Below are 121,896 nucleotides of genomic sequence, written 5' to 3'. Positions count from 1 at the left end.
TTGATCACTTTCTATTCCGATTTTTGGGAATTGAAATAGCCTGCAACTCACTCACCTTAAGAATATATACAGTTAGGTCCATATATATTTGGACAGAGACAACATTTTTCTAATTTTGGTTCTAGACATTACCACAATGAATTTTAAACAAAACAATTCAGATGCAGTTGAAGTTCAGACTTTCAGCTTTCATTTGAGGGTATCCACATTAAAATTGGCACCCTGTTTTTAAAGGGACCAAAAGTAATTGGACAGATTAAATAATTGTAAATAAAATGTTCATTTCTAGTACTTGGTTGAAAACCCTTTGTTGGCAATGACTGCCTGAAGTCATGAACTCATGGACATCACCAAACGCTGTGTTTCCTCCTTTTTGATGCTCTGCCAGGCCTTCACTGCAGTGGTTTTCAGTTGCTGTTTGTTTGTTGGCCTTTCTATCTGAAGTTTAGTCTTTATCAAGTGAAATGCATGCTCAATTGGGTTGAGATCAGGTGACTGACTTGGCCATTCAAGAATATTCCTCTTCTTTGCTTTAATAAACTCCTGGGTTGCTTTGGCTTTATGTTTTGGGTCATTGTCCATCTGTAGTATGAAACGACGACCAATCAGTTTGGCTGCATTTGGCTGGATCTGAGCACACATTATGGCTCTGAATACATCAGAATTCATTTGGCTGCTTCTGTCCTGTGTCACATCATCAATAAACACTAGTGACCCAGTGCCACTGGCAGCCATGCATGCCCAAGCCATCACACTGCCTCCGCCGTGTTTTACAGATGATGTGGTATGCTTTGGATCATGAGCTGTACCACACCTTCGCCATACTTTTCTCTTTCCATCATTCTGGTAGAGGTTGATCTTGGTTTCATCTGTCCAAAGAATGTTCTTCCAGAACTGTGCTGGCTTTTTTAGATGTTTTTTTTTAGCAAAGTCCAGTCTAGCCTTTTTATTCTTGATGCTTATGAGTGGCTTGCACCGTGCCGTGAACCCTCTGTATTTACTTTCATGCAGTCTTCTCTTTATGGCAGATCTGGATATTGATACGCCTACCTCCTGGAGAGTGTTGTTCACTTGGTTGGCTGTTGTGAAGGGGTTTCTCTTCACCATGGAGATTATTCTGTGATCATCCACCACTGTTGTCTTCCGTGGGCACCCAGGTCTTTTGGCATTGCTGAGTTCACCAGTGCTTTCTTTCTTTCTCAGGATGTACCAAACTGTAGATTTTGCCACTCCTAATATTGTAGCAATTTCTCAGATGGGTTTTTTCTGTTTTTGCTGCTTAAGGATGGCTTATTTCACCTGGATGGAGAGCTCCTTTGATCGCATGTTTACTTCACAGCAAAACCTTCCAAATGCAAGCACCACACCTCAAATCAACTCCAGGCCTTTTATCTGCTTAATTGAGAATGACATAACGAAGGGATTGCCCACACCTGTCCATGAAATAGCCTTGGAGTCAATTGTCCAATTACATTTGGTCTCTTTAAAAACAGGGTGGCACATGTTAAGCAGCTGAAACTCCTAAACCCTTCAGCCAATTTTAATGTGGCTACCCTCAAATGAAAGCTGAAAGTCTGAACTTCATCTGCAACTGAATTGTTTTGTTTAAAATTCATTGTGGTAATGTCTAGAACCAAAATTAGAAAAATGTTGTCTCTGTCCAAATATATATGGACCTAACTGTATCAATCCTTATACTGATCCATGTTAATCATAATATTATGGATGCACTAAATTATTAAGAAACCAAAAAACATGGGCTCTCATGGGAGAACGACAGAATCCCAGGGAGACCAATAAAACTCCAATATTAAAATCACAACTTTATTAAAAATATTTTTAAATATAGTTTTGTAGAACAGTAACATAGTTTTTAAGGCTGAAGGACGACTAAGTCCATCTAGTTCAACCCATAGCCTAACATGTTGATCCAGAGGAAGGCAAAAAAAAAAACATGTGGCAAACACTAAGCTCCACATTGGGGAAAAAAAATTCCTTCCTGACTCCATACGACAATCAGACTAGTTCCCTGGATCAACGCCCTATCAAGGAATCTAGTATCTATATAACCTGTAATATTATACTTTTCAAGAAAGGCATCCATGCCCTTCTTAAATTTTAGTAGTGAATCACTCATTACAACATCATGCGGCAGAGAGTTCCATAGTCTCACTGCTCTTACAGTAAAGAATCCCCATCTGTGATTATGTTTAAACCTTCTTTCCTCCAGACGTAGAAGATGCCCCCTTGTCCCAGTCTCAGCCTCAGAGTAAAAAGATCAGTAGAAAGGTCTTTGTACTGTCCCCTCATATACTTGTACATAGTAATAAGATCACCCCTAAGCCTTCTTTTTTCCACAGTAAATAACCCCAAGTGTAATAACCTGTCTTGGTATTGCTAACCTGTCTTGGTATTGCAGACCTCCCAGTCCTCTAATAACCTTGGTTGCTCTTCTCTGCACCCTCTCTAGTTCAGCTATGTCTTTCTTATACACCAGAGACCAGAACTGTACACAGTATTCTAAGTGTGGTCGCACTAGTGATTTGTATAGAGGTAAAATTATGTTCTCCTCATGAGCATCTATGCCTCTTTATTATCCCATTATTTTATTTGCCTTTGCAGCATCTGCCTGACACTGGCCACCAAACGTGAGCTTGTCGTCCATCAATACACACAGGTCTTTTTCAGTGACAGTTTTGCACAGTGTTTTACAATTACGCATATAATTATACATTTTCTTTCCTCTGCCCAAGTGCATTACCTTACATTTATCCCCATTAAAGCTCATTTGCCATTTATCAGCCCAAGCTTCTAGTTTACATAGATCCTCCTGTAATATAAAATTGTCCTCCTCTGTATTGATTACCCTGCAGAATTTAGTGTCATCTGCAAATATTGAAATATTACTCTGTTTGCCCCCTACAAGGTCATTAATAAATATGTTAAAAAGAAGGGGGCCCAATACTGACCCCTGTGGTACCCCACTGTTAACTGAGACCTAGTCTGAATGTTTTCCATTAATAACCACCCTTTGTTTCCTATCACTGTGCCAATTCTTAACCCACTTACATATATTTTCCCCTATCCCCATTGTTCTCATTTTATGTATCAACCTTTTGTGTGGAACCGTATCAAAAGCTTTTGAAAAGTCCATATACAGAACGCCCACTGCATTTCCTTGGTCCAGTCCGGAACTTGCCTCCTCATAAAAGCTGATCAGATTAGTTTGACAGGAACGGTCCCTCGTAAACCCATGTTGATATTGGGTCATGAGGTTATTCTTCTTCAGATACTCTAGTATAGCATCTCTTAGAAAACCCTCCAGGATTTTACCCACAGTAGAGGTTAAGCTTACTGGCCTATAATTTCCAAGTTCGGTTTTTGTCCCCTTTTTGAATATTGGCACCACATTTGCTATACGCCAGTCGTGTGGTACAGACCCGGTTATTATGGAATCTTTAAAGATTAAAAATAATGGTCTATCTATGACGTTAGTTAATTCCTGCAGTACTCGCGGGTGTATCCCATCCAGGCCAGGGGATTTGTCAACTTTAGTGATTTTTAGACGCCGCCGTACTTCCTGCTGGGTTAAGCAAGTGACTGTCATGCAATTTTCTTGTGTAAATACTGTTGAAAAAAAAACATTTATCATATTGGCTTTTTCCTCATCCTCATCCACCATTTCACCCAGACTATTTTTAAGAGGGCCAACACTATAATTTTTTAGTTTTTTACTATTTATGTATTTAAGGAATATTTTGGGATTATTTTTACTTTCTCTGGCAATGAGTCTCTCTGTCTCAATCTTTGCTGCCTTGATTTGGTTTTTATAGAATTTATTTAATTGTCTGTATTTATTTAATGCCTCATCACTATGTACTTGCTTTAGTTCTCTAAATGCTTTCTTTTTGTCACTTATTGCGCCCCTTGCAGCTCTATTTAGCCATTGTTGTTTCCTCCTATTTCTAGCATGTTTATTCCCATAGGGTATATATTGTGCACAGGTCCTATTCAGGATGCTAATAAATGTCTCCCATTTGCTTTGTATAGTTGTATGTCTCAGGATATCGTCCCAGTTTATTGCACTAAGATCATCTCTCAACCGTTGGAAATTTGCCTTCCTGAAGTTTAGTGTCCTTGTAACCCCTCTACTACACATCTTATTAAAGGATACATGAAAACTTATTATTTTGTGATCACTATTACCCAAGTGACCCCCAACTCGTATATTTGATATGCGGTCTGGCCTGTTGGTTAATATTAGGTCTAGCAGTGCCCCCCTTCTTGTTGGGTCCTGAACCAGTTGTGAAAGGTAATTGTCTCTCATAGTTGTCAAAAACCTATTACCTTTGCTTGAACTACAGGTTTCTGTTCCCCAATGTATTTCAGAGTAGTTGAAGTCCCCCATAATAATGACTTCTCCTTGAGTCGCTGCTTCATCTATTTGCTCTATGAGGATATTCTCTGCTGCTTCTATTATTTTTGGAGGCTTATAACAAAACCCTATCAGTAATTTATTATTTTTTCCCCCTCCCCTTATCTGCACCCACAGGGACTCTACATTTTCATTAGATTCACATATATTCTCACGCAAGATAAGTTTTAAGGATGATTTTACATATAAACACACCCCCCCTCGCTTGTTTGTACGGTCATTTCTGAACAGACTATAGCCCTGTAAATTAACTGCCCAGTCATGGCTCTCGTCCAGACATGTCTCAGATATCCCCATGTCATAATTATTATTCAACAAAATTAATTCTAATTCCTCCATTTTGTTGGTGAGGCTTCTGGCATTAGTGTACATGCTTTTTATGTATCTCTCTGTTCTCCAGGAACCCAAACCCCTCCTTCCTATACCAGTTCCTGAGCCACTTATTTATCTCCCTAATCTCCCGTTGCCTCTCTGGCGTGGCACGTGGTACAGGCAGTATTTCAGAGAATACCACCTTGGAGGTCCTTGCTTTAAGCATGCAGCCTAATTCCCTGAAATCATCTTTAAGGACCTTCCACCTACCTCTAACTTTGTCATTTGTGCCAATGTGGACCATGACCGCTGGGTCCTCACCATCCCCTCCCAGTAATCTGTCAACCCGATCAGCGATGTGCCGGACTCGAGCGCTAGGCAGCACACTGTTCGATGATCCCTGTCTTTGTGACAGATTGCCCTATCTGTTTCCCTAATAATTGAGTCCCCCACAACCAGCACCTGCCTGGCCTGCCCTGCTCTCCTATTTCCCCCCTTACTGGAGCTGACACTCCTCCGGCTTTCAGAGGACACGGCTTGCTGCAGCAGTGCTACCCCTGTACCGACAGCCCCCTCATCTGCCAACTTTGCAAACTTATTTGGGTGTGCCAGATCAGGACTATCCTGGCACTCTTCCCTCTAACCCCCCCCCCTTCTAACTGTCACCCAGCTAGCTGCCACACTGTCCTGCAGCTCCCTACTACCACCCTCCCCCACATCTACCTCAGTGAGCAGCAGACTCCTTTCCATATTGTCAATGGATCTCAGTGTTGCCAGCTGCTCATTTAGATCCAGTACCTGGGCTTCCAAACGCACAACGTGCACACATCTCGCACAGCAGTATGCACCCCTGATCGGCTGTTCAAGGATTGCATACATGTGGCAAGATGTACACTGGATAGCATTGTCAATAATGGAGCACTATGGGGATTGCACTAGACAGAAATGTTAAGTAAAAAGAAATGTAAAGAATTAATAAAATACAGACAGCAATTCAGTCCAAATTCCTCCCTTCTAAACTCCCTGAATCCAAGTCACTGAAAAACAAGTCACACACTTACTTCTGTTTGCACTTACGCTCCGGTCACACTCAGCTCGTTCACACTCGCTAAGGAAGAAGATTTAAAGAGGTTTTTTTTTTTTTTCCCTTTAGCAGCAATCCCACCTACAGCTCAAAGCACTTCCAAAGGCTAGTGACAAGCTAAAAGTTGCTGTGTCCATAAGGGTAGTTCCCTTTGCACCACTCCACAGGCTCCGTGCTTCCTTGGGGCAATTTCACACAAAGTTACAAGCAAATTCAGAGATAAATCATTTTTAAGGCACCAGAGAGATGATCCTATTCCTTTATTCATCCAAAATGCATCATAAAAGCAATGTTTCAGCCAGCAAGCGGCCTTTTTCAAGCATAAACAAAATGGCAGATTAAGCTCCTAAATTACTTTATATCTGCACTTTGCATACTCTGGCAATATTTAGATACTTCTGACCTTGATTATCTCCATTAGTATAATATAGAGGTACCTTGCACTAGCACTTTACACTTCTATCTCACTTACTTTATATCATATCATACATCATATTTGCACCTTATTCACAAATATCAGAGGCCGGGGAGTCACTCAGAACCACCCGCTGTGATCTTTGGAGCGAACAGCTTTCTGCTGCCCACGATTGTCAGGACACTTACACGATTGGCCGATGATCAAGGGAGGAGGCTGCAGGCTGTTCGCACTAACAGCCATCGGAAAACTAACAGTGAGCGTATGGTATAAACATACAGAAAAAGGGGACTAGTGGGCACAGCTAATCTTATAATAAGGGATGCTACAAATATCCTGCAAGAGAGATCCATGCAATGTAATAGAAAAAGACGCAGGAGAATCATAGTGCACACCCAGATATCTCAAAAAATGCTATTTTTTTTATTAAACATGATTGACAGGGAAAACTCAGACAAAACGATTAAAAACATTTAAACATGGGCAAAATACACATGAAGAGGTTGGATACAATAGTCCAACAAAATTATCTCTTCAGCAGGTATATATTAAATGAGATAGTTTATTATTAGTATCATAAGAGAATCATATATACTACGACTGTCTGAAACACATACAAAACATGATTCAAAATATGAGTGGCAAACGCATTAGACATATATAAGTCTGAACATAGGCTCCTCACAATTTAGTACAAGTTCAAGGCAATCATAAGTGTTAAAGAAAAGTCAAGTCTTACCAGATGGACCAAGGCAATATACCTGTGGAGGGTATAACCCAACGCATGTCGCTGCTAAGGGCAGAGAGGGGGATGTGAGTAACTTCAGAGATTTTTAATATTTTCTATGACAATAAGGTGCAAATATAAGGCCATAAACCTCCCTATGAAGATGGCATATAGTAAGTGAGATAGAAGTATAAAGTGCTAGTGCATGTTCTACTAATGGGAGATAATCAAGGTCAGAATTATCTAAATATTGCCAGAGTATGCAAAGTGCAGATATAAAGTCATTTAGTAGCTTTATCTGACATTTTATTTATGCTTGAAAAAAACCGCTTGCTGGCTGAAACTTTGCTTTTATGATGCATTTTGGATGAATAAAGGAATAGGATCATCTCCCTGGTGCCTTGGAAATGATTTGTCTCTGAATTTGCTGGTAACTTGGTGTGAAGTTGCCCCAAGGAAGCACCGAGCCTGTGGAGTGGTGCAAAGGGAACTACCATTACGGACAGGGTCGGACTGGCCTGGCGGGGTACCGGTAAAATTCCCGGTGGGCCCCGGCCGCCGCTGCCCCAGAGACAGAGTTTAAAAATAAAAAAAATTAAGGGACATGGGCCCTTTAAAGGCGCGGGAGTCAGGGGCGCATGCACGCAAACCTGACCCGCCGCGAATGCCCATGGCCGGCGGCCGCTTCACCACCCAGTGCACCCAGGTAAGTGCTGGGGCCCCAGGGGGGAGGCGCGCTATTGTGTCGGGAAAGGGAGAGCCCCCATCCCAGGGAGAACCCCCCCACACCTCCTCCTCAGATACGCACCTCTCCTCGTTCCCCGCAGCTCGAGAAATGCAGAATCAGAAGACACTGACTACACTGGACCTGGAGGCAGGGAGCGGGAGAGGTGAGGATTTAATTTTTTTTTTTGTTATGTATACAGCATCATGGGGGCCCATGTACTGTATGGAGCAGCACCATGGGGGCCCATATACTGTATGGAGCAGCATTGGGGGGCCAATATGCTGTATGGAGAAGCATGGGGGGCCCATATACTGTATGGAGCAGCATCATATGGGGCCAATATATACTGTATGGAGCAGCATGGGGCCAATATACTGTATGGAGCAGCATCATATGGAGCCAATATACTGTATGGAGCAGCATTACATGGGGCCCATAATTCTGTATGGATATGGTCACTGTATCACCTGTATTACAGCATATATAGGTACTCTGTATATGCTGTAATGTCACTGGTGATCACTGTATTACCTGTACACTATATACAGGCCTCCTGTGTATAATGTCATCGGTGATCCCTGTATTACCTGTACACTGACACTACAGTATATACAGAGCTCCTGTGTGTAATGTCACTAGTGATATTAGTGTTATTAGCATTGTGTTTTTTTATTAATGATCACCATTGTATTATTCGATCACTATGGTGGAATGATCTGGTCATGGTGTGGAGGTATTTGTTCCTTGGATGTGGTATTATTCGGTCACTGTGGTGGTAATACATGGTCTGATCATGGTGTGACAGTATTATTTGGTCACTATGTGGTGGTAATATATGATCTGGTCATGATGTGACAGTATTATTCAGTATCTATGTGGTCTGGTCATGGTGTAACGGTGTCACTATGTGGACCTAATATGTGGTCTAGTCATGGTGTGACTGTATTAATCGCCTGTATATGGTATTCGGTCACTATATGGTCTGGTCATAGTGTGGCGGTATTTGTTCCTTGTATGTGGTATTATTCGGTCACAATGTGGTGTTAATATGTAGTCTGGTCACGATGTGGCATTATTTATTCCTTGAATGTGGTGGGATTGCTCTTGGTATAGCAGATTGTGTTGTGTATTTATTCTCTCTGATATCAATAAGGGGAAGATTCTTGATTTCCAATAGAGATTAACTACTTGGATGTTTAACCCCTCTCTGTCCTCTGACTATTACACAGTAGCAAATATGCACTTACAGGTGTTCTATGGTGAAAACAAATAATCACCTATCCTAAGGCCCCGTTCACACGTTCAGTATTTGGTCAGTATATGTAAGCTAAAACCAGGAGTGGATGATAAATGCAGAAGTGGTGACGTGTTTCTATTATACTTTTCCTCTGATTGTTCCACTCCTGGTTTTGGCTTACACATACTGATGTAAAATACTGACCAAATACTGAACGTGGCCAAAGGATAAGTAATAAGTTATTGATTGGTGGGGGGGGGGGCACTGCTGGGACCTACACCAATCTGCAGAAAGTGGAGCTTTTATCCTCATTAGTATGGAGCGGCATATGCGACTCGACCACTGATCCATTCATTATGTAAGGGGCAGCACTTGACTTTTTCTGGAAGATCCCAAAGAGGATGAATGGAGCTGCGGTCAGACATCCCACCTGCCGCTTCATTTTAAAATGGGGATAAAAATTCCCCATTCGTCCGATCGGTGCGGTTTCCAATGCTCGGACTCCACCGATCAATAAGTTATCACCCACCTAACCTGTGGATCGGTGATGATTTGTTTTCAACAAAGAACCCTTTAATGCAAACTACCGTAATTTTGTGTACATCCCAGTGATAGTGGCGCACAGTAGATGTGCAGGAGCTGCCTGTGTTTTACAGTCGATGCGCAGGTTTTTGCATATAGATGTAGGGTGGGCCCCTAGAGTCAATTTTCCCTGTGGGTGCCAGACACCCCAGTCCGACCCTGATTACGGACACAGGAACTTTTAGCTTGTCACTATTTTATAAAATTCTATTTAAAAATATTTTTTAATAAAGTTGTGATTTTAATATTGGAGTTGCACTGCACTTTTATTGGTCTCCCTGGGATTCTGTTGGTCTCCCATGAGAGCCCATGTTTTTTGGTTTCTTAATAATTTAGTGCATCCATAGTATAATTAACATGGATCTGTATAAGGATTGATATGTATACTTAAGGTGAGTGAGGTGCAGGCTATTTCAATTAATCCACCCTTCACAACTATCCTAGAGGATAGAGTAATTTTAAGACCTAAACCGGCTTTTCTTCCAAAAGTGGTCTCCAGATTTCATGAAATAATCCTCTCTTCCTTTTGTGACAGCCCAAAAATCCCAGGGTGAACTAGTCTTTCATTCCCTAGATGTCAGAAGATATCAAGTTCCTGTCTGAGGCCTTCGGCCATGTTTATTTTGTTCCAAGGCCCAAAAAAGGGTAGGGGAGCCACTAAATCCACCATTGCTAGATAGGTTAAAATGGCCATATAACCTTAGCCTATTTTGCCTTGAGTCAGGATCCTCTTCAGGATATTAATGTGCATTCTACTAGGGCCATAGCTGCTTCATGGGTGGAAAGGGCTAATGCTTCCATTGATAAAATCTGCAGGGTCGGCTGTATGGTCTTCCCCCCTCCACCTTCTTTAAGCAATACAGGTTGGATCTGGGGAATTCTGACCTCTTCTTTGGAAGAAAGGTTCTTTCAGCGGTGGTCCCTCCCTAGGGATTTCTTTTATTTTAGTCTCTCGGTACAGTGCTGTCATGGTGAAGGGAAACTATGATCATGGGTTACCGGAATTGGATTTTCCAAACATGACAGCACCCTGCTATGTCCCTCCCTTTAATTTATGGAAGTGGAATGTTTCCCTCTTTTTCCACAGGCTATAAGGAGTATTAAAAAAACAAAACGACACAGAGAGAGAGGCACCAGCTTTTTATTTCCGTAGGTTTCTTGTTCCAGGGGACGGATACTCTCTCTCGGTATGGTGCTGGTTCAGGAAAATCCAGGTAAGCAATTTTCTTTAGCAAGATGCAGAATTCACAGAACCAGCTTGTGTGTGAACAGTAGATTATCAAGAGAAAGTTCACTCTTTTCAAGGTCACATTATTCCAGGCCTTATTTAGCAGAGGTTTGTTGCTCATTGCAGAACTCAGCTTTCAAGTTTCTTTAGAAAACTCAGGTTTTACTCTCTCCTAGACAGAGACAACGTCCCCCTTTTAATTCCCTCTCGAGTCCCACCTGGAGTCTTAGCTCAGTGGGTCCAAAACCTGGAAAGTAGTATGGGAGCGACCATCCCACGCAGTTTTTACACTCACTTCTAAATCCTGGACCATAGAATCCACTAAAGTACAGATTTGGCAACTAAATGTTACTAAGTGTGTAAATTCTTCCGAGATTCATACTACTGAGATCACAATCTCTCTGGCAAGTACCTACAGTTATGTGCAAAATAATAGTTTATCATCACTAATGTGTTTAATTACTTTTTTGGCAGAAAATATAATACAACATGGAAAAAAATTAATTGACTAGCGGTAGGCAAATAATGGGCATCCAACACAGAATCAAGTCATGATATGCATGCTGCAAATTGGATGTAATTGACTAATTTAGGGGGAGGATTCGAATTGATAGCAGTGTAGAGTTGAATTAGTGAGATCATTCATCCTGCGAAAAGACAGGTGTCAGTGGTGACTCTTATTGAAAGAAGAAAGGAAGCAAATGTTGTACCTGCTGGTTTTAGCCCTAACTCTGAGTAAAATGGATCGTTTCAGGTATTCTACCAAAGGAGACAGAACTTTGATCAAGAAGTTGATTGGAAAGGGGAAAACATAATGCAGAAAATAATTAGCTGCTCAGCTAAAATGATTTTTAAAGCTTTAAAATGACAAACAAAACTCGAAACAGATGGTAGGAAAAGAAATACTACCATCCGCATAGATCATTAAAAAATAAAATCTCAAGAATGGGAAAAGAGCATCCAATGATCAGATCCTGGGAGATCTTCAGCTACCTATGAGGCCTGCAACCATCAGAAGACACCAATGTGAAGCCAAACTATCTTCAAGAAACCCTCGTAAAGTACCATTGATGAAAAAAAAGACTGTTTTGAAAAGGTTAGTTTGCCAAAGAACACATTCACTGGCCAGATGATTGCAAGATTGTTCTTATGTTCTTATTGGGTCCAAAGGCTGCAGATTGTTCGTGACACAACCCATAAACTCTGTATTCAAACCATAGTTCACTGTTAAGACTGTAAAACATTGAGGTGCAAGCATAATGATTTGGGGATGTTTCTCATACTATGGAGTTGGGCCCATTTATCGCATACCAGGCGCCATGGACCAGTTTTAATGTATCAAAATACCATGTTGAAGAAGTTGTTGAAGAAGAAATGCCCTTGAAATGGGTAACATCGTGGTTCCAGACAAACAAGATTGGTGTTATGAAGTGGCCAGCCCAATCCACAGACCTCAATCCGATTGAGAATTTGTGTAGTGACATTTTTGATACAAAAACCTAAGAATGCAAAAGAACTGTGGAATGTAGTTCAATCAGCTTGGGCTGGAATATCTCTTTGCAGGTGTCAGATGTTAGTTGACTCCATGCCACATATATGTAAACAGTTATCGAAAATAAAAGATTATACAACTAAAGATTAATAGAAAAGCTAAGTCTGAACAAATTTCAGTTTATACTGTAAATATTTCAGTTTGTAAATGAAAATGCAGATACTGCTATTTTTTGAGCAGCCTATATCTCCTTTTTCTTCATTTTCAGTTTAAAAAATTGTATTTTGTTGACTTTTTCATTTGGAAGTGAGTGTGCAGCGCTCCCCAGTGCCTTTGTGTATATGGAAATAAATGCCATTATGAGGATTGAGCTTTTTCTCACTTGTTTTAAACGCACTGCTGTAATTTTGCACATAACTGTACCTGCTGGTTGGTTGCTAAATGCCATGCACAGATGTGGTTAGAACAAGCGCTTGAAATAATTTTTAGTCTTTCAGTACACTATGGCTATTGTAAATCTAAAACTATTATGGGCAACAGAAATTGAAAATATGGATCTCATTACAAAAAAAAAAAACAAAACACACAAGCTATTGCTAAATCAAGAATTATCTGCCACCCACTGAGGAGCTCCCCAATGATAAATTTCTTAAATAATAAAGTCAATAATGACAGTCTTAAACAATATAAATGTAAGTTTATTTCATTAATTTATAACATGAAGTTTCAAAGTTCAAGCAAAAAAGTTCAATTTATTGTAAACAGGCGAAGAACAAATACATTTTAAATACAGGCAAAGCAGATTTTGGTCAAAATTAACAAATGACAACAAATGGATAAAAAAATTAATAAAATATTCAGTTTGGCAAAACGAATCATAATTTATAAAAACAAAAGTGCCACAGAGCAAAAGCAAACTATATATTCCTTGTATATTAAAGCATGCAGATAAGGCAATATACAGAAAAAGCAGTGATTGTCTTAGAGTACACCATGCAAATACCCAGATTTATTAGAATTTTTGTTAAGATTCCTGGACTCTAGTGCAGGCATAGTCAACTCACTTCTATTGAGCATAGGACTTTACTATTCCTGGTCATCTATAGCAGATAGGTGGGAGTGTAGCTTGCGGTTTCACTGAGCCTGCTGTTTTAGGGGACAATAGCGATGTGCCTGGTGCACAGCTCAGGCCCGCTGACTTGAATGTGACAGTGATATAATAAAATTGTTATACGAGGCACCAGCACCTACTAAACCTAAGAAGCTGTGCATGGGAAACTATGAAGGGGACATAGCACTCACTATACCAGGCACAGCTCCTACTAAACCTAAGAAGCTGTGCATGGTAAACTATGTAGGGGACGTAGCGCTCACTATACCAGGCACAGCTCCTACTAAACCTAAGAAGCTGTGCATGGTAAACTATGTAGGGGACGTAGCGCTCACTATACCAGGCACAGCTCCTACTAAACCTAAGAAGCTGTGCATGGTAAACTATGTAGGGGACGTAGCGTTCACTATAGTGCTGTAACCACTGTTAACAAATTTAGATAACCCTACCAAAGATTAATTAACTTTTATCTATTGTATGAAACATTAGTGAACTGCTTCAGGAAAAAACATTGGGGGGGGGGGGGTTTCAACTGGGTCCACAAGCTAAGACACTGTAGGGTTATAGAGAAAAAGGAACAGATCCTGTGAAATCCCAGATCCTTCACTATTTTGGAAGCATCAATGATTTCTGAACTGAGTGGAGTCCTGGTATAGAGTGCCTGATCGTAGTGAAAATTTGGGGAAATTCATGCTCTAGGACCCCTGAAGCCTTTCTAGGGATCTTTCATCTATGAGCAGCATATAAATATGCTATACCATGCTGCTATTACATAGGGAATCATAGCAGTCACTTTTGATATGTCACAATGATGTGCCAAGAAGCTGAAAAAAAAATACTTCCAATATTTAACAGCGTGGGTTTACACTTACTTCTGTGTCAGGAAAAGGGAACCCCCATTCTAAGGATTAGGGGGGATCCAAATTGCCTTCTCCCCCATGAATACCAAAGCCTGTAGTTCATATATCAACTAAGGATATTTAGATTGTGGCACGCAAGTCTAAGCTGAACACAGCATGGCTATCACTGTACACAGTGATAGCCATGTTCTAAGCAACTAAGTCCCATTCAACATCATATGAGTGAAGCACAACTCTCTTGAGATATATATATAAATGCATTTTTAACATGAATATAATCTGTGTACAAAATCCATGACAGCACAAAATATATATCATATTTACTAATAACTCACTATACGGTTACATTAAGAAACGACAAGAACTTTTACAATGTATAAGCAGCACTGTGGGAAATAGGTTTTTCCATTTTATTCCTCAATATTCTGCATGCCAATACTGCAATATGCATGCTTTGCAGAAGCAGAGTTTCCCTCTTCATACAACTCTGTGCCCATTACCCTCTCATATTTGCACAGTGGGCTCGCACCCGGCGGTCATGATGACACTATTTCTACTGAACAGAGCGACGGCTTTTATTCATTGCATATGGATGGATGTCAGACAACTATTCGGTAAAGTGCTGCAACATAAAGCCACATGCATGAGGTCAATAATGATATTAGTGCAAAGCCAGCCTGAATCTAATGGAGGAGACAGGAACAATGAGCTGGAGCGAGCTGTAAACATTGGTGGGTAAGGCTCATAACCATTTTACATTACACTTGCATTTATAACTAGAGAAAAGGCAGCATTACAAGCGGATACTTAGAGGCACGAGAAAGGCTTGCACCACACAATTCACAATCTGATACGGAGTCAGTACAAGGCAGGCAGCGACAGTACTGGCAACGCTAAGCCACTTTAATGTCACACCAGCAACAAGAGTACAACTTGGTAGCATGGGACACTGGCAACATTGGATCAGATCCTTAGGCCACGGCCCCACTATCAGTATTCAGTCTCGGTCAGTATTTTTTCTCAGGAGTGGGAGCCAAAACCAGGAGTGGGTGATAAATACAGAATTGGTGACGTGTTTCTATTATACCTTTTCTCTGATTGTTCCTCACCAGGTTTTGGCTCCCACTCCTGAAAAAATACTGACCGAATACTGACCAAATACTGATGGGGGGGCCGTGGCCTTACTCTAATCCTATCTGCCTATTTCTCAGGACAGGTACAGGACTAGTAACTTGAATACCAGCCATAGTATTTTCTTTTGCCCGGTCTCCCATTTCAGGAAAACAAGTCCATTACTATACACGTTATACATATTAAGAAGCAAAAATAAAACTTTCATTAGCCAATGTAAATATTGGGTTTGTCCTCTATACATTTATATAAAATATTTCTTAAAACTGTATAAACTGTATTGAACTATTCTTATTGCAGCTAAGATTTACCATAGAGTGTTCAGTGCCAACTCCACAGACTGGAATACAGCCCAGGAGTCACGCATTCGAAAGGCTGTGGACTTCATCAAATAATGTTTTAAAAATGATAGTGCCAATGCCCCAAATGGCAACATCTCACCCAAACCCTGGGCTTGAGGTCTTACCAACACCCCCCCTGTAGTGGCTGCTTGTGGCACGGATACAATAGTGCAAAGATACATTTCACAATGTATGCAGAATACAAAAAAAATAATCCCTTTGTTTTGAATATAGGCACATCAATAAAATAAGCTCATATACACACACGCACATTATACTATATGTGTATAATCTATAAACATACACATGTATATGAAACCACCTGCCCAATATGGGGTTGATCCCCCTTGTGCTCTGACTTCACAAGACTTCTGGTGGTGTCCTGTGTTATGAAGCAGATTATTTGCTCCATGGTTGAGTTGGTATACATGGCGCAGGGTCAGTGATGGCACTATGTCTGGTCGGCAGCTACATAGCCCCAGTGATGGGAGCCGTGGTTTGAGTAGTATGGCATGTGACGACAGCAGTCACTGTGATTTCACCTATCTCATGCTGATCAAGTCTAAGCAAAGACTAGATAGACAGAAGTGCCCAGCGCTGCAAGTGTAGGATAACCCCTCTAAGGCCGGGGTCACATGGGCATATATTCTCTCATGCCAGAGAATCGGGCAGATTATGCTAATGACACTCGGCTCAAACTCCGCACAAGAGCGGAGAAGACAGAGAACTTAAATTTCTCCATTGTCTCTGTCTGCGGATGTCAGACTGCACTGGGATGACATCAGAGTGCAGTCGAGATGTTTTTCATGCACCCATAGACTTGTATGGGTGCGGGTGATGCAAATTCCAGAGCCACTTGCAGCATGCTACGATTGCATTCTCATGCCGAAAAAAAATTGCAAGTCTCCACTGCCCCATAGAATAACATTGGCTGAGTGCTATCCGATAACACTCTTCCGAGTTATACGCCTCGTGTGAGCGAACCCTAACATCATGAACTGACTAATATGGCCCACCACCTGACAGGAGAAAATGTAGTATGTAAGTGACTAGTAACAAGGACTTGTGAAAGTCACAGCCATTTACGGCAGATTTCTGTAGTATATCTCCCAACAATGTAAACAACCCTACGTTTTTTTTTCCTTCTTTTTCAAAGGTTCAGAGTCACACATACAGGTGTTTTTAATGAACATGAAAAAGGTTTCCAATATTCCCAGCCCACCACCCGTACGGCGATGCAGGTTTCTATAAGCTGGCCATACCTATGAACAGAATTGACCTGACAGATGAAAACTGCCCATACTGATCACAGTTCAGCTTGAGAATGAGCACCCATGAAGATGAGAACTCTTATTCTTAAAGGGACCCTTCTATGTCTCTAGACGCTATTAACCTGCAGATCTGGGGTCAATCTGCAGGTTAATAGCATTCCAAAGCTGTGTGGCCGGCGTACAGAAATCCTGACTAACGAAAGGAAATTAACCTTATTCTTCCCGGCAGCCTCCGGCTTTCAGTCATACAGGCATGCCGGCGCAGCTTCAGTAACCGCTCAGGGTACAGTGAGCGGCGGCTATAAGCACTGACTGACAGCGGTGCAGCAGCGCATCAATGCAGAGGTGACTGTCAGTCAATGTGTCAGGACATGCTAAAAGCCACAACTCGCTGTGTGCTGAGCGCTGACCAGAGCCTCACAGCTTTGGAACGCTATTAACCTGTAGATTAATCCCAGATTTGCAGATTAATAGCGCTTGGGGACAAGAGATATAAAAATTATTGCCATCAAATATGACATTTTTCTGTTAGAGCACACAAAATATAACAATGTTTATATGAAATGCCAATTAAGGTGCTCCCTGGTGCTAAAATGGAATGATAACTTCACTTTACTAAACTCACAGTTTTGTGGAGGGTTATTAATTTATCATTGCTTAAAAAAAAAAAAAAAAAAACCAAAACATTTTTATTTTTCTGTTAACTTTACAGATGCTTGTATTTGGCAGAGCTAGTTGACGTTTTCATTGGTATGATTTGGGGCATGTACAATCGTTTGATGACGTTTTATTCATCTTTTGGGAGGAGCATAAAAACAATGCCAGACTTGTTGTATTAAGTATTTGTTTTTATTCTTTTTTTTTAACCGTTCGCTTGCGTGCAATAAAGATCATGATCTTATAGCTTTAATTGCTATGAAAGTAGCAATCCTGTTTTATTTTTTTTCCATAAAGAAAAAAAAAAAAAAAAAAAATGAAGAAAAAATTTTTTAATTCTCACTATGGCACTCAAACATGTAATCATCACTTCTAAAACAGTGCAATGCAGAAATATTGCAATATATTATGTCGGTCAGAAAAGATGGGAGAATCAATTCGCAGGACTAACCAGGTCAGTAGTATGTGACCACTGTACGGGAGATCCGCAAATCTCCCTACTTCCTGGCATTCCCAACTCTTCTTCTGATTAGCCCAGCATTCTGGAGGTACAGAGATTCGCAGATTACTGACCTGGACCTTAAATAGATGGTATGCCCAACGTTCTTTGTTAGGCCTCCCAGCTGGCATGGCAACCCCAGAGATGGAGAATATGGAGCACGTGGGCTTACAGAGAAAGATCCCTCCCACTGTAAAACCCCACAGGTGCTACAGTATCTATACAACATCTAGGGTTTAATCGGTTGGTATTGAGATCCTGATCATTACAGTTGGGTGTTAGCTGTATGTCACAGCTGGCACCCGCACCAGGTGGTGCAGGCATCCATCTGTGCTGTAGAATTATGGCACAGGGTAAGATCTACCTCCCAGTGAGGTCATTTTGAGATGTGAAATAGTGAATTTTTAATTCAGAATAATTTAATCCTATGTTTAGTGTGATCTAACAGAAAAATGTATACACGAGCAAGTTCTCCAAAACCTTGGCAGACAAAATTTTACAGCAATCATGACCACCACCGATTCCCCTTTGTATCATTCCTATGTGGTGGCCAGTATGGCTGACAGGTTTGGGCTATAATTATAAAGATCATATACTTATACATTCCTAAATCATCACTTCTTTCTCATCTATTGCAATCAATAAGCAATCAGCTGCCTTCAGCAGAACGTGACCTGCATTGATGTCATTATAACCCTACGATGCATTAAATTTTGAACATAGCACAATATGCTATAAAAAAACAAAAAAAAAAAACCAACACTTCTGTAACTAAAAGATATAGGGCCCGATTCATCATTTGGCTGGCGCTTTATCTTTACATCACTTTCTTTTGTTGTCTAATGGTATTAGTTAACATTTTTGCCAGCAAATTTTTCAAAATGGCACACATGGTTCATGAATTTTTATAAAATCCCAGTTAATGAATCAGTCGAAAACATCTAGAAACCCCAAATTCTGCCACCACGATTATAAAACAAAACAAGAGAACACAAAGGCACAAATGAAAACTAGAATATAGCGCAAATGAAAAACTAGACTAAAAATGGCGCAAATGCAATGATGAGTCAGGCCAAGAATATTTAATTGGTAAGAGTTTGGCCTATGGGGTCCTTGCCAGTTAAGGCTGGCAGCAGCACATCTATATAGCGGCCAGTTACCTCTAGAAAGTGAATTGTGACATGAAGTCAATACTATGCACAGAAAGTCAAAATGTGATTTAAGGGAGATGTCCATTATCTGAACAACCTATACTCATCAAAATAACAACCTATACTCATCTCCAGTGCTAGCGCTGTTCCTGCGACATCACCGCCTGGTCTCCCATGGCTCATGTGAAGTTGTTATGCAGCGTGAGCCCCGCACCCAATTCACAGCTGCTTCACTCACTTCCTTCATATGTAACTCACATCTGGAGACAGCGAGAGCAGCAGCAGCTCTCTTCTTCCAGGTGTCAGTTCTGCATCCGGAGGCAGTGAGAGAGCAGCAGCAGCTCTCTTCTTCCAGGTGTCAGTTCTGCATCCGGAGGCAGGGAGAGAGCAGCAGCAGCTCTCTTCTTCCAGGTGTCAGTTCTGCATCCGGAGGCAGGGAGAGAGCAGTAGCAGCTCTGTTCTTCCAGATGTCAGTTCTGCATGCGGAGGCAGTGAGAGAGCAGCAGCAGCTCTCTTCTTCCAGGTGTCAGTTCTGCATCCGGAGGCAGGGAGAGAGCAGCAGCAGCTCTCTTCTTCCAGGTGTCAGTTCTGCATCCGGAGGCAGGGAGAGAGCAGCAGCAGCTCTCTTCTTCCAGGTGTCAGTTCTGCATCCGGAGGCAGGGAGAGAGCAGTAGCAGCTCTGTTCTTCCAGATGTCAGTTCTGCATGCGGAGGCAGTGAGAGAGCAGCAGCAGCTCTCTTCTTCCAGGTGTCAGTTCTGCATCCGGAGGCAGAGAGAGAGTAGCAGCAGCTGAACAACCCCTTTAACCTAAAGTCAAAAAGAGAATCAAAGTAGTGGTTCCCCTTTATCCAATAGAAACTGTACATGCATCCTATACAAGCGTAGGCTAAACATTGTCTGCCTAAGCATTAACTAGCTTACGAATAATATATGCAAATCCTTATCAGTATATGTCAAATACCATATAATTCCAAAATCCTGCATTATTATTGCACCAAAAAAAACAAAAAGTGGCCCATCATTGCTCCAGCAATATTCAGTCTTGTAAATGTGCTTCCAAGCATCGCACGTGTGCTCAGAATGTCATCTCATTCATTGGGATTCCCTTTTAATATATTTTTGTAAGATTTACTTCACTTTTGAAGATTTCTGCTTGCCGTCAGTGAGTGAAAACATTCTTGTTACCATTCATCGGCTGAATATCCATCCTGATCCTGCTGGTTAACATAGCAGCAGACTCATTAGAAAGCAGAGACATTTTCCAGCTAAGGAGCAGCATATTTCAGGCTTGGCGTGACTATTTGTCTGGAAGTTTACATATGTTGATTTAAATTCCATTTCCTTAGTTTTGGAAAAATTGCAGGATTAACCAGCCATTAGACAGGAAAAAGCATCAGATGTGAAAATGCCCAACATGCCCTTGACTTGTACCACACGAGACTCTGGACGGCAACAAGAAATGTTCCATTCACTGACAGATCTTGAAAATACTGAGTAATTGATACATAAAACTATGGCAGAAAGCTTAAGAACTTCCTAGAATGATGGAATTTGTAATGTATAGACGTTCTCCATGCTTCCAAACAACTATCTACTTAGGCAAGGAGGAGGGGGTGTCATTGAAAAGTGGCAATGGTGGTACAGGCATCATGTCACAAAGTGTCACACCTTCCACATGAAACCGTGACAATTACAAACTGGTTCTCATACAACACGACAAACAGAAATACTGCAGTTGATGATACAAACAACCACCTGAGGCCAGTTACACATGTCCAAATTTCATGGTCCATGTTCGGATTGGGATCTCTGGTCCAGTCCCAAAGGGTCTCCTGACCTGAACTAACAGCCTCATATGGTTATATGTGTGTAAATCACAGCTTGTGCACAGACCATGACAATCGGACGTGTGAAACCAGCCTAACTCCTACAAGAATATTAACAACTTCACCAGATTTGCAAAAAAACCTCAACGTTGAAATGCTGTTCTCGGTTATATTTTTTAGTTTGACGAAATGAAGTCATCCCAATCCACTGCATAATAAGACACCTCTCCAAGTAGTTTTTAGGTGCATAATTCGTCTCACAAAAATAAATTGGTACACGATACTGGTCACCAATGCTCAAGTTGTATCAGTATTATGGGAAATGTGTCATCAGAAAAATCACAATGTTTAAATCAGATTTTTGTTTTAAATATATTTTCTAAAACATTCTGGCAATGTTGTTTTTTCCAAATATTACAAACTGTATTAAAAATAAAAATCTTGCCATTTTCACATTGGCCATTGAGTCTTCTTTAGACTCAGCTTCCTGTTCTTTCAGAAAATGCACCTGTACAATTTGTTGGAGAAGATCATGTTTTACAATCAGTGTATAGAGGTGTTACGTGTCATTGTAATCTTGGTCTGTGAGGATACAGAGACTGCTGAAACCGCTTTTCTAAAAGGACAGGATGTGTGATTCTAGAAAAACCCATGTGCCCAATGAGAAGATTGCAAAAGCAAACTGTCTTTAAATACGGATCGTGATATGACCAAAAAAAAAGCCAAAAATTAAAAAACACATGTAAAACAAAAAAACAAATTTAAACAAATACTAGTCTGACAACACATTCCCTTTAAGATAGTCATACAATATATATTATACTTGGTAAAATAGGTAGATTTAGACCATTTTCTGCTGAATGATATTTTCTGCTTTTTATGACATGTACAAGCACGGCAGATACGGATAAAAGGCAACAGATCAATTCTGAGATTGGTGATTTTTAACTTAACAGAATTGTTGAGTAGAAGGTCAACCTTCACATACAAACCAAAAACAAGTCAGTCATTCAGATATCAACCTGCAGAAGTCTCTAAAAATATGTCCGTTTACAATAGATTTACTTGTGGACATTCAGTTACTTGATATATTTTACTATTTTTAGTCTCTGAAATTTTTTAACAACTTAGAGAAGACAAAATGACAAAAAAAAAAAAAAAAAGACTATGTGGTCCATACTGAGCTCATAATATCTCATTTTCTATTTGCATTTTGGGCTCGATATACAGGGTGTGTATTGCAGACTAAGAGCTTGTTCCGACGTTGCATTTTTGCTGTGTTTTTTTCTGCGAAAAAAAATGACGTGAAGTGAATGCTTTTTTTATACTTTTTTTACCCATTTAAATGGGTGAAAAACGCTGCAAAAAATAAAAACGCTGGAACAATTGACATGTGGAGATTTGAAACTACGTCATATCTGCAAGGAAATAAAAAAGGGCAACGTGTGCCTGAGACTTTAGACATCTCACTTATTAGCTGGGACTGTAAACTGTAGCGTTTTTTGGTGCTGAAACTACTTAACTTGTGCACATACCCTAGAGCAGGGGGTCCCCAACCTGTAAGCTCGGGAGACATGTGGCTCGCAGTTGTCTGCCAGCTTGGTGCATTAGCTCCAGCTCTAGCAAACAGAATGAAGATCACATCTCAAAATGGTGAGCTTTGTGAGTAGCCCAGCACAGAAGAGCAGATCTGGATGCACATATACTGGTCTTAGAGGGTTAGAGAGAATTTAAGAATGGTAAGACAGAGACAGGATGATACTACTTGTCAGAGGAGGTGCTTGAAGCTAGATGCGACAGTGTGGTGGGAGTGCTTTATAGGAGAATACTGAATGGGGGTATTGTGGGACCCCCCGGATCTTGGCATACTGCTTTGGGGTGATTTCTGTGGAAAAGCTTCAGTTATCATTATACCCGTAATGGGGGGGGCTTTGTTTGCCACTACTGTGAGGGGGGTGAGAGCAGCATGTGGCTCACGACCCTCTCAGAGAGCTGAATGGGACTCTCAAGGTCAGAAAGGTTGGGGCCCACTGCCCTAGAGGTATGTTCACATGTTGCGTTTTTTGCAGTTTTACAATACCATCAAAGTGATTGAGGTTTCTGAAGTCTCAAGCACACGCTGATTATTTTTTCATGCAGATTTGAAGCAGTTTCGAATCTGCAGCATGTCCATTTGTTTAGCATTTTTGCAGTGTATAATCACCCATGCAAATGAATGGGGGGAAGCATCAAAATACACATGTATTTTATGCAGTATTTTTACTGCCAAAAGACCTTTTGGTGCCGAAATGTTTGCTACAATAAAGGGGAATCTGTCAGTGGGATCAACCCTCCTTAGCAGTCTATATGGGCATGCAGGTCACAGAAAGTTGAATAAAATAATACCTTGATATTTATGATCTGATGCTTTATTTCGGAGAAATCCACATTTTTCTTATATGCAAATTAACTATGGACCGGACACAGATCTCCCTTAGAATCAGCCTCCAGAGCCCATTTTAAATAAAAGGGAACGTTACCAGTGTGAGACATTTAATGACTACCAGTCTGCTCTCATAACTCACACAACTCTGCAGTGAAATCAGAACTAACACAGTACAGCAGAACTAACAGTACAGCAGAACTAACAGTACAGCAAAAGTGAACTTTGTCTCATTACAAACATTTGCAGCTGCAGGCTCCTCTCACCATGTTTTAGCTTCCATCTGACAGGCAGCCAGTGTGGAGGAAGGGCAGTACAGCAGAGCTGACAATGTGACAAAACAACTGCAAATGTGTTTGTTGTGTTTGTAATGAGACATGGTTCACCTCTGCTGTACTGTGTTAGTTAAAATCCGGCAGAGTTCTGTAGCACAGCTGATAGCACTATGGGAGGACAAGTGCTGCTGCAAATGTTTGTAAAGAGACAAATTTCACTTCTGCTGTACTGTGTTAATTCTGATCTCAGTGCAGAACTGTGTGTAATGAGAGCAGACTGTCAGTTATTACATGTCTCACACTGGTAACCCCCCTTTCATTTAAAATAAGCTTTGTAGGCATATTCTCTGGGAGATCTTTTTCTGGCCCATAGTCCTGAATTACACTGGAATAAGACATCGGATCTCAGATATCAAGGTATTATTTTATTCAGCTATGACCAACAGGTCCATATAGACAGCTTAGGAGCTATGTCCTACTGACAGATTCCCTTTAACGTCTATACATACTCTATTTGAATGGGTGAAAAGCACACAAAAATGCTGAAAGAATTGTCATGATGCAGATTTGAAAAAAAGTTTTGAGGGTTGAAATCTTAAAGCAAAAAATAATAATCAGCATGTGCATGAGATGTCTGAACTCTCATTCACTGACAGTAAAACACAGCCTTTTCTTCTTGGCAAAAATGCAATGCGTGAACAAGCCCTAAAAGAGGCTGCTTGTCCTGAATATATTTTCCATAAGATTTTTTTTTTTTTAATTGACCCAAAAGGAACAGAAAAACTCTTTGGTGTGTTCAGATCTGTGTAATACGTAACAGCGGCACATAAAAATTTTACCTTCTGTAGAAAAGAATATCAGAGAACAAAATTTCAACATATTGATTCAAGGCGGAGAATTTGCATACAAGACACTGTGGTTTTACAATGATAGCAAAAAGGAAAAACAAACTATAAAAAAGCATCTGGATGTACCCTAAGAAAGCTCACTTCATTCAGGGACTGCAGCTGACAATAGATTTATCACAGCTATACATTAAAAGGGAACCTGTCCCGTAGGATTACGGATTAAGCAATTAACCTGGACATTAGAGTTCATCTGCAGGTTAATAGCCTTAGAAAGGTGCCTGATCGTCATACTGAAAGTGCTCCATGGAGCTGCTGGCTTTCAGTCATAGAGGTGAGCCAGGAACAATTGCGACACAGCTCAGTGCACTGTGAGTGGCTACTGTAAGCACGCCCCAGACTGACAGCCGATTCTCAGTCGGAGTGCTGGGGCATGCTTACAGCTGCCGGTTACATTATAGTGAGCGATGACTGAAGCTATGTCAGCACGCCTGTATAACTGAATGCCAGCACCTCCTAGGAGTAATAAAGTTAATTTTCTCCCAGATGCCACACTTTCAGTGTGGCGGCCGGGCATCTTTCTAATGCCATTTACCTGTAGATTAACTGAATATCAGCAGGCTGATAGCATTATCTGACGCAATGGGCTCCCATTAAACTGCTAGAAAATGGATGTGAAGTACCCAAAGATTGGTTATTTACTGTGCTGCTAGAGCCATCTATATACAGCTGGGCTACTTTAGCAATATAATTTACTCATCCAAGATAACCTGAAAATGCATATGCAAACTACAGGCTGCAAACACAGAATCCAATGCCCCCCAAAAATCAGAATGACCTGAAAAATGGTGGTTAAGCCACCTGTAATATTAATCTTGAGCCATTTTTGTACATTATACTGCAAGTAAAAATAAAAGACATTTAAAAGAAAAAAAAAAAAGATATATTTTTGATTTAAATATACTTTAAAATATTAGTGAGAAAGCTGAAAAAATAAATGCACATATATACACATGCTTTTTTTTTTTTTTTTTTTTTGCAGCTTTCACTAAATTAGAGAAAGCTGGAAAAAGTGCAGAGATATTATATATATATATATTATATATATATACACATATACATATACACATACACACACACATATACATATATCTATAATACATACATTAATATACACACACGTGCACGTATTTTTCTTTCAGCTTTCTCACCAAATATTTTAAAATACAGTATATATAAAATAGATGGTACCCTTCTGTAATTTTTCAATTTAAAATTTCCAGAATATCAACTGTTGGAATTCAGACATTCCTTTTGAATTGTGGTTCAACAGAAAAAAAAAATCTAATGAAAATTTTGAAATAAGTTCCACAATTCGATGCGTTAAAAAAGTGTTCCTGTGCTGAGATAATCTTATAAATGTTCCCCTGCTGTGTACTGTGTAATGGCTGTGTCTGACCATACAGGGACATGGTCTGATCATACCCCAGCTCCTGGGCAGGGAAGGGGGGAGGGGGGTAATGAAGTATACAAACAGGACCGTACAGGATCGCAGCTGTTGGTTTCTGCACGGAAAACATTTTCCTGCCTCTTGAAAAACTCATTTTAACTCACAGAAAGAATCAGCTGTGATCCCCTGCTGTCCTGTCTGTATATTCTTTTGCATCCTTCACTGACCAGGAGATGCGGTATGATCAGACCATGTTCCTGCACGGTCAGACACAGCCATTACACAGTACACAGCAGGGGCACATTTATAAGATTATCTCAGCACAGGAACATTTTAACACATTCAAGTGGAGATTTTTTTTTTTTTTTTTTTTTTTTTTAATTCCAAGATCTGTTGATTAAAAAGTACTTTATTTGTGGGGAAAAAAACCTTTAACTTAATATTTTATTGCACAACCTTTTGCAGCAGTCACTGCAAACAAACAATTTCTGTAACTCTCAATGAGACTTCTGCCCCTGTCCATAGGGATTTAGGCCCAATCATCGTAAGTGAACTTCTTTAGCTGTCTCGGGTTTGAAGGGTGCCTTTTCCAGGCTGCATGTTTCAGCTCCTTCCACAGATATTCAATAGAATTTAGATCTGGGCTCATATAAGCCACTTCAAAAGGAGTCCAATGCTTTGCTCTTAGCCATTCTTGGATGTTTTTAGCTGTATCCTGTTGGAGGACCTATGACCAGTGGCTCAGACCAAGCTTTCGGACACTGAACAGTAAATTTCCCTCCAGAATGACTTGATAATCTTGAGATTTCATTGTTCCTGTACAGATTCAAAATGCCCTGTGCAAGATGCAGCAAAGCAGCCAAGGAACATAACAGAGCCTCCTCCATGTTTCACAGTAGGTACAATGTTCTTCGTATGCTTCATTTTTGCATCTGTGAACATACAGCTGATGTGATTTGCCAAAAATCTCTAGTTTTGCCTCATCTGCCCAAAAGACATTCTCCTAGAAGCTTTGTGGTTTGTTCATGCATTTTGGCAAATTACAGCTTTGCTTGTTTATGACATGCTTTCAAAAGTGGTTTCTTCCTCAGTCATCTTCCATAAAGTCCACTTTGGCAAAGATAGCAACGAAGGCTGCGATCTGACACTGATGTACCTTGACCTTGGAGCTCACCTCTAATATCTTTAGAAGTTGTTTCGAGCTCTTTTGTTACTATTCATACTATCCATCTTTGCAGTTTGTCATTTTTCATCTCACGGCCACGTCCAGGGAGGTTGGCTACAATCCCACAGATCTTAAACTTCTGAATAATATGTGCAACTGTAGTAATAAGAACATCAAGTTGTTTGTAGATTGACCTATAGCCTTTAACAAGTTTTTGTACCATTACCTTTCTAATCTCCTGAGAAAACTCGCTTTGCTTTCTTTGGTCTGTGTTCAGTATACTACACACCATGATACCAAACAGCACAGTGACTACTTTCATCTTTTAAATAGCTAGACTGACTGATTACAAGGTAATAGACACATGTAATGCTAATTACAGGACACCCCTTAATTTAATATGTCCCTATGGTGAAATGAATTTTAATCTTTTCTAAGGGTGCTGTCATTTTTGTCCAGGCCATTTTCATTAGTATGTTTGTTTTTATTTTTTCTGTTGAACCACAATTCAAAAGCAATGTTTGATTTTCAGTAGCCGATATTCAGTAAATGTAAATTGAAAACTACTTTTGTCAGTTTCACGCTATTTCAGTGACCGTCATGGGTTTTTATTACTTTAAACAGAAGGGAACCAACCACTTTGCCAGTGTGTGTGTAAATAATTATATACATACACACACACACTAACTTGTGATCTTGTGATATATACAGGAAGGCTTAAGATTAATATTACAGCTATCTTCACTTAAAGATTTTCAGGTCACTTTGATTTTTCGAGTGTGTATATAATATAAAAGTGCAATACACATATACAAGGTAATGTAAACATATATAGTTTCAAAGGAAGAAAAATAAAAGTATTCTGACGCAACACACTGTTACTCCAGAGTTATTCTTTCATGGAAAACTGGCAGGAAACCCCTAGATTCAGGGGAAGTGCTATGTGCCTATTGTATTGCACTATGAGATCCCTCCCGTCCCTTGGCACAATTTTATTGCTTAAAATCTAGATACAAATATATGTAAGTGGTAAAAAAAATGGAAGCAGAAAGGCAGTTTCTATTTAGAAACTGTACCACATTGTCCCACCTGAGCACATATCACTAACATTTATAATAGAACATGAAAAAGTATATACTGTCATCATATATTTAGGTTATATGTATATCTATACAATTAGAAGCATAATGAAAAAATAAACATTTGGAGATTTACAAAATATTACAAAAAGTGAAACATACAGTTCTAATAGAACACTTTAAAAGGATTCCTTCCAGCAAAGTGGCAAACAGATCAGAACTGTCTCTTTCATCACCTTCCTCTAGAAGCCTCAGGTTTTATCTGAAAAGAAAGCAAAAAAAAAAAGGAGAAAAGAAGATTCTTTAAATAGTCAATAACTATAGGTCATCTCATTATTTTACGGCTGTATTGCACCCAGTTTTGCATTATGAACAAATGTATGCGTGCAAAATTGCTGCATTATGATTGACAGATCAGCCCAAAAGTACTAGGACACTGCGGGAGAAATGAAACAAAAAATTGTGGGAGGTTCCATATTGTCTTACAGTAGTAAGTACTGTACTACAGAAGGTAGTCACTCACCTTGCAGCCATCTAACTTGGATAGCTGGACCATAACCCTTTTCATTCTTGGCAGAAATCCTAAATACCACCGCAGGCCGGGAGCTGCAGTCAACATGAGCATTTGCCAGCTGGGAAGCAGTTACAGTGCACGACGTCTCCAAGCCACTGTAAATTTTTACAAATGCAAGCTGGTTCTGAGCCTCAGGAAGAGAAGTGCGAATGGCTAGATACGCAGAATATTCTAATATATTTCCTGTTGGTGAAGAAGGCGATTCCCAGGAAATATGAACACAGTCAGTACTCTGCAAAAGGAAACACATTTTGTTCAATGGAGAAATAAATATTTTTAATCCTCCATATAATAGCAATTCATATTATTGAGAATCCTCCCCTTTGGAACGCTCTACCATATTCTTTAAAAAGGACCTGTCAAGTGAAAAGTGGACAGATTTTGCACTTACTTTGTTCCTGCTGCTCCCCTAAATATATATATTTTTTAATGCCCATCATAAGGTTCCAGAGATATTCTTTGTTTGTTTTTTTAATTTTGTGCTAATTTTTATGGTCTTAAAGCACTAGTTTAGTGTTTTTCTTTTTATTGCAGCGCTGGAGTGGTGTTTCTAAAGTAAGGTCACAAAGTGTGAGCAGCAACGCTTATAGGCAGCTCAGCCAGTCCAGACAGACCATAGGATGTATGATTCTTGGAGCAATACATGGAGCTTCATAAATTACAAAAGACAGAAGATCCCGTCAATAGTTTTAAAATAGCCCTCACTCCCAGAACATATGGATTACAGTCCCATCACCCATTCAACATCTTGGAAAATCCGCAGATCCCAGCCTACCCATTTTATACAATCGTGAGAGGGTATAATAGATCCTATTGAGGAATTTACGGGATATTCTACAGTTGTCCCTTCAGCAGCTCAGAGCTATGTAGTCTCCTTAGCCTCCTTACTTCGTGGTTTCTGGCAAGGCAGGCTCTCTTCCTTTTGTGACAGTTCTGGTGAATAACAGAGCTGTAGTATTAGTAAAACCATAAAGCTTAGCACAAGTTCTGCTATAACACATTAAGCAATCAGTTGTTTGTTCTGGAGTGTACACGGTTATTAATGTATTTACATATAGAGATAAAGCATTTCAACAAACACACAGCTCAGGGTTGAGAGAGACCCATAGCCATGATTAGGAGAACTCCTCAGGCTAGTGATTTATAACTGCAGCTCTTCAGAAGATTGAAGGGAGGAGGAAGTGAGCAGCTATATACAGCTGCTGTAAATAAATCAATGAGATGGAGGGAGATGAAGGAAATGTTAAGAGTTAATCCCTCATGGAATATAGGTACACAGGCTGGCCAAGGTCTAGATTCCAAGCTCCATGAAGATCAGCTGTATACTATAAAAGATAAATGCTGTGACAGCAGGAGAATGAAAGCAGATAGATAGTATGAAAATAAGCAAGTTTGCCATGGACTTGCCTTAGCTCACAAATTAAAGCAATTTAAGAACTTGAGAATACCCCTTTAGCTTGAATCAGTTTATCCCACATACACTACTCAAAAAAATAAAGGGAACACTCAAATAACACATCCTAGATCTGAATGAATGAAATATTATCATTGAATACTTTGTTCTGTGCAAAGTTGAATATGCTGACAACAAAATCACACAAAAATCATCAATGGAAATCAAATTTATTAACCAATGGAGGCCTGGATTTGGAGTCACCCCCAAAATTAAAGTGGAAAAACACACTACAGGCTGATCCAACTTTGATGTAATGTCCTTAAAACAAGTCAAAATGAGGCTCAGTATTGTGTGTGGCCTCCACGTCCCTGTATGACCTCCCTAGAACGCCTGGGCATGCTCCTGATGAGGTTGCGGATGGTCTCCTGTGGGATCTCCTCCCAGACCTGGACTAAAGCATCCGCCAACTCCTGGACAGTCTGTGGTGCAATGTGACATTGGTGGATGGAGCAAGACATGATGTCCCAGATGTGCTCAATCGGATTCAGGTCTGGGGAAAGGGTGGGCCAGTCCATAGCTTCAATGCCTTCATCTTGCAGGAACTGCTGACACACTCCAGCCACATGAGGTCTGGCATTGTCCTGCATTAGGAGGAACCCAGGGCCAACTGCACCAGCATATGGTCTCACAAGGGGTCTGAGGATCTCATCTCGGTACCTAATGGCAGTCAGGCTACCTCTGGCGAGCACATGGAGGGCTGTGCGGCCCTCCAAAGAAATGCCACCCCACACCATTACTGACTCGCTGCCAAACCGGTCATGCTGAAGGATGTTGCAAGCAGCAGATCGCTCTCCACGGCGTCTCCAGACTCTGTCACGTCTGTCACATGTGCTCAGTGTGAACCTGCTTTCATCAGTGAAGAGCACAGGGCACCAGTGGCGACTTTGCCAATCCTGGTGTTCTGTGGCAAATGCCAAGCGTCCTGCACGGTGTTGGGCTGTGAGAACAACCCCCATCTGTGGACGTCGGGCCCTCATATCACCCTCATGGAGTCGGTTTCTAACCGTTTGTGGAGACAAATGCACATTTGTGGCCTGCTGGAGGTCATTTTGCAGGGCTCTGGCAGTGCTCCTCCTGCTCCTCCTTGCACAAAGGCGGAGGTAGCGGTCCTGCTGCTGGGTTGTTGCCCTCCTACAGCCCCCTCCACGTCTCCTGGTAGCACCTCCAGCCTCTGGACATTACGCTGACAGACACAGCAAACCCTCTTGCCACAGCTCGCATTGATGTGCCATCCTGGATGAGCTGCACTACCTGAGCAACTTCTGTGGGTTGTAGAGTCCATCTCATGCTACCACAACCAACATTCAAAAGTGACCAAAGCATCAGCCAGAAACCATTGGTACTGAGATGTTGTCTGCGGTCCCCACCTGCAGAACCACTCCTTTATTGAGGGTGTCTTGATAATTGCCAATAATTTCCATCTATTGTCTATTGCATTTGCACAACAGCATGTGAAATTGATTGCAATCAGTGTTGCTTCCTAAGTGGACAGTTTGATTTCACAGAAGTTTAATTTACTTGGAGTTCTATTCTGTTTAAGTGTTCCCTTTATTTTTTTGAGCAGTGTATATTGACAAGCAAGAGTCTTGGGTACTGAAGCTAGAACCGCAGTCATCATCTATATCAGTTCTATCCTCACTCCATCGCTGCAGAAATTTTATTTTAATTGGGGCAATATTTATAATTAGATGAATATAAAAGCTAGACAGTGATTTAGCAAGGCCAGCGCTTTGCATTATTATCCTGTGAGCACTAACCCCTTGTTAAAAACCATAAAAATTAGTTTTAAATTAAAAGGCCTATAACTCTTGAACTTTATGGCTGAGTTCAGTAAACAAAAAAAAAATCCTTGGGGGACCAGCGGGAATAAAGAGATCAAACACTGGCCACTTTTGGCCTGGTTACAGGTCCTCTTTATCGGCAGGTTATGAGGCTTTCTGAGAAGTAGGAACCCTTGGCCACTGTTCGTGCTCTTGACACATGCTGTAAGCCTCAGCAGGTTTGTTTATTTGTTATTTTTCTCCCTATATTGGAACGTGTCCTTCGTGCACTTTCTTTAAACAGACTATGAAAAAGTGATTTTTGTTTTCTTTTTTTAACAATTTGAGTCAATGACTGACATATGCTTATGCAGCTTTCTGTAGAGCTATTGTCACAACTCTGCTGTCAGATTACTTGGGACCAGGGGCTCCTTCCCTGTCCCTAACGCTAGGGATACCCTAGCTATCCCAGCTCCCTGGATTACTTCTGATGGTGAAGACACCGGGGCCACGTACCTTGCTGAACTCCTGATTCAGCCTTATATCTGTACCCCCTCCCCCACACAGGGAAGTAGGGAGTAATAGTGTATGTACATACACAAACCAGACTAACAAGGAAAGATGTACAGAGATAAATGAAAATACCAATCATACAAATGTGTACTCACAGACAACAGAGAGGAACACCAAGAAGAAAAGGAAGGAAATCCAAATAGGAGAGGATGAGAATTTGCACACAGCCAAAACACCAAGTAACAGTTACAGATCAACACTCAAAATGCCTCTACCAACAACCAATACCTCCTCTCCACACCAGGCAGTACAAGACTTATGTAACGGGTCTGGGAGGCGGAACCTCTGGGCTACTATACAAGGGAGCGGTCCTTGTAAGGGAGCGGGTGGCGACCAGGCAGGCAGTCACAGCAGGTGACCGGGACAGTCTCTGGGTGTACGGGCAGGAGGTCACGGCAAGTGATCAGGGCAGTCTCTGGAAGAACGGGCTGGAGGTCACGGCAAGTGACCGGGGCAGTCTCTGGAAGAACGGGCTGGAGGTCACGGCAAGTGACCGGGGCAGTCTCTGGAAGAACGGGCTGGAGGTCACGGCAAGTGACCGGGGCAGTCTCTGGAAGAACGGGCTGGAGGTCACGGCAAGTGACCGGGGCAGTCTCTGGAAGAACGGGCTGGAGGTCACGGCAAGTGACCGGGGCAGTCTCTGGAAGAACGGGCTGGAGGTCACGGCAAGTGACCGGGGCAGTCTCTGGAAGAACGGGCTGGAGGTCACGGCAAGTGACCGGGGCAGTCTCTGGAAGAACGGGCTGGAGGTCACGGCAAGTGACCGGGGCAGTCTCTGGAAGAACGGGCTGGAGGTCACGGCAAGTGACCGGGGCAGTCTCTGGAAGAACGGGCTGGAGGTCACGGCAAGTGACCGGGGCAGTCTCTAGGTAAAGGGTAGGTACGACCTGTGATGGCTGAACCTCCAGGTAGGCTAGCAAGGCAGATGGAGGATGTGTGCTCCCAGGTGAGCAAGCGAGAGTCTGGAATAGCTGGTGGTCACAGCACGTGACAGCGGAGCCTCCGGGCAGGCAAGCAGGCAGGTAGCGGAGAAGCGCTCCCAGGTGAGCGGGCAAGAGTCTGGAATAGCTGGTGGTCACAGCACGTGACAGCGGAGCCTCCGGGCAGGCAAGCAGGCAGGTAGCGGAGAAGCGCTCCCAGGTGAGCGGGCAAGAGTCTGGAATAGCTGGTGGTCACAGCACGTGACAGCGGAGCCTCCGGGCAGGCAAGCAGGCAGGTAGCGGAGAAGCGCTCCCAGGTGAGCGGGCAAGCTGGTCCATAGACAGACTGACCGGAGTTGTAAGGCAGACCGTCGGACCTCAGGCAAGCAGGCAGGTAGCTGATGTGCGCTCCCAGGTGAGCGGGCAAGTTGGTCCTTAGACAGACTGACCGGAGTTGTAAGGCAGACCGTCGGACCTCAGGCAGGCAGGCAGGTAAACAGGAAATCAGGCAGGATTAGGACAGCAAGCTGGCAGGAATCTGGCAGGTAACTGGCAACGGGACCTGAGGGCTGAAGCAGAGTAGAACGGTGCAACAACATTGCTCGGGCACCTCCATTTTGGAGGAGGTGCCTTATATATGGTAAAGTCCTCCGGCCATTGGCCGGGGACTCCTTAGGACGGCGCGCGCGGCCCCTTTAAGAGGGAGGGAGGGCGCGCGCCCTAAGCACAGTGGCCGGGAAGGAGCGCGCGCTGCCAGCAGAGCGGGAGAGGGACGCCGGGCACGGAGCAGAGCGGTGAGGGGAACAGCGTCCCTGCCTAGCAGAGGGCAGGGACGCCGGCACTACAACTTACTTACAGTATTTTACATCAATATTTGCAAGCGAAAATCAGGAGTGGAACAATCAGAGGAAAAGTATAATAGAAACATGTGCACCACTTCTGCATTTTTCTCCCACTCATGGTTTTAGCTTACAAAATACTGATGTAAAATACTGAACGTGTGCACGTGGCCTCACACTGGCACTCCGGATTGCCAGAAGAAAGTATATATAGGAAAGGGGAGTGGCCAATACTGAACAGCTGAGATTATCTAAGCAGGAAAACTTCAGAGACTCTAAGCTGAGCAGAATAACCCCTGCACTGCTAACAGAAACCTGCACCATTTAATATGAAGAAGTGCTTCTAATCAGTGCAGTACGTGAACTCAGACGCTGTGGTCTTCTGGCCCCTCTGTCGCGGTACACCCGTGACCGCTATACATTGGGAAGTACTCTTGACATACGTCACTGATATAGCCCGAAAAAAAAAAGAATTGCATCTACAAAATAATATTTTTTTTCCCATTTTACTTTTTACCTTTGTGACTTTTACTGATGAAGGAGCCCCAGGAAATCCAGGAATACAAGTCTTAAAGTGAGTGATCTTACTGAAAGGACCGATCCCACGTCCATTTATTGCAGCCACTCTAAATCTGTACACACTTCCGGGCCACAGGTCATGTTTCTTCAAGATAGTGTAGTCGGAAAAGTCAACAACTCCAGCCTACAAAGAGGTAAATACATAGCAACTAAAAGAATATTGCAAAGTTAGTCAGTAGGTATTACAAGTATACCATGGGATCTTAACCTTTTAAAAACCAAGGCCTTCATATAGCAGGGATAAGGAGGAGCAAGGTACACATTAAAGAGGCTCTTCCTTCAGGAGGGTCCAAATGTAATAAACCCATGGACAGGCTACTGATTTCATGCAAGGCAACACATGCTTAAGGCCCCGTCACACTAAGCGATGCAGCAGCGATCCCGACAACGATATGACCTGTCAGGGATCGTTGCTGCGTCGCTAATACATCGCTGGTGAGCTGTCAAACAGGCAGGCTCACCAACGATCAGGGGAGCAGCGACATCGTGGAAAGGATCTTTCCACGATGTCCTGCTCCCGGTTACCAGCCTGCTGCTGAAGCAGGCTCGTAACCATGATAAACATCGGGTTACTAAGTGCGCGTGTGCCCCTAGTAACCCGCTGTCTACCATGGATACCACTCTGCTACCGTGCACGGGAGGTTACCGTTCACCTTAGCAGAGTCGTATCCATGATAAACATCGGGTTACTAGGGGCACACGCGCACTTAGTAACCCGATGTTTATCATGGATACGACTCTGCTAAGGTGAGCGGTAACCTCCCGCGCACCGTAGCAGAGTGGTATCCATGGTAAACAGCAGGTTACTAAGTGCGCGCGTGCCCCTAGTAACCCGATGTTTACCATGGATACCAGCCTGATCGTTGGTCCCGCTGGTCACACACAGCGATGTGTGCCGGCCAGCAGGAGGCCAACGACCAAAAAATGGTCCAGGACACTTTGCAGCGATCAGCGACCTCCAGCAGGGGCCTGATCGCTGCAAAGTGTCACACATAGCGACATCGCTGGTGAGGTCGCTGTTGCATCACCAAAATCTTGACTCAGCAGCGATCTCGCTAGCTTTACCCTGGCGAAAATATCTGGTCTTCACAGGACCCTTATTGTGTTAAAGAGCTGTTCAACTGCAACTTTTTTTTTTTTTTGTTAATTCCCTTTCTTTTCAAGTGGATCTGCTATTAAACCCACTTGCGAAAGTTACCTAGAATATACTAACAGATACATTAGTAGCTGTAGCCTTTCAGGGCAGAAAATACATGGTTAGTACCTTGTTGGTTGAACTCGGATTGCTGTCTGGAAGTAGAAAGAAGTGCGTGACCACAGCACTATTGCTTTGGAAGATTCCGACATCGTACCACTGCCTCCATCCATTCTTCAGCGCAGTGTACTCTCCAGTCTGGCCATTCGTCTGTCAGCAAACCACAAAGAACACTTTTAGGAAATCTATCCATAGTTTGTGTTTTCTTTTGGTTTAGGGAAAGGTCAGTATGTCAGCATGGTTCGGTCCTCTTAGGAGCTCATAACACCTTTTACAAAAAAAATGGTCCTTACATAGAATGGCAAAACTGAAGGTCAATGAAAAATGGCTTTAATGCCATAGTATTCTAGAGGATTATTATGAACTAGATGGTGGCCCGATTCTAACGCATCGGGTATTCTAGAATATGTATGCGGCCGACCGGGCGCGACTAATCAGCGAAGCAGTGTTTAAATGGGTTCTGCACTACTTTAAATTAACCCCCCAATGTATCCCCCCGGGGCCCCTAATGAATTTTGTAATTCCGTCATGTTGTCAATACTGCTTGTGACAACATCGCTGACCACGCACAGCCAGCACGTAATTCCCCCGGCTGCAGCCGGCTCTTGCTTCCGCTTACATCACGACTATTTGCGGCTGCAGCCAGGGGTCTCCTGTTCCGTGTACCACGGTGAATGACGGGCTGTGGGCGGGGTTATCCCCCATCGGGAGCGGCGCTGCCTGTGCGGGTACTTCCGCTGCGAGCAGACAGGAGATGACCGGCTACAGCTGGTCATCTCCCGGCTACATCGCCGCTGACCTCCATGCGGCTACCGTCGGGAGATCAGTGGCTAGGGCCGCTGATCTCCCGATGGCAAGTGTGAAGGGAGGACCGGGGAGCGGCGCCGCCTAGGCCGCCGGTCGGGGGGCTTCTGCTGCGAGCAGCCGGGAGATGACCGGCTGCTGCTGGGCATCTCCCGGCTGCATCGCCACTGACCTCCGTGCGGCAGATGAGCCGCTAACGGCCGCCATCTTGTTCTGAAATCCCACGTCGCTGATTGGCCGTGGCCGGACCAATCAGCGACGCGGGATTTCCTGGATGGACAGACAGACGGGATAAGCAGATTATTATTATGAATGAGCCATGATCCCATTATTACATGCACACACACATTTTTGAATGAGCAAACTAGAATTGGTTGTATATAAGACTTCTTGCTACATGTACTAACACTAAACACTAACACTAAAACTATGTACACAGAGATAACTGGACAGATCATTGCACCTGTTCTTACCTGTTTTGACTGTGAACTATGAGAATCTAAAGGGTAATTGTACACTTTTTCGGGCTGTATGTGCTCAAACCAACGACCACTGTGATGTCAATGGATGTACAGTTTGGCTTCAAAATAATGCAGCCACCGGGCATCATTGTGGGCAGAGTTTCTGGTACATGCAGCCCCAAGAAGAGATCGCTCTTACTCCAAGTTTGAAAAAAAACATTATTTATGAGCCAAATTTTTGCATCCTATGGTTTGATAAATCCCATTTAAAATTAACATAATAAATATTTATATATTACCTTTTTTACCCTTAAAAGTCAGATGTAACCTAATGGCATTGGCAGAAGTGTCCAACTGAGAAGGGCAAAGATACTGTTGTGCACTGCATCAATAAAGTAGCACACTGATTTTATTATTTTTTTGTGTGCCATCAGCCACAGTTATGTGTACAGTAAATATATTGAAATATTTACTGATCGTTATCTGCCATTTCTAGCACCATACTGGTCCTCTTCTGCACTGCATGACAACAGTTCTGACTAGCTAGCTGGCACAACATCTATGTGGGCTGGAGGTCACTTTCTCAATGTGAGACTATGAGGGTCTCGATGTGAGCATCACAGACTTGCAGTAAAGGGTTTTTCTCACTACTTCCCAGCCTCCTGGAATCTTGCCTTCTTAGGAACTCGCATGTTCCTGCTGATTTGGACCAGCGACACTATTGCAGCACTGAAGCCAACTATGCACTGTCCGACGCTGCAAGCAGAGGGAGCTTTACCTCCGTAGCATCAGAGAAGTACAGCTGCAATGCAGCCGACCAGGATCAGATGCTAACTGTGTGCTTCAGTATTCCTAGCCAACCTCTATGTGTAGTGCTTTTACATGTTCGGTTTAAATCAGTAACCGAGGCAACAAGCCATAAACAAAATTAAAAATCCCACCATTGGTGAGAACACAGAATTTTTGAAAGCAAGTGCATAACAAAGTTGCTTGTTTTTGCAAGAAATTTGCAATTTTACCCATTTAAAAAGGGAATCTGTCACCAGGTCAAAAGTGGGCAGATTTTGCTCTTATTTTATTCTTGCTGCTCCCCTGACTATTCTGTTTTTTTGGTGTATGTTTTTTAAATCTACCGTATGTTTCCAGAGATATGGGCCTTTTTATTTAGGGATATTTTTGTGGTCTGTACTAAGGAGGTGTACACCAAGATACTTGGGTTTACTGACCTCTGTTAGAATTCCAGAAAGGCATATGTGGGTTACAGTGATAGCTGCCTATGCATGTGTGAAGAATATTGGAGGTGTAATCCCATGTCAATCATTTTATCCTATTTGGCATGGGATTATAAACCCCCTTCAGTGTGCAGTTGTAACAGAACAGCTAGCAGCAGCAGGAGGAGGGGGTGGTGGGGGTCAAGAGACTGAGTAGCAGATATCACACCTCGAGCCAGTTCAACTCAGAACAAAGGACTTGCTTGCCATGTGGATCCAAGCCATACGGTTTCCTTTGTTCAGATAGGAATTTCATATGGAGTTATGGAAATACTATACATCCTAGCCATACACTGAATACAATTCCGAGATCCCCAAGACATGGTAAATGTCCGCCTGGGTCTCGACCCAGTCTAGCACATAGGGATAGGGAGATACATAGCACAGCTATGAGGAAACCGATAGTACAGCTGTGTTTAGTCTCCACGCGTAGCAAGGGCCCGGTTGGATCCGCTGTGCTCCCTAGGACCGTCCATTAAGGAGTTATAACCCATCTAAAGTTTTGGAGTGATTATCTGCTAGGGGCACGGTTAGAAGACTCAGGTTCAGCCCAGAGGGCAGGAGGGGAGGGCATGCGGGCACTTTGAACAGGGGGGCTCACGTCCAGTAATGTGTTGCGAAGGAAAGAGGAACCCATGAGGTCCAGCGCACACATGATCAGACGTCACCGGTAATTGACATGATTCATCTGCTTATTTCTTTTGTCCTATCACTGTTATATTTGCATCTCTGACCATTTTTTATATATATATATATATATATATATATATATATATATATATATATATATATATATATATATATATATATATATATATATATATATATATATATATATAACCCTTTTGTATATAGTGTATTGTCTAGTGTGCCCTTAAGGCGATTAGATATATAATTTAACTTTGGGCTTGTCTTTAATCTCGATCCACGAATCCACACGTCCATTGTTTGGTTAATTCCCATGCTACCAGGGCTGGTTTCTGGTCCGATATAATTCCCGTTAACGGACCGGGCTTATATTGAATAGGAACTGGTGGCAGCTCTACTGGGCTAATAAGGTTCTGTTTCACTGGAACTAGTGAAAGGGGCCTCTCAGCCTGTCAGGGGTCCGAGCGAATGTGGTGCCAAGTCAGTGTCTGAGTGGGCCACCTCTTCTCACTCTCTGGACCTTCCTGAACCCGTGCAGACAGAGTGTGTCTGTGTAAAACTGTACTAATCTGATCTTACGTGTCCCCGAGGGGTGCGGAACGTCACATTGGCGCAAAGTGCGGACTTGTATCACGTGATCAGTCTGACGTAATAGGGTTCACTGATCTCTGTTAGCACTCCAGAAAGGCATATGTGGGTTACAGTGATGGCTGCCTATGCATGCAGCACCCACTATTCTATTTTGAGGGACTTGTGAAATGCAGCCAGCTACTACAATACCAATAGTCTTCAATAGAGAGTTACAGGCGTGAAGGGTTTCCTCCTATCTATAGTATTCATTCGAGGAAAAGAGCTACGCCCATTCTCCAGATATAGGAATATACAGCTTTTACTTTTAGACATGTATAGCAAATACTTTGATATGCCATAAACCTTTCAAAAGGTAAAACCCCTTTAAGTTTTATTGCAGCCTTTAGAGATCATTGAATATGATAATGTGGCCCTCAGACTAGAAATGGTTGTGCACCCCTGCTCTAGACGTTAAAAAAAGAAGAGATCATGGATTCCAAAGATGTAATGTTATGAAATGACTATAACAAGATAACAAAGATACATTTACTGACACTTACTGAGGTCCTTGTTGTTTGGGAAGTGCATTGTTCACCTGAAGAAACAGCAGCTACAGGAAAAGATAAGACATTCTCTTAAATCACAGATATGAAGCCACAAACCTACAGTAACTGATGTCATTGTTCCGCATTTTTACATTTATCCATTAAGTACATACTTTTTAGTAGTTCGTTTATTTATAGGGTAAGGTGACACTTTGATTTCTACAGCACTATGTGACATAAATCTGGCACTACTATTATAAACTTAAAAAAGTGTTTTTTTCCCTTTTGAAAAATCCCAGTCCCTGGGCAAAAATAATAATCATAATAATAATAATAATAATGCACTTTACTCACCGTCCCCAGGTCCAGAGCCAAGTCTCTGCTGCTGCTCCTTGATTATAATATTGGCTGCAGCGTAGGCATCATACAGACAGTGCTGAAGCCTACTGGTGAGTTCAGCAGCTCCGAGAGAGCCATTCAGTCCACATGGGCAGAGCTGCTGAGCTCACTGATTGGTTGCAGCGCTTTGTACTGCTGCAGACAATATCAGACACTGGGAGTGGCGGCAAAGACTCAGTGTTGGAACTGGGAGGACGAGTAAAGTTCAGTTTTAATTTTTATTACAAACTGCAGCCCAGAGACTGCGAATTTCAGAAAGGGGACAACTTATTTAAAAGAGCGACGCTTCTCAAAGTAAAAGGGGCATTAAAGTTCAGATGAGATTGAAGTAACGGTAAAAAAAAAAAAAAGTCAAACCTGTGCTGATACACAAACTAGAAAACACCATCATTTGTAATAACATACACACACAGACAATATTAAACTACAGCTCTAGCAATGTTAACCCTGACATTTGACAGCTTTGGCAAACATGGCTGAAAACACAGTATGTGAAACTTGTATCAAACCTTCAGAGTGTGTAGTGAGTGCAGTTAGTGAAGTTTCATCTCTAACAAGTGCCCCATTTGTACGTGATGACTCAGTTTTAATGCTCTGCTGGGTTACCATAGATTGTGCACTGGAGACAATGCAGGATGCAGAAACCTCAGGTGTTAAATTTCCTATGTCCAAGTCATGCACATCATTCAATTTAGATGATGTATGAAGACCTAGGACACAAAGTAAATGACAACCCATTAAACGTGTCTTTCACTGCACTCTGATACCAAAAAGGTACATTTTAATGCAAAAGGCAAAGCTTCTCAATGAATGGTTTACCCTGCAACCCATGTGTACAAGATACCAGCTAAACCACAATCTAGTCACTCTCTAAACATACATTTTCGTACATTCTGTGTGAACCAGAATAGGAGCCTATAGACATGAGGGTTCTTAGTGGAGCACATTGTAAAACACTCATCATGCCCGCCCAATACATGCAGGCCATTTTATCTACAGGCGGGTGCTCCTCTTACCTATTTTTGATCCTTTTAATTTGCCATTTATCTCTGTATTTCCACTAAAAAGAGTTTGTTTCTCGGCCAGCGATTCCTTCATATCCACGACCTCATGATCTGAAGCACTATGCTGCACAAACCCAGACGTAGATACCTAGTAAATGAAACAGGAACAATAAATTTAAAATAGGAAACGACAAGTAAAAATGCAAAATATTTTAAATATGGCCCTCCTAAATAATCTGGCTCCTCGAGGAAATGAGGCAACGCCATCAAAGACAATAAAGTGTTAAGTATCTGGATGGATCACACAACAGCACAGATAAAGGACACAGACTATTGACGCTCACCTGACTGCTCAGTCCGCTGCTGTTCTGGTGACAAATGTCTACCCTGACCTCGGGAGAGGCCGGGCTGTCCACACCTGCGTACAAATAGCACAATATTCTCATATTTAAGACTAAAAGTCTTTGGTAAACAGATCATACTGGTTTGTCATTACATCATCCCTTTAATGGATATTTTATTAGCCACTGTGACTTTCAAGAACACTAAAGTTGCCGAAACACACATCTATTAAAACTGGATTAATTCAAAGCAGATCAAAAAGGCATGCAAAAAGATACATTTTCATTTTTTCATCAACTGGATCAATTACAAATTTATCCAAAGTGGACATGTGAACATAGTGCAATATTGCATGCATGGTGGTTATTAGAGGAGTGGATCTGCTGAGATTCGAGTTGAGCAAATCACACAGTCAAGTTATTCTTTGCGTATTGAATGTTCCTTATTATGCACTATGGTCTCTGCAGCTGCCAGAACATAACAGAACAGAAGATGCAAAATAAAATAAATTAAAAAAATTACATACAATTCCAGTCCTCCACGCCTCATCTTTCTCCCTTTCCCCGTCGCATTGATCCTCTTTCACGCCAGGTTCTGTCTTCTCACATGATTAGGCCTCTGACATCATTGAGCTGCGCCATCACTAGTGTGCAGGTATGTCAGAGGCCTACTCGTGCCGGAAAACAAGGCATCAGGTGAAGAGGACGAAGAGGATGCGTGAGGCCAGTGTTATTTATTTATTTTTTTTAAACATTTGGCCAGCCCTCTAGGAGGTGGCTGCCATGTTACTGTATTTGTGAAGAGCGAATTACAAAATAGAATACCCCCCCCCCCCCCAAAAAAAAAACAAGAAAATCACATTGTATAAATTAGATGCATTTATTTGCATTTTGCAGTGAGAAATAAGTATTTGATCCCCTATAAACCATTATGAGTTCTGGCTCCTACAGACCAGTCAGACGCTCCTAATCAACTCTTTACCTGCATTAAAGACAGCTGTCTTACATAGTCACCTGTATAAAAGACTCCTGTCCACAGACTCAATTAATCAGTCAGACTCTAACCTCTACAACATGGGCAAGACCAAAGAGCTTTCTAAGGATGTCAGGGACAAAATCATACACCTGCACAAAGCTGGAATGGGCTAAAAAAACCTAAGTAAGACGCTGGGTGAGAAGGAGACAACTGTTGGTGCAATAGTAAGAAAATGGAAGAAATACAAAATGACTGTCAATCGACATCGATCTGTGGCACCATGCAAAATCTCACCTCGTGGGGTATGCTTGATCATGAGGAAGGTGAGAGATCAGCCTAAGGCTATGTGCCCACGTTGCATTTATGAAGCAGAAAATTTCTGCTGCATAAATGCAAGTCCTCTCCCGGAAAAACGCATGCGGAATTCCGCACGCGTTTATCGCGCGTTTATCACGCGTTTTCCACATGCGGAATTGCCTTGCGTTTTTTATGCATTGAACAAAGGCAATTCTGCTTGCGGAAACGCAAAATTAAATGACATGCTGCGGATTTTTGAACGCAGCATAAACGCTGCGGAAAAATCCGCAGCATGTGCATAGAACTTGCGGAATCCCATTGGGGACCATGGGGTGCGTGTTACCAAGCGTTTTTCAAGCGTTTACGCTGCGGAAATTCCGCATCAAAAACGCTTGAAAAATGCTACGTGGGCACACAGCCTAAAACTACACGGGGGGGACTTGTTAATGATCTCAAGGCAGCTGGGACCACAGTCACCAAGAAAACCATTGGTAACACATTACGCTTTAAAGGTTTAAAATCTTACAGTGTCCGCAAGGTCCCCCTGCTTAAGAAGGAACATGTGCAGGCCCATCTGAAGTCTGCCAATGAACACCTGGATGATTCTGTGAGTTATTGAGAGAAGGTGCTGTGGTCAGATGAGATAAAAATTGAGCTCTTTGGCATTAACTCAACTCGCCGTGTTTGGAGGCAGAAGAAGTACGAGTACAACCCTAAGAACATCGTCCCAACCGTGAAGCATGGTGGGGGAAACATTATACTTTAGGGGTGCTTTTCTGCAAAGGGGACATGACGACTGCACCGTACTGAAGGGAAGATGGATGGGGTCATGTATCGCGAGATTTTGGCCAACAACCTCCTTCCCTCAATAAGAGCATTGAAAATGGGTCGTGGCTGCTGGGTCTTTCAGCAAGACAATGACCCAAAACATACCGCCAAGGCAACCAAGGAGGGTCTCAAAAAGAAGCACAGTAAGGTCATGGAGTGGCCTAGCCAGTCTCCAGACCTTAATCCCATAGAAAACTTATGGAGGGAGTTGAAGGCATATAGGTCAGGGCGCCAGCCAGTAATCAAGGCATATACCATGTCATTTTGATGCTTCTAACTTACTTTCCTCAAACCGCTGAGGGCATACAAGCCCACTCTGTGAATGCAGTGGACCAGCACGTGCTGTGGATGTGATGGTAGAGCTCAGAGCAGAGATCTCACTGAGGGGGGCAGGCTTTCCAGCACCAGTTGAAGCTGGCGATTCTGGACTCAGTTGTAGAAGATATCCTTCAACAGTCGGTATCTCATTCCATTTCACATGAAAAGAATTTGTGGTGGCCAATACCAGCTGCACCTGGGAAGGCGGAGGAGGTTTCTCTGAAACAGAAGAAAACAAATTCATGAACGGCATGAGGTGATGGCCACTAGCATTTTAAAAGGGAATTTTTCACCAAGTTTTTACCGCCTATTCTGAGAGCAGCATAATGTAGAGACAGATACCCTGACTCCAGTGATGTGTCACTTTACTGGGCAGCTTGCTGCTGCTTAGATGAAAAAAAAAACAACTGTTTTATTAGCAGAAGATTATCACTGGAGCACTAGTAAATCTGCAGCTGGGTAGTCCTCCATATTCATGAGCTCTGCACAACCTTTCCCCTGCCCACTAATTGGCAGCTTTCTGCCAAAGCACAGTGTGCACAGAGAGCTGCCAATCAGGGGTGTGGGTGGGGGTTATACAGAGCTCAGCATTCAGAGAACTGGTAGATCTGCAGCAGATAAAACAGGGATTTTAATAAAAATGACAGCAAGCAGCCTAGCAAGTGACATCGCTGGAACTGGAGTTTTTCTGCCCCTATGTCAGACTGCCATCAGACGGGGTAGCAAAAACCTGGTGCCAGATTCATTTTAATAAAAAAAAATGCTAAACTAAAGGAACTTGCAGTAAAACTGCGCTGATTTCTTGATATGTTGCAAGAATTGCAGTCTAGCCATTATGACTTAGCAGCCGCTGCAGTCTTTAAATTGATTGGTAAAAGGGGAGCATGATTTTGCAGAACAGTGGTTTCACTGACAAAACAACGTGGCCATTACAACCATTTTACAGAAGTATGTTCTCCCACAAAATTATGTGCTCGGTTAACAATCAATTTACAAATACCAGTGACTGCATGCTGCTACAGATTTCAGCCGCGTTAGCACAACTCCGTCTGACCGAAGCCTAAAAGCTATGTGAAAGCAATGAGACGAGAGCTCAGTCTGCTGCCCTGCACTCGGTGTTGCAATGAGCACTGGTCTGACCTATAATAGGAATATGAGATTATGACAATGGAAAAACCATGTAAATCAGTGACCCCGATACTGAAATAAAAACGTACTAATTCCAGAAAGCAGTATAAATTAGCAGAAAGTCTGGCACAGTAATGAATTCTCAGGCCTCATTCAGACACATTTTTGTGTACGACTGTGATGGATCCAATTTTCATCCATCCATTTTTTACTATCAGAGTGGCATCAGTTTTTCTCAGACAAAAAATAAATAAATAAAATAAAAAGAAAGAACAGCACTTGGATGATCCACAGATGGCATCATGTGCTGGCTGTTTTCTTCATAGACATTGATTTTAATGAGCAAGTCTGTAAATCAGATAAAAAAAGAACATGTCTCATTTTTGCTTTGTTTTTTTGCAGACAATTGAAGGGAAAAAAAAAACGGACATATGAACAGCCCTAGACTATAAATGATATGTCTTCCCACGTCTGAATGGTGCCAAATACATTTTTTTTCTGTCCATCAGTATCAGTAGACAGATTACTATAGAAGATTATTTTTATGTGAAATCCCAGAATATGTGCAAAACCAATTAAATATCTGACACAGTATGTCAGTTGTTAGAAAAGATCCATGAATCTTACACTTCTTTATCCAGCCTACCAGTATCCTCATTCATCTAGTCGCTGGTAAATTTACAGAAACTTGAAAGTATAAAAAAAAAAACTTTAAATTGAATAGTTGGAGAACAACTTTAGCACAAAAGAATTCTTAATACATTCTATACCTTATTTATTCATGGTAAGAAAATACAATAACACAGTATTGTCAATGCAGCTACCTGTGTCGATGTACCAAAGGTCTTTGCAACAAACTTGGCAGTTCCATGCCTTCTTGTAACCATCCCTTCCACTCCAGATATATAATCGTTTCCCAATTGTGACTGCACAGTGTCCTGCTCTAGGCCATGGCCAATCTTTCCTATCTTCTGTAGAGTCTGACATTAAAGACGTCCATTCCAAGGAGTCTAGATGAGATCAGGAAAAAAAAGGAGTCAGTCATTATGTATATAAAGTCTACCAAGAATACAAATAGTGTAAGGCTGTGTGCCCACTATGCGTTTAAGCGTTTCCGCAGCAGCAATTCCGCTGCAGAAACGCTTAAAAACCAATTGGTAGAAGGTCTGCAATGTTCCCCAATAAAGTGTCACATGATTAAATGACGTCATGGCATGACCTTTTACACAATCGTGAGACACCGGGAAGACCGGACGCATCGGAGAAGGAGACCGGGGGCCATCGGAAGGTGAGTATATGTTGTTTGTTTGTTTTTTTTACCATTTTTATTCTTTTTTTTTTAACTAACTTGGTCACACTATATAAATCGATGCCGGCTGCATGGATCTATATAGTGTGACCAAGTTGTCAAGCACTTTTCCAAGTGATGCTAAAATCGCCTGGAAAGCGCTTGACAACCCGCATGCGGAAATACAAGTGAAGAACGCTTCACATCCGCTTGTCCCTGGCAGGAAAACGCATGTACAATCCGCATGTACAATCCGCATGTACAATCCGCATGTACAATCCGCATGCGTTTTTTCTGCCAGGGAGATGCAGAAACGCTCAGGAAAAAATCCGGAGCATTTCAGCATCGTGGGCACATAGCCTAACACTACCAACCAAACCACATATAAAAGCATACAGCACACATACAGTCCTGCTCAGCGTTATTGGCACCCATGAAGTTTAAGTACATAATGTGGAATATCTCCTGAAAAAAATGAATCAAGTGAAACAGTTTTTTTGTATAGAGACTCGTGCTAAATACAAAAGAGCAAATGATAAACAATAATATGAAACAAAAAACAATGGGAGGGAAAAATAGAAAAACCTAAACCTTGCTGTGTCACTGGTATTGGCACCTTTACATTAATTTAGTATGGAAACACATTTTGACTCGCCTGCGGTAAATCACAAGAGAGATTCTCCTGTGATTAATTGTCGGTGCCCATGTGACATGAATTAGCCAATGAATGAGGACGTCAGTGTTTTAAAAAGCCACATGGTAGGCCCTGTTCCTTCATCACAATGGGGAAGACAAACAAGTAGTCTGAGGACATCAGAGCAGCTATTATTAGCAAACACAAGACTTCCAAAGGGTATAAGGCCATCTCCAAAGAACTTGGTATCCCAGTTTCAAATGTGTTATTAAGAAGTCTGCCAAGCATTGAACCGTCAAGAACCTCCCTGGACGTGGGGGAAAGAGGAAAATTGAAAAGAGATGTCTTGGAAGGTTGGTGCGAATGGTCAAAAAATGCCACGTCAAACATCCAAACACCTGAAGGCCAACCTGGAACAGTCTGGGGTCATGGTTTCAACAAGTACCATATGCCGCACACTAAACCAAGCAGAGCTTTATGGGCGAAGGCCAAGGAAGAAACCATTGCTGAAGAAAATATGTAAAAAAGGAACGACTGATCTTTGCCAAAGAGTACCTTGTCAAACCACAATCCTTCTGGGAAAATGTTTTGTGGACAGATAAAATAAAAATAGAGCTTTTTGACAATGCAAAGATTATAAGGAAAAGAACACCTATCCAAAAGTTAAGCATGGTGTAAGATCCATAATGCTGTGGGGTTTCTTTGCTGCATCTGGTACTGGAGGCCTTGACCATATCACAGTAATCATGAAATCAGAGAATTATCAAGAGATTTTAGAGCAAAATGTCCAACCCAGTGTAAGAAAACTTGGTTGGAGTCGAAGATCATGGTTCCCTCCAGCAAGACAATGACCAAAGCACACATCCAAAAGTACACAGGAATGGTTGAAAAAGAAAAAAAACGGACTGTTTTAAAATGGCCAGAAATGAGTCCTGACCTCAATCCCATTGAAAACCTTTGGGGTGAGCTGAAATCTGCCATTGGGAAAAAGAACTCGGCAAACATTCAAGAGCTTGAACAAACTGCAAAGGAAGAGTGGGAGAAAATTCCAACTGAGAAGTGCAAGAAGCTTATAGATGGCTACAAGAAACGTTTGGAGACTGTCAGCAATGCCAAAGGGTGTGCAACCAAGAATTAATTAGGGGTGCCTTTATTGCTGCACATGCTGTTTATTCTGTTTTTTCTTTGAAATTGCAACATGGAAGTAGGAAAACAATGTTTTATACTTTGGACCACTAATTAGAAAACTTTGAGGATATAACTTTGGTACATTTCCATTTATTTCTGAAGATATTGTACAGTCTATGAAAAAAATGAAGGGGTGCCAATAATGGTGAGCAGCACAGTATATAGTACAGGTCCGAATTACAGTATGGCAGAAAGTGAATAATACAGACCCAGATCCAAAAAGGAAAATGAATTGGTGCATTTCCATTGGCTCTCTTGAGGGCTAACATTGTCGAATGTCAGTGGAACCCAGCCACCAAAAACATACATTCTGAAAGAAGAAGAAGAAAAAAAAAACAGTAATCACTCACATAATGTCAAGGCAAAAAAATTATAAGAGAAGGAACTGAAAACTTGGTCCTGGGTCTCCCTCCGGTTAACAGCTGATCTCTGAAAGCCCCAGTAGTGAGATACCATGTGAAGATCTCAATATCACGGGACCATTCTAAACAAAGATGATGGAAAGTGGACCACCGCCTTAAGTTACAAATACCCACAAAAGTAACAGCGTATTTAGTTTCTTTTGCTGCCGTGCACGATGTGCCTGAAGATGAGCATCAAGTCTATTTAGAAGGCTGATCTTACCTATTTCCTATAACATTGGCAGTATGAAGACTTCTAGGTAAAGGGAATACTCCTTTGGTCTCCGGACTACTCCATGTCATAGATTCTACAGAAAGCATAGAAAAACCATTAACTATGAAAAGATCACAAATTATAAAATAGAAGCAGACTTAATGTAGAGTACAGTACAGACCAAAAGTTTGGACACACCTTCTCATTTAAAGATTTTTCTGTATCTTCATGACTTTGAAAATTGTACACTCACACTGAAGGCATCAAAACTATGAATTAACACATGTGGAATTATATACTTAACAAAAAAGTGTGAAACAACTGAAAATATGTCTTATATTCTAGGTTCTTCAAAATAGCCACCTTTTGCTTTGATGACTGCTTTGCACACTCTTGGCATTCTCTTGATGAGCTTCAAAAGGTAGTCACCGGAAATGGTTTTCACTTCACAGGTGTGCCCTGTCAGGTTTAATAAGTGGGATTTCTTGCCTTATAAATGGGGTTGGGACCATCATCAGTTGTGTTGTGTAGAAGTCAGGTGGATACACAGCTGATAGTCCTACTGAATAGACTGTTATAATTTTTATTATGGCAAGAAAAAAGCAGCTAAGTAAAGAAAAACGAGTGGCCATCATTACTTTAAGAAATGAAGGTCAGTCAGTGTGAAAAATTGGGCAAACTTTGAAAGTGTCCCCAAGTGCAGTTGCAAAAACCATAAAGTGCTACAAAGAAACTGGCTCACATGAGGACCGCCCCAGGAAAGGAAGACCAAGAGTCACCTCTGCTTCTGAGGATACCAGCCTCAGAAATCGCAGGTTAACAGCAGCTCAGATTAGAGACCAGGTCAATGCCACACAGAGTTCTAGCAGCAGACACATTTCTACAACAACTGTTAAGAGGAGACTTTGTGCAGCAGGCCTTCATTATAAAATAGCTGCTAGGAAACCACTGCTAAGGACAGGCAACAAGCAGAAGAGACTTGTTTGGGCTAAAGAACACAAGGAATAGACATTAGACCAGTGGAAATCTGTGCTTTGGTCTGATGAGTCCAAATTTGAGATCTTTGGTTCCAACCACCGTGTCTTTGTGCGACGCAGAAAAGGTGAATGGATGGACTCTACATGCCTGGTTCCCACCGTGAAGCATGGAGGAGGAGGTGTGATGGTGTGGGGGTGCTTTGCTGGTGACACTGTTGGGGATTTATTCAAAATTGAAGGCATACTGAACCAGCATGGCTACCACAGCATCTTGCAGCGGCATGCTATTCCATCCGGTTTGCGTTTAGTTGGACCATCATTTATTTTTCAACAAGACAATGACCCCAAACACACCTCCAGGCTGTGTAAGGGCTATTTGACCAGAGTGTGCAAAGCAGTCATCAAAGCAAAAGGTGGCTACTTTGAAGAGCCTAGAATATAAGACATATTTTCAGTTGTTTCACACTTTTTTGTTAAGTATATAATTTCACATGTGTTAATTCATAGTTTTGATGCCTTCAGTGTGAATGTACAATTTTCATAGTCATGAAGATACAGAAAAATCTTTAAATGAGAAGGTGTGTCCAAACTTTTGGTCTGTACTGTATATGGACACGCATTCTAATTAGGGTATATGCAAATGTATCTAGAAAGGCGCATCACTACCAAAAATGGGACAAATGATGCTGCCAACACTTCATCTTAAAGAAATCTTTCTAGATGATGTCAATATCCTACACAAAGAGAAGTTGACTGTCTCCACAATACTCAAGATGACCACATCTCAAGTATTGGTGGCATCCAACTCCTTGCTGTTCTACATCAAGAGGTAAAGTGACTTGGCATAGACAGCCACTTGTAAGGCATTTGCAGGCTATGTGCATGATACTTGGCAAGAGGCCATCAACGCCATTGTCAGTAGTGCCTCTTGATACTTGAATAATTGCCACTAGATATCCCCTTTAAATTTTTTGGGGAAAAGTAGGACTCAAACTTACATCAATGCTCAAACTCTCTAGCCTCTGAAAGTTGACAGCTGAAATGTGATGCAGTACCATGGCCAGCTATCTAATTTTCTTCTGAGCCAGTTTTGATACATTTCTTCCATTGCCTCTCCATGGTTCTGCACTGCTGTGTAGAGGTAGACAATCAACCACATGAATCTGCTTATCTATTTTTGTGGAAATTTTTGCCTACATCAGCAGGGTAGATGACAAATCGGGTTAAAATTATAAGAAATGTGCTCAATTCGGAGAAAGTGAGAATCTTTATATGGATCGCTGGATTACAGGCATTATTGGCATGGGGTTGGTTACACAGGAGCCAGTAATTTGAAATTAACAACCAGTTAATAATTAAAGCAGCTTTGTCAAGTCTTGTGTGTCACGCTATATGGTGGATGCAGTGGACATATTGTTGTCTACGGTTTCATTCTATATTTTCATGTAAAAAGACGTTTAGCTGCTACCAGAAATCATAGAGAAAGCCTGAGCCCTGCTTCTCCTGAACCAGACAAGGTGATTGACAGTTCTCTCTGTGTGAATATGCATATATCTCACCAATATCTAGCTCCCAAAGGTCACGGAGTCTACTTCCAGACATTCCTCCAAATATATATAGCTTTGATTTCCCACGATCTTTCTTGCTGTATATTACTGCTGAATGGGACTCCCGTGGTGTAGGAGGGGAACCTTTGGTTTGAGGGATACTCCAGCCCACAACTCCACTTCCTTGACGCAACTCAAGCTCATAGAAGTCATTTAGGTACCTGACATGAGAAGAAAACAAACTCAAATTAAATAAAATAATTTACGTTTGACTAATCCATAATTTCAGTTTTTGAAGATAGACCTTATTGGACTTTACATTTGCTGACTCTATAGTTACTAAATGTAAAGTACATCATCCTCATGACTATTTTTTTTTGCATTCTGTTTTTTAGTAGGCTTATCATACAAAAAAAAAAATCAATATTGTATAGGAGCAAACATAAAGCACAATACAGGAGTTCAGATAACACACAGTAGTAATTTTTAATAATTATTTTTATTTCTATAGCGCTGACAAATCCTAAAGCACTTTACAGAGATGAGCCGTATTATTGGAAGGTACACATTATGTGTAGCTGTGCAAAAATTCTCACTTTTGTCATTTGTTTGGTTTTTGTCAGAAAAATATAATAGAAACACATCACCCACTTCTGGTTTTGGCTTACACATACTGATGTAAAAAAACTCAACAAATACTAAAGATGTACAAAATCCATTAAGAGGACTTCACCACTTATTTTTCTTACACCAAGATTGGTATATGAATGTCAATCTTGATAATGCCCCTATAAGTACTACAGCCTAACACAATGACAAATCAAAGCATAATCATGTAGGCACAACATTAGGCTGGTTTCTTATATTTGTTTCTCGTGATCTACGGACTGGCCATGGATTTCCTGACCCAAACCTGACAGCTTCATATTTGAGGTTAGTGAGTTCGGGACAGGAAACCTGTGTCCGGTTCGAGCATCGTGGTCTGTACTCGGACGTAATACACAGATGTGTGTATCCAGCTTTACAGTAAAAGATGAATTCAGTGCAGGGTAGACAGGTGCTGGTAGTGGGGGACTCCATTATTAGGGGAACAGATAGGGCAATCTGTCACAAAGACAGGCATCGCTGAATGGCGTGTTGCCTTCCTGGCGCTCAAGTTCGGCACATCGCTGATTGGATTGACATTACTGGGGCTGGGGAGGAACCAGGGGTCATGTTGCACGTTGGCACCAATGACAAAGGTAGAGGTAGGTGGAAGGTCCTTAAAGAATGATTTCAGGGAATTAGGCTGTAAGCTTAAAGCAAGGACCTCAAATTAAGTATTTTCTGAAATACTGCCTGTACCACGCCAGAGAAGCAGGGGGAGATTAGGGAGGGGAATAAGTGGTTCAGGAATTGGTGTAGGAAGGAGTGTTTTGGCTTTCTGGAGAATGGTGCCGACTTCTCTGTTGGCTACAGACTCTACACTAGGGATGCGCTGCACCTGAATGGGGAGGGTGCAGCTGTGCTAGGGGAAAAAATGGTTAGAAGGTTGGAGAAGTGCTTAAACTAGGGACAGGGGTTTGGGCAATTACTGTATCGCTAGGGAAGATAGTGTAGATGGGGACCTGGGCACAAAGTAATGAAATTGGGGGAGGGGTTAGGACAGTCAATACACTAAGCAGGAATAGAGGTACAGAGAAATACATAAAACGGAGACATAGCTGGAGGAAAGCTATGACTGGGCTGTAAATTTACCAGTTGATCGTCTGTTCAGGAATGAACATACAAATAAGAAAGGGCAAAGGGTTTGTATATATGTAAAATCGTCCCTAAAACCCAACTTATGTGATGATATATGAAAGGCAAATGGAAATGTAGAGTCCCTATGGGTGGAGATAAGGGGAGGAAGAAAGAATAATAAAATATTGATAGTGGTATTTTCCAAATATAATGGAAGTGGCAGAAAATATCCTCATAAAGCCAATAGATGAGGCAGCGAATCGAGGAGAAGTAATTATTATGGGGAACTTCAACTACCCTGATATAAATTGGGGAACAGAAACCTGCAGGTCTAACAAAGGAAACAGGTTTTTGAAAACAATGATAGACAGACAATTACCTTTCACAACTGATTCAGAACACAAGAAGAGGGGCACTGCTAGACTTAATATTGACCAAAAGGCCAGACAGCATAAGGTTGGGGGTCACTTAAGTAATAGTGATCACAAAATAATTCATTTAAATATATCCTTTAATAAGATGTACAGTAGAGGGGCTACAAGGACAGTACACTTCAGAAAGGCGAATTCGTGCCATAAACTGGGACAACATCCTGAGAAATAAAAATACACAAAGGAATTGGCCACTTTTATAAGTTATCTGAATAAGACCTGTGCACAATATACACCCCACGGGTATAAACAAGCTAGAAAAAGGATAAAACCACTAAGGCTAAATAGAGCTGTAATGGGCACAATAAATGAAAAAAAAATTGCGTTTAGAGAATCAAAGCAAGAGGGTAGTGACGAGGCATTAAATAATTATAGAAAAAAAACAAAAAACAGAACATGTAAAAATCAAATCAAGGCAGCAAAGATTCAGACAGAGAGACTCATTGGCAAAGAAAGTAAAAATAACCCCAAAATATCCTACAACTATATAAACAGTAAGAAACTGAAAAATTATAGTGCTGACCCCCTCAAAATAGTCTGGGCAAAATGGTGGAAGTGGATGAGGAAAAGTCCAATATGCTATACTCCTTTTTCTTTTTAGTATTTAAAGAAGAAAATCCAATGACAGATGACATGATCAGGGAAACTAGAAATTCTCCACTAAAGGTCCCCTGCTTAACCCAGCAGGAAGAACGGTGCCGCTCAAAATCACTAAACGTAGACAAATCCCAGGGCCATGATGGCATACACCCTGACTACTGCAGGTATTAGGTGCAGTGATAGACAGACCTTTATTTTTAATATCCACAGATCCCATAATAACAGTCAAAAAAGGGGACAATAGATGAGCTTGTAAATTTAACCTCGGCTGTGGGTAAAATCCTTGAGGGTTTCCTAAGAGGTGCTATCCTGGAGCATCTCAAGAAGGATAACTTCATAACTGAGCATCAACATGGATTTATGGGGTATCGGTCCTGTTAAACTAATCTGATCAGCTTCTATGAGGAGGCAAGTTCCAGACTTGACCAGGGGAAGGCAGTGGATGTTGTGTATATGAACTTTACAAAGGTTTTTTACACAGTGCCACACAAAAGGTTGGTATACAAAATGAGACTGGCTTATCGACTGGATCAGTGATTGGAAACAAAGGGTGGTTATTAATGGAACACACTCGGATTGGGTGAAAGTTAACAGTGGGGTACCACAGGGGTCCACATTGGGCCCTCTTCTTTTTAACATTTATTAATGACCTTGTTGGGGGGCATACAGAGTGTAATTACAATATTAGCAAGCTCTGCAGGGTAATCAGTACAAAGGAGGATAATTTAATATTACAGAAGGATTTATGTAAGCTGGAGGCTTGGGCAGAGAAATGGCAATTGAAATGTAATGTAGATACATGAAAGGTTATGCACTTGGGCAGAGGAAATAAAATATATAATTATGCACTAAATTGTAAAACTGTCACTAAAAAACACTTAGGTGTATGGGTGGACAGCAAACTCCACTGTGATCAGTGTCAGGCAGGCGCAGCCAAGGGAAATGAGATAATGGGATGCAATAAAAGAGGCATAGATGCTTGTGACCAGAACATAGTTTTGCCTCTATATAAAAGTCACTAGTGCGGCCACACTGAGAATACTTTGTACAATTTTGGTGACCGGTGTATAAGAAGGATATAGCTGAACTAGATCAGGTGCAGAGAAAAGCAAACAAGGTTATTAAAGGTGTTGTCCCAAGAACAAAGTTTATTTTAAACAATGGATCTTTGAATAATAATAATTTCCACAATTGGTTGTGTTTACAAAAAATGTTCCTGTGCTGAGATAATCTTATAAATGCGCCCCTGCTGTGTACTGTGTAATGTCTGTGTCTGACCATACAGGAACATGGTCTGATCATACCACATCTCCTGGGCGGGGGATGACACAACCGAGTATACAATCATTACAGCAGGGGATCACAGCTGATTCTTAAAAACAGGCATGGAAATGTTTTACCTCACAAAAAGAATCAGCTGTGATCCCGTGCTGTCCTGTCTATATACTCTTTTTCTTCCTCCCCTGCCCAGGAGCTGTTGTATGATCAGACCATGTCCCTGCACGGTCAGACACAGCCATTACACAGTACACTTTTTTTGAAACACATCCAATTGTGGAAACTATTATTATTCCAATATCTATTGATTAAAATCAACTTTGTAAATTAACTTTTTTCTAGGGAAAACCCCTTTAACATCTTCGCGACCTTGGGATTTTCCGTTTTTGTTTTTTTCTCCTCTTCTTCCAGGAGCCATCACTTTTAGATTTTTCTGTAAATATTGCCATGTGAGGGCTTGTTTTTTGTGGGACGAGTTGTACTTTTAAACGACACCATTGTTTTTAGCATATTGTGTACCGGAAGACGGGAAACAAAATCAAAGTGCTGTGAAATTGCAAAAAAAAAAAAAGTGCAATTCCACAATATTTATTTATTTATTTTTTTACCACGTTCACTATATGGTAAAACTGACCCTCCATTATGATTCCCCAGGTCATTACAAGTTCGTAGATATCAAACATGTATAGGCTCTTTTTCATTAAAGTGGTGAAAAAAATCCAAAGTTTGCAAAAAAAACAAAAGGCGTAATTTTCCCAAGATCCGTAGCCGGGTGAGGGCTTATTTTTTGCGCACCGAGCTGATGTTTTTATTAATACCATTTTGGGGTAGATCCGATCTTTTGATCGTCTGTTACTGCATTCTATAGCAATGTTGTGGCAACTAAAAAAAGCAATTCTAGCGTTTTGATTTTTTTCTCATCATTCCGTTTGCCGATTCGATTAATTCTTTTTTTTCTTATATATTGGTAGATCGGGCAATTTTGAATGCGACGATACCAAATATGTGTATATTTCATTTTCTTTTATTGTTTCATTTTGAATGGGGAGAAAAGGGGGTGATTTAAACTTTTATATTTTTTGTAAAAAAAAAAAATGTATTTTTTTTTTTACTTTTCCCATGCTTCAATAGTCTCCATGGGAGACTAGAAGGGCTAGCTGTGTGTAGCTAAAATGATCACTCGCTATGAGCGCCGACCGCTGGGCAGCGCTCGTAGCATCCTGGCAATGACAACCACAGGGTTGTCATGCCAACCCATCAGCGACCCGCAGTCATGTGACACGGGTGCCGATGGATGAGACTAGTGACATGATTGCGGTACAGCGATGTTAAATGCCACTGTCAGCGGCATTTACATGTTAACAGCCGTGGGTGGATCGCGATTCCGATCAGATCAGCTGTCATGTGCCCGATAACACGTGGGCTCAGCGCCGGAGCACACATGGAGTTCAGGGATACAACCTGTGGACTGCATTACCAAGATAGGTTATTAAACTTGGGGTTATTCAGTTTGGAAAAATGTAGGATTAGGGGTGATCTTAGAGATGATAAACGATGCTTTGAAAAACATTAATCACACATGAATATACCTGGGAATATTGTTATTGTTGTCTTCACTCTCATTGGCAAGGCCACCAAATAAATAACATTTATTGCCATGGAGTGACAAACTGTGCCCGAGACGAGGACAGGGCAGGGACCCACTGGGTAAAGGGTGAGGCTTTAACTTTTTCCATAGCCAACGACTTGCCTTGAGGAAAAAGAAAATAAATATAAGATTACAATTTATAGACTTTATACTTATTCTTCATATATTATAGCTCATATACTACACAACCTTCTACTTAAAGAGGTTGTCCACTATTTTTTCATTGATGACCTATGTTCAGGATAGGTCATCAACGTCTGATCGGTCGGAGTCCAACACCCGGCACCCCTGCCGATCTGGAAATACTCACTTGAGGAGCTGCTCCGTCTTCTGATAGTGGCCGCTGCAGGGTACTACTCATCGGCCTCCTATTGATTTGATTAGGAGGCGGATGTGCACAACCAAGCCTTGGCCACTACCAGAAGACGGCCAGCTTCGCAAGTGAGTATTCCTGTCCGGCAAGCACCAACACGGATAACAGCTGATCAGCACGGGTTGACAGGTGTAAGGACCCTGACCGATCAGACACATGGATGACCATCCTAAGGATAGGTCATCAATGAAAAAGTCGTGGACAACCTCTTTAATTCTGGTCTACCACTAGGATAAGGAGGTAACTAAAGTTCACTGTTGCTCCAAAAAAACAATAGTACAGGCAAATATATAAAACAATATAATATATCTGATCAAAGAAATGTGTTTCTTTCTCCGCTTGTGTGGATAGCAGAGAGATATGGTCTCCTTGTCCTACCGCTCTCCATTCTATAGGCTGCAGGTTGGTCTAGTCCTGCGGCCCACAGAGCGGCAGGTTGGCCCACAGGACGTCAAAGTACTGGCATGGGCAGAGGGCCGTGGTGATGTCCTGAGCGTGCCCCAGTATGAGGACGTCGCTGCGTCTGTCCAACCGCATTGTGACTCTTACAGTGTAGACTCAGGATCCAGGATTAGGAGCATATGATGGTAATTTTTCATTTCAATAGTTAGTGCTTGTAGGAGGACTGTGGGGGGCATCATAATATGAGGAGAATGATACAAATGTGTTGGGGCATTATACTGTGTGGAGACTAATGATGGGATATCATACTGCGTGTGGGTCTCTATGGGGGAGTTCATACTGTGTGTGGAAGCTATGATGATCATAATGTGTGATTGGGCTGTGGGACCATCATACTGTACGTGGGGGGCTGTATGTGTATATATTTTTTTTTTTCTGACGCACTATTACTTTTTGGATGGCAATTCAGCGGGCTGTATTACAGTATGTGGGGGGATTCATAGAATCATAGAATGGTAGAGTTGGAAGGGACCTCCTGGGTCATCGGGTCCAACCCTCTGCTCAAAGCAGGATTCACTAAATCATCTCAGACAGATGTCTGTCCAGCCTCTGTTTGAAGACGTCCATTGAAGGGGAACTCACCACCTCTCGTGGCAGCCTGTTCCACTCATTAATCACCCTAACTGTCAAAAAGTTTTTTCTAATATCTAATCTGTGTCTCCTCCCATTTAGTTTCATCAGGGGTTATTATTAAATGTTAAGTGCACATTTATTTTTACATTATAGGGGCACACAGTATATTGTAAACATCAAAGAGGCACACAGAAGGCATTATTACTTTCTAGGCCACTCACAAAAGGCATTAATATTTTTGAAGGAGCAATTTTACCATCTAGAGGGCATTTTACTTTGCAAGGGACACTACTATGTGGGGAAGTAAGAGGAGCGCCATTGCCACACAGCAGGTGCATTAATAGAGACACATACAGCAGTGGCTCAGTATTGGGGTGACAGTAGGATGAGGAGTTTGTGCAGGTCGGGAATAGATGGGGATGGTGCAGGAAATGTGAGAAGTCAGCTGTGTTTTTGTTGTAATCTCTGCATATCGTGGCTGGAGAAGTGGTTATGTCAATCTGCTCCAGATTTCAAAACTAGGAAAAGTGAGCAACTCCATCAGAAAGCAGATCACCTGTAAGTCACTATCTATACCTACACTGTAATTTCCGATATGTTCCAGAGATCTGGTATCTACCACTATATGGTCATCCTATGGCGGTAATACCAGGCCTGGTCTTTGTATTGTTTTGTGGCTTTTTTTCAGCAACAGCATGGTCGTCCCCTTTACCTATTATGATTAGGGTGTTTCCCCTTAGTTGTAAACATGGTTACCTAAATTAGAGACCCACTCAGATGTGTTTTGTTCCCTTTGAGCTGAACCCTTAACTATGCCTCTCACCTGAAATAATTATTCACTCTGAAAAACATCTAAAATAAGTCTTGCTCAAAGCAAGATGAACTGCCACCTCACAGAAGTATCCAGTTACCGCTCCAATTAAACTCCATGGAGGAGTCAGGAGCACTCGGTACAGTGAGCTAAAAGCATCCATGGGCAGATCAACCTGCAATTTTATTGCATTGATGGATGCACAGCCACACAGCTCAGTACTACTGTGTTATGCCTGCTTCTGCTACGCGCCACTACAGCTTTCTATGTGCTGCGTATGGGAGACATCATAGCAGGTGGTCTCCTCTGAATTTTCAGTCCTTGACTCCCAAAGTTCCAAAAAAAAACAAACCCACAAGCTGTCCTCTATTCTGAGGGTAGCAGAATATCTTGTTGTTCGCTGGGGGTCCAAGCAAACTCATAATCAGGACTCTGGAACCCCAGAGAAGGCTTTTGCAGCACCGTCAAAAACCCCAGTCATCAGCAAGTTATCCCCTATCTTATGGATGATTTTTTAAATTTTTTTTTTTTTAATAAAAAAAGGCTGCAGGGAGGAAAGCTGTTTAAAATGCATGATAAAAAGCAAATACAGCAATTACCAGAAATTGTGTTACCCTCATGTCCGCTCATACATGCCAGCTTATTCTGAAAAGTTACCTGAAACAATGAGTACAGTTAGGTCCATATATATTTGGACAGAGACAACATTTTTCTAATTTTGGTTCTAGACATTACCACAATGAATTTTAAACAAAACAATTCAGATGTAGTTGAAGTTCAGACTTTCAGCTTTCATTTGAGGGTATCCACATTAAAATTGGATGAAGTGTTTAGGAGTTTCAGCTCCTTAACATGTGCCACCCTGTTTTTAAAGGGACCAAAAGTAATTGGACAATTGACTCCAAGGCTATTTCATGGACAGGTGTGGGCAATCCCTTCGTTATGTCATTCTCAATTAAGCAGATAAAAGGCCTGGAGTTGATTTGAGGTGTGGTGCTTGCATTTGGAAGGTTTTGCTGTGAAGTAAACATGTGGTCATAGGAGCTCTCCATGCAGGTGAAACAAGCCATCCTTAAGCTGCGAAAACAGAAAAAACCCATCCGAGAAATTGCTACAATATTAGGAGTGGCAAAATCTACAGTTTGGTACATCCTGAGAAAGAAAGCACTGGTGAACTCATCAATGCAAAAAGACCTGGGCGCCCACGGAAGACAACAGTGGTGGATGATCGCAGAATAATCTCCATGGTGAAGAGAAACCCCTTCACAACAGCCAACCAAGTGAACAACACCCTCCAGGAGGTAGGCGTATCAATATCCAAATCTACCATAAAGAGAAGACTGCATGAAAGTAACTACAGAGGGTTCACTGCACGGTGCAAGCCACTCATAAGCATCAAGAATAAAAAGGGTAGACTGGGCTTTGCTAAAAAAACATCTAAAAAAGCCAGCACAGTTCTGGCAGAACATTCTTTGGACAGATGAAACCAAGATCAACCTCTACCAGAATGATGGAAAGAGAAAAGTATTGCGAAGGCGTGGTACAGCTCATGATCCAAAGCATACCACATCATCTGTAAAACACGGCGGAGGCAGTGTGATGGCTTGGGCATGCATGGCTGCCAGTGGCACTGGGTCACTAGTGTTTATTGATGATGTGACACAGGACAGAAGCAGCCGAATGAATTCTGATGTATTCAGAGCCATACTGTGTGCTCAGATCCAGCCAAATGCAGCTAAACTGATTGGTCGTCGTTTCATACTACAGATGGACAATGACCCAAAACATAAAGCCAAAGCAATCCTGGAGTTTATTAAAGCAAAGAAATGGAATATTCTTGAATGGCCAAGTCAGTCACCTGATCTCAACCCAATTGAGCATGCATTTCACTTGTTAAAGACTAAACTTCAGACAGAAAGGCCCACAAACAAACAGCAACTGAAAACCACTGCAGTGAAGGTCTGGCAGAGCATCAAAAAGGAGGAGGCAGAGCATCAAAAAGGAGGAAACACAGCATCTGGTGATGTCCATGAGTTCAAGACTTCAGGCAGTCATTGCCAACAAAGGGTTTTCAACCAAGTACTAGAAATGAACATTTTATTTACAATTATTTAATCTGTCCAATTACTTTTGGTCCCTTTAAAAACAGGGTGGCACATGTTAAGGAGCTGAAACTCCTAAACCCTTCATCCAATTTTAATGTGGCTACCCTCAAATTAAAGCTGAAAGTCTGAACTTCAACTGCATCTGAATTTTGTTTAAAATTCATTGTGGTAATGTCTAGAACCAAAATTACAAAAATGTTGTCTCTGTCCAAATCTATATGGACCTAACTGTCTCTTAAATTCCTAGAGGGTTTTAAGGGAAACTATGTTTGGATCTAAAACACAGCAGCATCTATATGTAAATGTAGTGAAATAAGGGTGCATTCTCAGGTGTGTACTATGGCTGCAACCCAACTGCCTGACCCTAAACTAACAGTCTCAAAGTAAATATGAGGGTGTGTGAATGTACACTTGCTATGGCTACACTGGCATTAATGTGTATAAGTAATCAACTCAAACTAACCTTTGTAGTCTTCCCTACAGGTTAAGCAAACTGACAAAGGCATGAGAGTATAGAAGCAGCTCAACACAACCACTTGGATCTACTACTGCCATCTACGCTGACGTCCCACTGTAATGACAACGTCACAGTGACTTCTCCGGCATTGCCTGAAAACAAGTTATAGGAGAAAGCAGGGATCAACGGGGAATAAAAATCTAGACAGTGAGCAAAATTGATAGTTTTTTATATTTTCTTATTTTGGAGTCATAGAAGGCTATGATGGCTGGAAAAGCCCTTTGAGACCATGTTTCACACTGAGTGTTTGGTGTGTTTTTTTCCCTCAGTATGAGTAAGCCAAAATCAGGAGTGGAACAATCAGAGGAGACATATAATAGAAACACGTCACCACTTCTGTATTTATCACCCACTCCTGATTTTGGCTTACAAATACTAATGTAACTCACCAAATACTGAGCATGTGACCATGGACTAAGGCTGCGTGCCCACAATGAGTTTTTGACACTGCGTATTTTCACTGTATCAAAAATGCAGCATTTTACAGTTCTAGCAAAGTGGATGGGACTTATTGAAAGCTCATGCCTTCCGTGCCTTCTTTTTAACTCCGAGTAAACGAACCTCAAATCCACAACATGTTAGTTCTTTTTAGGGGCTGTGCACACGTTGCGTTTTTGTCACATTTTTTTCTGCACAGTTGGGTCACAAAATCTGAAGAGTTTCCTGGTCCCAGCAAAGCGGTGTCCTAAAGTCTCATGCACACGTTGCTTATTTTTTAGTTGCAGATTTAAATCTGCAGAATGTCAACTCTTTCAGCGTTTTTTGCTGCAGATTTCACCCATACTAATGAGTGGGGGAAAAAAGCTGCAACAAAAATGCGTGTGTTTAACGCTACTTTTTTCCTGTCAAGAGACACCTAAATAGTGCAGAAATTTCTGCAGCAAATGCTTGACGTGTACACATCCACTTACCAGGACGGGGAGTTTTAAAATGTACAGATTTTTCCCATTCAATGTACTGAAAAACGGGGAAACTCCGCTATGTTTTTTAGTGTTTTGTTTTCACAGCATACATTGTATGGTAAAAGTTACTCTGAATTATGATTCTCCAGGTCAGTACAATTACAGGTATACCATATGTGTATAGATTTAAGAAGAAAATAAATATTCAGAAAAACCAAAATTGGGGATGGGTTTGGGAGAGGGGTGTTGTGTTGCCATTTTCTGAGACCGAGCAAAAATTTTGTTCTTCCATCGATTGAGCTGAGTGGGGGTTTGTTTTTTTGGGGAAAAAGGATGCGATTTAAACTTTTATTTATTTTTTTTTTACCTTGTTCGTGAGTCCCCTTAGGGGATTTGAACCTGGGATCATCTAATCGCTTATACTATAGACGGAATTACCACAGAATTGCAGAATGTAATCTAAATCTCGACCTTTTCTGAAGCTCAGAATATGTAAAACAGCAGACTGCACTCAGATGTCATCCGAATACAGTCCAATTTACGCAGACTCAGACAATGGAAAAGGTGGAGAAATTAATTTCTCTATCTTCTCCTCACCTGTACTGTGATTCTGTCATGTGGGAGAATTGGATCACACTAAGGTGACACTCGGATCAAACTCTGATCAGAGTTTGAGCCGAGTGCTAGCATACTCAGCACGATTCTTTCGCATGAGAGAATCAACGCTTGTGTGAGTGAGCCCCATCTTTCAGCTTCAGAGGAGCACCAAGATGGCGGCCCTCACGATTGCATCACACAGCACCGAAAAGAGCTGGTAAGCACCCCCAACAGCACACGTTCCGTTAAATGTCACTGTCAGAAACTGACAGCGGCGTTTGAAGAGTTAACAGCAGCAGCCAGAGCTCATCTCTGGCCGCGGCTATTAGAGACAGATGCTGGCTATATAATATGGCCGGTATCCATCATGTGTGGAGAGAGCTCAGCTCCTGAGTTCTCGCCACACATGATCACCCCCGCAATCACGTACGTGATATTGCATTAAGAGGTCAGCCTCGTTATTGCAGCTTTCCACACAGAACGGCTAGCCTGTCTGTACATAAAATGGCTGCTAATGGAAGAAAATGTGACCAGACCAGTCCATCAGCCTCCTCCAATAGAAAAGCAGCTTTCCCCTGTGAGGTGTTTTACAATTGAATGAGGCTGCAGGACAAGTCTGGTCACAGGACCCTTCACCGGCAGCCATTTTATGGACCGTTTATGAGAAAAGCTACACTAACACAAAAAAGTGGCCACCTCTTTAAACAATTACTTACGTTTTGGAGGGAAACAGCTGTAGTTGTTTAAAAGACCACAATTGTTCAGATCTGAAGGAGTTTTTCGCAGCCTGCATGAACGCACAATTTTTTGAGGAGGTCAAAAAATGGCGAGTTTTCTAGTGAAAACCGCGTCAGAACACGCTGCTTCTTTGGGGAGTTTTTGGAGGAGTCTTTCATTTCCTGAAATAGTTTTCAAGACTTTATGAAAGACTATTTTTCTGAAGCATTTTTTTTTTTCCCATAGCCATTTGATTTGTTTTCAGCAGATTATATCAGGATCCTCTTCAAAGTGACATGCACATGAATTCTTCCCACCAGGTAGATAAAAAAACACTCAAAAGTCTAAGGCTATGTGCCCATGTAGCAGATTTGATGCAGTGCGTTTTTGCCTCTCTCTGGCAGAAAAAAAACGCATGCAGATTTTTTCTGCCACAGAGAAGCGTTTTCGCATGCGTTTTTTTTCAAGCAGTTTTCCAAGCAATTTTGAGCATCACTTGGAAAGTGCTTGACAAGTTGGTCACACAACATAAATCCATGCAACCGTCATGGATTTATATTGTGTGACCAACTTAGATGCTTTAAATGCGGCATCTATAGTAAAAAATAAATAAATAATAATAAAAAAAAAGAATTAAAAAGTTAAAAATAAAAAAAACCTGTATACTCACCTCTCCGGTCTGCTTCCGGCGGCGTCCTCTCTCCTCGGCATCCCGCGGTGTACTGGCAGGACCTGCGGTGATGTCATTTAGTCAGCTGATGGTCACGCGACCGCTGACCATCAGCTGACTAAATGTCGTCACCACAGGTCCTGCCAGTACACCGCGGGATGCCGAGGAGAGAGGACGCCGCTGTGAGCAGACCGGAGAGGTGAGTATACAGGTTTTTTTTTTTAATTTTTAACTTTTTTATTTCTTCTTTTCACCGCGTGGTAGCCGGCATGAAGAGTAGTTGTAGTCTCCTCTTCATCCTGGGTACGACACGCACTGCGATTACGCTGCAAATTCGCAGCCATTGAACTTAATTGAAACGCAGCAAATCCACATATACCTGCGGGTTTGCTGTGTTTCAATGTTCCTCAATGGCCGCGAATTTGCATCATAATCGCGGTAGAAATGGTCATGCTGCGTTTTGCAACGCAATGCGATTAGCGCATCATGTGCACAGCACATCCGAATTCACATTGCTTTGAATGGCAGACGGTTTTACAAGCGTTTTTGCGGCTGTAAAAACGCCACAAAAACGCTACGTGGGCACATGGCCTAAACATGTCAACAGCAAAGTCGTTTTACAATAAAAATGAACAGCAAGCGTATTTCAAGCTATTTTTCAGGGGTGTTTTGGAGCACTCCAACAGACTACTCAAAAACTCTATGCACACAAAGAAGATGCAGCGTGTACAGACATCTGTATGGCACAGTCCAAGTATGAATAGCGATGCATGGACTGCTCATGGGTCTCCTACCAAAACAACAGCCTCATAGGCATATTTGGGGCTGCAGAGTTCAGGCGAGGAGGCCCACGGCTAGTCCGAGCATTGCAGTCCGTATTCGGTGATACATGGTCGTCTGAATTCAGCCTAAGGGTATGTTCACATGTTGCGTTTTCCCGCGTGTTACTGCTGCTCTGAACTGGCGCCTGGTAGAGCAGGCAGGTAGTTGCCTTGGTTTTTATGCCCATAGTAAAAAAAATTAGAATAATTCTGGACAACCTCTTTAAGGCCTCCCATATACACATTAGACGTATGTCAGCCGAATCCACTGATATTGGTGGGCTCAACCAGCAATCTAATGTGTGCAGGGGTCTCCTGACTGTTCCTTAAGAATGTCAAAGGAGATAGGGATTCAGCATGTCCAATTTTGGACTGCCGATCCTTTTGTTCTCAACAAGTTAGGACTCCTCTGGCTTCGGCTCCGTCAGAGTAAAGGCCCCGTCACACATAATGAGATCGCTAGCGAGATCATTGATGCGTCACGGTTTTCGTGATGCAATAGCGATCTCGCTGTGATCTCGTTATGTCTGACAGGTAGCAACGATCAGGCCCCTGCAGTGAGATCGCTGATCATTACAAAGCTTCCTGGACCATTCCTGGGTCGTTGTGCTCCCGCTGGGCAGTGTGCATCGCTGTATTTGACACCTTATCAACGACCTCGTTAGCGATTCAGAACTGAGACACGTAGGCGTGCATAAATTGGACTTTTCCGCGCCCCTTGTCCCCAATTGGTGGTCGCTACTGCGTCCTTGTTTTTCGGATCCCACCAGCGTTCTCCGGCTGTGACTCCACTTTGAAGAAATCCGACATCTTTAGCGAGGTTGGTATTGTTTGGGGTCTCAAATGAGTTTCCATTTTTAATTCATTTATAGGACATCTACCAATTATCTGCTATCATTGCTCTTCAGGGAGGGAGGGCTTGGCTTCTATCTGTATATATATGCTTTTCCATGGGCAGATATTTTAGGGGTCTCGTGCACACACACCCACACAGCACGTTTTCTGACACACTGTCCTGGCCAACCGCTTCAGAGTTTTTCACACGCCAATTATCATGAAGCTTAAATCAATAGATTCTGTTGTTTTGGCCTGTTGCACGCTTCACAACTTTCTTTGTCGACGTGATGCAATTGCGTACTGTCCGCCTGGCTTCGTGGACTCTGTGGACCTAGCCAATGGGGAAGTGGAGCTCGGTGAATGGCGTGCAAACGATCCTGCAATTGCAGGCCTTCAACCAGTGGGACATGGCAGAAACACCCATGATGCGAAGACCTGCCGCGACAACTACTGCCAGTATTTTAACGGTCCTGGTGCTGTTCCTTGGCAGCATCAGAACCTATAGTGGGCAACTACTCATGTTTCTACACTACTGACATTTCTGTACTGATGTGTCTAATAAACAGTGTGTTCTACTATGCAAAAGCTTTGTTTCTCATTCTTTCAGTAGTAGCAGTAGTCACCGCAGTAAGCAGTATATATATATATATATATATATATATATATATATATATATATATATATATATATATACACACACACACATATATGTATACAGATACATACATACATACACATTCGTGTACTCGTATGTAAACAGATTCATCCATATACTCATACATATTTTAAGTACATAAATATATACACACACACACATACAGATAACTATATATATATATATACACACACACACACACACACACACACTCATACACATACGTATACAGATAACTATATATACACATACATACTCTCAAACATAAAGATATGCATACACATAAATGGCCATTTACATCTTTATATATATATTCATATAAATATATGGACATCCATACATCTGTACAGGAACAATGCACACACCAGTGTTCCCGTCTGACCGGAGACGCAGTAGCGATGTTAAACCAAGGCCGCCCAATCAGAACGCAGTAGTGTCCACCAATCGGAGATGAGGGGGCGCGTAAAAGTGATTTTATGCACGCCTTTGTGACACAGTACAGTCCCTATCAAGGTGTGGATCGTTGAAATAGCTGCTGTGTAAAAGCGTCCCAACGACCGCCGAGATCGTTAGTTAGATCGCTGGGGCGGCCGAAATCGTTGGGAAGTTCTGCATGTTTGACAGCTCCCCAGCGATCACGAAATGACTCTTCAGCGATCCCAAAACCGTGACGTAATAACGATCTCGCTAGCGATCTCGTTATGTGTGACAGGGCCTTAACACAAGAGGCTCGGCAGAGCGAGCAAGTGCTCCCGAGTATAGAGTCAACAAGAGAGATAAAGCTGTTGGACAAACGACAGCTACTGCATCTATTGTGTATGAGGCCCCTTATCTATAACCTACACAAAAGACCTCAAGCGAGGGAGCTATAATCATACCTGCAACTCATACAAGTCATTGCTGTATCTTCCATATTCCACCATTCCTCCAAAAACCAGAACCCTCGTCCCATCACATACAAATCCATGAGCAGCACAACCCGGCGGTATATCGCCTCTGACAGCTGGGAGGAACCATTGATTTGTTGCTGTAAAAAAGCAAAAGAAACATTGATTCAGACAATTAAAGGCCTCCTATATAACAAGCTGTAAAGTAAACATGAAGAATGTAGAAATGCTTATACATCTTAGCAGGGCAGTGGAGTCGGTAAGATAAACCTCCAACTTCTCAATTTCCACGACTCCGACTCCCTCATACATGGCTCATGTTTAAGTGATAAATTTACTGTAGTACAGATTCATCTCAGATAAAAAGTCTAGACCCTTAGATCAGGAATAGGACAGACATTTATAGGACGTTTCATAACTTTCCCAAATTCTTCTGAAAAAAATATTCACCACAAACTGCACTGAATTACTGTACCCAATTTATTATATATTTTAGGAGTCAAAGTCGGTTTATTTTATACCGACTCAGACTCCACAGCTCTGCATCTTAGGCTCGACTCACGCAAGGATTAGGAATTCTGACTCTCTTCCATTGTAGAAAAACAGAACTTATGCAGGAAACATACCCATTACATGATGGAGACAAGCAGTGTCAGACACTTTAGTTTCTGTTGGGGGGTCTGATATTTTACGGTTAATCTTTATTGTTATCAAGTTGACCAATAATTAGGCAAAAAAAAACTGTCCTTACATAAACAACATAAATACAAATTATGGAATACTGACAAGTCACTTAACATATTAGTGCTAGGCATTATAAAATAATATTCTACAGCGAGGTCTTTAAAACCATATTGATGTATATAAAGAGGTGAGATATTACTCAAAACCATTCGAAGAGTTGCCCCAAGATGGGTGTAAGAAAAGAGAAGAGAAAAGGAGTGGGAGGAAAATTTGAAAGACAGAAAAGAGGGTGACCGAATGTCAAGATATACCTTGAACATGACCTTCTAATATGCAGCGGGGTCCAACTATTCGCGATTTAGAAGGTATGCCTGAATGGGCAGCTGTTGGGAAATGATGGAGGTTTCCTTTTTGCAGAAGAAATAGAGCCTGGACAATAGACAAATTGGCTATTTGAGGAGTTTGGGAATGCCAAATCCCACATACTTATAAAGACAATGCCAGCCGACTCTATTGCCACTACGCTTCTCTATGCAGCTGTGGTAAAGCTGCGTCATACAAGAGCCTCAGAGAGGACACTCTTCAGGCCAGTGGAGAAACAATGCCGCTGGTCCCAAGTATCAATGGAGCAGGACCACATGCCCCCTAAGCAAGCAGGAAGCCGGGAGGCTGATGTGTGCTCCAGAAAACAGAGGAGACAAACCCTTTAAGACATGGCCACCATACACGTGCCATAGGACCAGTGTTTCCACATTTTCTGGACTGACACAGAGGGGAAACTATAAGCCAATATAAAGACCATACCCAAGCCTCAGTGTCAGGGAATATGTGCACATGAAGTCTTTTCCAGACAAGTCCGCTCTGTAATCTGCCTAAAAAGTGCTAACTAAAACGCTCAAAAGAATGAACACGTGCATTTCTATGTAAAAACTGCTTGCTATTCACAGGCATCAAGTATGTTATGGAGTTCTGCTGGTCCATCTTTTCCGACCTCCTGATGAACCTTATCCTGGACATCTATAAAAGGGAAGTACATCTATTTCATTCATGTCTATTAGGGCAGCACAGTGGCTCAGTGGTTAGCAGTGCACCCTTGCAGCGCTGGGGTCCTGGGTTCAAATCCCAAGGACAACATCTGCAAGGAGTTTGCGTGGGTTTCCAGGTTTCCTCTCACACTCCAAAGACACACTGATAGGGAATCTAGATTGTGAGCCCCAATGGGAACAGTGAAGTGCCTGTAAAGCGCTGTGGAATTAATGACACTATATAAGCAAAGCATAATAAATAACATTTCTCCAATTCTTTTACAATGCAGTTCAGTCAACTCCACATAGTGATAATCACCTGCAAATTCTGTATATGTGATTGAAACCATAGTATCTGAACAGGCTGCATTTATACACATGTATGGCGCCCTGTTTCACACAGTTTATCGGGTTATTTTGATTAGGATACGCTGTTATACTTGTGCGGATTGTTATTTTTTTCTTTTGTGGAGGTGCACGTATTTTGGACACTATCAATTTAACATCTTTTACAGGTACCCATATGATGCTTCTGTTGCCGCATAAGGAGACTACTGATTTTGTTGTTTAGGCCAGATGCACACATTGAGGCTGAGGTTTTCACCTTAGTATGTGTAAGCCAAAACCAAGAGAGGAACAATCAGAGGAAAAGTATAATAGAAACCCGTCACCACTTCTGTATTTATCACCCACTCCTGGTTTTGGCTTATAAATACTGAAGTAAAAAAAAATACCACCAAATACTCAACAAGTGAACATGGCCATAGACTATCATGTCTGTGCTCCAAGGGTGAAACACCTATCTAGAGTAGTCAGAGGGGCTCTCAGGCCTAGACGATGAGGAGTGGGGGCGCCTTCACTTGCGTTGTCTATTAGGGTGTCAACCTCTGACGATAGGTAGGGCCTTACAGTGATACTGAAGTGGTTATTTTGCCACATTTCTATATATATATATATATATATATATATATATATATATATATATATATATATATATATATATATATATATATATATATATATATATATATACACACACACACACACATACTTTTTTCCTTTTTTCTCACTTCACACCTCTTAGTGTATCGTATACCCATGTCTTGGAAGAGTCGTCGGATTCGCCCCCCTGAAGAAAACGTTGTGAACATACCCTCAATTGACTCCCCAATGTCATGTTCCTATGCACCACAAAGAGAAGGAATGGACTCATGAGTCCTGGCAGACACTGTGCTGGTAATGTCGTCAGTAGTGGTGACTCCCAAATGGGGTATTACAGACTCGTAACTGACCCCAAAGATTGTGAGAAAACGGTTATCTTAATTAAAAAACAATCCAGCATGCTGGGCCATCGCTACTGATGAAATTATCCTGTAAAGGAGACTCAAATGCAAGTGTGAACAAACCCTGTCCAGCAAGTAATACTAGCTAGTGACTGCGTGATACTACAGTAACGTCCTCTATACGGTGACATTATCTGGGGCACCAGCAGAGGACTGGAATCATCTATGCACAAAGCATCTTTGTGCCATTCATTTCATATGACACTGCAAGAAAAAAAAGTGCTGCCATAGAGAATGAATGGAGCAGCAGTGGAGCATGATAAATGACGATCCGTGGGGGTCCCATCATCCTCACCAAAACAGATCGAAAAGTTTTCTTCGCTGCTTACTTCTATCATCGGAATACCCCTTCACTAGAAACATGCCACAGGCTCCGTTCACATTGGGCTTCTATTAAGTGGTTTTTATACATAAGTGACAATGCCATATAAAGCTATCATTACTATCAGGACTGCCCGGCTGCATGTGCCTCTGATGCCCGGCTGCATGTGCCTCTGATGCCCGGCTGCATGTGATGCCAGGCTGCATGTGCCTCTGATGCCCGGCTGCATGTGATGCCTGGCTGCATGTGATGCCCGGCTGCATGTGCCTCTGATGCCCGGCTGCATGTGATGCCAGGCTGCATGTGCCTCTGATGCCCGGCTGCATGTGATGCCTGGCTGCATGTGCCTCTGATGCCCGGCTGCATGTGCCTCTGATGCCCGGCTGCATGTGATGCCTGGCTGCATGTGCCTCTGATGCCCGGCTGCATGTGCCTCTGATGCCCGGCTGCATGTGCCTCTGATGCCCGGCTGCATGTGCCGCCAGGCTGCATGTGCCTCTGATGCCCGGCTGCATGTGATGCCCGGCTGCATGTGCCTCTGATGCCCGGCTGCATGTGATGCCCGGCTGCATGTGCCTCTGATGCCCGGCTGCATGTGATGCCCGGCTGCATGTGCCTCTGATGCCCGGCTGCATGTGATGCCCGGCTGCATGTGCCTCTGATGCCCGGCTGCATGTGCCTCTGATGCCCGGCTGCATGTGCTGCATGTGCCTCTGATGCCCGGCTGCATGTGCTGCATGTGCCTCTGATGCCCGGCTGCATGTGATGCCCGGCTGCATGTGCCTCTGATGCCCAGCTGCATGTGATGCCCGGCTGCATGTGCCTCTGATGCCCGGCTGGCAGATCATGAACAACACCAGTCACGATTAATCAGACAGTTGTCTTCTATGGTAATTTGTTGGAGTTGTCAGGATAGGAGTATGGTTGTGAAGTTCCCCATCCCTGGTGCCAGCACTCCATGCACAGTGCAGATGGTGCACAGCCCATGCCAGCCGGGCACTGTGGTGCAGCACGTCCTGCGCTCTGTCCAGCCAGAAGTTTGCTAGCCCCTAGCCTGGCCGGTCCGAGGTGACCCATGCGCGGCCTCTCACCTGTGTTGTAGACGTGCAGCTCCTCCGCTATCCCCTCGTTACCTCCCCCAAACAGGATCATGAGCTCCCGGATGACCACAGCGCGGTGCCCGTGCCTGGCGCTCGGCACCGGACCGGTGAAAGAGGTGACGTGCCTCCAGTTCAGCTGGACGGGATCAGCCGCCATCAGATCCCGGCCGCCTCCTCTAATCCCCCATCCCACAATGCAGCGGGGCGGCGGGGTCACCAGCAGGGCGAGCGGCGGTGGCGGGGGAGGCGGGGACAGGCCTGTCGCTAGGGCTGATGGTGCCGGGGACGTGCCTCCCTCGACCTGTAGCGCTGCTCTGGAGGCGGGGGCCGCGTTGTCATGGTGCAGGGATGCCCGGCTGCTGTGGCACGGTGTATGCCCTGAGGGGTGGTGGCACTACATAGCTATACACTAATGGCAGAGGCTTACTCTCCAGCACATGGATGACACACACAAGTCCCACCTTGCCTAGTTACTATGGTGGCGAGCTGCCTGGCATTAGTTAAACATCCACCATTATTTTAAAGAGGAAACTTTGAAATTTACTTCTTAACAGCGTAGGGATTTTAATTCTACAGTTTGCAGCTCGTTGCCAAGGTTACCGGCCTCTGCAGAGGTGGCCAGTTTCCTAGGCAATAAGCACGGGAAAAAACGCACCAAAAGCTCATGGTGGGAAGGTAGCCAGGCTAGTAGTTGCCACTGGCCAAATAGTAGGATCCGGCCAGCCTCAGTGCGCCTGCGCTCCTCTGATACTGCAGAAGCGAGGCAGCTGCTGTGCATCATGGGAGAGCGTACAGTTTGGAGCAGCGGTGCAGACATACTTCTGGGATGATCATCAGGAGCATCATTTCCCGGCGCTTTGTCACAGGAGAGTTATTTACTGCCTTCCTGACTTCATCTTCACTGGGAAGATCATCAAGGTCCTTGTTGGTTTCTACCTGGGACAGGCGAGCAATGGCCTCGCCGTTGATAATGGCAGAGCGATTAAGGACACTGTTTAAGTGCTCAGCCCACTGTTTCAGAATCTGGTTCTTTCCTGTCAGCAGCTAGGTTCCATCCGTGCTGAGGAGAGATGAGGAGTTGGATGATTGGGGTCCATATACAGCCATTAGCGCATCATAGAAGCGCTTGAGGTCATTGCTGTCTGCATAACCCTGGATTTCGTCAGCGTTCTTGCTGAACCAGCTGTCCTGTATCTCGCGTAGCTTTACCTGTACCTTTCTTTTTATGCTAGTAAAGGCATCCTTCTTGATTAGTGACGTGGGGTCGTTTTGATGCGCTTTGTACTGCTGATGTTTCTCTTCTAGGAGTGCCTTTATTTCTTCAAAATTTTCATCTAACCAATCTTGGTTACTTCAGGCTGCTGGTCCGAGATGCTCCAAGGCAGTATTGTAAATAGCATCTTTAAGAGTCGTCCACTGTTCTTCAACGCTGGTCTCGTCTGACTGCGGTGTGTTTGACAGTCTGCCATCAAGGTCATTGGCAAATTCCTCATGCTTTGCAGCTTGGAGACATTCAGCATCTTTGTAGTCTTCTGCCCTTGGGGTCTCCTCAACGATAGAATGCGAAGCCTTCACTTAGACACAATGAAGCGATGGTTGGTCCAGCAGTCGGCACCACACATGGCTCTCATTACTCTGAAGTCCATCCTATCCCTCTTCCTGGCAATGACATAGTCAATGAGATGCCAGTGTCTCGAGCGTGGGTGCATCCACGATGCCTTCTTGCGAGTGGGCAGATGGAAGAGAGTGTTGGTGATGGCAAGGTCATGTGGGGCACACGTCTTCAGGAGCAGAAGGCCATTGCTGTTACACTTGCCAATGCCAGATCTCCCAATGGCTCCTTCCCATTTTGATAGTCTGTTCCCACTCTGGCATTAAAGTCTCTGAGCATAATTAGCTTTTCTGACTGTGGGATTACTGTGATAAGTTTGCAAGTGCATCATAGGACTTATCTTTAATGTCACTTGGATTGGTCAGTGTAGGAGCATAGGCACTAATCAGTGTGGCACGCTTCTTGTTTGTAAGTGGGAGGTGAAGTGTCATCAGGCAATCGTTGATGCCCTCAGGAAGCTGGGTAAGTGTCACAGGTGTGTCAATGTGACAGACAGTCGCTCTGGAGCACGCTGCAGAAGGTCACTGCGCTTGGCATTGCAGACGTCTTCTTGATCCTCTCATCTCTCTGTGTTGTTGTATCCTTCTTCCTTTAGGACCCAGCAGCTACCTCCACTTTCTGCTGCTGATTGACACAGCCTTGCTTGGTAGTTAAAAACTCTCAGTTTCTCCAAAGAGGCACTGGTGATAGTTCTATGTACCTTTGTGTTGGCTTGGAGCGCTAGCAGTTGGCTAGTTTCTTCTCTGGTGCCCTTGGAGGACAGTTGGCATTATCTCTCTGGTGTCTGCTCAAGCTAAGTGAATTCTCTTTGTTTGTCTACCTTGTTGTCTTTAATTTATAGTGGGGCTTGACTAGTGCTCACCCTGTCTCCTCCCTATCTAGGGCCAAGCCCTAGGGATATTCGGGGCTTAGGTTCCTACTCGGCGATAGGTGTGGAACCTATATAGGGACGGTAGGTTAGGCAGGGTGATATTAGATCTGCCTAGGGGTCTCCACTACCCCTTCTCCTACTGTTTGGGCTTCCTTTCCCTCTTCCCTTCGTGTTGCACTTAGTCTCTCCCTCACCTTGCGTGACATTACGTTTTGAACAAGATGAGATTTGATTGCAAATCCCATGCCTGCTTCTCGTTGTTCACTGCTGCCTCAACCACTCCAGAAAATCGTGTCTTCCCCACTACGCTTGGTCATTTGGCCCTTATCTGCTAATCGCGTTTCGCTGAGAGCTGCTATGTCCACATTGTAGTGAGCTAGCTCCTTAGCAACCAGTACCATTCTTCTCTCCGGTCTCACATTCCATGTGCCAAGGTTGAGTGCCATCATTTTCTTCTTTGTGTGTCGACTGCTATGAGGGATACCCGCCAGCTGCAGTAGGCTGGCCAGGTCAAGGTGAAGCAGATAATTTTTTTCTAGTCCGTTCCTCAACTGAGGTGAGTAGAGTGATCCTAAAGAGGTCTGCTCAGACACCCAGGGGGCTGCCGAACTCCACTGCTGCTTCGGTCCAGCAGCGAATGACCCTATGCCCTGGGCCGTCTGTGTGCAGGTTCATGACTACAGCTTCCAGTGATTTTGCACTTGCTGCTTTGCCACTCCCCCATCACCACAGGACTGTGAAGCGTGGTATTTGAAGTCATGACATGCGCTTGACTTGGATTAAAGTGAGGAAGAGATGCGCAGGTCGCCAGCCTCACCCTCTCATCCATACCTGTCGTGTCCCAGTGGCAAGAGCTAGTCGAGACAGCTGGAGATAGGTCAGGATGCAATGGATGGCCAGCAGTGTCCTATATGCGCCCTCACAGCGCTCCATAGCGGTTTGCTGGAAATCGCTTTTCTGTCCATTGAATCTTCAATGGTTTCTTCCGTACAGTCCGCCGACTCCAGGCTTCACATGCATGGGTAGGCAAACCCTTAAAATCACTGTGGGCCTTAAAACCAACAGCTACCCTCACCTGGTTTGGCCAAAATCTGCCTCCAGAGCTTGGTTTAAATAAAAGGAAGCATTACCAGTGTGATATATAACTAAATCAAATCTGACGTTTGTCTCATAACAAACACATTTTTTGCATCTCTCACAGCTTTCTGTATTGCAACAATATTACAACCCTGTCTGCCTGTGAGATGGAAACTGAGAGGAACCTGCAGATGTGTCAGGTATAATCACACACAGCTCTGCAGTGAGATCAGGAGAGCATAGAGGAGCCATTACATGTCACACTGGTAACTCCCCTTTTTATTGAACCCCTTCACGATATGTTTTGTCCCTACCTTTCCTGCTGGCTAGCATGTTGAGCCCACATCTTTCCTAGCGAATGATGGCTGATTTATTCAGCCATCATGTTCCTTTAACAGCTGCAGGTGGAGCGGAGCTGTCAATCTTTGACAGCGGCATTTAACACGTACCAACAGGGGGCGCATCGTTCCTCGCTTCCATCAGCATGCCATGATTGCAGGACGCTGATGGGTTGTCATGACAGCCGGGGGTCTGCTGATGACCCCCTTGCCTGTAATTACGATCCTCCTATGAACGCTAGCCAATGGCTGGCGTTCATAGGAGATTGTAATTTTCACTATACATAGCAGTGCTGTTGCGATTGCTGCTTAGTGGACTAACAAATACAGTAAAAAGTGAAAAAAAATAAAACAACAAGAAAGACACATATTTGGTATCGCTGCATTTGTAAAAGTCCGATATATCAAAATATAAACTAAATTAAACCAATAAGTAACAAGAAAAAAAATCAAAGTGCCAAAATTATGTGTTCATTGCAATAACGTGCAATAGGTGATATTGTATCTACCCCAAATAGGTATCAGTAAAACATCAGCTCAGGGCGCAAAAAATAAGCCTTGACATAGCCCCAGTTTCTCATATACAAATATCCCAATTCTTTTTTAACCACTTAAATAAAATTAACCCCTTAAGCCCCGGAGCATTTTCCGTTTTTGCATTTTCGTTTTTGCTCCCCTTGTTCCCAGAGCCATAGCGTTTTTATTTTTTGGTCAATATGGCCATGTGAGGGCTTATTTTTTGCGGGACGAGTTGTACTTTTCAACGCCATTACTAGTTTTACCATATCCTGTACAGGCAAACGGGAAAAAAATTCCAAATGCGGTAAAATTGCAAAAAAAGTGCAATACCACAGTTGTTTTTTATTTATTTTTTTTACCACGTTCACTGAATGCTAAAACTGACCTGCCCTTCTTATTCTCCAGGTCATTACGAGTTCATAGACACCAAACATGTATAGGTTCTTTTATATTTAAGTGGTAAAAAAAAAAAAAATAGCGCCATTTTCTAAGACCCGTAGCGTCTCCATTTTTCGTGATCTGGGGCTGGTTGATGGCTTATTTTTTGCGCACCGGGCAAACGTTTTTATTGATAACATTTGGGGTAGATCTGATGTTTTGATCGCCCGTTATTGCATTTTATTGCAATTTTGCGGCGACCAAAAAACGTAATTCTGGCGTTTAGAATTTTTTTCTCGTTACGCCATTTACCGATCGGATAAATTCTTTTTTTATATTGATAGATCAGGCGATTCTGAACGCGGCGATACCAAATATGTGTATGTGGGTTTTTTTTTTATATATATTTTATTTTGAATGGGGCGAAAGGGGGGTGATTTAAACTTTTATATTTTTTTATATTTTTAAAAACTTTTTTTTTTTACTTTTTGCATGCTTCTATAGTCTCCATAGGAGACTAGAAGCAGCAACTATCCGATCGCCTCTGCTACATACAGGGGACAAGCAGAAATGATCCTGTGCTATGAGCGCCGACCACTAGGTGGCGCTCATAGCGACAAGATCATGACAACCACAGGCGATCACGTGACGGGGTCGCCGGTGGGCGGGGTTTATGACGTGCTACCCAGAAGCGCGCGTTAAATGCTGCTGTCGGAGATTGACAGCGGCATTTAACATGTTAACAGCCGCGGGTGGATCGCGATTCCACCCGCGGCTGTTGCGGGCACATGTCAGCTGTAAGAATCAGCTGACATGTGCTCCGTTCAGTGAGGGCTCAGCGCAGCAGCCCTCACTGAACGGGCAGTACGCAATATGCGTACTAATACGTCCCCGGTAAGTAAGGGGTTAAAAAAAAAAAAAAAAACTGTACATATTTGGTTTCTGCGTACTGACCCGGAGATCCATATTGCCAGGTCAGTTTTTACCATATAGTGAACATGGTAAATAAAAAAAAAAAACAATTGTGGAATTGCACTTTTTTGCAATTTCAATGCACTTGGATTTTTTTTCCCATTTTCCAGTGCACTATGTGGTAGAATTCAAAACTACAACTCGTCCCGCAAAAAACAAGCCCAGCTGCTCAATCAGTTACCTTCTATTCTATAGATAGGGGAAAACTTCCAAATGTGGGAACACCCCTTTAATGAATGTGATTCAGCAGACGCACAATTCTTGCTGTGATCATACAAAATGCTTTATCAGCGCTGGCCTATAGATATATAGTAAAGAGTATATTTACTTCTATATAAATAAAAGTACATTTTTTTCATCAGAAAATGTATAATCCATCCACCAGCCCTGACATGATGGGTCAATAAATCATCACAGATTGAACTATGGAGTGCTGCCTTTGTCTTTTATGGATAATCCATCCACCAGCAACAAGGTGATCTTATTGGATGGACCCTAACTCTATTTCCAAGGTCATGTTGTGTTGTTAGACTTTTAATGGCACCTTTACAGTAATATTCTTATTTTCCATTCAGAAAGCCAAAAATCCCTATGCGAAGCACAAGGGGGATTTGCAGATGTTGGAACAGTTTTCATCTGGAACTCATTTCTTCCTGTCTGTGCTTGCAAATGTAGCATTGTACGAGGCAGTTCATCACGTTGGATAGAACAAAGGAGAATCCAGGCATCACGATCAATGCCTCCTCCAGCCTGGTACACCTTTGCTCACTAAAGAAGATAACTTTCAGCATTGTTTTCTCTGCTTCCAGTAACACAGGCTTCCGTGGACATTTTTTTTCGTCCACTCCTTCCATGAAATGTCCGATAAGAAAAACTTGGCCTAAACTGTCGCCGTCTTGGTATGTACAATCCAGCTGTTAAAATATTCTTATTTGCAACGAATAACGATTTATCTTGATCTTTGAAATACGTTAGATTTTCATCCACGAATTACGCTAAATTAAATGTGCATTACAAATGTTGGCAAAGTCTACACTTGTTGGAACTGTCTGGACTTTTACGGTTGCAAATTTTAAGTATTCTTGCCGTGCAGGAAATGAAATGTATATTTTTCTGCCTGTAGACACAGGAAGTAATACTCAGTTTTTGGCTGAGCTTACCAATTAATTTAACCTTTTCCAAACTTAGGTCTAAATATGTAGAAAATATTCTTAGATTTCTATGGTATTAATAGTATGACATATTACATTATATAAATTCCAGTCTACATAGGAATATAATAGGAGAGTCAGATAATGTTAAAGAAGCTCTCCCAGAACAATATTTATTCTTTCTAAATATGTCTGTAATGTAGCGTACGGGCATTACATACCTTCTGATTGCTGTCTTTCCTGGTTTTCAGCGCCACTATAGTCCATTTCTGGATCTCGTGACCTTGCCGGATCACACAGGGGTTTACATGTGGACCAGAAGTCGCTTTCACAATGTATATCTGTGGAGCATTGATCTGAGACTCCATAGACTTACAATGGTGGAAGTACCACCACCGCACACAATGGTGTCTCTTTACGAGCTGGTAAAGGAGAGGAGAGCTCATGTGATCCAGAAAAGGAATGCAGCAATGGTTGAAACTGGGGAGATGGCAATTGTTAAAGGGGTTGTCCATTACTTGGACAACGCATTCTAAATAACTATGTTTCCCCCAAATAAAATAATACCTATACTCACCTCCGGTGTAGGTGTAAGGTGCTCAGGACATTAGCCGTGGGCGAGTTGCTTCTCCATAGCACCCTGGCACTTTTCAAGCAAACAGTGTTACAGTCCATAAGTGTTGTGCTGTGTACAGCGCCGGACTGGGGTGTCTGGGGCCCACCAGGGAAATTGACTCCAGGGGCCCACCCACCCGGGCCAACCCACCCGGGCCAACCCACCCTTCAGCTATTTGCAAATACCTGTTAGCCGTTATACCCATTATATTGGCGGCTCCTGCCCATCACTGTGCGCTCACCAGAAATGCGATGTACAATTACTGTAGTTTGCATTAAAAGGTTTTTATTGGTGAAAACAAGTTATCAGCGATGCACAGGTTGGGAAGGTGATCACTTATTTATTGGTGGAATCCGCACTGTCAGAAGATTGTGGCATTTTGAGTATTTGGTGAGATTTTTACCTCAGTATTTATAAGACAAAACCAGGAGTGGAGCAATCCGAGGTAATGTTTTATGCATTTCTCACCCACTCCTGGTTTTGTCTTATAAATACAGAGGTGAAAATCTCACCAAATGCCAACTTGCTTTTTCTGGTGTACCTCTGTAACTGCATCTCTGCTGCTGTGTAATAGTTACAGGACAGGGAAGGGTTAAACATCCAAGTATTTAATATCTATTGGAAATAAAGAGGTTTCCCCTTATTGATATCAGATAAAACAAATGACCAACCACAATCCACTCTACCAAGACCAATATTACCAGATAGAAGGCAGAAATACTACCACACCGTGACCAGATCACATATTACCACCACATAGTGCCCAAATAATGCCACATACAAGGCACAAATACCGCCACACCATGACCAAAGCACATAATACCACCACATAGTGATCAGATGCTACCAGATACAAGGTCTAAATACTGACACACCATGAGACCACATATTACCACCACATAGTGACCGAATAATACCACATACAAGGGACAAATATCGTCATGTCATGACCAAAGCACATAATGCCACCACATCGTGACAAATAATACTAAAATAATAAAAATGTAAAAAAGCTCTGTATATTGGGTCAGTGTACAGGTTATACAGTGATCACCAGTGACATTATACACAGGAGCTCTGTATATAGTGTCAGTGTACAGGTAATGCAATGATCACCATTGATATTATACACAGGAGCTCTGTATATAGTGTCAGTGTGCGTGTATAGGTAATACATATACTCACAAGTTCTTTATCTGCTGCAGACCGATATATCACATCTTCTATGCAGGACTTATCTCTGCAGAAAATAACATAGTTAGCTATAACTGATCACTTCCAGAGCACAATCCACACTTTTCCCAAGACTTCTACACTGCATGAAATGACAAAAAAGCAACATAGTGCCGCACTACGCAGTAACAGTGCTCCAGTGTCATTCTGTGCCTGCTCATCTCTGTCAGCAGACATATTTGTCTGATGGCAAAGATGTAGCAAAGCTGAAGACAGAAGACCTATGGATTACGTTGGAGTGAGGATTTTTCTTTATTAAAGATGGAGTCCCTAAATGTGTTTTATTTTTAATAAAAAAAAAAATTCTGTCTTTTTTCTTTTTTTTTTTCTGTTTACTAGAAATTCATGGTGGCTATGTCTAATTTGGCGTGACACCATGAATTTCGGGCTTAGTACCAGCTGATAATACAAAGCTGGCCTGGTACTAACCCTATTATTACCCAGGGTGCCACACAGGGCCGCTGGAAGAGCCGGGTAAAGCACCTGGAAATGGTGCTATGATGAATGCGCCATTTTCAGGGGTGGCTGCCGGCTGCGATTTTCAGCGTGGGGGGCCAAGAACGCTTGGGCCTTACCATGCTGCGAATCCCAGCCCCCAGCTGCCTTGTTTTATCTGGCTGGCGATCAACATATGGCGGGAGCCCACGCATTTTAAAAAAAAAAAAAATGTTAAATAAGTTTAAAACAAATATTCGGCTTCTCTGTCTTTTGATCGCCAGCCAAGGTAAAGCCAGGCAGCGGGGGGTCGCAGGCCATAGCTGTCCGCTTTATCTGCGGTGAGAATCAAAAATTCTGCGGAGCGCTACATCGTTTTTAAAAATTTCTTTTCACATTTCTATATGTGACAGACCCAACAGCCAATCGCAGATGCTGTCAAAGAGGATGGGCGTCTGTGATTGACTGTTCGAGTAATGTACAATTAGCCCGTACATTCTAGTATGGTACTATGTATGGGCTGCTTTCAGGTTACTCAAGCAGCCAATCACAGATGCCCATTCTCTGTGTCAGCGTCTGTGATTAGCTGTTGGGCCTGTCACACATATAGAAGTGTGAAAATAAATAATAAAACAAAAATGACATAGCGCTCCGCAGAATTTTTGATTCTCAGCGCAGATAAAGCAGACAGCTACGGGCTGCCACCTCTAGCTGCCTGGCTTTACCGTGGCTGCTGATCAAAAGTCAGGAAAGCCCAATGTTTTTTTTTAATTATTTTAAAAAATAATTTAAAAAAAAAATGCGTGGGCTCCCGCCATATTTTGATCGCCAGCCAGGTAAAACCAGGCAGCGGGGGCTGGGATTCTCAGCATGGTAAGGCCAAGCAATCTGGGCCCCCCACGCTGAAAACGGCAGCCCGCAGCCACCCCTGGAATTGGCGCATTCATCGTAGCGCCATTTCCAGGCGCTTTATCCTGCTCTTCCAACGGCCCTGGTCGGGGTGGGACGCTGGGTAATAATGGGGTTAGTACCAGCTTTGTATTGTCAGCTAGTACTAAGCCTGAAATTCATGGCGTCACGCCAAATTAGACATGGCCACCATGAATTTCTAGTAAAAAAAAAAAACACAACACAGAGAAATTTTTTTTTTAATAAAAATAAAACACATGTAGGGACTCCATCTTTAATAAAAACAAAATGGGCAATGGGCATGCATGATGGTACCACCAGTGGCTGGCAGGACATGCTGGGCATGATAGTACCACAGAGGCTGACAGCACATACTAGGCATGATTCATGCCTTATATGTCTTGCCAGCCTCTGTGGTACTATCATGCCCACCCGGCATGTCCTGCCAGCCAGTCACTGGTGGTAGTAGTACTAGCATGATAGTACCACACCACCACCAGTGGCTGGCAGGACATGCCAGGTGGGCATGATAGTACCACAGAGGCTGGCAAGACATACTAGGCAGGCATGATTCATGCCTAGTATATCCTGCCAGCGTCCGTGGTACTATCATGCCCACCCAGCATGTCCTGCCAGCCACTGGTGGTAGTCCATGCTGCTGGGCATAGTACCAGTAACCAGAGGCTGGCAGCAGGACATGCTGGGCAATGGGCATGATGACAATCATGCCCATTGCCCAGTAGTATTTACTGCCGTCCTCGGCCAGGGGTCCTCAGCCAGGGGTCCTCCCTCCCCCGCTTTTCATACTCACGCGTCGAGATGAGCTGCAGGCCTGCAGCCGCTGCCTGGGGCGACGCCGGGTCCGTCCTCCACAGCGTGCACAGGAAACAGTCCCAGGGCAAAAGATGTTATCGCCCTGAGACTGACCTCCTGCGCACGTGCCGGCAGTGTCGCGCTGCGCAGAGGAGGGAGAAGGGCACTGCGGCAGCAGGCAGAGCAGGGAGATCGCTCTCCCTGCTTTGCCACTGCAGAGGGCCCATCACTAATCATATCGGCAGTGCTGCCGATATGATTGGCAAACCGGGGGGGCCCTCTGTTCTCTGTACAGGGCCCAGGTGGGGTAGGGGGGTGGGGCTTGGGGGGTATGGCCATCGGGACCCGGGGCCCACCGGGGGTTTTCCCGATCCTCCGGTGGACCAGTCCGCCCCTGGCTGTGTACATTGCATTGTACTCACTTGCAGACCAGAGTCCTTCGTTGTCTCCACTTCAGTTCCAGGACCAGCTTCACACACACCAGGGGACACTCGGCTCATTTTAATAAGTTCAACTTTACTGGACAATTCAAGTACATCATTCTTTAACACGCAGTATCGGGCACAGCACACTCTGATTCTTGTTTCATCAGCACAGTACATTTCTAGCATTTCCTTACGTTCAGCTCAGACTATCGCTACTTTAAGAGGTCCTGTTTGCTCCTAAGGATTTCCCATCCGGCACCACAGTATTCCCGATATCCACTACGTTTCCCTCATGTGGTTCCCCATCCGCTTTCTCTGTACTGAAGAGATGATTAAGGCACTCTCCTCAGTGACTAGTTTGGGCCGTAGTCCCCGGATGTTGCAGGAAGGTCCACAGGAAATTTGATACCACATCATACCGCCAGAACAATATGTACTTCACGTGCCTCCAGCCTACACCTTGAACTAGGCCTTGTCTCTCATTAACCCTCTAACTCTTACTAATTGACCCTTTCTACTCTAACCAGGAAGTGGTTCCCTTTTTTACTTGCCCTATCCCCTCCCAATCTGGGCTATTCCCAAAATATTAACTGTATCTTGCCCTACTGTATCTACAATAACTATCTTTATCCTAAGCAATAAACTATATTCTATACTTTCCCTATACCTGAGCTGAGTATACCAGAATTATCTTAGGTGTTACCTTTGCAGTACCCACACAGCAGCATCAGTACCTACCACACTATACATTAGTTACCGTACACTCTACATTTTACATTTCACATGTCACCATAAAACACATGACAGTATTCACACTACATAATTGTTGTCTTCAGGGGCAGGAACACGACAGTCTCTGTCATACCCTTACAAAGGCGTCATTCCAGTGGTGTTGGCATTGTCTTTTCTGGGGCTTGCGTCACTTTGTTATGTCACACGATCCCTGCGGCCAATCAGCAGCTGCTTAATTTTCCCTTCCTTCGGACAAATCAAACATTCGGAGGAAGAGAGAAAGCAGCCACAGATCTTACTTCCTACCGGATGTCAGTTATGTCCAAAGGAGGGGACAGTGAAGTGGTCGCCGATTGGCCACAGGGATCATGTGACATAATGTCACACTAGCCCCAGAAGAGCCAGTGCCGACACCACTGGAACGCGCCAACCCCTGAAGGTGAGTATAGGTGTTATTATTTTACCTGGGGTAAGCATAGTGATTGAGAAGGGGTTGTCCGAGTTTTGGACAACTTCTTTAAGTATTTTAATACATTTACACCATTACAAATTATGTTAAAGATTAGGGGATATATTTTTTCCTTGGAGAGGTGAGCTTTTTTAAATAATTTCACATTTTTGTAATCTCAAAATTTACGGATAATACATGATACTTATCTTACCTATTATGCTCTTATCCCCTGCTGCTGATCTCGTATATCTCATGACTTAGCACTCTTGTCAATTTTCATAACTCTCACACAAGTGAATAGAGCCAGCCGATAATGCATGGTCTCCTCTCCACTGACTGGTGGGCAGCTATACCATGTTCTCAAGAGATGAGGCTCTCACCAGTGGAACTAGCTCCACAGACATTATGGCATATACCCATATGTAAATAATTCTTTACATGCAACTATCAATACAGGTAGCTATAGACAAACTTACTGCATGTTTATTTCCACATTTATTATATACGCATCATTATTAATTTGTCTTCTTTCCAGATAACGCAGTATAGATTATACATATGGCTATTTTACGGAAACGTAAGTAGTTCTTATTTAACTATGATAAATCTGATCCTTCTAAATCTACTAAAACTATTTAAGCTTGCACATATCAGTATTACATATGAATGCATGAGGTGCTGTCATTGGTAAACTTAGCACACCCAAAAAAAATCCTTTTAGACTAATATAGTAAAAAGAAGTCAGGGGAGGAGGGATATGAAGCTGCATTATCTTATTTAGTGTTTTAGTGAAACAATAAGATGGAGTCCGAGCAATCTGAGAATTCTGATTCCACAGCACAACAGGAGTCCAGCCATGCAACAAAAATGGAGAGAAGATATGAATTTACATAAACCAGAAGAGCAGAGGGAAGGAAGAAAAACAATGACGGTTACAAGCAACATTATAGCACTGCATCCAATAAAACGTGTACCTACTGAATAAAAACTATATATATAACATAGAATATATCATAACTTATAATCAGATTTTTACTAAAAACATATTTTTTTGTGGTATTTCCTATTTTTCATGTGAATATTAATAAATATTCAAACGCAATAAGCTGAAATTTCCTGTAAAGGGGAGATTGTGATTTGTAGGTTTGCTGCTTCCAATAGGTGGCGCTATAGAGTTCAAGTGCTCTTCATCTCTGAAGAGGCAATTTGCTTACTGTTTTATGCAGCTCACTTATCAGCTTCACTGTGTAGACTGGTCTAAGGTCAAAAGAGTGCTAGCATTTAATGACAGCTGTGATGCATGGCTGTAGACATAGATAAGCGGGGTAGCAACCTTACACATAGGCAATACATCTTTCCTATAATATTATGTTAGCAATGTGTGATGCAGTGTTAAACGGCTGCCAGGTACACACAGGCTTGCCATCGCACACACTGATGACGCATGACACACTGATGGAAAACACTGATGGTAAAAACGGACACACGGATGACACACTGATGGAAAACACTGATGGTAAAAACGGACACACGGATGACACACTGATGGAAAACACTGATGGTAAAAACGGACACACGGATGACACACTGATGGAAAACACTGATGGTAAAAACGGACACACGGATGACACACTGATGGAAAACACTGATGGTAAAAATGGACACACGCATGACACACTGATGGAAAACACTGATGGTAAAAATGGACACATGGATGACACGCGGATGACACACTGATGAATGACACGCTCATGGAAAACACTGATGATGCACTGATGGAAAACACTGATGATGCATGACACAGTGATGAAAAACACTGATGGTAAAAACGGACACACGGATGACACACTGATGGAAAACACTGATGGTAAAAAACGGACACACGGATGACACACTGATGGAAAACACTGATGGTAAAAACGGACACACGCATGACACACTGATGGAAAACACTGATGGTAAAAATGGACACATGGATGACACACTGTTGGAAAACAATGATGATGCATGACACAGTGATGGAAAACACTGATGGTAAAAATGGACACATGGATGACACGCGGATGACACACTGATGAATGACACGCTCATGGAAAACACTGATGACACACTGATGGTAAAAATGGACCCCCCGGATGACACACTGATCGCACACACTGATGACACATGACACAGTGATGGAAAACACTGATGGTAAAAACGGACACACGAATGACACACTGATGGCACACTGATCCGAAACACTGATGGAAAACACTGATGGTAAAAATGGACACACGAATGACACACTGATGGCACACTGATCCGAAACACTGATGGAAAACACTGATGGTAAAAACGGACACGTGGATGACACACTGATGGCACCAGTACTAGTTTTTCACGTATGTGTTTAAACATGGACACGTGAAGGAGGCCTAAGTGCAGTTATTCATAACACAGTCATTTTTCTAAGGATTCCATCTTTCTTATTTCAGTTAATCACATATTGCTGTTTCTGCTGGTGTTGACATTTTGTGCAATATGGTATAGCGCAACCTATAAGGCACCAATCCTGAAGGAACAAGAAGGTAAGTGCAGGATGAGATCTTCAGGTATACCCAAAACATACGAAAGATTCTACATGAAATGTGTCACATAATGTGTATTGTAGATGTTGCTTTGGAAGTGGAGGAGGAAGAGGATGAGGACGTCATTCCAGTTGTTATCTGCGCTGCTTCTGGCCGTATGGGTGCCACCATAGCCGCGATTAACAGCATTTATAGCAACACTAATGCCAATGTGCTATTTTATATTATTGGTCTGAAAAACTCCTTGGTTCATATCAGGTAATGGAAGATCATATGGAATTAATAAATGTACCACATTCTCGTGCTCTCCCTTGTGAAGGAATATTCAGTTGGTTAATGCTGTATTTCAGAAAATGGATTGAAGGCACACAGCTGTCAGAGATACAATATAAAATTGTGGAGTTTAACCCCATGGTTCTTAAAGGAAAAATTCGCCCTGATGCAGCCTTACCTGAGCTACTTCAGCCTGTAAGTAAATCTTATAAATACATGAACAAATTACATCAGATCATATTTAGATATATGAAATACGATCATTCAGTTTAATCCAACTACAAATCTTTGTAGTCTTCTCGTCCAGGCTGTTCAGTTCTACCATGTTTGCTTTATTCCAGAAAAATTAAATTTTCGAGAGAATTCCTTCATAATAAAATAAGAAACAGTTTTCTCATGTCCGATTTCTCTTTCCTATTTTTCAGTTTTCATTATAGAGAAAGCTGTTGGCTGAACGATGGTTTGGACAATCGTGCAACTGGCAGCTATCTCACCCGACTCACCCATCACTGTGCTCTCTCTGAGAGAGCCGCATCCAGACATCTCTGGCAGCAGCGTATCTCATAGAGAATAAAAGGATCATCAGTCCAAAATCAGACCCGCCAGATCATTATTTCCCTTGACATATGTTGGGGGGAGAGTAGTGGGCCCTTAAAGAAATTAGTCGAAGTTCCCGGCCGGAAACCACACCTGCACAATTTACCCTGTACGGAAGTCGCTCTTCTCCCTGCAGTCTGTGTATCCTTGTGGAGCAGGAAACTTGTGCACAGGCGCCCGGAAGGCAGAGTGACTCACCGGCGCCTGATCCCTGCTCCACAAGGATACACAGAGTGCAGGGAGAAGAGCGACTTCCGTACAGAGGAAACAGCGCAGATGCGGGATCCGGCTGGAAACTGCACGTCACAGGGGAGGGGGGGGATATGGAAATTAAGTTAATAGGCAGGGATTTCTTTGCGTTCCCCGGACGCGAAGCTTGCCGAAACTAATGTAATAAAAAGCTATTACAAAGCAAGTAGACATCTAATATGGACCATACAGGTAACTATAGATTCACAATTCTATGCCCATATTAGAGGTCTGATAGGTCCCAGGGGGTGACAGATTCCCTTTAAGCCGTGCAGCCCTAGCCATTGAAGACTTTTTGACTTGTTTTATATTTCATTTCTTGCTTTATCATTTATGTATGTTTCTTTCTCTCTGTTTAACAAAAAAACTCAGCTGAATTTCGTCCGTTTTTATCTGCCTTTGCTTACCTCGGAACATGAGACAGTCATTTATTTGGATGATGACATCATTGTTTTAGGTAGGATTTTCTGTCTTTTACATAATTATGAGATAATTTATTTCAGTTTAAAGAGGTGTCCGAAACAAAATTTTATTTTACTCCTAAATCTCTATCTATTTAATGGCATAATCTAATTTATTTTTTTTTCTAATATACAGTACTTTAATTAAAAATTCCCTATCCTTCCCTCACTACACTGTCTAACTGCTTTGTTGTATTTTTACTACTTCCTCTTTGACGCTTTGTTTGAAAATTCCAGTGCAAGGGGCAGAGGCTACGGTCACTGCCACAGCCTTTGTCCCCACCCTGAAACAAAGCTCCATCAGTGACCTCCCTGTTGTACTGATCATGCGTCAGTTGTCAATTCTGACAAATGCTCAGTAGATTCCTTTTACTGTGCATTGTTCTTCTCAGTGCAAAGTGACAATGCGCTCTCTCACCGGCTCTGATCAGAAGTGACGAGCCGGCGACAGAGCGCATTGTCATTGCACATTGTAAGAAGAGAACGAGTGAGCAGAGATAAGCGCTACTCCTGCAAGTGATATCACTTGTGTTGGCGGGGCTGGTCTATGCATGACTGTGTTGGCTCAAAAAATAAACACCTATAGTTGACCAAATTAGTGAAAGGCCATCCTCAAAGAGCAAGATAATCTACAAAACAATATGATTATGTTGGTCAGTATCAGGATAAAAATAGTAAATCTTTGTTAATAGAAAAACACACATCGTAAAAACGAATAAAAATGAGGATGTCAAATGGAAGACTAATCCACAAGGTAAGTCAACAAAACAACTTGTCAAATTATCATTAAGCACTAAATATCATGCACAAATAGTGAATCTCCAGTAGGGAAATATATAGGATGGGACTGCAGAAAAAAGGAGGGTATTGAGCTATAGAATATAGCAAGGAAAAGCCTGGTGGCTCACTGAAAGAATGCAACTTAAGGTAAGCATCTCACTAAGTAGTATTTATGCTTAGGAGTTACCAAATGATTTCCCACAAAAATGAGGCATAGTAAAAAGAAGCCAAGTGACTTATTGCAAGCAAATATATAACACAGATTAAGCAGTCCCACTGAGCGGTTCAAAGGGGTGAAATACCAAATGGATTCCCAGAAGAACACAGCCTAATCAGTAAATGAACATAATGCTTCTAGTGCAAATAAAAAATCCTACAGAGAAAATATGCTTAGAACAGAAACGTGCTAAGGAATGACAAGAAGCAAAGTAATGCTTAAAGTATCATGTTAGGCAAGACCTGTGTGGAGAGTGGTCGAGGGAAATACCCCGACGCGCGTTTCGCGTACGGCTTCTTCTTGGGGTGGCAGCTCAGTAGAGCAGGGACTAGCCCAGACATTAAACGGAGGTCACTGATGACACTTCGTTTGACCACAGCCCCTGTCCCCTGATCACGTCTCGTTTGAACATCCTAGCATGTACTGGGATTCTCAACCGCAGCATCATCAAAGAGGAAGCTGTAGAAACAAAATAAAGTAGTTAAAGTATTGAGGGAAGAATAGAGACTTTTGAATTAACGTATACCGGAAAAGAAATTAGATTATGACATTAAATAAAGATTTAGGTGTAAAATAAAATTTAGTTTCAGACCACCCCTTTAAGATTTCAGATTCAAGAACTACAGTGGTATGAACAGATTTCTTATTCTTTTGCATGTTTGTCATACTTAAATGTTTCAGATCACAAAACAAATTTAAATATTAGACAAAGATGACACAAGTAAACACAAAATGCAGTTTTTAAATGAAGGTCTTTATAATTAAGGGAAAAAGAAATCCAATCCTACAGGGCCCTGTGTGAAAAAGTGATTGCCCCCTAAACCTAATAATTGGTTCGGCCACCCTTAGCAGCAACAGCTGCAATCAAGAGTTTGCGATAACTGTCAACGAGTCTTTTACAACGCTCTGGAGGAATTTTGGCCGACGCATCTTTGCAAAATTGTTGTAATTCAGCCACATTAGAGCGTTTCTGCGCATGAATCGCCTTTTTTAAGGTCATGCCACAGCATCTCAATCAGACTAAGGTCAGAACTTTGACTAGGCCACTACAAAGTCTTAATTTTGTTTTTCTCAAGGCATTCAGAGGTGGACTTGCAGGTGTGTTTTGGATCATTGTCCTGCTGCATAACCCAAGTGCGTTTCCGCTTCAGGTCACGAACAAATGGCCGGACAATTTCCTTCAGGAATTTTTGGTAGACAGCAGAATTCATGGTTCCATTTACCACAGCAAGTCTTCCAGGCCCTGAAGCAGCAAAACAGCCCCAGACCATCACACTACCACCACCATATTTTACTGTTGGTATGATGTTCCTTTTCTGAAATGCTGTGTTACGCCAGATGTAATGGGACATACACCTTCCAAAAAGTTCAATATTCTACCAAAAGTCTCGGCGATCATCAAGATGTATTCTGGCAAAACTGACATGAGCCTTTATGTTCTTTTTGCTCAGCAGTGGTTTTTGTCTTGGATCTCTGCCATGCATGACATTTTTGCCCAGTCTCTTTCTTATGGTGGAGTCATGAACACTGACCTTAACTGAGGCAAGTGAGGCCTGCAGTTCTTTGGATGTTGTTGTGGGTTCTTTTGTGATCTGTTGGATGAGTCGTCGCTGTGCTTCTGGAGTAATTTTGGTCGGCCGGCCACTCCTGGGAAGGTTCTCCACTGTTCCATGTACCTGGGCAAGTGCGGGGGGGCCTGGAAAAACGGGTTGGCCCACTCACCGTCGAGGACAACGCTGCTTCCTGGTATCAGCTCTAGGTAGCATCTATAATGGAGTTTCTCCTGTTAGGGGATGATGTGATTGTAAGGGACGAGGCCTCCTCCATGTCAGTGTGAACCTGATACCAGGAAGCAGGTGTGCTGCTGAGGCTGCTGGAGATGACCTGATACTTCACTACACAAGATCATGAGAGGACTGAGCAACTGCATAATGGATCAGTGTGGAGATGGGAATTATACATTTTAGTTTTTTATAGAACTAAGTGTAAGTGGTCTGATACTGTGTTTTGGGGGCACAAAAAAATAGATCAGGTTACTATATGGGAGGATGCATGGTGTTTGTTTGGCACAGCGAATGTGCAGAAGTTGCATGCACTGTTCGGCAGGCAGTAGGGGCTTGCATAAGTAAGGGGGTGATGTAAGTTTAGGTCTTGAATAAGTAAGGGGGTGATGTTGGGGGTCTTGCACAGGGAAGGGGTGAAGCATGCATGTGCAGCATGTTGTGGGGGCTCGCACAGGGAATGGGTTAATGTTGCATGTTGGGGACTTGCATAAGTAAGTGATGTTGAGGTCTTGCACAGGGAAAGTAGTGATGCATGCATAGTGCTGGGGCCTTTCACTGGGAAGGGGTTAATGTAGCATGTTGTGGGTCTTGCACAGGGAAGAGGGGGTGATGTTGTATGTCATTGGTCTTGCACAGGGCTGGATATTGGAGAGCTTGTACAGTGAAGGGGGTGATGCATGTATCTGCATGTTGCGGGGGATTGCATAAGGGAGTGATTTTGCATGTTGGGGGCTTGCATAAGTAAGTGGGTGATGTTGAGGGTCTAGCACAGGGAAGTGGGTGATGCATGTGCTGCATGTTGTGGGGCCTTGCATATGTAAGGGGGTGATGTTGCATTTCATTCCTCTTGCACATGGAATTTGGCTGATGCTGCATGCACAGGGCTGCATGTTGGGGGGCTTACACAGTGAAGGGGTGCATCATGAATTGTGGTATGTGTTAAAGTGGCCCACTGAGACTCTTTCGCACGGGGCCCACAAAAACCTGGAGCCGGCCCTCACTGTGGTTCGCTGCAGTCCCAAAGCTTTAGAAATGGCTTTATAACATTTTCAAGACTGATAGATCTCAATTACTTTGTTTTTCATTTGTTCCTGAATTTCTTTGGATTGCAGCATGATGTCTAGCTTTTGAGAATCTTTTGATCTACTTCACTTTGTCAGGTAGGTTCTATTTAAGTGATTTCTTGATTGAGAACAGGTGTGGTAGTAATCAGGCCTGTGTGAGGCTAGGAAAATTGAACTCAGCTTCCTAAAGATGTGATAAACCACAGTGTTAATTTATGTTTTATCAGGGGAGTAATCACTTTTCCACACAGGGCCCTGTAGGTTGGGATTTATTTTTCCGTTAATAATACAGACCTTCATTTAAAAACTGCATTTTGTGTTTACTTTTGTTATCTTGTCTAATATTTATATTTGTTTTGTGATCTGAAACATTTAAGTGTGATAAACATGCAAAAGAATAAGAAATCAGTAAGGGGGGCAAACACTTTGTCACACCACTGTATGTCAAAGTTCTTGGACCCCAATGCATAATCTGTATCAAAGCTCCTACCTACTGTGTGACATTTACAATACTGGTGTCTTCATATGTGGCAGATAGGTCCAGGGCTGGAGAGGGACTGCTTCTTCTATATCTCCTATAACTGCTGCTATGGATTTACTTTGTAAGGGATAATTCACATGCTGCATTATTTATGTTTTGTTTTTTTTTTTTTCTGTGCATTTTTCGCAGTGTTGTACAGTAACAGTAAAATGAATGAGATTTAATGGGTACATTTTTGTTTTTAATTGTGTTTCTTGCGGGTAATTTCCACTATGGTTTTCTGGCCATAGTCTGCATTTTTCATGCAAAATAAAAACTATCAAAAAACCTAGGTGTGAACATAAAGCATAATGTATAGGAAAATTGGCAACAAAAAAACACACTTAGACCCTTTTTTTTTTTGTTGTTGCCATTTTTCTATACATTATGTTTTATGCTGAATATACAGAGCCATGAAGAAATCTATGTTTTAGCCATATCAAATACAGATACACATTTTTATTGAAGCAAGTGTTCAAGTACATCCCTGTTTGGAACCAAACTGCCCTGCACATTTCAGGTGGGCCGATTGACATTATTTTCTATCCGCCTAGATGTGAACATACCCTTAAATATGCTCAGCATTGAATGAAACACAAATATTAGATGGTATTAAAGGAAATCTGTCATCAGGTTTTTGCTATGTAATCTGAGATCAACATGATGTAGGAGCTGAGAGCCTGATCCCAGGAATGTGTCACTTATATAAGGGTTAATCACAGTTTACTGTATTGTTGGAGATTTGTGATGTCATATATGATCTGGCCAGTAGAGGGCAGCGGGATGGTCAGAGTTGCAGTACAGGGGTTTTGCAGTTGGTGACTGTTGCTAGGTGAGTTCAAGGACAGAAAAGCTACCCATTGTAGGAAAAAACTCTGGATAGAACGGTGCGACTCTGGATCTGTTTTTGTTGACTCTGGGACACGTTGTTCGGCTTAACATGAGCAGACTTGGGGAGGACAACCAAGGACACAGCATCTTGGGCTAGGCCATGTGAGGCCTTAATTCTAAGGACTTAGATAAGCCCTGTGTTAGAGAGATTGGCATTCTCTAAGAAATTCCATGCAGCGTTTCTGATGATTCGGGACTCAGCCCAGCAAGGAACCGTCCACTTCAGTCTCAGGACGTACCCGTACCATCTTACATCTGAATATATATATGCGAATATATAAGTAACTTCATGGAGGTCTAGTTAGTTAGGAGAAAAGGCCTCTTCGGTAAGAGACACTTCAAAAGCTGCTCCGAGTATGCGATTACTAGAGTACTGGCACAACACTGTCGTTTTATGGCTTTATGCATAGAAATGGTTAATCGCCTGTATTTTTGCTGGCATATAACTGTACCTGTGTATACTCTTAGTGTTATTAAGAGTAACTGCTGTCATTGTATTTGTTATATATACGCTGTTTATCTACCATCCTTTCCTTTGTTTTTTTTATAAACTGTTTGGTAAAGATTTGTAATATATTATGTAATATTTGTGCATGTCTGCTGATTGTTGCTGTACCCCTTGTCCTGTGGCCGTCCCTCGCCCACGTTTCACTTACATCAGGCTGTGTTTTACTGTTTCGATAAAATCAAGTGTTTTATCAGCAGATTATCCAGAGGACTAGGTGTCTCATGCCATCTAGTCCTTCTGCTATGTATAACCCCACCCCCACCACTGATTGGCAGCTGTCAATGTAAAGTGTTACACAGAAAGCTGCCAATCAGTTTTGTGGGTGGTGTTATATAGAGCTCAGCATTCTGAGCTCTGCTAGATCTGCAGCAGACACAACTGTGATTGTTTCAAAATGGCAGCATGCAGACCAGCAAGTGAAACATCGCTGAAATCAGGGTTTCTGCCTCTACATCATGCTGCTCTCCGATTATATAGCACAAACCTAATGACAGATTCCCTTTAAGGGTTTTGTTCATAACAGTTTGGAATTTTCAATTTCAGTTCATAATTAAAAAAAAGTATATTCTTTCTATAAATAATTAAGATGAAGCTTTAGTTCAATTGATTTGATTTTCTTCTTATTATAGTCTTTAATATAATCTAGCACATTTATTTGCATTTTGCCCAAGCATTCAGACCCAGATCTCAGATTATTTTTTGGTGAAATGCATATATTTTTGGCTAAAAATATAGAATTTTCTTATGTTAACCCTAGAACGCATGACCATAAAAATCTACATTTTCACATACCTGGGGCCTTTTAGGCCCGTGTGCAAATAACATGGAATAACTCAAACAAAAATGACAAACAACTATATACCTGAGGAATACCTAGAGTTTCAAAATTCTAACTAAAGTAATCTTGCAGAAAATAGAAAACAATTAACAGGACGGGCCTGCGAGGCCCCAGGTATGCGTTCTAGGGTTAAACATTTTCAACCGTTTTTTCTGAACGCTGTTCTCGGCTATCTGTAGCTGCCGTGTAGAGAAAGAATGAAGTGGTGGTGCACATGAATGGCCACACTCCTCTGTAATGTGGCATTTTTTTAAGCACCATTCTAGGAATCCGAGGAGGTCCCAGCAGTCGGACCTCTACTGATCCGCAAGATAAAATCTAAAAACACATGTACAGTTGTTACCAGAAGTTTATATACGCTATATAAAAAGACACATATGCATGTTTTCCTCAACATCTGACATGAAATCAGAATAAACTTTTACCGTTTTAGGTCAATTAGGATTACCATAATTTTTAATATTTGCCAAATGCCAGAATAATGAGAGAGAGAATGTTTTAAGGCATTTTTATTACTTACTGCAAAGTCAAAAGTTTGCATACATTTCATTAGTATTTGGTACCATTGTCCTTAAACTGAATGACTTGGGTCAGACGTTTGGGATATCCTTCCACAAGCTTCTCACAATAGTTGGTCGGAATTTGGGCCCATTCCTCCTGACAAAACTGGTGTAACTGATCCAGGTTTGTAGGTCGCCTTGCTCGCACCTGCCTTTTCAGCTTTGCCCATAAATTTTCAATAGGATTGAGATCAGGGCTTTGTGATGGCCACTCCAAAACATTGACTTTGTTATCCTTAAGCCACTTTGTTACCATTTTGGCAGTATGCTTCGGGTCATTGTCCATTTGGAAGATCCATTTCCGCCCAAGTTTTAACTTCCTGGCTGATGTTTTGAGATGTTGCTTCAGTATTGTCACATAATCTGCTTTTCTCATGATTCCATCTATTTTGTGACATGCACCAGTCCCTCCTGCAGTGAAACAACCCCCCAACATGATGCTGCCACCCCCGTGTTTCACAGTTGGGATGGTGTTCTTAGGCTTCCAAGCGTCTCCCTTTTTCTCCAAACGTAACAATGGTAATTATGCCCAAAAAGTTCAATTTTAGTTTCATCAGACCACAGGACATGTCTCCAAAAATTAAGGTTCTTTTTTCCTGTTGGCATTTGCAAACATTAATCTGGCTTTTTTTATGTTTCTTTTGGAGTAATGGCTTCTTCCTGGCAGAGTGGCCTTTCAGCCCATGTTGATACAGTACTCGTTTCACTGTGGATATTGACACAATCATACCAGCTCCGCCATCATCTTCACAAGGTCTTTTGCTTTTGTCCTTGGGTTGATATGCACATGTCGGGCCAAAGCCCGTTCATCTCTGGGACACAGAACCTGTCTCCTTCCTGAGTAATATGATGGCCGGACATTCCCATCTTGTTTGTACTTCTGTATAATTGTTTGTACAGGTGAACAAGGCAACTTCAGGTATCTTGAAATTGTACCCAAGGATGAGCCAGACTTGTGCAAGTCCATAATTCTCTTCCTGATATCTTAGCTGATTTCTTTAGACTTTCCCATGATGCTACACAAAGAAGCAGTGTGTTTCAAGTGTGCATTAAAATACATCCACAGGTGTGTTTCTAATTAACTCAGATGTTGCCAAAAATCCTATCAGGAGCTTCCAAACACATGACATCATCATATGGTCAGCCCAGAACTGTTTAAAGGCATAGTAATCTTAGTGTATGTAAACTTTTGACTTTGCAGTAAGTAATAAAAATGCCTTTGTAGCATCGGCGTCTCTGCTTTCTTCCAGGCAGAGACACCGTCCCTCTCACCTCCTCGCTCCCCGCTCTCCTTCCCAGCCTGCTGTTGGCGCGCGCAGCCCTGTAGCTTCGGCGTCTCTGCCTCCTTCCGGGCAGAGACGCCGTCCCTCTCACTGCGCTCCCCGCTCTCCTTCTCAGCCTGCTGTCGGCGCGCGCAGTCCCCCGGGCACGGTGCTTAGGGCGTGCGCGTGCTCCCCCCTCTTAAAGGGGCCGCGCACGCCGTCCTAAGGAGTCCCCGGCCAATGGCTGAGGGTCCTCCCATATATAGGGCACCTCCTCCAAAATGGAGGTGCCCGAGCAAAGTTGTTGCAGTTTCTTATCTCTGCTTCAGCCCTCATGTCCCGCTGTTAGCCTGACTTCTCGTCCTGCCAGCCAGCCAGTTATCTGCCCGTTACCTGCCGAGCCTGCCAGCCTGCTCACCTGGAGCGCCCACCTGTTACCTGGCAGTTACCTGCCTTGGCTGTCAGTCTGCTCACCTGGGAGCACCCGCCCGTTACCTGCTGTGTCCGTCAGCCCGCTCACCTGGGAGCGCCCACCTGTTACCTGCTTATTACCAGCCTTGTCTGTCTGCCCGCTCACCTGGGAGCACCCGCCTGTTTCCTGCCAGCCTGCCTGGAGACTCTGCCGTCACTTGCTGTGACCACCTGCCTGATAAACCTAGAGACTGCTACTCGCTCTGCTGTCACGTACCGTGACCACCCGTCAGCTAACCAGAGACTTCTGCCTGCTTGCCGTGTCCATCCGTTATGCCGGTCAGTCCCAGCCATCTGACCCGTGGGAGCCACCTGCTCTCTTACAAGGTCGTCCCCAGAGTAGCACCTGGTCCCTCTGCTCGGTCCCTCCCTGGTCACGGAGTCGTTAGCCGCCGTCCGACCAGGGTCGGTTCGGGTTGATACTTAGTCACGCCCCTCTGGGTCCCTCCTTGCACCTCGGCACAGAGGTTCCACCTCCCGGACCCGTAACAGCCTTAAAACATTCTCTCTCATTATTCTGGCATTTGGCAAATATTAAAAATGATGGTAATCCTAATTGACCTAAACCCGGAAAGATTTATTCTGATTTCATGTCAGATATTGAGAAAAACATGCATATGTGTCTTTTTATATAGTGTATGTAAACTTCTGGTTTCAACTGTATATATCTAGATATTATATATACTTGTAGGCTCATGTTGTGCATTGCTCACTGGCATGGGTTATTGGGGTTTCATGCTGCAATACCCTGACAGTAAGTCCCAGCTTTTCTCCAATGTGGTTTACACTTTTTGCTCTCTCTAGTGTTGAGGATGTTAAGAAATATTTAATTCTTATATGGTTTACACCAGGGAAGTCAAACGCAAACACACAGAGGGCCAAAATTAAAAACTTGGACAATAACTTAGAATAATGGGTCCCACATAGTCCTCGATACAGTATAATAGGCCCCAGATAGTCCTCCACACAAAATAATGGCCCCACATAGGGGTGGTGGTTCTGGTGTCGCGGGCCAAATAAAACCACCCTGCGGGCCAGAGTTTGACATGTATGGATTACACCATGTACTGTCATCCCATAAATAAATCAGCTGGGTTAAGGCTATTTTAAGTGTTTTGTTCTTTTTTCGTTTACAGGAGATATTCAGGAACTTTACAACACTAAAATATCAAGAGGACACATTGCTGCATTTTCTGATGATTGTGACTTGCCATCACTTCAAGAAGTTATCGCAAGTGTAGGAATACAGGTGTGTCTTAAAGAAGACCTGTCTCTTCCTATGAATATGTAATTGTTTACCTGCTGTAAATGTAGTGGTTCTACTGAATTTGGTGTTATTTTGTCCTTGTTCCTGTGCATTTTTGTTTCTGAGCTATGACCTACTCTTCCCTCTATATAAATCGTCATTTATTTTTCCAAGTGGGCATGGTCATCAACTATTCTCTGAGTGAGTCATCTTGAAGACCACGCCTAGTTGGCTAAAAAGACTAGATTTACATACAGAGAGAAGAGAGGGCTATATCTCAGGAATGGAGTGGTGCAGGAACAAAAAATAAACGAAAGATTCCGGAGCACAACAGCATTTACATCACGTAAAAAAATTACATATTTATGGGAAGTGTTAGGTCTTCTTTAATGGGCTATTGCGTTATTAGTTTATTACTTATTTTAGTCACTTATAAAGCACCATTAATTCCACACCACTTTACAGACATTATCGGCACTGTCCCCATTGGGGCTTACAATCTAGATTCCCGATCAGTATGTTGTTGGAGGAAACTGGAATACCCAGAGGAAACCCACATTAGCACGGGGAGAACATACAAACTCCTTGGAGATGTTGTCCTTGGTGGGATTTGAACCCAGTACCCCAACACTAAAAGGCTAACCACTGAGCCACCATACTAGTTCTATTTGTAATTGATAAGACATAGGAATGTAAAAATGAAGAACTTTAGAGAGGGGCAAAAGCACACAAAATAGTGCAGCACCGTTTAAAAAGAACACCACTGAGGGGCTGGTTGCGCTCACCTGGTGGTGTTGTGTGAAGACACAACACCTCTTTAAGCATAAATATCCGCTGCTGCTGCCTCGTGGCTGGATGAGATATCTTCCAGATGTATATTTGCCAGAATGGAGAGAATCACATTAGGCGGGCGGCAGGAAATGAGGAGCCTTGGAGCTTCAGATAAGGTTATTTTTAATACCCACGCATTTTGGCGCCTTTCTCAAGGTCAAAAAAAACAATTTTTCTTTGACCCTGAGAAAGGCGCCAAAACGCGTTGGTACTAATAACAACCTTATCTGAAGCTCCAAGGCTCCTCATTTCCCACAACGCGGGCTGCCTAACGTGATTCTCTCCATTCTGGTAAAGAGAAAAAAAATGATAAAATATATCAAGTCAGCAGAGATGAGACCTTTTTCTAATTTCCATTTATTTTAATGACCATGAATCTTAACTGAAAATTAATTCCAAGATCTATTTGTTCAAGATATTGTTGGAGATCCCAACCCCCTGACCCCCACCAAGGTGATCTTGTTATGTGTCTGCATGGCATGGTCATACATAGAGCTGTAGTACGTTGAACTGGGCAGAGATGTTGAGGAAATTGACTCAGGTACTATAACATTGTATCTTTTAGTAAGGAATAATAGATTGGAGGCTTTCTGCTATATAGCACTACTACGTGGGTTCTCTAATATATGACGCTATTATATATAACTTGATTTATTTCTAGTTTGCTGATTCATTCCCGTTTCCTTTTGCTATAGGGCCCTATAAATTCACTTTACTCCCGTACTAGATAACTTCCTATAATGACATACTGTACTTCCTTGACATATAAACATGCTTTTAACTAGTTATGCTCTATGTAAAGAATTATCTATCTCTTGTAGAACACATACATGGGGTTCCTTGACTACAGAAAGAAGGCAATTCAGAAACTTGGAATCAGCCCAAGTACTTGTTCTTTCAACCCCGGTGTATTTGTAGCAAACATGACTGAGTGGAGACAACAGCACATAACTAAAAAACTGGAGAAATGGATGAAGAAAAATGTGGAGTAAGTTACACCAATAATTCAGTTAAATACACTACTCACTTTTGTCCGTTTTTAAATGTCAGATTAAGGTATGCTAAAAATTACATCACAGCTGACATATAATTCCTTAAAATCATATACTAGTATTAAAATGACCCACTGAAAATAAAGTACAGTTAATAAACTGCTGCTTTTTCCCAAAGTCTCATCCCCCTACCTGTAGTGGGGAAAATAAGTATTTGATACTCTGCCGATTTTGCAAATTTTCCCACCTACAAAGAATGGAGAGGCCTGTAATTTTTATCGTAGGTACACTTCAACTGTGAGAGACAGAATCTAAAAATAAAAAAACAAAAACAAAATCACATTATATGATTTTTATACAATTAAATTGAATTTTATTGCATGAAATAAGTTTTTGATCACCTACCCATCAGCAAGTATTCTGGCTCTCACAGACCTGTTAGTTTTTTTTTAAAAGACACCTGTACACACACTCAAATCAATCACACTCCAATCACTACACCATGGCCAAGACCAAAGAGCTGTCTCAGGACACCAGGGACAAAATTGTAGACCTGCACAAGGATTTGATGGGCTACAGGACAATAGGCAAGCAGCTTGGTGAGAAGGCAACAACTAATGGCACAATTATTAGAAAATGGAAGAAACAAAAGATGACTATCAATCTTCCTCTGTCTGGGGCTCCATGCAAGATCTCGCCTCTTGGAGTAAGGATGATTCTGAGAAAGGACAGGAATCAGCCCAGAACTACATGGGAGGACCTGGTCAATGACCTAAAGAGAGCTAGGACCACAGTCTCAAACATTACCGTTAGTAACACACTACGCCGCCATGGAATAAAATGCTGCAGGGCATGCAAGGTCCCCCTGCTCACGCCAGTACATGTCTGTTTGAAGTTCACCAGTGACCATCTGGATGATCCAGAGGAGGCATAGGAGAAGATCATGTGGTCAGATGAGACTAAAATAGAACTTTTTGTTACCAACTCCACTCGCCATGTTTGGAGGAAGAAGAAGGATGAGTACAACCCCAAGAACACCGTCCCAACCGTGAAGCATGGTGTTGGAAATATCATACTTTGGGGGTGCTTCTCTGCAAAGGGGACAGGACAACTGCACCATATTGAAGGGAGGATAGATGAGGTCATTTATTGCAAGATTTTGGCCAAAAACCTCCTTCCCCCAGTAAGAGCATTGGAGATGGCTGGGTCTTTTAGCATGACAATGATCCAAAACACAGCCAGGGAAACTAAAGATTGGCTCCGTAAGAAGCATTTCAAGGTCCTGCAGTGGCCTAGCCAGTCTCCAGACCTGAACCAAATAGAAAATCTTTGGAGGGAGCTGAAACTCAATGTTGCCCAGTGACAGTCCCGAAACCTGAAAGACCTGGAGAAGATCTGTATGGAGGAGTGGGACAAAATCCCTGCTGTAGTGTGTGCAAACTTGGTCAAGAACTACAGGAAACGTCTGACCTCTGTAATTGCAAACAAAGGTTTCTGAACCAGTATTAAGTTCTGTTTTTCTATAGCATCAAATACTTATTTCATGCAATAAAATGCTAATTAATTCTGTAAAAATCATACAATGTGATTTTCTGGATGTTTTTTTCAAGATTCTGTCTGTCACAGTTGAAGTGTACCTACGATAAAAATTACAGACCTCTCCATCCTTTGTAAGTGGGAAAACTTGTAAAATCGTTAGTGTATCAAATACTTACTTTACCCACTGTACTTCCTGATGTTTCAGAGAACTATGGGGTCTTCATACGGAATGTTCCGCCACCACGGCTGCCTCCTTAGTTCTTACACAGTGGTTATTATGAGAGACTCAAGAATCAACAAAGGAAATGTCTACTTGTCATTGCTATTTTACAATCCATGTTCAAGAATACTGACACAAGATACTTTGTATTATTTTCAGAGAGAATCTGTACAGCAGCACCATTGGAGGTGGAGTAAGTACTCCTCCCATGCTTATTGTGTTCCATGAAAAATATTCCGTCATCCCTCCATCCTGGCACATTCGGCATCTAGGTGACTATACCCATGCCTCATTCCTCTATATTATTTTAACATTGTAGTTACTTTCTGACATTTGTTAATTGTGATTTTCCAACTACAGTTACGCTAACTGATGTTTGGGCACACTGTGGGGCACAGAAGGGAGGGGGGCATTTGATTTGGGAGCGCAGGTATTGCTGGATTTTTATTTTGGGGGGGTAGATACATCGCATTTCCAGAGCCTTTGTGCTACCAGTAATGTGGCAACCCCCTATATTTCCATTGATAGATGGTGGACACGGAGTGGGGAATGTTTTTTGGTGGGTGAAGTTGGAATTGTTTGTTGGTACCATTTAAGATCACTTTTAAGGCTTGGTTCTAATTTATCCTGTGCTCTGCACTAAGCACTTATATGGAGGTTTCCAAGTGAATCTCCAAAAGTGATTCAGACGGAACCATTCTCTATAATGAGGCAAATGGAGTAATGTTGAACTACATCTGGCATCTGTTCCTGCAGTGCTCGTTTTTTTTGGAGGTGCACAAAAGCATAGTCGACTGAGCTTTCGTGCATGCACCAAAGGATCAGACACCATCAGAACAGGACAGATTTTTTTTTACTTTTTACTTCGTCTCTCTATGGGACTTGAAAATGTTACACTTTGATCACTGATCTAATACTCTGTAATACTTATGTATTGCAGGATGTTAGACCTGTCAGTCCTATACTAACAAGAGGCTTGTTAGACCCTGCTTATGGCAAGACCTAACAGGCCACAATACCTGGCACACCCAGCCATCATTGAATGACCTCGGGTGGCCATGTCCACCTTCAGCACCACTTGATTAAATCTCAAGGGGACTGATAACAAAGAGGGAATCCACTGTCTCTCACAACCTTTTACATGTTGCTGCACAGGAGGTCAGCTGTCAGTTAAGGCAATCTTCCACGGTGACTGTGCTGGGCACCGTTTCTGTGCCCGCAGGATATCCAGGATGTACTGGTACATCCAGGAACTTGTAATAAAATTGAAAGCACCGGTACGTCCTATGTCGAAAAGGGGCTAAAGGGCACACTTAAAACTGTCTGTGTTCAAAATTAACCGTGGTGTAGTGCATTGCACAGTACCGGTGCAGTCTTGCAGACAGAAAGTTTAAGATTGTAGAGTCTGAAATCGTTGGGATAAAGTAAAGAATTGTAGGGTCATAGGAAAAAATAAGGGAAGAAATAGAGGGAGATGCAGCTATGTATAAACCTTTGTAAAGGAGAGTATTAGGGGATGTGCACACGATCGGTATGGTCAGCGCTTTGAACGCAGCATACTTTATTCTGTGTCCAAAGCACTGCACGCAGGTGAATCCGCATGTGTTCATTGAACCATGTGGATTCACCGGATCTTATACATTACAGTGATATAACTTCTCTTGCGGAGACTAGCGACTCCGCAAGAGAAATTGACATGCTGCGATCTGTAAAGACGCGCCGCATGTCCATGTCTGCGGGTGATTAGCAGGTGCACGGAGACGCATAGTGGACATGGGATTTCTACAAATCCCATCCACTATGCTGTAACATATGGCCGCTGTGGATTGCTCGCAGCGCAAGTGCGCTGCGTCCAATCCGCAGCGATTACTGATCGTGTGCACGTACTCTTAGATTTATGTTGAAGTTTACATCGACCTCCTTCAATTGAAAAAAAGCTTTGGAGGAGGATGATGGATAGGTAGTGGCAACTTCTAATTTGAGAACATGAGTGCGTTGCTTATATATTAGTGCCACAAAGTCAAGACCCCAACATATTTGTTAAAATAAAGTGGACAAGTCATAAGCAGAATGCAACTAGCAGGAGACAGGTCCACTGTAAAATAAATAAATAAATAAATCACAAGTGACAAAACTAAGTCTGCACGCACTTTAGGTTTCAGTGCCAATAACATCCTTTGAAATTAAAAAAACGTAAAAACCTTGATTTATGATAAAACTGTAAAAACTACTGCAAACCTTCCGTCTTGAACCAGGATTAATTTTTGGAGTTAAATGGATAAATTGCAAAAAAATATAAAACATTATTCTGACATACATCTTTATCTTCTATTATATAACAAAGGGTTGAGTCCAGAAAACCAGCTTTCTCAGGATGTGGTTCAGGATGCCAAGCTGCTTCACTGGAATGGACGATTTAAACCATGGAAGTTCCCCTGCTCACACTACAAGCTTTGGGAGAAATGGTTCATTTCTGACCCCACTGGAAAGTTTCAGATCCGCCGCGTCTAAGTAGATATGTTTTAGCTTCTTTGAATTACCTTAGAATTTTCTCTGAAATAAATTGGTTTGTAAATATTTTACCATTTGTGCATTTTTTTGGGTAAGGGTACGCCACCACAGCAAGTTTGCGCTATTTATCCACATTTTGCTATTATTATTGGCACATAGAGCAAATCCTCAATAACCAATGCAAAAAGCATCATTTTAATAAGCATAAGGCTATGTGCCCACGTTGCATAAATGAAGCAGAAAATTTCTGCTTCATTTCTGCAAGTCCTCTCCCGGAAAAAATCATGCGGAATTCCGCACGCGTTTATCGCGCATTTTTCGCGCGTTTTCCACATGCGGAATTGCCTTGCGTTTTTTATGCATTGGACAAAGGCAATTCTGCTTGCGGAAACGCAAAATTTATTGACATGCTGCGGATTTTTGAACGCGGCATAAACGCTGCGGAAAAATCCGCAGCATGTGCATAGAACTTGCGGAATCCCATTGGGGACCATGGGGTGCGGATTACCAAGCGTTTTACAAGCGTTTCCGCTGCGGAAATTCCGCATCAAAAACGCTTGAAAAACGCTACGTGGGCACACAGCCTTAAAATGGTTAATCATTTCTTGTATCATTAAAAAGCCACAAAATGAGTATAAACTCCTTTAAAAACAGGCAGAAAAGATTTACAATTTTAAGGCTCATACATTTTTTTCCATTATAATGCATATTTTGTATTTTTCTTTGCAAATGAGAATGGGTCATTCCATTTCATTTGATCCAAATCTGAATATTTTTTTTACCTGATATCTTAGGATAAGTATTTTCTTTTGTCTTTTTTGAAGTGCTACTTTAATGAATTAGAATTGATAAGTTTTGAATTTTTATCTTCATTAGTTATTTTTTATAGATTTTGAAAAAGCCAAAATTTTGGGCTTGTATGACTTTGCATTTGTTATCATATATTGGGCTAGAATTAAGATAAAGAGATGGGAGAGGCACCATTTTGTTCAGAATTATACAGGCGTTTGATATGTCAGAAATATGTTGATATTTTGTTTCTGAGGAGTCAAATTCTAAATTTTGATGGGCGATTTTTGGAAAACTATATGTTGTAAATTTTTAAAAAAATGCATATGTATTACTTGTGTTTTTGGTTACATTTGTACAGGGACTCAACTTGGGATCTCTGTAGGATCATATTTCGAAGTGTGATTTTCTAAATACAGTCTCATCCTAATCATTTGTTTAATACTAAATTAAAAGAATCAATATTTTTAACACCTTTTTAAATATACATGTAACAATTTTTTCTATTATTACATCACTAGACATGTCCTTTTTTAAGTTTTTAACCCCTTTACAGCCTGGGACTTATTAGTACGCACCAGGCTGTAACCCCCAGTTCAGTGAGGGCTCCAGCGGTGAGCCCGCACTGAATCGGGCACATGTCAGCTGATTTATACAGCTGACAGGTGCCCGCAACAGCCGCGGGTGGAATCGCGATTCACCCGTGGCTGTTAACATGTTAAATGCCGCTGTCAATCTCTGACAGCGGCATTTAACATCGCCGCGCCTTAAGCGGGTCACTTACCCCGCCCATCGGTGACCCCATCACGTGATCGCGGGTCACCGATGCGTGGGCATGACAACCCTGGGTCTGCAGCAGACTCCAGTGGTTGTCATGGGCTGATCGCTATGAGCGCCACCTAGTGGTCGGCGCTCATAGCACAGGAGCATTTCTGCTACCTAGAGGTGATCTGCTGATCATCTCTAGGTAGCAGAGGCGATCAGACAAGTGCTGCTTCTAGTCTCCTATGGAGACTATAGAAGCCAGCAAAAAGTGCAAAAAAAAAAAGTTTTTAAAAATATTAAAAAAATATAAAAGTTTAAATCACCCCCCTTTCGCCCCATTCAAAATAAAATAATTAAAAAAAACAACCACATAGACACATTTGGTATTGCCACGTTCAGAATCGCCCGATCTATCAATATAAAAAAAAATTAATCCGATCGGTAAACGGCGTAACGAGAAAAAAATTCTAAACACCAGAATTACATTTTTTGGTCACCGCAACATTGCAATAAAGTGCAATAACAGGCGATCAAAACATCGGATCTACCCCAAAATGGTATCAATAAAAACTTCAGCTTGGCGCTCAAAAAATAAGCCCTCACCAGCCCCAGATCACGAAAAATGGAAACGCTACGGGTCTTGGAAAATTGCGCCATTTTTTTTTAAAGCAAACTTTGGAATTTTTTTTCACCACTTAAATAAAAAGAACCTATACGTTTGGTGTCTACGAACTCGTAATGACCTGGAGAATAAGAATGGCAGGTCAGTTTTAGCATTCAGTGAAAGTGGTAAAATAAAAAAAAACTAAAGAAAAAAAACTGTGGTGTTGCACTTTTTTTGCAATTTCACCGCACTTAGAATTTTTTTCCCGTTTTCCTGTACACGATATGGTAAAACCAGTAATGTCGTTCAAAAGTACAACTCGTCCTGAAAAAAATAAGCCCTCACACGGCCATATTGACCAAAAAATAAAAACGCTATGGCTCTGGGAACAAGGGGAGCAAAAAACGAAAAAGCAAAAACGGAAAATCCCAGGGTTGCGAAGGGGTTAAAATGAATAATACAGTCATGGCCAAAAGTATTGAGAATGAGACAAATAGTAATTTTTCCAAAGTTTACTGCTTCATTTTTTGTAATGGCAATTTGCATATACTCCTGAATGTCAAAAAGTGATCAGCTTAACAGCAATTACTGTACTTGCAAAGTCAATATTTGCCCAGAAAATGAACTTTAACCCCCAAAACACATTTCAACATCATTGCAGTCCTGCCTTAAAAGGAGCAGCTGACATCGTTTTAGTGATTGATCCATTAACACAGGTGTGGGTGTTGATGAGGACAGGGCTGGCGATCAATCAGTCATGATTAAGTAAGAATGACATCACTGGACACTTTAAAAGGAGGCTGGTTCTTGGTATCATTGTTTCTCTTCAGTTAACCATGGTTATCTCTAAAGAAACACGTGCAGCCATCATTGCACTGCACAAAAATGGCCTAACAGGGAAGAGTATCGCAGCTACAAAGATTTCACCTCAGTCAACAATCTATCGCATCATCAAGAACTTCAAGGAGAGAGCTTCCATTTTTGTCAAAAAGGCTCCAGGGCGCCCAAGAAAGACCAGCAAGTGCCAAGACCGTATCTTAAAACTGTTTCAGCTGCGGGATCGGACTACCAGCAGTGCCGAGCTTGCTCAGGAATGGCAGCAGGCTGGTGTGAGTGCTTCTGCACGCACTGTGAGGCGGAGACTCTTTGAGCAAGGGTTGGTTTCAAGGAGGGCAGCAAAGAAGCCACTTCTCTCCAGAAAAAACATCAGGGACCGACTGATATTCTGCAAAAGGTACAGGGAGTGGACTGCTGAGGACTGGGGCAAAGTCATTTTCTCTGATGAATCCCCTTTTCGATTGTTTGGGACATCTGGAAAACAGCTTATTCGGAGAAGAAGAGGTGAGCGCTACCACCAGTCTTGTCTCATGCCAACTGTAAAGCATCCTGAAACCATTCATGTGTGGGGTTGCTTCTCAGCCAAGGGAATCGGCTCACTCACAGTCTTGCCTAAAAACACAGCCATGAATAAAGAATGGTACCAGAATGTCCTCCAAGAGCAACTTCTCCCAACCGTCCAAGAGCAGTTTGGCGCCCAACAATGCCTTTTCCAGCATGATGGAGCACCTTGCCATAAAGCAAAGGTGATAACTAAATGGCTCATGGAACAAAACATAGAGATTTTGGGTCCATGGCCTGGAAACTCCCCAGATCTTAATCCCATTGAGAACTTGTGGTCAATCATCAAGAGACGGGTGGACAAACAAAAACCAACAAATTCTGGCAAAATGCAAGCATTGATTATGCAAGAATGGACTGCTATCAGTCAGGATTTAGTCCAAAAGTTGATTGAGAGCATGCCAGGGAGAATTACAGAGGTCTTGAAGAAGAAGGGGCAACACTGCAAATATTGACTTGCTGCATTAACTCATTCTAACTGTCAATATAACCTATTGGTACTCATAATATGATTGCAATTATATTTCTGTATGTGATATAAACATCAGACAAACACTAATAAAAACCAGAGGCCAGCAGATCATGTGAAAATATAATTTTGGTGTCATTCTCAAAACTTTTGGCCATGACTGTACAGTAGTTAAATCATCAAGCTATAAAATAAAAACAATATGAACTAGTCTTAAACAATTAATATTAACTCTTTACACAGACCTTTTATCAACAATCTGTACCTTCTACTGGGTGAAATGTAATTTTGCCCACAATCTCTTACTAACCATGGCCATTTCCTATCGTCAGGATGTACGGCTGTTATGGGGTTTGGCTCCATCTGAGTTAATATCTGGTTTTGGTTTACTTTTAATATGTTTGGTTTTCTTGGATACACAAAGGACGGTGATGGACCAGAAGGTGCAGAAAAGTCACTTCTTCATTGTCATAATCTTTGGAGAGTCCATTAACTAGCCAGCAGTGCTGATCATACTCACAGGTCACAATCAGTTATGTCATCCATTGCCAATCTTGTGCTATCTTCAATCACTTCATGGACTTTATTGTTGTTGCTGAATGAAAAAAGTCCTTGTTTTTATTAGTTTCTCTACATGGAATGAAGGTGTGGTATTGCGGAGTCCATTTGATGGGTTCTGCTTCTTGTAACCGATGTTTTAACAAGCTTTCCTCTTCTTCGTAGTCCTGGTTTGTACAGTACGTGAACTGGATGTTAGGAATATTTTTCTCACTCCAGTTGAAAAGTTGCATAGGTGTTAAGATTTGGTCTGAATAAGGCCTTTGGAGGCTAGCCCGAGCTGCAGGGCGTTTCATGGTGCCTCCTAAAACTAAAGTGCCATTCAGCTTCCACTCCAAGATCTTTCTTGTGATAGCAGACATTTATAAAGTTTCTCCTGTTTTTATACTGTGCAGAAAAAGAGCCATCTGAGAAGTAGTAGACCTTGCTCAAACTTGGTAGGATGTCACTTTTTATTACTGAAATAAATTTGTTTGGAACAAAAGAACATTTATTGAATCATGAAGTAAGAACTCAGAAATAAAATACAAAAAAGTGTAGTTATAATATCTGACTGTGCTTCATCCTGAACAACAAAGAAATAGTTCTCTGATAAGCCTAAGCTCATTACAGTCCCCTTGCTTTGTTTGCCGCCCTGAAACAAAGCCATCATTGACACTTGTTTCAGGGGCTGGTCGCTGCTCTGTCTCCCCCGTACACAGTCTCTCCCAGTACCATGTGCAATGAGCGCAGCGTGCGGTCTGTTGTCTGGTTAGCTGAATAGTAAGACCCATCAGATAGTCAAAGAAATGTTCTACAAAATCTTTTGCACTTTTAGGCTATGTGCCCACAATGCAGATTTTACGCCGAAATTTCCTGAGCGTTTTTTCCTCTCCCTGGCAGAAAAAACGCATGCAGATTTTACATGCTGTTTTTTTCAGCCAGGGAGAAGCGTTTAAGCGTTGTTACATGCGTTTATGCATGTGTTTTTTCAAGCGCTGTTCCAAGCAATTTTAGCATCACTTGGAAAGTGCTTGACAAGTTGATCACACAATATAAATCCATGCAACTGGCATGGATTTATATTGTGTGACTGAGATTTCTGCTTAAAATACTGCACCTAAAGAATTATAAAGTAAAAAAAAAATTTGAATATATATATATATATATATATATATATACACACACACAGTGCCTACAAGTAGTATTCAACCCCCTGCAGATTTAGCTGGTTGACACATGCGGAATTAACTTGGCATTGTGACATTTGTACTGTAGATCAGCCTGGAAGTGGGAAATGCACTGCAGCAAATTTTGTTTTTTTTTGTTTTTTAAAACGTAAAAAGTTAATTCAGAGTGTCATTTATTATTCAACCCCTCAAACCACAAGAATTCTGTTTGGTCCCCTAAAGTATTAAGAAGTAGTTCAGGCACCAAGAATAATGAGCTTCACATGTGTGGATTAAAGATCTCTTTTGCCAGCCTTTTCTGACTATTTAAGACCCTCCCCAAACTTGTGAACAGCACTCAGACATGGTCAACATGGGAAAGACAAAGGAGCATTCCAAGGCCATCAGAGACAAGATCGTGGAGGGTCACAAGGCTGGCAAGGGGTACAAAACCCTTTCCAAGGAGTTGGGCCTACCTGTCTCCACTGTTGGGAGCATCATCCGTAAGTGGAAGGCTTATGGAACTACTGTTAGCCTTCCACGGCCAGGACAGCCTTTGAAAGTGTCCTCCCGTGCCGAGGCCAGGCTTGTCCGAAGAGTCAAGGCTAACCCAAGGACAACAAGGAAGGAGCTCCGGGAAGATCTCATGGCAGTGTGGACATTGGTTTCAGTCAATACCATAAGTAACGTACTCCACCGCAATGGTCTCCGTTCCAGACGAGCCCGTATGGTACCTTTACTTTCAAAGCGTCATGTCAAGGCTCGTCTACAGTTTGCTCATGATCACTTGGAGGACTCTGAGACAGACTGGTTCAAGGTTCTATGGTCTGATGAGAACAAGATCGAGATCTTTGGTGCCAACCACACACGTGACGTTTGGAGACTGGATGGCACTGCATACGACCCCAAGAATACCATCCCTACAGTCAAGCATGGTGGTGGCAGCATCATGCTGTGGGGCTGTTTCTCTGCCAAGGGGCCTGGCCATCTGGTCCGCATCCATGGGAAGATGGATAGCACGGCCTACCTGGAGATTTTGGCCAAGAACCTCCGCTCCTCCATCAAGGATCTTAAGATGGGTCGTAATTTCATCTTCCAACAAGACAACGACCCAAAGCACACAGCCAAGAAAACCAAGGCCTGGTTCAATAGGGAAAAAGTCAAGGTGTTGGAGTGGCCTAGTCAGTCTCCTGACCTTAACCCAATTGAAAACTTGTGGAAGGAGCTCAAGAATAAAGTCCACATGAGACACCCAAAGAACCTAGATAACTTGGAGAAGATCTGCATGGAGGAGTGGGCCAAGATAACTCCACAGACCTGTGCCGGCCTGATCAGGTCTTATAAAAGACGATTATTAGCTGTAATTGCAAACAAGGGTTATTCCACAAAATATTAAACATAGGGGTTGTATAATAATTGACCCACACTTTTATGTTTAAAATTTAATAAAATTCAGCTGAGCAACATAACTTTTTGGTTTGTAAGATTTATGCTTCTGTTCATAAAACCTACTCTCGTTTGCAGTTTGAAGGCTCTAACTTATTTGCATCTTAACAAACCAGCTAAATCTGCAGGGGGTTGAATACTACTTGTAGGCACTGTAATTATATATATATATATATATATATATATATATATATATATATATATATATATATATATATATATATATATATATATATATATATATATATATATATATATATATATATATATATATATATATATATATTCATAGTCACCTCTCCTGCAGCCCCCGGTCTGCTCCAGGCGGCGTCCTCTCTCCTTGGCGGCCCGCAGTGTTCTGCCAGGACCTGCGATGACGTGATTTAGTCAGGTGATGGTCCATTACTGGAGGACATTTTTGCAGATATTTAGGTAACAGTTTGAACTCTTTTCTGGACACATTACGTCAGACACAAACTTTGTAATCACCAAGGTTGGACTCACCAATCTGAATATCTTTCGGATTACCTCCTTCAGTCATAAGCTCAGTGTTCTGGTGCTGTATGTAAGAACAGGAGTTATACTTTATCTATCCTAACTCCATTTTTGATAGTGTGTCTTAGAATATGGCTAGGGTTGCTAATTTAAGCAGTCCTCACGTGACCGTAAGCAAGCATACTTGTGGTCAGGTGCCAACTAACTTTTCATCCGTCGTTAGAGTATTGAGTGAAGTAGATGAGAAGCTAGTCGGCACCTGACCACAAGTATGCAATTTGCAGACACCTGATGACCACTCAAAATAGCAAGTAGAGCCAAATCATAACAGAGTACCGTGCTTCTCCAAAAATTTCCTTGATAAACCCTTTAAGAGATAACAAATGTGCCAGACTAATGTTATCAGAAAACCCTTTTTCTCTAATGACCCCATTAAAAGGGAATCTGTCCCCCAATCACCTTCCCCCACACCCCAAATATGGTTTTAAAGGTCTTAGAAAGCCAAATTCATTGATACCTTCATATTTTCTATCTGTTGCTGCATTCCCGATAAAGCTGCATTTTAATTCATATGTAAATAAAGAAGTATATCATGCCCAGAGCACTTGAGGTGCTACTGCCTCCCCAAAGTAGTTTGCCCACCCAGTGCCAGCCTCTTTAGTCTGATTGATAGCTCACAGGCTGATTTCCTTCCCCAGCACCTGATGTCATATAGTGAGTTGTCAATCAAGCTAAAGAGGCTGGTACTGGAGGAGGAAACAACCAGAGCTTGTAAATCTTCATTTGCATAAGAATTAAAATGCAGATTTCTCGGAAATGCAGCTTTAGAAAGTAAATTTAAAGATCTAAATGGGTTTATATTTCAATGACCTGCATGCTCATATATCTGGGTTGGAAGGCGGTTAATCTTATAGATAGACTCCCTATAAAAGTAACCAAATTTTAACTAGTGTTTTTCAGTCATAAAATATGGGGAATGAATGGTTCATGGTATTAGGCTCTGTTCATACTGGTACCATAACCAAATATGCTTGACATTGGGCTACTCCCCCACCACTGACGGTAATGTAAAAATGATAAACTATTGGCTTCACAATTATTGTGGTTGCCTCGGGCTGGTACCGGTACTGGCTTTGTGCATGGTACTATACGCTCTAGAGCACAAGCAACCCTAAACAGTCTTATTTGCAACATACGGGCAAAGAAATGACAGATTGAGAATATTCTACTAGATTAAAACACAAATCACACGACGCTTGTTTTACAGTTTTTCTATTTAATTCAAGTAAATAAAACCATGTAGAATGTAGGCTGAGGCCTTTCATTTTCAATCTGCTAGTTTCCACTCGATTCTCTTTTTTTAATACACATCACAAATATATATATAATATATAGATATAAAAAAAATGACCCGAATAGTAATAATCTGTCTACATCATATTATATAGCATTTTAACAGGAAAACTACCAGTTCCAAGGAAAAAACATAACCTGACATACTGTTATTGTACTGCTGTTACACACATGTGCAACAAGAGCTCGAACATAGCACCAAAATTACTTACTTAGAATGTGATGACCCATATCTGACATGTCCACATAGAGCTTAAAGGGATATTGCATTTTCAGAAAGTAAGGTTTTTTTTGTAAAATGAAACCAATTTCCAGTGTACATTCTGTATCAATTTCTAATTGTTTTCAAAATCTGCTTGCTGTCGCTGAACCTACACCAATTTGTCCTGGTGATGTGAGGATCACGCAAGTGTATAGTTCGTTATAAGACTGTACTTAAGAAACCAAGCACTTCAAGAACCCATCTCATCACCTGGACAGATTCATATCCACAGGAGATAATCAATGAAAGTTCCTTTTCAATGATTGCACGTACAGATCTTCAAAACAATAAGACATCAATACGGAAAGAATATTAGAATTTTAGATCATTATTTAAAAACCGGCTTTAAAATCCACAACCATGAGCATTAAAGTGGGTCTCTGGTCAAAACAAGTTATCTATCCACAGGATAGGTTCTAACTTATAAACCAGTTCATGTCCGACCACTGGGAACACCACCGATCGGTAGAGCAGGGAACTTCTATTCCCATTAGAATAGATGTCTGAGCCCTGCTACATTCCTTCTCTATGGGGCTACCAGAAAAAGATGAGCACAGCGCTTGGTAGTCACATACGGAATGAATGGAGCAGCGGTCAAGGATGTGCCCCACCACTTCATTATAATAGGATACAAGTGCCTGATCTGCCCATCGTTGGGGGTCCCAACCATTGGATTCCAGAGATCAGTAAGTTATTAGCTATCCAATAGATAGAACCTCATTAAAAGCAAGAAAGTTGCAAAAAACATACCATAACGTTTGTGCTGCATTTTGGGTGAACTAAACTAAAACTAACTCTATTGGCATGTACTGTAGACAAATCACACTTGTAGTATGTTTTTAAAAAGCAGTAAAATGCAGCTATTTGCTGCAAATTTTATGCAGCGTTTTACTGTGAGGAATCAATGTTTTGGTTGCAGAAACTAAAACAAACACTACAAAAAATGCCACGTGTGAACATACCCTTACAGTTACAAAGGTTTTTTAATGTTCTCCGTCAATGAAAGATTCTGTAAATAGGAACATCGTAACGTTCCTATAGCTCAATCGAGGTAAGAAAATCCTGCAAGTATTCCTAAAAATGCTAACCTAAATGGCAAAACTGAGTTAGCACTTTTGTATAACATTTATGTGTGACAATTCCCCCCTACCCCCCGGTGTCTTTATAAAATTCAGTCCTTATGCCCTAGTACAGCTAGACGCCACATGGCAGACTACCATTCAGTAGTTACATGAATTCATTCCTTTCAGCTGGATTTTCCTGCCGTGTGCTGCAACCACGTAAAAGAATAGTATGTATCTAAAAAGTTGTGACCTCACATTTACAGAAGAACGAATTGGTTACAAGAACTGGAATTTGTGACATCATTCAAACATATTTAAAAACTGGAGAATCATTCACACTGCGGTCATACACAGCCACGATAAATAATTTAATCCTTGCCACTGGATTTAATTATATCCATTCTTCAAGTATAGAAAAAATTGTAAGATAATAAATAAATTGCTGTCGTGATCATGCTATTTTAGCCATGGAGCATTTTCTGTTATTTCATATCAAAGTTAAGAGTTAAAATGTAGCCGAACTGATGTGCGGTTACCGTACAGTACGCATACCTCTGATGAAAAGTATCATACAAACAAAAGAACAACACGTACTTGGCACATACCTCCGAAGGCCAAGCAGAAAACAAGCATCATCTTCATCATTTGTAAAAAATAAAGTATGTCCAACATTTACAGAACCGCCTTTCCACACAAAGTCATATAAAAAGGCAGAACAGGTAACGTTTCCCCCCCAGAATAAAACAATGCACTGCAGTTTGTGACTAACTGCAATAAACATCAAACATGACATAAAAAAAAAAAAATGGCCAAGAAAGAAAAACGTCTACACACTAAGTGGTCTAGAAAAGGTCAAATCTTTCAATAGGACTACCTACTTTAAAAAGGTAATAGCTACTATTAATGCTTACACTAGATAAGATCAGAGGTAAAATGAGAACAAAAAGGCATCAGTTCTTCAACTGAGGTTCAGTTCCTTGTCCCTGCAATAAAACTGCAGTATGCTTGCATAGCTTGGAATGCCGGTGGTCCTCAAACGCTGCCGCTTTCTTCCTGCTGGTCTTCACTATGGTTATATGTAGACATCTGTTCAACAAAGGGATGAGGCATCCACTGTCCATTCTGTGAAAGATCAGCTGGCTCCGAGTTACAGGGTGCTATAGAGAGCAACAAAAAAAAAATATATATATATATTATAGGTCACGTACTTTTCGTGATTTTTTTATTTTTAGCTGCAACAATCTAGATTTTGCCACGTAATCTGTGAGCAGCATGATGTGGGGGTGAAGAGCCTGATTTCAGTGATGTGTCACCTACTAGGCTGCTTGATCTAGTTTTTATAGAAACCCTGTTTTCTCTGCTGCAGATGTATGACCCTGCCCACATCCCTAATTGGTAGCTTCCTCTGTACACTGTATATTGTCAGCAAGCTGCCAATCTGTGGTGGGGACGGGGTTACCTGACTGGTCGGGCTATGCTGTGGGCCCCATCCTCAGAAAAAGGGTCGCCGAGTTGGGATGACCTGGGCGGTGGTGGTGGGAGTTGGGTATTGCTGGGGTCCTACCCTCAGAAGAAGTTGGCGGGGAGCGGAGGTTCCCTATCCCGTACATAGCACTGCGGTGGGCTTAGGGAAAATGGCCGCTGGAGCATGCGCAGATTGAGATCTCGTCTCCCGAGATCTCAATCTGCGCATGCTCCGGCAGCCATTTTGTCAAAGCCCACCACAGTGCTATTTACGGGATAGGGAACCTCCGCACACCGCCGACTTCTTCTGAGGATGAGGCCGCAACATCGGCCCACTCCCGCCACCACCATCACCACCCAGGTTATCCTCAATCAGCGACCTTTCTTCTGAGAACGGGGCCTGCAGCATTGCCCGACTCCTGCCTCAACCGCTGCAAACCTCCTGTATCTGTGACCCCGCTCCACCGACGTCGCCCCCCCAGGTAAAATACCGTACCTTCGCATTATAAGACAATTTTCCTCCCAAATTGTGTTTTATAATCCGAAAAATACAGTATTTTGTGTGCATGGAATAGCTTGCTGGCAGTATTGGGACAGATTGGTAAAGGATCCAACACCAGCAAATGGTAGAACTCTTTGTTCTCCTGCAAACACACTGCAGGCAATAGTGTAAGTGTTTCATGTATCAAAAAGCTTTATGAATGAAACTGGGGAAAAATGTTAAGACACAGACAGAAGTTTCCTTTAGTAGTACTCCTACAATTACACAATTTTTAAATTGCCAAATCATATTAAACGCCAAAAATAATAGGGACATTTTGTAAGGGTGATAAGAGCCAATGCCTCAGGCGTGGGTGAAAAAAAAGCAGTTTTTTTCTTTTTCATACGATCTGGCTTGTAATAATAACAACAACAACGTAATAACTATTGGTTAAATATAACAAAGTGGTTAAATAAAATATATAACCTTTTGGATTTAGATATTCTAGAGATATGTTTGTGGGGACATCTTGAGACCCTAAGGCTATTTGCCCCCTCACGAAGGACTTTGTGTCCGAAACGCGCATCGGGGCGTGATTTGCATTCAGCATCAAGATCACCCATCAGGTAATTCACACTGTCATCTTCTCTGCTCCCTAATGAGTCACTCACTACATCATGATGACCAATTCATTGTTTTCTCCTCCATATGAGGGGGTTTTACACTTACGGTTGTGTACCCTTTTTTCTCATTATGGGTAGTGCAGTGGCGGGTTAGTGTCTCAGCATTGTCAATCATTGTTTGTTTGGTATGTGCCCACCAGCATAGTATTATTAGATTTATTTAACAAAGCATATCATTACCTTAGTACTCTATTTCTTGCATAACTAGTGGGCACTATACCCCATTCCACATGTTATTTTGTTATACAGGGGTTAGTGGTCTTGATTCCGTATACATTCTGCATTGACTTTTTATGCATATTTTATATTTTATTTTCAATTATCTGAATGCGGGCATTCTTCTGCTTGTTGTACTGCGGTAACCAATACTCTAATAAAGGTTTTTTATATATGTCAACATATGTTACGTTGATAATTGGACCCTACTTTCGGTGATTCTCTTGGTTGTTATGTGCCCACGATGCAGAAATGCTCCGGATTTTTCCTGAGAGTTTCTCCATCTCCCTGGCAGAAAAAACGCATGCGGATTGTACATGCCTTTTCCTGCCAGGGACATGCGGATGTGAAGCGTTCTTCACTGGCATTTCCGCATGAGGGTTGACAAGCGCTTTCCAAGTAATTTTAGCATCACTTGGAAAGTACTTGTCAACTTGGTCACACTATATAAATCCATGCAAACGGCATGGATTTATATAATGTGACCCGAGAGAATGTAAAAAATAAAAAAATAAACCTATACTTACCCTCTGATGGCCCCCGGAGGCTTGCTTCGCTCCGTCCTGGCTGCCGGCAGATCGCGGTACACTGCACTGAAGGACCTGCCGTCACATGACTATGACGTCAGCGCAGGTCCTTCAGTCCACCGCGATCTGCCGGCAAGTGAAGACGAGCGCACCGGGGGCCATCAGAAGGTAAATATATATATATATTTTTTTTACAGTTTCTATGGTACCCGGGTCCGGAGGAGAGTCTCCTCTCCTCTAGACCTGGGTACCATCCGCACATTGAACGTGTGCATTCCGCATGTCCTTATCTAGTGAAGCGGAATGCACGCGTTCTAATGCAAGTCAATGGCGGCGAAAACGCAGTACTTCCGCAAAATAATTGGTAGTGCTGCGTTTTTTTCCGCAATGATAATCCGCAGCGGAAATTTCCGCAGCATGTGCACAGCACATGCGGATTATCATTGGGGAACATGGCAGACCTTCTACCAAGCGTTTCTGCAGCGTTCTTGCCGCTGCGGAAACGTTTAAAATACGCATCGTGGGCGCGCAGCCTAAAGGTTATAGAGGCACCAAAATGAGCCTCGATTGAATTGTTGTTCATGACGATACAGAATATTGGAAGTGAGGAAAAAATAACTAATATGATTATCAATTACAGATATTGAAAAATACTCAAATAGGAACAAAACAAAGTGTTTTGGGATATATCGAGGGAATGGATATTAGCAAATACCTTGAATCAAAGGGGATTTATATATCAGAAATAAAAGAAGGGAATTGAGATGGGTTGTGTGGATAATTATTAAATGTATGGGATATTTCTGATTATTATTCTTGATAAATCTTTATTAATTTTCCTTTGTATAAAACAGGTAAAGTATTATCCGGCATAAAAACTGATGCCGCTGTCTGCGCAGTTATCTGAGTGATCAATAAAGAGTTGGATTTTGTGCCAGTAAGAAGGCCTGACAGTGATCAGCTCATCGCCTGAAAAGGGCTAGCCCAGTTGGCCTGAAAAGGGCTAGCCCAGTTGGCCTGAAAGGGGCTAGCCCAGTTGGCCTGAAAGGGGCTAGCCCAGTTGGCCTGAAAGGGGCTAGCCCAGTTGGCCTGAAAGGGGCTAGCCCAGTTGGCCTGAAAGGGGCTAGCCCAGTTGGCCTGAAAGGGGCTAGCCCAGTTGGCCTGAAAGGGGCTAGCCCAGTTGGCCTGAAAGGGGCTAGCCCAGTTGGCCTGAAAGGGGCTAGCCCAGTTGGCCTGAAAGGGGCTAGCCCAGTTGTACAAGCATAATTAAACAGAACTTTTAGTAATAAGCACATCAATCAGAAGTCACATTCCCATCCCATTATGTAGCAGTAGTAATCTCACTGTCCACATTACCTGCAGGGTCTGATGAGTTACTGCTTCCACCCTCTGCATTAGGGGTCTCTTCGGGGGCACTCCCAAAAGCTGCAGCATCATACCCAGGATCATACTTCTCCTCCTTCACTGCCTGCCGCTTGGCATCCTCTGTACAACAGAAGAAGAGAACAAATACTGAGATGTAAGGATAAGATTCCTTCACAAAATACTGTAAGGTATGCTCATACTGAAGGGTCCTCCGCACTGTTACACACATCTCATGCAGGAGAGAGTAGCAGCAGCTCAGATAGAATAGTGCACATTTTCATTACCTGCCAATCACTAATCTCTGGAAAAATGTTCTAGGAGCTGTTGTGCTTATAACACTAGTGTCACACATCCGGACATAGGGACTAGGTATGAGAAGCTGTACATGGTCCTGGTCATTATAATCTTGGCTTACTGAGCAGCAGGCTGGAAAGCACAGTGGATCTAGCCACAGTAGACACAAGGCAGTTGTTGGGGGCTTACATCTTGTCGTCATATCATATCCTGGAGGATATTAAGTCAGGATTATTTCTTTATTTCTGATATGAGTGGAAATATGCGCATATGCACATCTCATCACCTACTCCTTCCAGCCCTATGGATTTTGGAGATATTTGGTCTTTTTTATTTGTGATAATATGTGAAGGCAGCAGTTATGTCTATGTCTACCTATGTATGAACTATGTACCCCTTGAA

The 121,896-nt window shown here is 42.3% G+C and overlaps 3 protein-coding genes across 7 annotated transcripts in view; 1 reads left to right on the top strand and 2 right to left on the bottom strand.

Moving 5' to 3' along the window:
• Nucleotides 1–12,916: 12,916 nt before the first annotated feature.
• HCFC2 (host cell factor C2) lies at nt 12,917–73,539 on the bottom strand. Of its 4 annotated transcripts, XR_012251190.1 has the most exons (17): nt 73,189–73,539; nt 68,715–68,863; nt 57,738–57,898; nt 52,130–52,338; nt 49,603–49,687; nt 49,188–49,288; nt 46,693–46,878; nt 44,705–44,959; nt 42,325–42,398; nt 41,993–42,128; nt 41,486–41,686; nt 40,593–40,642; nt 36,288–36,428; nt 34,962–35,147; nt 28,846–29,128; nt 28,485–28,584; nt 12,917–20,067 (listed from the first exon to the last, which is right to left on the bottom strand). XR_012251190.1 is itself a non-coding variant. In XM_073651545.1 (16 exons), the coding sequence occupies exons 1-16, from the start codon at nt 73,352–73,354 to the stop codon at nt 28,574–28,576; spliced, it is 2,394 nt and encodes a 797-aa protein (XP_073507646.1). In that variant the 5' UTR covers nt 73,355–73,369; the 3' UTR covers nt 26,432–28,573. The 4 variants fall into 4 exon arrangements, 3 of the variants coding, with proteins under 3 accessions (XP_073507646.1, XP_073507644.1, XP_073507645.1); XM_073651545.1 differs by lacking the exon at nt 12,917–20,067 and having other exon boundaries at nt 26,432–28,584; nt 73,189–73,369; XM_073651543.1 differs by lacking the exons at nt 12,917–20,067; nt 41,486–41,686 and having other exon boundaries at nt 26,432–28,584; nt 73,189–73,535.
• A 6,052-nt stretch (nt 73,540–79,591) lies between these two features.
• Nucleotides 79,592–106,180, top strand: GLT8D2 (glycosyltransferase 8 domain containing 2). Its single transcript, XM_073651542.1, has 10 exons — nt 79,592–79,863; nt 86,265–86,306; nt 88,207–88,299; nt 88,383–88,557; nt 88,650–88,767; nt 89,791–89,875; nt 99,911–100,023; nt 101,673–101,839; nt 103,762–103,874; nt 105,947–106,180. The coding sequence occupies exons 2-10, from the start codon at nt 86,288–86,290 to the stop codon at nt 106,111–106,113; spliced, it is 1,050 nt and encodes a 349-aa protein (XP_073507643.1). The 5' UTR covers nt 79,592–79,863; nt 86,265–86,287; the 3' UTR covers nt 106,114–106,180.
• A 10,734-nt stretch (nt 106,181–116,914) lies between these two features.
• Nucleotides 116,915–121,896, bottom strand: part of TDG (thymine DNA glycosylase) — a 15,624-nt gene continuing 10,642 nt past the window's right edge. For both annotated transcript variants that reach the window (XM_073651541.1, XM_073651540.1), the window contains exons 9-10: nt 121,192–121,320; nt 116,915–117,621 (exon numbers count right to left, since the gene is read on the bottom strand). In XM_073651541.1, coding sequence (XP_073507642.1) covers nt 117,497–117,621; nt 121,192–121,320 — 254 coding nt within the window. In that variant the 3' untranslated portion in view covers nt 116,915–117,496. The remainder of the gene's footprint in view (nt 117,622–121,191; nt 121,321–121,896) is intronic.

The sequence above is a fragment of the Phyllobates terribilis genome, unplaced genomic scaffold, assembly GCF_046119375.1.
Source record: "Phyllobates terribilis strain yellow unplaced genomic scaffold, ASM4611937v1 Scaffold_11__3_contigs__length_659146591, whole genome shotgun sequence".
In the NCBI taxonomy this organism is placed as follows: domain Eukaryota; kingdom Metazoa; phylum Chordata; class Amphibia; order Anura; family Dendrobatidae; genus Phyllobates; species Phyllobates terribilis.
The sequence above is the reverse complement of the archived record's forward strand: the minus strand, read 5'-3'. Positions and strand labels throughout refer to the sequence as shown.

What these genes read in the sequence shown, in the direction of transcription:
- HCFC2 (XM_073651545.1), bottom strand. Translation starts at nt 73,354, where the DNA reads ATGGCGGCTGATCCCGTCCAGCTGAACTGGAGGCACGTCACCTCTTTC. An exon ending in CCTTTGGGAGCTAGATATTG is followed by an intron (nt 49,688 to 52,129) that starts GTGAGATATATG and finishes TGCTTTCTGTAG; the next exon opens with AATCTATGACATGGAGTAGT. An exon ending in CCCTCAGCGGTTTGAGGAAA is followed by an intron (nt 42,399 to 44,704) that starts GTAAGTTAGAAG and finishes ATTTGTACGCAG; the next exon opens with GTGTGGACAGCCCGGCCTCT.
- GLT8D2 (XM_073651542.1), top strand. An exon ending in TGATGACATCATTGTTTTAG is followed by an intron (nt 89,876 to 99,910) that starts GTAGGATTTTCT and finishes TTTCGTTTACAG; the next exon opens with GAGATATTCAGGAACTTTAC. An exon ending in CTGGCACATTCGGCATCTAG is followed by an intron (nt 103,875 to 105,946) that starts GTGACTATACCC and finishes TATATAACAAAG; the next exon opens with GGTTGAGTCCAGAAAACCAG.